At 40.4% G+C, this 107,707-nt stretch overlaps 1 protein-coding gene across 1 annotated transcript; it reads left to right on the plus strand.

Moving 5' to 3' along the window:
• Positions 1 to 24,789: 24,789 nt before the first annotated feature.
• Positions 24,790 to 89,471, plus strand: NFATC3 (nuclear factor of activated T cells 3). The gene is made up of 11 exons (XM_066557523.1): positions 24,790 to 24,889; positions 40,374 to 41,493; positions 49,527 to 49,689; positions 61,782 to 61,981; positions 62,649 to 62,821; positions 63,579 to 63,719; positions 64,961 to 65,016; positions 65,650 to 65,776; positions 67,563 to 68,609; positions 77,152 to 77,253; positions 86,002 to 89,471. The coding sequence occupies exons 1-11, from the start codon at positions 24,790 to 24,792 to the stop codon at positions 86,124 to 86,126; spliced, it is 3,354 nt and encodes a 1,117-aa protein (XP_066413620.1). The 3' UTR covers positions 86,127 to 89,471.
• Positions 89,472 to 107,707: the final 18,236 nt, after the last annotated feature.

The raw sequence follows: 107,707 nt of genomic DNA on the forward strand, positions 1-107,707 counted from the left end.
GGCAAGTGAGCCACATGTCAGCTCAGCTGCTCTCCAGTTCAAAGAATAAGCATGCCTCGGGTTGCTGGGGAAGGAGGGGGAGGTGGGACGGGTTTTGTTTTGGTTTGGTTTTCCCTTACCCGTTATGACACGCAGAAGAAGAACGTGCTTTTCAAACACGTCAGCTGGCAAGATTGTGAGAGGTCCCACACAGGTGTTAGCTGGAAAAAGTCTTCATTCACAAAGGCATTTTACTGCTATTCTTTAATCAAACCTAGGAGCTCAACATAATGAGAGCTATTGCCTTTTTAAACAGGAACCTGCTTATATTTGGACTTTGAGTCAAGGAGTGATGAGATGGCCTGTAAGGCTTAAGTTCCATCTGTGCCACTGTGCAGGAGGGCAACGCTTGAGGCTTTGAGTCAGAGGTGCTGATGACAAAGCTGATGAAAAACATTAAAAGCTAAACATGGAAAGCAAGCCTTTGGTGAGGAGGGAGTGCATCGTGCATTGTTAAAAAACACTTCTCTAGGTCAGTTAAGGAGAAGAGCTGCTGAGCTCCAGGGGGAGTCTGGTTCTGTCACCCATATTCCAAGGACCTCCAGCCTCAGTGGGGTTTGTGAGAGGAGACTTAAAATGCCTCACTTGTGTTCACTTCGCTCCCAAATGAAACTGTGTTGCAGGAGCTAATGTGAATCAGCTGTTGAACATCTATCAGTAAAACAAATAAATACTTTTCCCTTGCCCTGGTGTGGTGGGAGAGTCTCTGTTTTCTGTTTTTAGAAAATTGTCTGCAAGAGCACTGTCGTACAAATCTGATACTTTACTCATTTTAACTTAATTTTCCTTGATAAACTCCATATGTTTGTTAATGCTTCAATATGTCATTGTGTTCCTGTTCAGCTGCCTTGAAAAATTATTGCTTGGTGATTGCAACCAATGGATATAATCTATGTACAGTTGTGAACATGCATTTTTTGATGAGTATTCTGTTGCATGGAGCTGGCAGAACTGGATTTGAATACAGATCTTCAACCTGCTTTTTAGCTGGTTTAAAACAGTATAAACACATTCCCTTTACTAGTACTTTTCTTGTTGATTTGCAAACTTCTCTAAGCAGTGTTAGGCTGCTGTGTATGCCTGTGCACTTACCACTGCCTGTGCACAGGTGTTAGCATGGGTTGTCAGCAGCTGGTCATGGGCCTTCATGTTAAACTTCTTAAACAGAAACTGATAAAGTGGTTTCCCTCATTGTGGTCAAAGAAAAGTGAGCGTTATAAAGATATTTATCTAAAATTAATCTTTTCTAATCTTAAGCATTGTCAAAGATTGTCTTTGTGAGTAAAAAAAAAATGAGGCTGTAATTGAACTTCATTGGGAAGCTTCTCACTGACTTACCTGGTTTCGTTCAGTGTATGCTTATTTACTTAAGAAATGGACCTCTGCTGCTCTCTATAAGTTTTTCAGGCAGTAAAAGGGGGTTTTTGTTTTTTGGGGTGGTTTTTTTGGTTATTTATGGGGTAGTTTACTGTTTCATTAGCTTTCTGAATTGCTATAAAATTGAAAGCAAAGTTTCTGGCCATCTGTGTATCCATTCTAGTTACATATCCATACTAAATCCCAGGCAACAAAAAGTTTAAAAGCTGAAGCCATTGTTTTATTTACTGCTGAAATAGAGCCAAATCCTGGAGACCAGACAGAACACAAGTAAACATGTGTGAGTTGAGGCACCTACACGAGCCACAAAACCCATGAGATCTGAAGGGTGTTAAATACAATATGAGACAGTTTCACTGGAGCAGAAGTGTGCATTTATTTCCCCTGTATGGCATACAAAAGGGGTGTTTGTAAGGGTTTGGGTTTTTTTTAGCAGTTAATTTAACATTGTGTATTCAGATCTGTAGGTGGAAGGGAATGGAAGGTGGAGTGTTCACAAGGGCATCAGAATGCTATGATTTCAGAGAGGTGCAATATTAGGACTGCAGGATTCAGGCAGTAAATCACTGTACAGTTAGACCATGATGCCTACCTGTCACATCAGTGGCATGGTAATTATGTCATGCTGCCCTGTGACATTCTCTTATTACAGCTAATAGCAGCTTTCACGTTTTGCAGTGCCTGAACATGGAAAAGAGTTGTAGTTCTTAGAAAGTTTATAGCCTGTAGGCTCTAGAAATACTGCATTATGAATGCTGAATTAATAGGGATTTAATAAATTACCTTCTCTCCCATTAACTTTTCTCAGCATGCCAAGTGTTGCAATGTAGGCTGTGAAATCAGTGTTAGTTTGCTCACTGGTGTGGGTAACATGCATGACTGTGCAGCATGACCTGAGAGTGCATATCCCATAATGGCAGTGATGCTGGCTGAAGGGACAGAGAGAGAAAAGAAATAAGATTAGTCACTGCTGTCTTTCTGTGCAGTAATACTGGTACAGCATTTACCCATAGATTAAACATTTACCTGTTTTTATTGTGTTTATTTTTAGTATTTAAACTCACTTTTGTAGTAAGATTCTCAATTCTTTGTTAGAGGTAAAGTGTGTAATACAGTGTTTATTCAAAGTGATGCCTTATGCTACAGAAGCAAACACAGCTTCTGTGTTCTCCACAGGATGGAGGGAAAAGTTTCCATTTAACTTCATAGAGAAACTGAAGACAAACAGATTTGATCCACCCACACTTTATTTTCCTCATGCCTCTTCATAAAAAAAAAAAAAATCAATTTAGATGAAGAGGAGGTTTTACAGAAAAAGTTGATATATTTTCATGAAAGGAAGAGCTAACCTCATCCTGTTAGAAAACATCTTGCATCTTCACCTATCACTGCCTGGCTGCTATTGTGTACTGTTTTCCTCTCAGCCCAGCCTGTGAATTCACGGGATCACCTGGTCAGAGAGAACATTTCACCCACACAGCTCACTCCTCTCACTTCCCCTGTGCTTTAGAACCCTCCATGTCACTGTACTGACAGTGCAGACTCACAGGGAGCAGTTAATTCTATTCCTTCTTGCATTAGGAATTTTTATTGGCTGTTCTAGGACTGTAACTGAAATTGATTTTCACTAAAATACAACTCAGCCTTTAAAGAAGCCATCTGCAACTTTTTAACAGATTTTGGGATATTGACAAAAACTGATCTTAGCATATTGATGGTACTCTTCACTCAGGTCTGTGTGGGTTGGGAAGAGGGTTTTCAAATGGTAATTCAGGATAGCTTCTGCTCAGTTGTTTTCTTAGCCTTACTAGGCTAAAGTTAGCTTTTGTAAACACCTTTCTTTTCTTCTACTTCAGTATTTAGAGTAGGCATGTCAAGCTGACCAGTCTTTTTAGCTGAACATAAATAGTCACCTTGTTAATCCTGGAATTTGCATTGCAAGCCTTTCTTCACCCATCTCCAGGAGAACTAAAATGAATTTGGGATGCAGCTGTTACACCTGAACAGTATTGTGCAGGTATTGACTTCCATTCAAGAAGATTTTTAGCTGGGGTGACAAAAAAGTACATCAGTTGTTTTCCAGTCTTTGGTCTGCAAAGATTGTTTCTGTAGTAGAGATCATTACAGAGCTTCTTCCTTGAGGTTTGTAGGGCACACTTGGCAGCACCCAACTGCTGCCAGTGTTGGTTTTCCTTACATTGCTCACTCTCACTGCAGCTGGGATCCTCAAGAACATGTGTGTACGAAACATCCTGTTGACAAGCTCAGCACAAACATCAGTGGCAGGAAAAGGAAAGGGCACAATTAAAATACTTCTCAGTCTTTTCCAGTATGTCCAGATCAGGACTCGGGTCAGTGCTAAGGGTGTCTGTGGAGTTTATACAGTTACTGTCTGTAATGTAGCTCATCTCCTGAAAGAATGTAATAATTTTCATTCTTTGGCACTGCTATGCAAATTAGCAGAGAAATTAGTGCCATCAGAACATACAGACCAACAGATGCATTTTTCTGTTATGCTTCCTTGTGATTGAAGAGATGGAACTGGAAAATGTCTGGAAATTCTATCCACTGTACTTCACATTTATTGCCTGCTCAATATTGTGCAGACGAGTTTGTGGGCTTTGCATAGGTATTAAATATATTCTATTCATTTCTATGGATTAATCAATTGATGAACAATGTACAGTATTGAGTTCTGTCAACAACTTGTATCCATAGAACAGAAATACACCCTCAGTGCATGGTGAACTGTTGCAGTTAACACAAAACTTGCATCAAGAGGATCTTCCTTGATAAGTGAGGAAGTGGCATGATCTGTCATTAGCTTCCTTCTAACGAGAAACAGGTATCTGCAACCACATCTTTAGACTCCCACGCCACTGTGGATATCAAGATGTTAAACTTGGTTTATTTTAAAGGTCATCGTGTGAGATCTCATGCACAATTTCTAAGCCATAAACAAAACATAGCTCCATAAAAGGAAAGTACAGATTATCAGAAGTGAGTGAAACTTAACACAGTGTCTAAAAATAGACTCCTACATTACTTTTCTGACTCAAAAACATTGGCAATTTTGCACAGGGTTTGGGGTTTTTTGGTTCATATGAGAAAAAGTTGAGGTTTGTATGGAATATACTGTTATCCTCTGTATGATAGCAAAATCCAAAATAGGCCAAGTGTTAAGTGTATATGGAGTGTCTGCTGTGAAGAATTTACCATCTAGGAGAAGAAATCTGAACAATAGAGCAGACAGGATATAACTACAAAGGGTGAAAGGTAGGGAGGAGCACAAAGCTGACTGACCCATTTTTCACAAGAGTAGAGGAGAAGCTGGAGTACATATTTTTGCATTTTTGTGCTCTGTGGCAAGAATGGATGTGGTGGACTCATGGTATCATCAAGACAAAGGAGAAAGAAAACCATTATACAAAGCAGCTAAAAGATTGTGTTGTGGATGAACTGGTGAGCAGAAAGTTAAAATAGTCAGGGATCTGGAACTGGGGTCATATGAAGCAATATTTATGTCAGGGGAAAATTATTTGCCATCTCCATGAGTGCTTTTATTGGTAATTTAGGTATGACTTCAAAATCCTGGATGATGTCCTGAATTCAGATCTACCTACTATATACATGAGAAGTATTGATGTACTTTCTTATATATGAATGTTGACAGGAGATTCTTTAACATGGAAATCAGCATTTTTTCAAGTTTCACTAGTTCACTAGTATAAAGCTTTAGACTGGATTACTTATAAAGGATGAAATGCTGGTTGAATTAGATGGATTACAGTAACATACTTTGGTCCAAGTTCTCACAAACTTAAAAGCTATTTAGCTAAGGAATTTTGCTCCAAGCTCTTTTCTGTTTGAAATTTTTTAATTGTGTGCTTAAGAGGAAGGAACTGATATGCAGTAATTCATGGAGACTGCATGAGATTTTTCATGAAATTTATTGTATTTAACTGAGATGGGAGGTGAACTGAAGAATGCCAAAAAGTTAAGGAAGTTGGTACCTGCCCCTGAGTCTTGTAAATGTATTGGAAGGACCCTGTTTGAACTATGTTGCCAGTATATTCTTGGACTAATTATTCTTGAAACAGCACACATTTCTCAGAGACACTCAAAGCTACTAAAAAACCTCTTGTAGTGTTGAATTCAAACCTCTTAAATTCCTTCTTTGTTGAGAGGAAAGAGTGGAGCTATAACTAAGGCAAGGGACTATGAAGGCTGACTTGACATCTATTCTGAACCCTTTAACTGACCTTTTCCCACTCAGCAGTACTTTCATGCCTTTACAGTTCCAGATCCTCTGTTAGAATAGATGCACTATGTCAGCAAGGCTCACGTAATAGGCTGTGGTTTCAACCAAGGTATCAAGTCCTTGCCTTCTGCTTCTTACTGCAGCCTCTTTTGCTTCTTACCTCCTCCCTTTTGCCAACACCGACACTTGCTTGTGGTTGCTTTTATTTTTGAGCTGAATCAGTTCCCTGATTTGATTCACTCTGGGACCAAACAAGTCTCTGTGGTGGCAGAACAGCAAGGATGGCACCTCAGTGAGAAACAGTACCTGGGAATGGAGAGTGCCTGAAGAGGGAAAATGGGGACTGTTGGCCTGTATTAGTCACCAGGAAAGGTCACTACAGCCACAGCCTCATTAGCTTCAGCCCCAGAGAAATACCTCCCAGCAGTTTATGGGCAGCATTCATATAAGTCAAATGAGACTTGTAACTTTTTAACATCAAATTATCCCTACAGATGATGAGAGTCATGGCAAAAGAGCCCTTATGAAGAAGGAATTTGGGAGACACTTTGCTTTGTAAGTTCTGTGATTTCTGGGAGCAGTTAAGACAAATGTTATTTCCATGTAATTGAAGTTGTATTGTTAAAATACCAGTTAAAATAACTGGCTACTGGCAGAAGAGCTAGACTGAAACAGATCTCTGAGCTGGCTAATAATACTTCTCAAGTATTTGTTCAGTTTTGTAGAACATCATGCACCCCTGCAATGAAATCTGTGCTGCAAGAGTTCTGCTAACAACAGCTGCTCTACAGCCAGGCTGGCTGTGCTTTCATGAGCTGTAGCTCTAAAAATGCCTACAGTGTCCAGACACTGAGTGTCCATACACTGTCAGACACACTGGGGAGTTGTTGGGCAGTACCTCCATTATTGAATGGCTAAAGTAGTTGTAGTCCAGGTGGACTAGCCATTGATTTTGATGCATATGACAGCAATGCAAGTTTGTGATGGAAATCTGCTTTTCTGAGCCTAGATGGTGATTTTAGGGAAGACTGTATCTTTTAAGCCCTAGATATTTTATTACTTCTGCTAGCTCTCAAGAGGGATCGTGGCAGCTGATAAACAGTTCACTCAAGTGTAGGATCTAAAATATCTTGTTTTACCTCCTTTATCCTCCCACTATTGTTTCCTGAAAACAAACATTTTGAAATCATTATTGAATCCACAGCCTATTTGTAGATGTTTGCTTGAGGAATTAGTGCTGTGGAGGAGGTTTGGGTTAGTGTCTATGTAGGCTGAAGTCCTCTGTCTATGATTTGGATGCACTGTGGTCAAGTCAGTTTTACAAGTGTGACTTGTGAAATTCTAGAAGGGTAGAGTGGAAATCTCCTCCTGCCCCTGCATTACACTCTCAGTTCTGCAAGTGCAGCTGTGTGTACAGCTATCTGGCCAGCTTGACTGGGGAACTGATGCAGGGTTAAAAACAAGCCTGCAAAAGAAAGTGGGTTTGTTAGGTAGAATTTTTGATAACAAAGGACCAGAAGAACCACTCAGGAATCTCCTTTATTCCCCTCTTTGAACCAGGTTATGTAGTTCTTGGGCTACCCAGGGCCCCACAGTTCACATTACCAGATGCTTTGGACAATATCTCAGTCCTAAATGAAAGATGAAAACAGATACCTTTTCAACACAGAAGTGGCAGCTGGAAGTACTTAAAGGGTAGATATTGGCAACTACAAATGAGCTGAAATGGAAGCTAAGTGGATTCTTGTATGTCTAACAGACAAATAGCATTCTTGTACAAAGTGAGTTGTCTTTCCTGGCAGTGAAGCAGTCAGACTTGTTTCTTGACTTGGGTAACAGATGCTGGGCCTCTTCTCTATGCTATGTAAGATAGCAGCATTCAATGTTTGGAGGGAAGTTAGTCTGCAGCAAAAAAAAAAGTTGTGCCAATTCAAAGTGTGGACAAGAGAACAAATATATTTCATCTTGCAGCAGTTTTGGAGTTAACTGGTTTTAATTGTAAGATTATCTTTAAATAGTTTAGCCAGAGGCTAAACTTTGCAATCATTAAATATAAATACTTTTTTTCCAAATAGCCATCAGTTCCTCTCTTTAAAGAAATTACTATACAGTTGCCTACTCCTATGATATTCTTGGTGAGATTTCACTTTTCTTCTAAATCATGGTATTCATTCACTTTCTATCAAGGTATTTATAGCCATGGTAACCAACTGTCCGTGAGAACCTTGTCCAGTCCCAGGAGTAACAGGAGCCAACAAAAAGGAACATTTTTCTTTCATTCCTTTCCTATGGTTCTCTGATTGTTTGCCACAAAAAGCAGATTATTTTGACAGAACCAGTTTCGGGAGTGTCTCCATGTGTAGTCAGACTGCAGATCTGAGAGGACTGGCAGCTTTAATGGTGTGAAGGAGTTCATCCCTTGATACAGACCAGCTGCACAACTCCCACCATGTCCCCAAATTCAGTAATGCTCCATCTCAGATCAAGGCAGGGGAGATGGAAACTCTGTTCTCAAAGTCCCTTGTGATGCAGAGGCCAAATAAATGTTCAGCTTATGGTCTGTATGATTTCTGAATCTGAAGTTCTGATTGCTCTAGACATGCAGATGAGTCTGATCCTTTGCTTTACTTGACTGTGAATGAAGCCAAGGTTTGCAGAGCAATCCTCTGTATTGAACAGGTCCCAAAGAGCATAAGGGATAGAAAAAGCAAGGGGAAGGAAAATATCCAGGGGAGAGAACTGAAAAAAATAGTCCCAGGATCCACAGTAACCTTTTTTCACTACTCTTTGATGCTACTCCTGAGAATTTATTATTTTCTAAATTAATGAGGTGATGACATCTTGAACAATATGTCTTCCTGAGGAGTCCAGGTACTTCTCACAGCTGCTGGGATAGGTGACAGACAAACTACACAGTTATCTGTGAGCTATGTAACATATATCTAGGAAAGCATATAAACTTTTGGGACATTATTCACACTTGAAGGCACATTGGCAAAAATAATACAGTTGGCTCCAGTCTCCACGTTCCTACCACATGTATATAAGCCTAGATAAGATAGAAGCTCTTTTAAAAGGATTTATGCATTTGAGTTTTCTTCTGACTTCTGGCTCCAGATTTTTGTCTATAGATTAAAAAAACACAAGCATGAAGGATTACCAAGAGTTGTTTCTGAAGAAAAAGATTTGGGAGGGGAGGAGCAAAACAAAAATGTGCCTCTGTTCCCTAAAACAAACGCATATTCTTTGGAATCTCTTTATAGAGTTCTAAATAGGGAGCATATACCCTGGTTGGTATGTGAAAGGTACTTAGTCTAGTCCCACTGCCCTTCAGAAAATATACAGGCCCTGGAAGAAGCACTGGGGAAGCAGATATGACCTGTAAACAGAATAAGTGTTAGGGATTACCTCCTGCCTCATGGAAAAACAAGTACTCTATTATATGGAGTAATAACTCAGCCCTCTATTCATAAAAGTGGGGAATGAGCAGCTGCCTGACAGCTCTTTTTTGTGTGTTATACAGCCTTTAAAATTTGGTCTATGAATTTTTACATACAAATACCTGTATTGTGTATCTGGTTTGGGGACAGCAAACATACTGAATCTTGGAAGTTTGTACATTTATGTGGGGTTATAAAATAGTCTGCATATTTTAATTTTTAATTTTCCAATAAACTGCAAGAGTCAGTAACAACAAGCTGGTTCATACAAAAGCAGTGTGAAATCGCAACCTTACCCAGGCTGGGAGAGAGAAGGAGAGGCCATGCAGGGCTGTGTGTGACCCTTTTTAAGTAGGAATCTCCTCAGTCCTAATAGTGCAAGTCTGATTTATAGTGGATCAGGGAGCTTTTGCAAGTTAAAACCTGTATTCTCCACATCACTGCCACCCGCCTCCAAACAGTTCATTGAGGGCAACAAGGCAGAAAGAAAAGGAAGGAACAAGGAGCCTGGAGATAAGGATGGTTTAAGACAGAACTGCTGGCAAAAGCAGCATTTATCAGACTGTGTCCTGTAGATACCTTTGTTGATGTGGATGTCTGTGACATTAGAAATATTAAAGGCTTCCCAGCAGAGTTAGTCCAAGGAAATACAAACCAAACCCATTTGCTTCAGGATAAAAAACCTCCTGATCTATCAAAAGGGAGAATAGCCATTATGGAAGAGATGTGATTTCTTCAGCTGCCCCTGGTGAGGCAGAGCACACAGAATTTACATGTACACCATGGCCTTTCCCTGCACATATGTGCATTTGTCATATAAAACTGTTGGTAGGAAAATTTCAACAAGTTGAAGTAATTTAAAATTTCAAGTTTCATTTTCATGACTAATATTAGAGGCTACATCCAGCTGACTTAAAATGAAAAAAAATTAAATATCTAAGGCATTTTGGAAATGAAATGTAGTTTCTGGAGGTAATTTATTGACGGTAGACTACTTATTCCATTTGTTGCTAAGACCCAGTCGTACTGCTGTGTATGGTCAAGCTTCATCTCTAGGCACTGTCATAAGAACCTGGTGGGTGTCAGAGTTACAATTCAAGTCAGCTGAGAGGCATCTTTGATTTTGTGCCATGAAACTAAAAATCAGAACAAAAGTTATATTTCCAGTTGAATAGATGGGGACTTTTTGAACTTGTAAAATGAAAACAATTCTCTGTTCTTTAACTGCATGCAACTCTTCAGTGTTAAGCAAAATTTTACATTGCTATCCTATTGTCTCTGCCTCTCACAAGAGGCTGAGTTTATGTAGGATGAAAGTCTCACCATAATCTTCTATTTTTAGAACTGAACTTTTTCCCCACAACTCCTGAAGACAAAACACCATGTGTGAGGTTGACTACTCTCATCATATTCCAGCTGAGAACAGAAATAAAAGAGCCAACATCACAAATAAGCCTTTTTTCTCACAAGACTTACAGCACATTTTTTCCTGATAGAAAGCATTCAGATGAATTTCCAAACTCCGAGATGTTTATCTAAACTATACCCACATTTTTTAACCTTTTGTAGCTTTCCTTATATCTGAGACTAAAAAATACATTCATCAGGGCCATGGCTTAGAGCAACAATCATCCCTAGTGGCTAAATTGTTTGTTTTCAGAGTTACTGCTATGAATTGTGAGGAGGGGAAAAGCTGATGAATTTTTGTCTAAGTGTTTTAAAGATTCTCTCCTATTTGAACTAAGCTTTAGCCTGTTTTTCCTGATTTACTATTTCATATACATCTTTCTGACAATGATCCTTTAAAGTGATTATCCTTTTCTTTACTGCATGCAAAATGTCTTTAAAACAAAGGATAAAATGAGGAAATTCTTTAGCAAACAATTCAATAGCCCTGTATTTATCACTTCCAATAAGCCTCATTATTTACTCTTCAGATTCATTTTCTCCAAGTTTCACTACTGATCAACCTCATCACAGCTTTTCTCCTAAAGTCACTGTACAGCAAAGTATTCCCAGCCTTTATCCTGGAGATGCCATCTGTTCATCCTCCCTATGCTCGTTCAGGGAGTGTTTCCTGCTGTGGGGCTCGTGGCTGACTCAGTGCTGGAGCATTTCTCTGGGGCTGCCGTGGGCATGGCCAGTGACCAGGCTGCTCCTGTGGTTTTGTCTCATGACAGCAGCACTAACTTTAGCCATCCTTGCTCTGTGTTCCTGCTGCAGCCACTGGCCCATCCCCGCGTGGCCCTGCTGACACAGCTCTTTGTGGGGATGTGAGCAGGGGAACTCAGCCAGCCCTGACAATCCTCCCCTCTCCCCAAATAAAGCCCAGAGCTGGGTCAGTTCCCTTGCTCTGGCTCACGGGGTGGTCTCACAAATGGTTCTGCTGAGGCAGCTGAGCAGATGGGATGCTTGCAGGGCACAGAGGGAAGGAGCAAACCATTACACTGGCATTGCCTAACACCATATTCTTGTAAGCCTTAGAATACAAACAGATGAAAATATTAAATTTATTTCCTAATACTTGTAGTTAAACTGCAATCTATTATAATGGCCAGGTTGCTGATTTTAAGGGAGGAGGATTTGAGACTTAGGTGTTATAACTTATCATGTAGCCTAAATTAATTTATTTATTCAAATTTATTAAAACATCGTTAGCGAAAAATCCATAGTTAATACACCCCAGCTGGCATTAATGGCAGTCTAAGTAACTGGTATGGATCAAAGCATTGCTTCTTTTGCTGATTATTCTTTAATTGCTAGGCTAATACCATCTTTGGTTTGTTATCTGGCACAGTAAAGATACATGTTTAAAACAGCAACAAAGGTCCTGCAAATGGGGTCAGGTCTGGCTCTGTTCCCTGGATTAGAGTGTGCTCTGGCATTCAGTCAAATTGAACCAATTCCAGTGATTTCTGTACTGTACCTGACTTGGGCTGGCTTTTCCTACAAGTCTTGTAGGTCAGAAACCTGTGATTATGCCTTTGCTGCCCTGCATTCATTTTCCATATTTTGTTCTTTGATCAAACCTTCAGATATCTCATGGTTTAAAAGCTTTTTTTCTTCCTCACTCCACTCTCTGCAGTTTGGCACAAGGCAAGCAATTGACAATTTCTGTTGAAGCAACAGGTCCATCCTTATTAGTACCTGATTTTTGAAACTGGATGTGTTCAGTTGATACAAATTGCTCTTTTTGTTTTAGTTTTATGGAGAAGGTGTGGAGACACAACAATAGAGGAACAGGAAAAGGTTACATGCAAAGCCCTGTCTTTTACATGTTTGTTGTGGCCTCATTGCAAAATTGGTGCATAATGAGAGAGCTCTGGTACACACCCATCAAATACCTCAGAGAATTGGCTCTGAGGCATAGGCAGGTGGGCTGTTGGTGAAAACTGAGGTGATAAAGATAAACCTGTGACTGAGATACAGGGTCCATCCTGATTTGCACAGGGAAAGATCTTCAGTTTAAGCTGTGTGGGTAATGTGGCTTATTTAAATAGTGACTGCAAGGGAGTGTCACTGAGTGAGCTGTGGGTGCCTGGCAGAGGTCACCCCTTCCCCAAGCCATGACACCAGGACATGCATTCCCCAGCCCAGGAGAGAACAGGATGGGCTGAGCTGAGTTGAGCTGAAAAACCTGCTTCCAAAGAAAATGACTCCATTCCCACCTTGTTCTGCCCCAGGCAGAAAATTACCACAGCAAAAGTGAGTGAGACATTTCCATCTGGTTGAGTGAGTTTAGGCAGTTTTCATACAGGGGGGTCATAGGGAGGGAAGTGTGTGGAAACTCCCTTTCCACTCAGGGAAATGTCCAACTAGAGCAGCCATCCCACTGCACCTCTACTGTGCTGCTTCCAGCAAACCACTTCTAACAAGTCATGCTGGGCTATTTGTGACTTTTCTGCTGAAAGATGTTACTGTTCCCGTGTTGGAAGTCTCAGGTTTGGTGAAGTTTCATCTGTTTAATTTACTACCTGTCCAAAGGTAATTACAGTTCATGTCACTCTGGGGCTCCCAGCAGGGTGGTTAACCTCAGAACACTGAGGGTCCCAAGGCTTCTCTGGGACCTCCTCTCAAGCCAGCCTGAAGCTGAGCTGGCTGAGCTCCCTCCCTGCTGCCACTCATGCTACTGGATAACGAGCCAGTTCAGGGAACTGAGACAAAAAGTTGCTTTCTTTGGAGCAGGAGCCTTTAGCTGGCTGAGCTCCCTGAGCTGCCTCAGAGCGCAGCGCTCACATCAGCACAAATCACCAGCAGCACAGGGAGGGTGGAGGCCAGGCTGTGGCAACTGTAAATTAGGTTGGCTCAAGGTGTTAGAGAAAAACACCCTGAATGGAAGCAGAAAAAATAGAAAAACTTCCCTTCCAGAATACTGTTTTTTCTTGAGCAATTGAGCCACTACTGAGAAATGCAAGGATATAATGTACAAAGGAATTTAAATCCTGCATAATTCTAATTAAATTTTTAATTTTGTGTCATACTTGGGCCGGTTAAATTATAAATATTGAAGTAGATTTCCCAAAAAAGGGATTATTTCCACCCTTTCCCTTTTGTTTAAATACCTGTCATTCTGGTGATATTATGGGTTAATTAGTTTATTTTCTGAAATGTATTTCTGGAATATTTCCCCTTTAACTACTTCAACCCATAACCTCATGTTCTGAGAGTTACTTAACCTTTGGTCTTGTACAGTTTACTGGAAACCATTCCTTTCCTTTTAGGATTTCTTATTTGTGATTCCCTTAGCAATATAAACCACATATAGCTACTATTTCCTAACATGAAGCCTCACACAGGCAATTGATGTTACAGTTAATTAACTGAAGAGTTTTAGATATTTCACAGAGTTATTGACACCAGAAATGCTGTACATTAATAGCCAATGCTTGACATCATTTACTGTAAGAAGAGATTGTAATCTCAGATTAAAAGCATATTAAAAAGTAGATCAAATTTATTTTCCAACTAAAGGACTACTATAGGAAAGAGTTAACATTGCTTGGCTATCCTATGTGTAATTCTATGCCTTAAAAAGTTTGGATTTCTTTCAAGTTCTGCTCTAACATTTATTGGCTTACAAATGTTTTCTACACTAATTTTAAAGCTTAATTTTAAACTCTTACAATCAATTTTATTACAGCCTCAATATTATTTGTCGGGAATCCCCAATGAGAAAAACTCCAAGAAATCCAGTAAGACTATTTTTAATACTCTGAAGATGTATAAATACCAATGTGGAAACTATTTTTTGTCTGATCTTTTGTCTGATTCACTGGTCTGTACCAATTGTTTTGAACCAAGCACAGTGAGAGCCTGGTAGCCAGTTGGACTGGGTTTACAACTTTGGAAGCTGCTTAGACAAATAAGTTTCAAGTACTGTCTTGACAGGAAAATATTAATTTTCAGTTTATGGTCATACTGTAGCAGACATACCCCTCCCTTTGTGAAAATAAATACAAAACTGCATTCTGTGATATAGATCTTCACTACATTGGCTGGTTTTGGAAGGTGCTACTGTAAAAAAATTTAAAGCATAAAATGCAGTTTTTCTTAACACAGATAAAACTTGGAGCAAGCAATGTCCCATTTGGTGCCTTTGGTGCTTTAGAAGGCTTCTCCTTTTAATGTTTCTTGAACAACTGTATAAACCCAGAGGATTAGAGTCTGCTGCAGGAGAGCACCAAGAAGGGCAGCTGTTGTTCTCTTCAGCATTTTTTTGCTGAGCCATCAGGGCAGCTTAATGCTACTACATGCTAAAAAAGTCATGCATCATAGTGATTGTGGGGACATCCAGTCCTGCTGAGTCCCTGCCCAGCTGAAACCACTCCAGGGCTGATTGATTGTTTCTTCTTTTTTAATTGTGCAAAACTGGAGAAGATGTGTATGTTTGAGTTATAATGGAAAGCTAAGTGGCAGAGTCCAGAGACCTTTTCTTATCTGAATATATTTAGTTCAGCGAAAGGGTTTATTGAGGTAAAGCAAAAATTGCCATAAAACTACTTGCTAGCACCTCCCTGTCTGTATTTTACCCATCATCATGGAGGTGACCAGTTTCCATTATCTTATGTTCTTTGCCTCTCAAATGTTACTGCCTGGATGTAACTACTGTTATGATATTTTAGCCTAACAATCACAGAAACCAGAAGTAAATGACAAAATCAGAGAGTAGCCTGAACACTGAGCAATTTTCTAAAGGTACATTTTGCTATTGTTGTCTGCTTTCTGATTAATCAACAGATTGTGAACCTTGGTGTCAAAAAATGCTTTATAAGAAAAGTCAGACTGAATAAAAATAAAACTGAATAGTTAATTGTTTTTCCCAGGAGCCAGTGCAACCTTGAATGCTTTAAATGTTAACTAGCCAACATTGTAAATGATAAAGGCCCATGACATTTTGCAATAATCATATTTTCAGTCTGTCAAAATCAAGCCATTATAATGCTCAACAAAACATTATGCAACCTCTTACTGGTTTTCTCAATGGGAAAATATTTGTAGCTTATTGGTGTTATTTCTTCTTAATGTACAGGAACACCAGACCCTGGTCTCCTAAGGAGTAAGCAGTAGGTCAAACATTTTATTTTGTACTTGTAGAAAGATGATTTGTGCATATTCACAGGCATCTGTGGCCTTTTTGATAATGAAAGCAAAAGGGCTGGTCATATGATTTGGTTTTGCTCGATGATTAAGTGACCTGAACCCTTTCAATAAGATTTCTAGTTTGAATACATGTTAAAAATCCATTTTATGTGAGCATTCATTTAAACTCTGTTGTTTTGTTCAATATAAATTACCAGCCAAACCATTCTTTGTATACATATCTGATGAATACATATATAGTATCTGCAAATACAGCAAAACTAAATTAATTTTAATGGGTGAACCTTTACTGAGTAATATTCTTCCAGAGCTGATTTGGATCACTTTATTAATTGAATAGCTCATTCTCCAGCTAGGAAAAATACTGAGATAGTATTTAATCAGTTATTCCTTTCTGTGTTTTGTCTTTTCTACTTTCCATAAATGTTTAATATACAGCAGTACCTTTATCCCAATCCACTCTGCCAATATATAAGGAGCTAGAGGATGCAGCTAAGCCTATTCTTGGGAAGGGGTTAGGGTAGAAAGATAAGGATCAGGACCAGCAGCATATCAGATGACTGGCTGTAATGAGGATTGATTCTGTGACCAAATCAAATAGTTAAAGCTCCCAGCCCTTGCTCTGTCAAAGAAGAACCAACCCTCTTACCCGCTGCAATCTGGACATCAAGCCAGGCGGAAACTCAATCAACTAAAAAATGGGAGGCAAGGGCAGCTAATGAAAACCCCCACCTCTACTCCAATGCAAAGGCAAAAATAAAGGTAAACCACCTGGCTGGCCTGTTTGACTTTAGACTGGGGTGGATTACAGCAAAAAAGACACATAAGCACCTGCAACAGCTGGGGTATGGCAGCCGTGTTCCGCGTTACCTCTCAGCTGAAACCTGTTGTGCCCAAATTAAGATGTTGAGTCAGAAAGCTCATTAGGTACAGACTGAGCAAGGGGTGAGCAGATGGGCTCTAAGGACTGCACAATGGATCCACAGAGGAAAGGTGGAAGTCTGAGATCCAACCTGCCAGGGAGCCTTTCAAGTTTTCCGCCCCACTGGAACCTATTGTTTCATGTTGGCTTAGCCTGATCCGAGTCAAGGACACAAGAGAGGTTTGCACAAGGCTGACAGTCCTGCTCACTCAGGAGTGAGCCCATTAGGCTTCCTATGGAAACCTGGGAACAGACACATCAAGAAAAGTTTAGTAATACATTTATTCTAGTTCTTATTCTGAATTATGGTGAAAAGCTTTAATGAGGGAAAATACTCTTTTTCTGCTTCTGAAGATAATTAAAATACTGATGAAGAAACATTGATTTATGGATAAGCAAAGTCTATGTATCATTTATGAAATTACAGTAAATAAGGAGGGATGACTTAAGCACATGAGATTGTGGTTATACCTAAGCTAATCAAAGGATGTCAAATGTGTATATGAAATATAGAAAAAAACATTGCACCTTCAACTGTGTGTGCATTACACTTGAACAAAACAGAACCATTCCACAGAAGGACCATAGTATTTATAGATCCTAGGACAAAATTGCTAAAGGGTCTGGGACTCAGGTTCCATTTTGCTACAACAGTTGGGTGATGCTTCTCCTTGTCCAGCACAAAGAGAAATACCAGCCCATATCATCTGGCCAGGCTGCTTAAATGTTCAAATGGAGTGTATAAGAAGTATTCCAGACTTGAGAGTCCTTACTCAGATGCATTTACAATCTAAGTAAAAAGACCTCACCTTAGAGAGAAACTAAGACAATGTTTTATGTCTATGTAAATAGCAAGTTACTTGTGCCCTTCTGAAGTCTGAAAATTAGACTGCACAAAAGGGGAAGCTTGGAACAGAGCCTGTATTTTCTATATCCCAGTACTGTACAAGAGGACTGTCTGCTGGCTAGTGAACAGTCAAAAATGAAAGTTAAAATATGGAAAAGTAAGTAAAATGCCATCTTAGTCTTTTTTCAAGCCTAAGAGCTTTTAAGAAACCTCATTTGAGTTTCCACAAATATTTATCTTATGCAAACATCACTGTGCATTAAAGGAGTTTGTTCTTGTTCTGGTAGCAATCTCGGTTGTCATCTGATTTCACTCACAAACCACTTTAGGCTTTGTAATAAGACTCTAAGGTATCTGTAAAAGCAATCATTTCAGAAGCAAGTACTTGTGCCTGGAGTGTCCTTATATACTGGTATCAGTAATAATGCAGCTGGTAATTTTACTTTGCTTTCACTCTATGATCTGAGAGCAAAGTACTATAAATTTAAAGTCTGTGAGGAGAGCCATGCAGTTCAGTGCCAGATTTCTAGACCTCTTAGTCTTTACAACATGTGTGATGGTGACCTCCAAATGGGAGGACTGCAACCTGCTCTGTAAAACTCTAGAAATATAAAACAGCAGCAAACTTTATGAAGTAATGTCTGCTTTACATGGCATGTTAAACAAACAATAAAGCAAAGCAATGATTGTTTAATGTAAAAGTATATTGAGGAGAAATATATTAAAGTGTATTTAATATGACTGCAGTAGGTTTAGGAGAGCGATGAAATTTCTTGGGGAAAACTGTAAAATGGTTAAATGAGACTGTGACCTCATTAAGTTTTTATGTGGGTATGTTTTTGTCAACACACACCTTGTCGGCAATCTTTTTTTTTAACTTTGTGATCTTGCTATTACAAATGCCCCATTGATCAAACAGCAAGATCAAGATCTAGATATGAGTGCTGTAGCCGAGTCATGATATAGGAAAACTTAAAAGGATGACAGTAGATTTTCACTGAAAATCTACCAAAGTTCAGTCAAATTACTGTCTTGAACTCTATTTTTTGCTACTGTGTATTCTAATGCCTGAATTAGCACAACTCCTAATTTTGCTAGAAAACTTTCCAATGCTATGCAATCTACTTTTGTTTTTGTTTTGCTTTTAATTCCCCAATGGCAGAAGTTTCATATTTCACCCAGGCACTGGTAATTAGCCAAGGAAATTATTTAAAATGCCAGATGTCACATATTAAATATAAATAACCTATGACCTTGTGTGCAGAATGCAAGCCTCTTTCCTATATGACTGCTGAATTTAATCTTCTTCAGCATAAGCTCTATACTGAAATGCTATCTTACTCCTGCAGAACACCATTCTGCTTGCTTAAACAATGGATGTGCCTTGTTAGCTGGAAGAGACATGAAGGCTATGATAATTTTGTTTGTATGCCATTTGCAAATGAATTTAAGGGTAGTAAGCGTACACACTGAGCAAAAAATGTCCCTTGTTGTACTCATGCTTTCTTCAATAGCAGCTGTAAAAGGCATAACCATTGCTGCAGCCAAGGAACACTATCTGCTCAATCCAGGAGTCTCTCTCTGTGCTTTCTCATCTGCCCTTTCTATGCCACGCTGGTGTGTGGGGCTTTTAAACAGGTCCAGATTCAACCACAAATGGGAATGAGATCAAGCACAAGAAATGCAATCTTCTGTGTTATATTCCTAATTCGAGGCTGTTTGGTTGGTTGAATCATGCAGAACGAATGCCTGACCATGCGTCTTGCAAAGCCTATTCTGGCTACAATTGCACAGCTGGCTTTGATTTGCTGCCCATAGGAAGGGGGGAGGAATCCCTGTTACTCCAACACAAATACAGATCTCGGATGTGGCTGCAGATCCAGAATTCCTAGCTATCCAGCATCGGATGATGTGTGGAAAATAAAACACAGCACAATGTAGCCCTCAGGTTTTTGGAGCCGAAAGTCACAACACGCCTAAAAAATAGCCACAGTCTGGAAAGGATTCAAATACCACAGGAAGCACGTTCCTTCCTTCTCCAGTCACATGCAATAACTCCAACTCCTCACCAGATCAAGGTGTATCCCCATCTGGATGCAATAACACAGCCTAGAAGCAACAAGGACAGAAACCACCTATGCATATTAAATAAATGAGTAAATAAAGGAAACTTCTCCTCACAAAACCACAACTGAAATAAAGTTGCCCTTGTTACTGCCACCATTTCGTTTCTCAGTAGCCAGCTAATGCCAAATCAGCCATCCATGCCCTGGACCTCAAGCACAGAGGTTGACATAATTCCCTGGAAATTGATGTGAGCTCACTCACGTCAGTTGTTTTATCAACTCCCTCCCAGTCGCACCCCAATTGCTCTTTAGCTGTGTAGAAGAGGTTTGAAGGTGTATTTCTCTTTACAGTTTCAGATGCAGAAAGGATGTGCTTTCTGGTGCAGTACAACAGAGTCAGCAAAATGAAAGCTATGGTGAAGACAAGATAAAAAGAAAGGATGATGTTGGCAATTGAAGAACAGAACTCAAAGACATACATCTGCTTTTGAAGTAAAAAGCTTTATAAAGTTTACTGTAAATAACTTACAATACCACTTTACCTTTTACATGTTCTCTAAATTCTTACCTTGTTAGCAAGGTGGTCATGTCATAACCAATTATTCTGTTTATTTTAGGACATACAGTCCATTTTCTTTTTCAATTGAGAGCAGTAGGTAGGACTAAAAGCAATACCTAATGTCCTGCTTACCATAGCTTTCAGAATAAATAGTGGAGACTAGAAAAAGGGGAGACAAGATTTATTTTACAGTTAAGGGAAATTAACAAGTCATAAATATTAAAATCTTTAATTCTAATATTCATTAGAAATATAGTTGAGCATCTCATCAAAGAACATGGATCAAATACTTGTGTTCAAATCCACCCTTATGAAGAGAATAAGTTTGATTGTATTTTTCACCGGGGACGTGCGTAATGAACAATCTACTGGTATAACAGAACAGGAAACTGCTATGGTTACTCCATTTGCTGTAATCTGACACAACAATTATTTAACAATAAGACAAAGTCTAATTCAGCTGTTTTGAAAAGAAAAAGATTACCCCAAAGTTTTTAGACAAAAATTAGCTATTAAAAGTCATTTTATGTATAGTGTATTTTACTGACTGGTTCATCGTAGATCTGTTTTCATTCAAGAATGTATGAGGGTTTTTCTTAACCTCAGTTAATCCAATTACACATACTTTTCCAGCTTGTCTTGCTACGTGACCTTGGATTTAGAGATAAAAAGAGGCTACAGGCCAACTGCCTGTGAGCTCCTTATAAAGGTTCAGGCTTCCTTCAGAAAAGGGAATTGTCTACCCTAAGGAGAGCATGAATCTTTGGTTTAAGTGCTGTAAGAATGGTAGCTGTAGCTGCTCATGTATTTTCAGTAAAGAAATAGCTGGTGGTGTGTGGGAAGTGATAATGGCAAGGACAGTGCTTTACAAGATAAGTAAAAAACATATGGCTGCTTTTGCACTAGAAGCAACTTCCCATTTTGGGCAAACTTGGGCAAACTCCTGCTGTCTGAAGTTCTGCAAAGTATTTTTTTAATATTATGTGTTCTGTTTCCTCTGAATTGCAATGTCACAAAGTAGCTTTTCATTTGGGCTTGCTTTCTTCAGCACAGATTACTGACCTTCCTCAAAAGTGCACAGAGAGAGAGAATTCACAGAGAATTCACTGCACTCTGTTAAGAGCCTCTGGACTGAGGATTATTCAGTGTAGCTAATTCCTCTTCATGTGAGCCTTCTTGTCTCACTTTCATTCACAGGCTCTAATGAGAACATCCAGGTACAAATGCATGCCTGGGATTATGACATGCCTGTTGGGATCTGTCTGAACTGGAACAAATATGGAAAGACCCTGTGCATAGAAACAATTTGAATTATTTTAGAACCAGACATTATTAACCTGGAGATGGCCATAGAGTCACAGCTAACTAGTTCAGATGATTTTTTCAACTGAGTAATGAAGCCTTAGAGATAGCGATGATATTTCTGGTTAATGTGAGTTTCACATCCCATAACAAATTAAACTGTGAATATTACATAACTGGCTATAAGCAAACTTGACTATTTGTGAGTAGTAGTTTAAATCCCATCAATGCCAAAGTTTCAGCTCAAACCTAAAATCTTCCCATATCATATGTATAAAGGATTAATATTTTACTAATTCCACAGCGCACAGTGACTGTTTCATTAAGTCCAGTCATTCCTTGAACACTTCCAGCAATGGTGACTCCACCATCTCCCTGGGCAGCCCCTTCCCATGCCTGATAACCCTTTCCATGGAGAAATTCTTCCTGATGTCCAACCTGAACCTCTCCTGGCATAGCTGGAGACCATGTCCTCTCATCCTGCTGCTGATTGCCTGCGAGAAGAGGCCGACCCCCACCTGGCTACATCCTCCTTCCTGGGAGTTACAGAAAAGGGATGAAGTCACCCCTGAGCCTCCTCCTCTCCAGGCTAAACCCCAGCTCCCTCAGCCTCTCCTCACAGGACCTGTGTTCCAGACCCTTCACCGGTTCTCTGCCATTCTCTGGACATGCTCCAGCACCCCAATGTCTTTCTTGAAGTGAGGGGCCCAGAACTGGACACAGGACTCAAGCATTAAGCTCCCTCTATGATTTCCTAGAGTGCAAATTCCAGACACATCAGGACAGTTACAGTTTGTGTACTGCCATCTCCTGCAGGGAACAGATGCTTATGCTGCAAGAACAAATTCTGTTTTATTTTGCCCTTCTTTTTGACTTTTCATCTTAGTGCAAGGCAAAACTATAGATTCTGGTATGTTATCGTGCAGGCAGAGCATCCTGAAGCTTCTGTGATCTCCCTGCTGACTGCTGGGCTCCCTTAATTGATGACACACATTGCTAAGGAATCTTTTAATTCGTTTCCATATAGTTAAAAACTTTTAGATGCAGATCTTGCAAAATGCAAGACTGAGAAGACACTATTCCATGCTTTAAAATTCTTTTTGGAATTGGTTTCAGAGGAGAATTCTGCACAGTTCTACAGCCTTGGTGCAGCAGCTGTGGTGACCAGAAAGTGAAGTACACGAGAAGTGCCACAGTGCAAGCCAGAGTGGCCGGGCACTGGAACGGGCTGGGCACTGGACGGGCTGGGCACTGAATGGGCTGGGCACTGAATGGGCTGGGCACGGGAACGGGCTGGGCACGGAACGGGCTGGGCACGGAACGGGCTGGGCACTGAATGGGCTGGGCACGGGAACGGGCTGGGCACGGAACGGGCTGGGCACTGAATGGGCTGGGCACTGAATGGGCTGGGCACTGAATGGGCTGGGCACGGGAACGGGCTGGGCACGGAACGGGCTGGGCACTGGAACGGGCTGGGCACGGAACGGGCTGGGCACTGAATGGGCTGGGCACGGGAACGGGCTGGGCACTGGAACGGGCTGGGCACTGAACGGGCTGGGCACTGAATGGGCTGGGCACGGGAACGGGCTGGGCACGGAACGGGCTGGGCACTGAACGGGCTGGGCACGGAACGGGCTGGGCACTGAATGGGCTGGGCACGGGAACGGGCTGGGCACGGAATGGGCTGGGCACTGAATGGGCTGGGCACGGAACGGGCTGGGCACTGGAACGGGCTGGGCACGGAACGGGCTGGGCACGGAAGGGGCTGGGCACGGAAGGGGCTGGGCACGGGAACGGGCTGGGCACTGAACGGGCTGGGCACTGGAACGGGCTGGGCACGGAACGGGCTGGGCACGGAACGGGCTGGGCACTGAACGGGCTGGGCACTGGAACGGGCTGGGCACTGGAACGGGCTGGGCACGGAAGGGGCTGGGCACGGAAGGGGCTGGGCACGGAACGGGCTGGGCACGGGAACGGGCTGGGCACTGAACGGGCTGGGCACTGAATGGGCTGGGCACGGGAACGGGCTGGGCACGGAACGGGCTGGGCACGGAACGGGCTGGGCACGGGAACGGGCTGGGCACGGAACGGGCTGGGCACGGAACGGGCTGGGCACTGAATGGGCTGGGCACGGGAACGGGCTGGGCACTGAACGGGCTGGGCACGGGAACGGGCTGGGCACGGGAACGGGCTGGGCACGGAACGGGCTGGGCACGGAACGGGCTGGGCACTGAATGGGCTGGGCACGGGAACGGGCTGGGCACGGAACGGGCTGGGCACTGAACGGGCTGGGCACTGGAACGGGCTGGGCACGGAACGGGCTGGGCACGGGAACGGGCTGGGCACGGAACGGGCTGGGCACTGGAACGGGCTCCCGTAGGAAGCGGTCACAGCCCCAAACGTCCCAGAGTTCAGGGAGTGTTCGGACACGGTGCTCAGACACACGGTGGGGTTCTTGGGGTGTCCTGTGCTGGCCCTGGAGTTGGGGTATCCTTGTGGCTCCCTTCCAGCTCAATATTCTGTGGTTCTATGTTTGCCTGACTGCCACTGTTCCCACTGAGCCGGAAGGCAAGCAGCTAATAGCTTTGAGTGCTGGAGGCAGCATTTGTTACCCAAGCGACATTCCTCAGCTTACGCCATCCTACCTAATTATTCCAGTCATTAGCTGGTGCCAAGAGCACCGCCTATTTACATGCGGTGTTTTAGAAAGTAACGCTCCGCACGCCGCAAGTGAATTCGGCTCCTTTACTCGGACTGCGCTGTGAGGAAGGGTCACGGAGCGGGTCCGGGCCCGGAGCAGGACTGGGAGCGGAGCGGGCTCGGAGCAGGGCAGGCGCTGCCGGTGGCGGCGGGACCGACACGTGGCACCGCGCCCCGCGCGCGGCCCCGCCCTCCGCGCGCCGCTGGCCGCGCCCGATTGGGCGCCGAGCGCCGACTACAACTCCCGGCAGGCCCCGCGGCGCCGGGAGGGCGAGGCCGTCTCTCCCTCTCTCTCAGTCCCTCGGTGGCACGGGCGGCGGTCACGGGGTGCTGTCGGCGCCGTGACGTCACCGCGGGAGGGACGGACGGAGGACGCACGGACAGAAGGGGGAGGGCCCGGCGGGGCGGGCCGGGGCGGGGGGCGCTGCCCGGGGCGCGGCGCGGGGGCGGGTCCAGCCGCAGCCCGGAGTAGGCGCCCGCCCCCCCCGAGTGACAGAAGCGTCCGGGCACCGGAGCTCGCGCTGGGGCCGCAGCCGCCGCTCGCGCCGCCGCCCCGCCTCCGGCCCCTCCGCCGCCCGGTGTTATGCGGCGCTCTTGAGGGGCGAGCGCAGCCCGGCAGGACCCGGCGCGGCCCTGAGGGGCGACGGGGTCTCGCTGCGCCTCGCCGGCCAAACCCATGACTACGGCAAACTGCGGCGCCACCGACGAGTTCGACTTCAGGCTGATCTTCGGCGAGGACGGGCAGCCCGGCCCCGGGCCGCCGCTGGGGCCCGCAGGTGCGCCCCGGGGCCGGGGGGGTCGGTCGGGTTCTTGTTTTCCTCCGAACGAGGCGGGGAGGGCAGCGGGGACTGCGCCGGCCCCGCCGCTGCGGGAGGCGGCAGCCCGGGGGGAGCGGCGCCGTCCGTCCGTCCCTCAGGCCGCGGCCGCTTCCCGGCGCCGCTCCCGTTCCTCCCGCGGGATGCGGGGGCTCAGGAGCGACCGGCCGGGCCTCTCCCCGCCGTAACAACTTTCTTTGGGAAAAGAAACCCAAGAGCTCGCATCGTGCGGGAGGAGCCGCCCCGGGCGCGGTGGCGCCGGCGGGGAAAAGGCCCCGGGTTGGATCTGGTGGCCCCACGCCCCCCGAGCCCGGGGAGGGACCGGGCAGGGAGCAGCAAAGTGTTAACGGGGCCGGAGCAGGGCAGTGCTCGGGCACTTGCGATGAAAAGTTTCAGCCGAAGTGTTCCCCGTATATAGAACATCCCAGTGCGTTCTGCAGACTTTGTGTACGTGTGCACGGGCGAGCACCGCGTGTTGAGATGTGATGGCTCTTTGGGTCCGTGTGTGCAAATGCACGCATACATATCGGAGTGCTTCCATTTTACTTTGTTTGTAGTACTGGAGGCTGAAAATCCCGTTTTAAAATGCTCGTATTTCTTGAAACTGCAGAAAACAAAGTATTCCCTGTGAATTGTGGCGTGAAGAATCAATAAGGACCAGCTGTGCCTTGTTTAGCTGTACCAGAGTTTGATGGCTGCGTGCTTTATTTTCTAACGTACTTGAAATAAGTTTTGATTGGTAATGGGCTGTCTTATGTCCAAGTGTTAGATGATAAGATAGCTTGAAACACGGCTGTATCCAGGCTAAATGATGCAGCCATGTTGTTTGACTCGGTCGTCTGCCTAAGTTAATTAGAAAAAAATTTGTTTGATACAGTCTGTGTGAAAGCACTCAGGATTAACTCCTTAGAAAATCCCTAACTTTCTTGATGCTCAGATTTAATTTGCAAATTCGTTCAGATCAGGGAAGGCTTTGTCTATTTTCCATCTCAGTACAATAGCAGATGGTGTGTGTTGTGAAGGGGGCCTGAATTCTGCATAGATAAGTGCACTACAGTACCGTATGAGAACAATGGAAAACATGTGAATAAATGATAACAAAAACAATTTTGACACCCCCATTTCTATTATTTTGACATAAAACCGGTTGTCTAAACTATGTTCCTTTGTTGATGATAGATGAGAATGAGAGAACAAGTTTCTCAGAAAGCTGGAAATACTAGTGTGGTATCAACTCACTGTTATATTTGTATTTGGGTAGCAGTCCTTAATAAGCTGTTCAGATGTTACTCTGAATACAGAGAATTTTCCATGCTTGATAAGTCAAAACTATTCTTATGTCAAATTTAAAAATGTGATATTTGAACCATGAACTAGTTTGTTTGCTGTAGCACTCAGTAAGAAATCCTGCATCTGAACCATCTGAACCAGTAATTTTACTGTTTTGTAGAATTCTGGAGATGATCTTGCCTGCTGTGCACAGATGTGGCCTTCGGGGGAAAGGGTTAGAGTAGGACTCTGCCTTCATGTCCTCTGTTAAAAGTATTGCCAGAGCTCATCTGTTTATTCTGCCCATGGATTTTACACATAGAATTCATATGAGAGGTCCCATATTGGAAATCTATTTTTTTCCCTTACCCCTCCTCCAAATACATTAGATGAACAAAAAAAAAAAAAGTTCTTAGAGCTCCCTAAAGCATCTATTTCATAATCCCATATCACTTCCTTCAATGGTGGTGTCTGATGTGCTGCAAAGTAAGCATAAGGGTGTATGCTAATAATAAAACATGTAGGTCACAGGGAAAGTTGCTTAATTTGAAAGAAATAATACTAAAATTACTCAGTTTTCCATGATCATGGAGAACACCTAAAAACACATTCTGATCCTTCGTGCTTTGTCTCTAAAAGTTTGAAACTGGCATTCTGATGAAGGAAGTGTCTGGTACAAAGTTCTTGTGCAAATAACATGGAAATCTATGTTAATGGTGTCTTTTATACTGAGACTACTCTAGTGTTGTGAGGATTTTATATATGTATCTTTTATATATGTACACATGTAAGTATATACAGTTTCATATTTATATTTAACTGTATTTGTAATCAAAAGCAAGGAAAAGTGAGCTATTCTTTCATTTCCTTGAAATACTTTTGATATCTGAACTACTAAGGAAGTGCTAATGCCAGGCAGGAGATTACCCCTTTTATGATATTAAAAGAAGAGTAAGAGAAATTAAATCAGCTGGGATCTTTAGTTATTCCACAGAACATTTTCAGTGGGTTTCAGGATAGCAGGACTGACATTTGTAGGTTTGTGCAAAGTGGCAGGACTTGAGACCTCTGTTCTGCATTAGTGCTTCTTTGCTTGATCTGAAAGTTGTAGTTCCTGCTGCAGAGGAGAATGCATGAAAGAAGATGTGTGAAGATGCTTGCAATCCCTAGTGTAATACTGCAGTCTTTGCAGAATACTTGGATTGAAATTAAAAGGGGTAGCCCATTCCCAGTAGGTTTTGAGTTGAGGTAGAAATTTGCTAAATTAAAGATTCTCAAGAGCTCTTCAGCTGCCTTCAAGTGGATGTTAGGTACTGAGCAAGAGTTCCTGCAAACTTGCTTTCTGTTTCTCTGTTTGTTCGGTGTTCTTATCCCAAAGAACAAAGAAATTGTCTCTTTGATTTTGTATTGTTAAGCACTAAAAGCGTTTGGTACAGTTCTAGCTACAGTTCTTTCTTCATCTTTTTATGACCAAGAAATTCAAGCCTCCAGTTCCTAAAGTTAATGCTACAGATCACTCTGAAGTGAACCAAATATCTTTGCTTTGCTCTTTGTTGCAAAAGTTTGGGTAGCTGCAGTAGCATCCGATTGCATCGTGCCACCTTGTACCAGCTGCGTTTGAAATGTCTGAGTCAGCCCGTGCTTTACAGATCGTTCAGGTCCTCCACAGTCTGCTAACAGACATGTCACTGGCTTGCGACTGGCAGTGACAGTGTTTGATGTGCCACCTGGTTCGGCCTTTTTGATGAAGGGACCTTTGGGATGTAATATGTGACACTTGAGTAATTGAATTAGCTGGAATGCTTTTGTAATGATGCCCCGATTCCCTTCACCACCAGCAGTTTTGCAATTCTATTCAGTGTAATTTTGGGGAATTTGTCTAGAATTTATTAGGCAGTTAAACTGCATTGAGTTTTTCACACTGCTGAGAACACATTATACTTTTTAAATGCCAAACTTCTCAAAATGAAAGCAAATATGAGTTGCTGTAATATTTTCTGAAGTTTTATTTTAGGGGTTCATTTTCTCTTTAAAAGAATGAGCTTTTCAAGGTAAAAGCTGTACTTGGAGTATATACTACTAAGCTGAGAATTTGGGATCTTATAGCATTCTGTGTCATGCAAAACTATTTCTTCCTGGTATGTGAAATCAGAACTAACTTAAAATTAGAGGCTGCAAACTGTTCAGTATGCAGAAGATGAAGAGTTACAGATGAGTTACTGATGCTGCTGTTCAGCCTCCTGCCTAAAATGCTCCTGTTATTTCTGATTAAGTATTATAAGAGCTAAAGAGGGGCCAATGTTTTGTTACCCCTGAAACAGTAATATGAGTTTCACCTTAACTTCTACCTTTTGTTCTTGGATTATGAAGTAGAGAAGAAGTTAATATTTCCATGTAAATAATCTTCCCTGGTTGATTTTGTTTATTTGCTTTCCCACAATATGAATGCTTTAAAAGAACTGATCAAACTACCCTCCTTGGACTTCAGGTTCATAGTATTTATTTTATTTTATTGGAAACCATGAAACAAGATGAAACCGGGTTCTTCATATTTCATGTGACCTAACATTTGGTTAGGTAATACTATTTGGTAATCTTGTTACAAATGAATCTTATGATATCTCTTACTTTTCTTCTGAAGAGTATAAAAACATCCCAGGTCTGTGATGAATTTAGCAACTGTTCAAAACATCTCTGTGAGCTGCAGCCTCATTCTGCATAAGGATGCTGAGTTTGGATTTGTCTCTTTCATTGATTTACAAACTTCTACGCCTGTTCTCCTCTGAGATTTTTTTCCTTTCACTTAGAGCTGATGGGTTGTTGGTTTGTTAGTGGATAACACGACTGAAAAGCACATTTTGCTGAAGTGACTGTCAAAGTAATACCTGATCTTTTCTGAAGGTTTTTGTGTCAGACCTTTCTCTGTGACCATCCATGAGCTGCTTGGGCTGCTCAGCAGTTGTCTCCTGCCCACATACCAAGTGCTCTGAAGTGATGATGGGTGCTGGATTTTCCCTCAGCTAGGCAGAGCTCTCTTGTAGTGAAAACTGGCACTATGTATGTGTTATTTCATTTATGTGTGCCATAGAAGTCTTCAAACCATTGATTTATACTGAAACACCACCACAATACTAGTCTTTATAGCTTTGCCTTCATCATTAATATATAAAGTATCCTTTTTCCCTTCCTAAATGTGCATTCATGACTGGTATTGCTGTCAGGGATTGTTGGTAGAGAGTAGAAAACAGTCAAAGCTGTTGATGAGAGTTTGCAGCGTGGTTGAACTTTTTGTTCTTTTCCGTGAGGTTGTGATTAAAGTAAATAATCTTAAGAAAATCAAGTTGTGTTAGAAAAGAGAGAGTAGTCTTATAATTAGATTGAGTGGGAAATGAAGGGCTGGATGCTGGCAATAGCTGTGAACTTACAGTGTGAGTTGACTGAGGATTGCTCTTGGTGAAATTTGATTTTGTGCTCAAAAGAGCTGGTCCAGAACTGTTGCAAAGTTGGCTTTCCCTAGCTGAGTAAGAGGAGCTTGTGAGACATCTTTTGAAGTCTGTTTACCAGGCTACCTTGCACACCTGTTTGTTTCACTTAAAGTTTTATTATTTTTTAAATTATTTTGATTCTATTTAGATTTGGATGTCTATATAAATTGGTAGGAGAGAAAGTCTTTGCACAAGATGGTAACTGTAGTTAATATATATAATTTGAGCCATCCATCTAAATACAGCTGTCTATGCTGGTCTGTTAACATTTGCTATACAAATGTTAAAAGAGTGCTCTGTGGTTAAGAATAGGATCAGCTGGTGCTACTCCAACAAAGGAATGAATGGATAAGTTACTTGAATCCATTTATTTTTTTCTCTCTTAGATATAAATGACACTTTCTAACAGAAATATTTATTTGATAACTGAGTATTAAATATATAGTGATAAACCACCACTTGCAGGAAATTGAGCTACTATCATTTTGTTTTACAAGCTGGGGGATGCTGGTATCCGCATTTAAAAGATTGACACACAGGGACACAATGAAAATCAGTCATATAGGCTGTGGTTATATAATCTGCTGATAGGGGGGAGGAGGGAAAACCAAACAGCTGCATCTGACCAAAACCAGAGGGTCTTGTGACTTCAAGATAGCTTAGAGAAACACTGAGGAAGGACCAAAGGAGAATCTGTACTAAAGTGCTATCAGTGGAGTCAAGAATTGCCTGGCAATTAAGAGTAAGAGATTAAGATGGTAATCCTGGCAAGCCGACATGTTTGAGTATGTTGTGATTTTTCACAGTATTCTGGATAAATTAAATCTTGCCTATTTGAATGAAGCTTGACCAGGATGAGACTATTCAGGGAAAACACCAAATTCTTTTGTGAGGTGTTGCAAAGCTGTTGTAGTTGCAGCTAATCTAATTTAATAACTTTTCTGATTTGGGAGTATGGTTCTTTGATCACTACATAGTGCATTACTATGTCAGACTAGAGTCACTAGCTAGTGAGTCACTATGTATTGCAGGGATGTTATAAAGGTCCCCAGTTTGACAAAATGTCACTTATTTTGTTTGTGAATTCATAGTTGCACATCACTCTCTGTCCCCTTTCTTCCCAACTGAATTTTGGGTAGAGTGTAAATGAAAACAAATCCTGAGATTTGGGATGTGGGAGATGGTCAGGTCCAGGTCAGCATTTGGTCTAATGCTTTTGTCTTACATATTTCTGAAAATTAAAAATTTCTTGCTGTTTCTCAAAGTAAAAAGTAGTCCTCTGCTTAAAACACGATGATCCCATTACTTTGGTCTGTATTGTCCAACTGGAAGCAGTTTGTCAGATGCCACCTGAAGTGTAGCCAGCTCTGTAATGTTGCTGTGAGTGAGAGAGAATAAATTGGAGTAGATGGGCCTGGGTCAATAGTAAGCAGCAGTTTGGCTGTTCACAGCAATAACGTAAATACGGGAGCTGTTGCCTCAAGCTGCCCTAGTGGGCCAGGGAAGTACGTGGAGCAGACTTGGCACAGAGCCCAGCCAGTAAAACAACATCCAAGTCCTTGCATTTGTCCAGGCATGCCATGGGGGTTCAAATGACAGTGGAATTCAAGATGAGTGAAATGATCAGTAAGGCTGAGTAAAACTGAGCAAGCTTATTAAGGAGGCAGCATTCTCTTCTACCTTTAGTACACCTATCTGTGAGTGTTGTTGTGAAATACTGGCAAAAGAGAACATTAAAAAAATCATAGAACTGTTCAAAGTCATTCAGGGAAGATGAATTTGAATCTGAAGCACTGCAGGTCTGGTGGAAGGAGAGAAGAATGAACTTTCTGGGGATCTGACTACAAACCCATGACCTTTCAGCAGTAAAGTCATGAAAATAGAATTCTGTGTGTGGTTTGAGTTGGTATTGTGTGATGATTTTGGTGGGTTTTTGTAAAGCAGAAACAAAAACTTCATTTGAGGTTGCATGAAAGATGTTTGTAGGTAAAAACATGAGCTAGTACTTAGCTAATTTATTAGTACCAAAAATGTGGTATCATATTATTTATATTAATATTTAGATTAATAGGAATTGCATCCTTAAAAATGGTCTCCCAGGCTGCACTTTGAAGATTAGTCATCACTTCTAAAAGTGAGAAATATTTTTAATATAGAAAAAATTCTTGAATGGAGTTGAATATTTTTGGTGTTTTCTGGTTTTTTTTTTAGCAGGTTGATGGAGAGGGTTAATGAAAGTCTTCATGTTTCAGTGGCTGCTAACATTGCTTTTTTTTGGGAACAAATGCTATGAGAAATGGTTTTTTAATCCCATATTTTAATGTTTTTAATGGTTTTGGAAAAAATGGAAGGATGACTTAGACATTCTTTCAGAGGGGCAGTATTTGCTCTGTGCTAGAGAGGGAATGAAATTGTGACTGTAGTTGGGCCAGGGCAGAAGCTGTCACCTTTTAACTAAAGTTGTTGTACAGAGTAGCCCTCTGTATCTTCATAGCCAAAATGAAAGTGTGACAGAATGACAAACTGTTAATCCAATCATGTTGCATTTATTAACTGTTAGTGACAATGATTCATTGCTTTGATGGCTGCATAATGGCCTGTAATAATATCTGCAGTGATGTATTGCTGCTCATGTGTATCTTTAGATGCTTTCTAGAAGTTGTTCCCTAAGTCAAGGACACAAAGGAGATGAGGAGATTCAGTAACTGATTATAAAAAGCTTTAATAGTGTAATTTGGGATAACTGTATTCAAACAGCAAGGCCATAAGGAAATACATTATTTAATCCAAAGAACTACTAAGAAAATCTGTCAACATTTTTTATTTTGCACAGCTTCTTTAAATGACCTAAGTCTCTGTATTTCATCAGTGTAATTTGTCGTGTTTAGTCTTTTGAGAGCAAATGCTGCTGTCCTTCAAATTGCCAAGCTTTTTCTTCTGGAGGCAGGAGTTAGGCTGATGTACAGTATGTGGTGATACCTCCAGTCCTGCTGGAATAAACACAAACCATTTAGGACTCTGGGAAGAGATGCAGTTACATGTGGCACAGTCATGAGGCATGCTAATATCACCACCTCTTTATTTTGGGGTGTCATTCTGAACCTTGCTGAGAAGAATAGTATTTGTGCTCAGCTTCAGCCTCCTCTTTTTCATTTGGCTGAATTGTGTTTCTGCCTTTTACTGCATCAATCTAGCAAAGTGAATTCAAGGTGCTTCTGATTCTACATTCGTGTGAGCAGATGGGAAAACAAGGCAGTTTCAGATTGTCATTCTGGCTCACTACAGTTCTTTGATGTACACAGCCTTTGAGTTTAATGCACCTGAAGTCCGCTGCATTATAAAATATTGGTGAAAAGTTGTAAAAATTGATGGTTTGAAATACGGAGTTAACTACATGGTAGGAGTGCCTGCTGTGGAATGGTTTGCCCTCTGTCATGCAGGCAGCTGCAGCAGTACAGTGTAATTTGGCCGAGGTGTGAAGAGTTCCCAAACGAGTTTGTTTGGGTATTATTGATACCAGTTCTCAATCTCGGTGTCATGCTCTATTTGATAGTCAGAAAGGGGATGCCCCCATTTCAGTCTCCCCTCCACTGTGTGACTGCTCCCCATTCAGACATCTTGCCTTGGCTTAGTGCTCTCCTTTTCTACCACTTTGCACAAAGACCCTGCTCTGTGTCACCGTACTCTCCTGTAAACTAAAATACAAATTTTCTTGCACGATCCTGTCTGGTTTCTTCGATACAGCCCTACTTAACACCTTCTGATTTTGCAAGCTTGGCTTCTGCTCAGTGCTTGCTTCAGGACTGGAGCAGTGAACTGGCAGTGTCTCTGTATAGAGCAGCAGGTTGCTGTGAGCAAGGTCGTGTTAGAAGTCAGTTGGTGGTAAAGGCATCCATGTAGGAGTTAGGTGAATTAGGTGAGGATTTCAGTTCATTCTGTTTGAATGACTGGAGATCCTTTTCATGGAGCCTGTTGGTTTTGCCTCCACAAAGGAAGAGTTGTGCATGGTAAATTGGCCCACAGTAGCAAGAATCTAGGCAAACCTGGCCTGCTGGCAATTACTACCCACGATTAATTCCCTTGTTCCTTTCACTCAGTATTTGCCTAATCTTCTCTCTTACCTTTATGCTCAGTCTACTTCCAGTGGGTCAGGCACAGCACACCAGTTTGGGAGTGATCAGGCTTCTCTCAGGTCTCACATCTACACATCTGAAATGCTCTGGGGTTGCAGGGCTGCAGTCCTTTTGCAGACTCTAACAGCTGATCATATAGAATAAGAGAGTTCATCTTCAGAACAGCAGTGTCAGATGGCTGCTCATACTGTGTGATTGTACCTGCTGTGCCCATGCACTGTGCTGTTTCCAAAAGGCTGTACACTAATATCTCTGAACTACTGGGTCATGCTGATTACCTTTGATCTGACAGTGAATGACAAATGAGACTTCATCAAACTGGAGGACAGCAGCTTCTGTTTTGTCTACAAGGTTATTATGCAGTGAAATACCATGTGTTCTTGAATGATATAGCCACAGATTAAAAATAGGAACCAAAGAGGAGCCCACAGAACTTGGAGGCTTCTGAAGCAAGAAGCAGATTTTTTTTTAACCTGAGTATTAATGAATAATCCTTAAATACTGAACCAAAGGCTTTTTAAAGTTATCATTTAAAGACATGCTTCATATCAAGCAGAGATAGCAGGAGAGCTGGAGAAGGCACAGGTATAAACACTGCTTAGCGCATCCGGTTGTTATTTTCTGTTTTGTAACTGAACTTAGAGTGACTAATTCTTGTTGAATCTTACAGTTACAAGTTTAATTCTTTACCTGCCTTGTACATAACCTTTTAGCAATATATCTCAAAGCTATTCTTTCCCTATTTGAAATTTAATTTCATTACTTCAGTGTGAAGCTGGATGTACACTAAGACAGCAGTTCTAGTTTAAATGCGTACCAGGCTGTGGCCTAAGGGTTTATTTAGTTGCATGTTATGTTTTTATTTGATAGTGAACACCTGCAGTTCCTGTCCTGGTTGCTTCTTTCCTCCCATGTCCTAAAGCTTGCCATTCTGTCAGTTGTATATATACAGGTGTTAGTGCACTGTAAATATGATTGCCAAAATCATCTGTGTTAAAAGAACATCTCTTCTCAGTTCCCCTCCCCCTTTGTGTGTGAAGGTGTGTGGGAGGGTGGTTGTTGCTCAAAAAACCTTAGTGTAGTTACACCCCAAGAGCCAGTATGTTCTTATTTTAGTCAGTGTCTGTTGTAAACATTTGATATGCTGGATTCTTCTCTTGTTTAAACTGCTGAAACTACTGCAGCTTCTTTATTCTTCTGTATTTCTACAAAGGATAATGAATTCTTATCCAGACTAGGATTGGAAAAGACTCCTGGATGAGCTCCCACTGTTGAGAAGGTTCTTTTTCTTCTATATTTCCAGTATACTTTGCTTAACAAAAGAAAATGAGTGAAATTGTGACTGGCACAACAGGACAGCTTCTGGCATACATGACTGACAAAAGTAAAATTCATTTTTATCCTTTTTTGAGTAATCTGACATGGCCATGAAACAGAGCACAAAACCATCAAAGACAGTAAACTGCTTCATAAAATGAGTGTTGTAAATCATCCCTTTCTGAAAACTTAAACCTGCAGTACTGCTTCATGTATTGCTAACTTTGGTCTAGAAGGATGTTTCCCCCTACTCCACCCTGCTACCTTAATTTTTTTTCACAATTTATTCTTTTTCAGTACCATATTTGGCTTGCTAGTCAGTTGTACTCCTTATAAACTAATACATTGCTATGTTTCAGTTTGAGGTTGTGGGATTTTTTAAGCTGATGTTTAAGCTTGTAGGAAGTGTTTCTGGAGAACTGATAGCTTGTAATGAAAAACTGGAGTTAAATATCCAATTATAGAGCTTTAGTGCAATAGTGTACCAAGAAGAACTCTCATCAATTGCGTTTTTACGTACACAAAAGAAAAACTATTGATTATTGACTAATTTGTGTTCCCTTAAGGAACACAAAAAAGTCAATAATCAATAGTTTTTCTTTTGTGTACTTAGTCTTAGTCTTAAGGATTAAGACTCCTCTTTCATCTCAAGAAATATATAAATTTGTGCAAACTTGCAGAGCAATGAAATAAAAAACCAGCCACATAGGCTTTTTGTCCCTTTTTACAAATATTTTTGTAACCATTGTGTTCAGAAAGAGATAATGGTAACTGGCATGACAGAAGTGGAAAACAGAAGAGTTGGTCATTCTTTTTAAAGCTTGTGAGTGAGACAGACTTGCCTGAGAACACACATGATCTCTGTGTCCATGTTCAGGTCTTTCCTCATGGTATTTAAAGGACTCGATTGCTGATCCTGTTTTCACAGTAGTAGTTTTATAAGACCTAGGTCAAGTTGCACTTTCTTCGTACCTTATAGCAGCTTCTATTGTCTGAAAATGTTTGTTTATGGGCTTGTAAACTTAGAATAATAAAACAGTTTGGGTAATTCTGGCACAGGGCTTGTGTTCAGACATTTGATAGTAATTGACCTTCCTTCTCTGGAGAAATCTGGCTGAGTGCACAGCTGCACATGTGCATGTGCCAGTACAACACTGGGGAGTGAGCAACTGGTGGGCAAGCATTGCTACTCCTGAATGTGCACTCTGATACAGCAAGTAGCAAGCAAAATGTACTTTAGAAGCAGTTGTTCTGGACATTATTTAATTATATTCCCCAGTTAGACAGCTTATGTTGAAGTGTAGTTAGCAGCTTAGTAAGGGATGAGCCAGCATTGTTTTAATGCTGAACAGGAGCTTCTGTACACGAGGCTGTTTCCAGACAGTAGCAAATGTACATTCAAAATGAGCAACCTTCTGGTTCTCATTGACAGTGGATGACACACACGCCTGATGCAAGATTGCAGTGAAAGTCTGCAGCTTTATTTAGCTTATACACTGTGAATATAGAGCATCTGCTCATTTTTGTGATCCCTCAGTAGTGAACCTGATCTCAGCAGGGTGGGGAGGAAGACTCCACTAGATTTCTAAAGACTCGTGGCTTCTCTGTGCTTCTCAGTGGCAAAAGTCTTACTAAGTGAAGACAAAGCTGAGTTTCTTTCTATGCCATTTGTCCAGAAGATCTCCTTTGATTGTAAAAGAAAATGTGTTTGACGTGGTTTGTTCTTAGGAAACAGTGACTTGTTTTGTTTCTTTGTCTCCTTTAAAATGCTTACTGGAACAAATAAACTATTAATACTACTTCTAAAACTGAAGTTGAACTTATTGGCCCATAATCCTTCATTATTTTTTAACCTTTTATTGAGTCCAGTTTTCTTTACTCTGTGTTGCTGTTATCTTTATTAGCAGTTTATTATGTTGTCCTTACTAAAGCAAAAGCATTTAGCACATCTGCCTTTTCAGTGGCACGAAGGGATTTGAGGTGAATGGCACTACTTCTCTTGGTCTGTGTATTTTGCTGTGTCTGTTTTGTCATCTTGACCCCATGTGCTTGTGGCACTCAGTTTTTGTGCTCTACCTTCATAGACTGCCCTAGTTTCTGTGTCTTGAGTGCTTTCTTATATTTTATGGTCAGTGAAGGCCTCATGACTTGGCCAACTTCTTTATTGTCTTTCCTCCCCCAACAGGATTGTTTGGATGTAATAGCTCTCCTATGAAGTAACCAGATTTCCAGAACTCTATTTTTTTCCCTCGGGCTTCTCCATAACTCTTTTTTCCTTACACTTGCCTATTGTGAGACTTCCCTTTGTTTGTTTACCCTCTGCTTCTTGAAGCCCTGTGGTGGATTTGTTTTGTGCTATTCTCACTGCTTTCTCTTTTAAGGGTTATCAGTGAAGGTTTTTTCATTTTTTCTTTCCCCCCTCCCCCCCCAGCTGTCTATTTGTGTTTGTATGTTACTAGTTCCTTAAGATAGGTTAGAGGGCTCTTTCAGATTGGATTCTCTGCAATCTTTATTAGGACAAAAATAATTTCTGGTAAATAATTTAGTAGAATTAATGACATGATTTGTTAAGGTCTTAGTGTTGTCCTTTTTGTGAGCAGCTAACAGGTTATTTAAACACATTAACTGTAAGGGGGAGGATTTGTGTGCACAGACGGAAATAAATCTACATGTTTATCAATTGAGTCTGAAAATTATGTGGGTGATTTAGGCTTCAAACTGTGTTGTGTTCACAGTGTTAAGTGTGCTTTTGGGATTGGGTATTCATTAGGTTTCTTGCTTCCTGTTTTGTGTGTGTGCAGCTGGGGAGGGGTAACGGCCAGCACGGCCAAACTCAGGAGAGGGACCACAGACGCCTGAGTCACAAAGGTTCTGTCTCCTGTCTGCTCCATCTCTTCCCCTCTTCTTCCCAGCTGGTGTTGGTAATTCTGTGCTGGTCTGATCTCTCCACCTCAGCATTGTGAAAATTAAATTCTGAATCTACATCTGCTTTTTGTAAATCCCTGTGACACTGAAAGTAGAGAAATTGTCTTAAATATTTTAAGATTTCTTGATTATTGGTGTAAAAGGAAGAAGGCTCTTTGCAATGGTGAGAGGTTTAGTGCAAACAATGTGCTGCTCCTGTTCCTAAAACAATTAATGACAGTAAATGGTTACACACTGGGCTTGAAGACTTCCAACTGCTGTTTTTCTAAAAGGTTATTATTATTATTATTATTATTATTATTATTATTATTATTATTATTATTATTATTATTATTATTATTATTATTATTACTCTGTGGCTGTAACTGTTTTATTTCTAAGTTTTGATAAGGTAGATAATAGCCTTTATAGGATTGCCTTCTTCTTCCCTAGATCTATGCTTTTATTAATACTGAGTTAGGAAACAGATATCTGTGATCTTGCACATCAATACATCAATAGATATGGAAAACCTAGAACCAATTACTGTCTGCATTTCATGTTTTGTGATGGAAAACAGCAGAAAGAAAGAGCCTCAATTAAAGTTTTAAAAAATGTTTGTTACCCTAGTGAAAGAAAATGGATATGGAGTTTTGGTAGTGAGCTTGTGTTAATTGTGTGTGATATGTGCAATAGTCCTTCCTGAGAACTCTGATTCTTTCAGTGTGTGCATATTTAGAAATCAACCTATGCTGATTTTCTTTGCTCTTAACACATACAGTAGTAGTTAATGATTTATAATATGGATAATTGTCATACATAACCATAATACATATAAAATCATGCAGTGTTTATAATATTACTAAGTACTCCTTAAATGCAATGTATGCCACCTTTAATAGATTTCTTATAGAGTTGTTCCCTGCTCATGAAACTTCAGCCTTTTCTTTTTTGTTTTTTTTTTTTGTGAAGTCTGAGGAATGTAGTCCATTCCTTGGTAACAATGTGCTTTCTCTTCATTTGAAAATGCTTCCCTGTCTCTGAGGAGCTGATGTTTTGTTTGTTTTAGTTAATTTTAAGCTGATTGCTATTAGTGAAATAGACTGACTTCATTAACAAACTAATTTTTTTTTCATGCAAAGGTTTAAAATACATAGCTTCCAGTCTGGATATTTTAACTGATTGTGAGGGAGAATACATTTAGTTTAAAACAAATATTATTAGTCTGCTGGTATTCAGGATAAAAATAATTTTTAAAAAAGAGCTAATACCTAGAGATGCAATTTATGTCATCTAGCCTGGATTTGTGGAAAATTAAAGAGTGAAGACCCTATTTACAAGTGAAAAGAAACAAGAGTGGAATCACAGTACCTACAAAATATGAAAAAAAAAAAGTGTTTTCTACATTTGTTTCAGACAAATGTCTCCTATTGGCAGTTAATTTAATATTGAGAAATGGGGCAAGAAAAACTGCTTCAGTTCTGTGAGACAAAGTTGCTGATTTTGATAACGGGACTTGTACTCCTTCTCAATTGCTTGTTTTTCTTTGGAATATTTCCTGTGTTTTGGATAAGTTAGTGAGGTCTGAGAATATTTTGTTTTGCCTTATTTTGCTGAACAACTTGTGCTCAAACTTCATGCAACTGCACTGAAAAATGCTATTTAGCATAGGCACTTGAGAGTTTTCTAACCTGCAAAAAATATATCTTAGGAATACAATTCTTTATAGTTTCTTGAATAATACTTCTTGTTAGACCTTCTTTGGTTGAATGTTTTTAGCAGTTCATAATCTTCATTATTCAAGCTTGAGTCACTGTAAGATGCTTTTTATTGTTAAAGTAGATCTGTATTATGGATGTGATGTTCTGGTGCTTGTAAGTACTGACAGGACTTGCAGAAAGTACCTTCATCCTATTTGTGTCAAAAAGATAAACTTTTAATCATTTTTGATTAAAAATGTTTAATTATAAGTGGAATACAGTTATGAAAGATGAAGTTTGAATTGAGTGTTCAAGCTTAGAGCCTTTCAGGATTTTAACCCATTTTTCTGTTTGCATTATAATTTCTCTATGAAGATGTGTATAAACTGTGAAATCAGATTGAAAACAGGATTTATGATAGAAAATCATGCTGTAGTCATATTTAGTTGTAAAATAGACTGGGGAAAACTTAAAACTAAGAATTAGCTTTATTTTGTGTAACTAGTGTAATGGGAAATGTCTAGGATGTTGATAACAATCCATATCTGGGAAGCGAAGGATTTTGTTTATGGCATTTATCCAAGTATTGCATTCTGTCTCTTACTACTTTTTTTATCTTTTTTAATTTCGTTTTCAGATCTTGAGTCAGATGACTGTGCATCCATATACATCTTTAATGTAGAGCAGCCATCATCCTCTGTCAACCAGCCAATTTGTATTCCTCGCCATGGACTGCAGTCTCACTCCTCTCCTACGAGATTTCAGAGTCACAAGAACTATGAAGGCACTTGCGAGGTACCAGAATCCAAGTACAGTCCACTAGGTGGACCCAAACCCTTTGAGTGCCCCAGCATTCAAATCACATCGATTTCACCCAACTGTCACCAGGGGATTGAGGCCAATGAAGATGAATTACACACAAATGGCACAGAAAATGAGTATATGGAAAGGCCTTCCCGGGACCATCTCTATCTTCCTCTGGAGCCATCATATAGGGAATCATCCCTTAGTCCCAGCCCTGCCAGCAGCATTTCATCCAGGAGTTGGTTTTCAGATGCTTCCTCCTGTGAATCCATTTCCCATGTTTATGATGACGTAGACTCAGAGCTAAATGAAGCAGCTGCTCGATTTACCCTTGGCTCTCCTTTGGCATCACCTGGAGGTTCTCCGAGAGGTCCCAGTGATGAATCGTGGCAGCAGCCGTATGGGTTTGGGCATGCCTTGTCACCCAGACAGTCTCCCTGTCACTCTCCCAGAACTAGTATTACAGATGAAAATTGGCTGAGCCCTAGACCAACATCAAGGCCCTCATCCAGACCTACGTCCCCCTGTGGGAAGCGCCGCCACTCCAGTGCTGAGATTTGCTATGCTGGTTCTCTCTCTCCTCACCACTCTCCAACTCCATCACCCGGCCATTCTCCCAGAGGAAGCATAACAGAAGACACGTGGCTGAACACTTCCATTCATAATGTACAAGGCCTTAACTCTGGGCTTTCACCATTTCAGTGTTGTACAGAGACTGATATTCCTCTAAAAACCAGAAAGACCTCAGAGGATCAGACTGCCACTTTATCTGGAAAAATAGATATCTGTCCTGAAGAGCAAGGTACCTTGTCATCATCCCTTGAAACTGCAGTGGATGATTGCTCTGGCTCTCAGCACACCTTGAAAAAAGACTTGCCCGGAGACCAATTTCTTTCTGTTCCTTCGCACTTTACTTGGAACAAGCCGAAGCCTGGTCACACTCCTATATTCCGGTGAGTGGTTACAAAGTGACTCCTTCCTGGCTTTCCCCTCCTGTGCATCTTAAATAGACATATAAGTGCCCTTGTATTGCAGTGATGCATTAAGATTTCTTAAGAAAACTTGAAGGCAGATGGATGCTATAATTCGGAAAAAATAAGTTGAGATAGCACTTACCCTTCCTCTTTAAAAACACAGTTGATCATTGTAAATAGGATTAGTTTTATTTAAGTAAAGTTTGTGTATATGCACAGAGCCCAGCTGAATTAAATGTCAGTGGATTTTGTACATGCTTTGCCTTTCCATCTAATCTGAGCACTTGACATTTTCATATAGCTAGGGAAACCTGACTTACATGATTTTATGTAACTGGGAGATCACAAAAGAGGTAGGGGGTTTATTTGCTTTTGTGTCGATTTACTTCTTTGGGCTCATATAATTCTAGAAATAGAATAAAGGAAAATTTTGTATGCCATGCTGAAAGTCATCCAGAAAGAATGGATGTCTGGGCTCTAGTTCCAGGGTATTTCCACCATCCATGATAGAATTAAATAGGTCTTTTCCTTTTGCAGTCCTGTCATGTGCTAGCAGGATGATTTGTGGAGACTCAGAAGAGGGAACTGGTTTAATTAAGTGAAAAAGTCCCCCCCCCCTCCTTCCACGTTTTAGATGGATCAGTTCTATGATCTTTCAAGTTATAGAGCTTGTATAAATTCTTGAGAAGCTGTCATCTAGCTTGGCTTGTTAATAGCTAAATCCATTTAAATAATACTTATTCAGCCATCTGGTTTTTTTTTGCCAAATTTTATAACCACAGGTTTTAATTTCTCTCCACAGAATTGTACTGATTTTAGTAAATAGAAGTGATTTTTTTTTCTTCTCCTTTAATGTTCTTCCACATAACTGTTCATGGATTTTGTTTACTGTAACATTTAACAGTAAAGATGCAAAGCTGCTGGCTGGATCTGTTCTACCAGGTCTGAAACTACTGTGTTAACAGATAAGTTAACTGTCCTCAAGTCTGGGGATTTTTAAAATTTCATTGCCATCTGTTAGTAATAGGTGTTCAATCTGTTTCTAGAATCTTTTCATTAGAACTAAAACAATGATGACTGTTTTAACTTATTTGTGTATTTTGGAATTGTATTATATTTGTGTAGGATTATAAGCAGTCCTAACTTGCCATTTTTGTTAGCTTGCATGCTAACATTGTTCTTAAAAGGTGAGCAATACAGTAGGGTTAGATGTCATGAACAAACAGGCATGGGCTGTGGATCTATGGTTCTGTGGGATGAACAAAGTGGTTTGAAACATGGACAGCTCATACCTGTTTCCTCTTGTACTGCAGGAAACTGAGTACAACTGAATAAAAAGAAATTTTAGTGTTTTCATTAAAAAGTAAAAATATTTCTTCAAATGTCAAACTTTATTTAGAAGCAGGAACTGAAGAATTTCTGTAAATATATAAGATGGGCAAACAGACAGAAGACAATGAAGACTACACCTATACACAAGGAAGCTACATAAGCCCATTAAGCTGGGTGCATTTGCTGCCAAAAATGTCGGCTGATTATTGAATTGGTGGAAATGGCTGCACTGGCAGCTGTATCCTCCTTGAAATGTTGAATTACTTAGCAGTTGTAGCCTGTTCCACAGGGGGTTTGGCAGTGTGCATCTTTAGTGGGTAAAACCTTCCGTTCTGTCATACAGTATTTTGTAATTTTGATTCTTAGAAACCTAAGTTGATCCTTACATTTTATAAATAAAAATCAAATGCAAGAGCCTCTGTTTCTAAATAGCTGATGATGATGACCAAAAGTGAGCATATTAATTATCATAAAGAATTATGTAATCTCTATTTATGTATTTATTCCATAATGTATGTACAGTTGTATTAATTGTAGTATAAATGACAAGATATAGTGAAAATAGTGTACTTTTTAGTGTCTTGATTGTGTTGTCAAGCACAAAGTAGTGCATGAAGTAAACAGGAGTATTGATTCCAAGCAGATAAAAGAAATACATGCCCAGCTGCAGTAACTGACCCCTGGAAGAAGGGGAGGGATTTGCCTTACATGTTCTGTGGTGTGAAATGTGTAGGTAGCACCTTCTGCTCTGAGTGCTCTCTAAAGTTTTGCAAATCTGTTATCTACTTTATCTATCAGGCCTTACCATGTTTTCCTTCATTTTCTGTTTTCACTAAGTGTGCAATGCTTAAGAAACTCTAAAAATGTATAAGATGCTTTTGAGCATTAGTCATATTTCACATGCCATCCAAACTGGTTTGTTTGATGACAGCTTGTTATTTGGTCACAGAAACTCATAATCTGCCAGTCAGTGGCATATGAACAATGTCTGTGTATTACATGGCCCAAGCCCCATTTCTGCTCCTTGTCCAAGAGAAGTGTGGGCAAGGGCTTGGGCAGGACCACTGCAGCAATTCCTTTCTCCGAGTGAAGGAGCTGGGCAGCAGCTTCTGTACAGGGAATAGTGGAGGTGGCTGCTGAGGGTGTCACTCACCAGGTATGATGGCAGACTCAGTTGGTCATTTTACAGAATATTCAGTAATGAACTTGGTAATTTTATTTATTACATGGTTATTCTTGTTGCTGTTTAAGATACCTCTTTCTTTCACCCCCAGCCTCCTCACAGGGTGATGGGTAAGACATGGTTTTATGTGTCTCATGTTTTCCTTCCCCTCCACTGAAAAAAACACTTTCTTCTTGGGATCTTAATGTAGTGATAGTAGATCCAGCCTTCCCACTACCATTTTACTCCAGCATTCTGCAAATGTGCTGATTTTATCACTTTTTTTCATACTTGCTGTTAGAGTTGGAGTGTAAGAGTTCCAGAAAGTGCAAAAAAAAAAAAAAAATCTGTTTTACAGTGCTTTTTTTACTTGAAAAAGGGGAATAAAAAGAGTCTAGAGTTCACCTAGAAATCTCTACTGAGCAGGTGATATAATACAATACCTTTGGTGAGGACTTCACTCTACAAGTACAGTTCATAAGAGATCAGGAGCATTGCTAGTGCTGACCTTGGTTATGGTATTGTGGAGTTGAGGACCATCACAGACATGGCCAGCCCTGGTGCAGGTAACATGGGGCTGTTAGAAAAGTGCTCTCTGATAATGCAATTGGAAATCATGGCAGTTCTGTTATTTTTGCTTTTAAAAAGTCTTGATTATCTTTTGCTTTAAACTTCCTATTTTAACATGAATGACTAGTGGAACTGTAGACTTTAGGTTTGGTCAAGTGGATCTTGAGAATCTAATTTGTGTTTCAAGCAAACAGGCATTTGCAGGGTAGTAAACTTAAAGAAAGAAAAAATGAATGACTCATTGTTTAGCCCCACAGTATTGGATGGCAACAAATGTTGCTTTTGTGTCTGGAAGATAACCAGGCAATATTCATTAATGGTCAAAAATCTTGAAATAAAACCTAGTTTCCTTTACTTCCCTCATGGTATTCATAGAGACTTACATATTGATTTAAAAACTACTACATAAATTGGTGTTTGTTTCCAGACTGTTTTGTCATTAATTTAATCTATGACACTGAGAAGTGATGGGACATCAAATAGTTTTTTTGTCCCAGTGGAGATGAACAAACAGGCTTTGACAGACGTATTTACAGCTCAGAAACATTTTAATGGTGGACATGTAATGGCAGCTTGAGAGTATTTTACTGCTGAAAACTAGGATGGCTGACAATGTAATTAACTCATTCAGGAAAAAAAATAGTTTACATGAAGTGGTAGATCATGGAATACTTGAGAAAACTGTTTCTTTTGTTTGAATCTTTCTCTTGGAAGTCTAAAGAATAGACAGGAACAGAATTCTGTCCTATTTTTACCATAGGTATTTTGGGCCTTCAGTCTTAATTTTAAGAACTGCACTCACATTGGAAGATTTCTATAGACAAAGTTAGTCTGCCAAGTATTTATCACCTTTTTCTGATAAATAGAAATAACACCAGCTATTCTACTAGCAGAACTTTAAAATGAAAATGTTTGCAAATTACTGACTTTGAAGATAAGAACCCACTTAAGTGAGACAAGCAAAGGAACTTTGACCCTCTTAGGTTTTTAATAAGCAATGCTATCACTGTAATGTTTACACACCATTACTGAATCCAGGGAAATTCAGGTAGTGTTTAGTGCAGGGCCTTAGTGCTGTACCTGCTATTCCTCTCTCTGCTTTGCTCTGGGATGATGGAACAGAGATTTCCCCATGGCAGTTCACTGTACCAGTACTCTGACAGCAGTGTGAACTGTTCTGCTAGGAGCAGAATGGTCTTTTGAATGTAAGCAGATTAATAAAGTCTATTGATAGGCCACTGTGGCAGCTGGAATGGCCCCAAACTTCTTAACTTGAGAATTTCTCCATCAGGGAGAATATGGCTTTGTTCTAGGCAGTGAAGAGCAGCCCCAGCAGTATCTTGGCTCTGCAAGAGATCTTGAAAACCATAGCATTGGATCATAGTTATGATTTGATATTCTCAGGGGGTTGCTCTCTTGCAACATTGGCTTGTCACAGAATACACTGTGGGTTCATCTCTGCAAAAACTTGTGATGAGGAAAAAATGTGGAATACCCATTGTATGGTCAGTGAGCTTTTTCTCTTTTGAAATATTGGGAGGAATTTTAAGTGGAAAATTATTTTTGCTGCAACTAAAAATTAATAAAAGTATCTCTTTAGAAGATCTGGGAATCTCAACCAGTGAACTCTCACAACTATCTGGAGGTACTCTGGGGTATCTTTAAAGGGGTTGCTACTAGAATTAGTGGCTACAGGGAGGTAGGAACATTTTCATACAGAGTGGCTGAAATGAGTTTTTGTATCAGTTGCGCCTGTGTTCAAAAACAGTGCTACAAGTGGAAGGAAATTGTTTTTAGCTGAATTATGTTAATGAGTGCCATAGGCTTTGTTTTTCCTTCTGTCCCACACATGCTGCTCTGGGGCCACAGTCAAAGCAAGTCCTGTTTCTGCCCCAGGCTTCTTCCTATGGCAGAGGGGCAGAGTCAGCCCATGAGCTGTGCCCTCCCTGCCTTTTACAGCTCTGAATGCTCAAATCCTTATGGACATGTTTGACTGTTCTTATACTGAACATCAGTTGTTCCCTCATCAGTCAGTTCTGTTTTGGAGATAATGGTTCCAGAGAAGAAAGTATCTGTTAGATTAATATTGATAAAATCAATGAAGTGATACCTTCAAATGCTGTTGTTTCTGCTGAGAATGCTGCCAACAGGTTCTTTCTGTAGCTCTGAGTTCCCTTTAATAGCTGCTGTTCTCTAAAGTCTTTAGTCTTGATGTGATATATATGAGTATGGGCTTTCTGAGGCTTGCATTAATCAGATTATAGAACTCCCTTGGTATTTCCAGAAGAACATTTTGTAGGTTTACAGATTGGTGCTGTTTCAACAATGTACAAAGATCTGATTTCATGAAAGCTTTAGAATGACTGTCACTCATTACTTCCCTATCCTGATGTGATTTGGTTGTTTACTAGTAGGTTACTGCATTGCTAATAAAGTTTTTAATTTAAAAAAAGAGAGAGAAAAACTTCCGTGAAAGGCTTGGTCCCAAGCTGTTCTAACAGTAAATTGGCACCAAACTGGGTAGAACTTACTAATGAAACATGGAAATATCTATAAACATGTTCCTTCTCCATCAAGACTGAAAAGTGAAGGGCTTTAAAACATGAGTTGTTATTTTTCCTAATCTTTTGTTCTAAAATGACTTGAAAAGCCCCTCATGGCCAGCAGCTGATCTGGGTTCTGAATACAAAGTTAGGTGTCTTTATCAATAACACAAAGCTGTCATGCTGTGGAAGCTTGGGAGGGACAGAAAAAGTCCTTGTTCATTTCTGAAGCAGCTGAGCTGCTTATTCTTTAACATGTTCCAGATATTTTAAGGGTAATACACCACTATAAATTGAAGTTCAGCACTATCAGAGATTGTGCAGAAGTTCAGTGAAGCTCAGCGCACAGTTGACAGCTGATAACTGTGGTGAGTTAAATCTAGCAGTTTTACTGCTGATCCTTACCTATCACTGTAGACTGAATAGTATTTTCTTGAGAACAGATCCTTACATGCAGTAAAGCTGGCAGCTTCAGACCTATTTTCCCATATTCAGCATCTGGTACAAAATAGCATTGCTTCATATGACAAAGTATTCAAAACATATGCAAATTTGTTACTTCTTGCACCCCAAAGGCTGACATGATTTTTCTCATTTGGTATTGAATTGTACATAGAATAAAAAAACCAAAATACCAAGAGTTTGTAGACTGTATTCTGTTGGGTTTTTTTAATTTATCTGCTAATGCAGTCTTGTGGGTTCATGTGACTCTAAGAAGGTGGCAGAGCTGGCTAGGAAGTTCCCACTCTGCTTCCCACCCCTTTTCTGCTTGAAGGTGTGCAGGCAACTAGGACTCTGTTAAATTAATGGGATTAAAGAATTTACATTTCAAAATGATCCCAAGTCAGATCACTGATTTGGTTCAATGTGTACCTCTATAGTATTTGTCTGAAAAATGTGTACGGATGATGTGGAAGCAAAAATACATAAAACTGATACCCCTGCAAGGCAGGAAGGTGCATGACAGAGACAGAGAAGGTGCAAGGCAGGAAGGTGCATGACAGTTTTAAAACCTGTAAAGAATCCACTGCTGCTGAGAAGTTCAGGGGTAGACATGGCAAGGAAAGGATTCAGAGAGAAACAACAGTTTGGGTATCCGACATCAAAAGGGAAGCAGCTGTAACTGTCAGAGCAGCTACTTCTAGAACACATCTGTTTGATGCAGTACAGCCTCAAAAGCTGTGTCATTTACTGGGGAATCTCTTGCAATTTTTTTAGCATTTTAGGCATCTGCACGTGCACAATCCTCTTCCTTGCTCTCTTATGCTGTTATTTTCTTTTTATTTTCTTTTTGTTTTCAAAGAATGACAAAATTTTGAGAGTTGGTTATTTTCTTGTCTCCATGTTTGTCCTAGTATGCCAAATATTATTTTAAAAGATAATGCGAGTCTGATACAACTTGTGCCACATTATTGTTAGTTAATTGCAGGAGGAGTAAATCTCTCTGAGACACTGTATGAAGAGTGGTCATGATCAACAAATACTTTTTTCTTGACTGAATTTACCATTCAACTTCCAGTAATGCTTCCCAATAATTGGTGATTAGCCTGTGGTGCATTAACAGAGTTCTCTCAGGTACCATATTTGTTCCTTGTATACCAGCTATTTTGACAGAGAAATTTGGGTACATAAGAGATAAAAAGATTTTCACTTTTAAATGTTCACAATTTAACTTACTCTGCTAGGTAATTACTGGCTTGAATCTGACTATTCATCTTATTAGAATATTAAGTCTATAAATCTGTGCAGGTAAAAGGGTAGGTAAACATTGGTTTGAGGTTCTTCCATGTTATTTCTATTACTGTGTTTTGTTCTTCTTCCCTGGAATGACTTTGCTACTGTATGTAAGGGTGTGTCTGTGGACAAGCTGAACACAACTTTAGGTGTCTCTGTTGCCTGCTGCAGTAAGTCTTTATGCTTAGATAGAACAAGTAGCTTTTTAAAACTTAGGGTGATCACATAGTGTTCATTTTAATGATAGTTAACAAAATGCAGTGCTTGCCAAAGGAAAGCAAAACCAGCAAGCTGGAAGACCGTGCAGAGTTAAAAGTTAATGACTGGCAGTTTGAGTTTACACTGTTCCCTCTAAACCACATTTGAATTTGCTTGCTGATATACTTAAGGTTAAAAAGTGAATATAAAGGCATTATAGAGTAGCACTGGTAATGTGGGGCTGGGGGTCATAGAGTACCTTTCTTTTGCTCAAGAAATTCCATTCTAGTTCAAGATTCTAATGTACCAGCAAAACTGTGGGTTTTCACATAACAATTTTAAGCTGATAGTTATTCTTATTTGGTTATCATTTGTTAGGGAACTGACATCATTGTCTGTGTTTTCCAGTGAAGGCTTTCTGCTGTGCCAGATGGCACCATTATTGTAACCACATGTCCTTATCTTGATTGCAGCACATCTTCATTGCCACCTCTTGACTGGCCTTTACCAAGCCATTATGGGCAGTGTGAACTGAAAATAGAAGTCCAGCCTAAAACTCATCACAGAGCTCACTATGAAACAGAAGGAAGCAGAGGAGCAGTAAAAGCATCTACTGGAGGACACCCTGTAGTAAAGGTAGGAAGTCTGGATTTCTTGAATAGAAGGTAATTTTTTAACTACAGTTACTGGTATTTACAATGCTGTGAATTGTTACCTCTTGTGAAGCTTATAGCCTTTCCTGGGCAAGATTTTCTCCCTTAAATATAATGTTAACTATTTTGAAAACACTGACCAAAAAAAACAGTTATTGTTGAGCTCAGAATAGGATGTAAGGTCCTGGTAAATTAGACTTGGCTTTGGCATCATACTCTCTTTGAAGAGAAAGATATGTGGGTTTGGTCTTGTGGGAATAACTGTGTGCACAAGATGTGATGTGCTGCTCTCTCACTTGGAGTGCTCAGGTGTGTACACAAATATCTTGCTCTGTGCTAGGGAGACTTCTGGATTTCTTAGGGATAGTCACTGATGTCTCCTTTAACATCCATGTGTCAGCTGGCTCACACAGCTTGGAAGGGAACCCACCCTCATTCACTGAATGTGGGGCAAATGGTGCTGAGAAACTCTGGGGCTCCTTAAGATGCCTTGGTTCATGTTTGCCACATCCTTAGGTGAAAGCAGTGTCTCTTCACTTACCTCAGTATTGCTTAATGGTCTTCATATTAATTCTAAGCCAGGTTAAGACAAAATTTAATGGCTTGTTTATAAGTCAAATCAGACAATAGTTAGAAAATTTTTATAAAACAAAGAGGGGAGAAAAATCTGATTACATGAAGATTGCAGCAGGTTTTGTCTTTTCCTCCAAATCCAGGATATTTCACGTTCTTTTCCAATAAAGTCAGTGTTTCAGTCTTCAATATTTTGCTACAGTCTATACATTAAAAATGTATTTTATATATTTATCCTCTTCCAGTAGTGGAAAGTAACTCATTACTATTGGAGACCAGATGCAAAATGCTGATAGGATTGGCATAATCTGTCCCCATTCTTTCTCCTACTCTTACTGTAGTATAAACATGTTATCCCTTTTCCTCCTTACAGTTTATTCCTCCTCTTTGGCAAGTGAATTGTGTCACACGCTGTATTTACATCATTACATTTCATCTATATAGATGAAGATATACTAGCAGAGTCTAAGTGTCTTGGATGATCTGCTGTTATTAATTTGTTTAAGCAACCTCTGCTTCCAGGCTCATCTGATGAATTTCTTCAGCCTGACTCCTAATCATATTCTTTGGGCTGTTTATCCCTGTTTCTTCTCTGTTAGCTTACCTTGAACTTTTTCATTTTACACCTTTTTTTGTCTTCAAGTCTTTGCATCATTCCTTTCTCTCCTTCTAAAAAGGGTTGGGTATCTGCATCCCATCTTCTTTCTTGAATGTCTTTCCTTGTTTTTCCATTGCAATTCTTAAGCTGAGCTCTTCATCCAGCTTTCATGTTCCCTGCAAAGTTGCTCAGTGTTTTTCTTCTCACAGTGCTGTGGCCTGACCAGCTGCAACTCTCTCCTTTTGTCAGACCTACCGGGTTTCTTAGCACAGTAGAGTCAAGGTCAGGTGCTTCTTAGGGAAGTGTGTGCTGCAAAGTAGAGAAATTTGAGGATGCCTGGCCTAGGCTGGGGTTGGCAAGCTGGCAAGACACGTTCCTTCATGTGCAGGAGTGTGTTGCTTTAGTCACTGGAGGACAAGTAGACACAACTTCCACATGCCAAGGTGCTCTCGGTGGAATTTAACACATCATTAATGAGGACAGAAACCTGAGAGATTTTAGCTGACAAAATAAATCTTTCCTGAACTGCTGTGAACTGCATTCAATATTGTTGAATTTTTTTTCTCTGGGTGTTTGTCTTGCTCTTATATTTGCATTAAGGGAATTTATGCTGATATTTGCAAGATTTGACAAATATGTAGGCTTTCTTTTGCTTACAGAACTAGATGCTTCTAAGCTGCATTACTGGATGCTTCTAACTGCAGTAATGCAAATTAGAAGAAACATCTGTAGTGACTGACTTACACCAATGATTTTAAAAGCTATTTATTTGCATTGAAATTGTGAAATACCTTGCTATATGAGAATGCTCTCTTAAAAATGAGGATGGCATTTATGTGTCTGACAGTCTTATGCTTCAACACATGCATTGTACTATGCCTCTCTACATTAAAATGAATGCAAATGCAAATTAATATTCAACTTTGCAATTTGGTCTCTTCCAGCTGGACTGCAAATTAATTGTTGTGTTTGATAGGAGATAGGAAGCTGTTATGAAACAAAGCATTGATTTGTATTTACTTTTTACTTACTGCTTGGAAAAACAGCATGGGAAAGGCCAAATTTGGAAAAGGTAATACTAATATCTGTAAGCAGGCAAATATTACTTTCATACAAACTGAAATGTTTTCCAGTACTTCTGGAAGCTTATTCCAGAAATCCTCATCATAGCATGCATTACTACTTCTTTCTGACTTTTCTTTTTGGTGCTCTTAGCTTTAGAGCAGTCACTTCATGTGTGTGATCATTGCAGTAAAGCGCTCCACATTTTCCTGTGTAAAATAACTGTGTGTTTACCAGTGTCAGAGATGAGAAAGGAGCTGGGTAAAGAGAACAGAATCCTTTAATTGGAGCAGACCTGCAGTGGTTGTCAAGTCCAACTGCCACATCTTTGGGTGCTTGAAGGCCTCTGTGCTTTTCCTTCTTACACAACTTGTTTTGCTTTTGAACATTATTTTATAGAAAGCTGGAGTATTTAATCTCCAAACTGTGAAGCCTCTGCAGTTCTGCATATGCACTTGATGTATTATTTAAAATAATGATTTTTAAGATAGTCCATGGCTTCAAGCCTTTAATGTATTAGTGCATGTCATTAATCTATTACTAATACTGTACCACACCTGTTGCTAGGACACTAAGCTTCTGACAAATTTGGCATCATCTGTTGTGAGTACATTTAATCAGCTTATTTCCAAATGGGAGGAAATTAAATAAGTGGAGCATCATGCTTTGCTTTGTATATCTCTTAACTTTAAGAAAGCTAATTCTATAATGATGTTCCCTTGTTTTTAGCTTTTTTTAATGCTAAATGTTCTAAGTAGCAGATACCTTTCATTTTAAGCTCTGCTTTCTTGGGAGTATGTTCCAGCTAATCCTTGTCATCTGGAACAGTTTCTTTTACCTTGGTAGAGAATCTGCATGATAATGCTGACAGTTTTCACAGGGAAGGAATAAATAATATAGCAGAATGGTTTGCAAGGAGAAAGGTGGCATGTTGAGCTTTTGTCATCCAAATGATGTGGAAATTTTGCAGTGCATTGCCAGGAGACAGCCTCTGAGCACTCCCTAATTTTACCATTCTAATTCATAGGTTAGAGTCTGCAATTCACCTATCTAGGAGCCTTTTAAACAAGTAGCTGTCACATTTTATCCAACTCTAAATGAACAGTCATCATTGCTTGAATTTCCACCCTTCCCACGGATACAAATAAAATAATGTTTGCACTTAGAATTTGCTAGAATGAGCTTTTACTTCTGTCTGAACTGGTCGGGTTCTTCATGAGACCTCATTTGGATAATGCTTATGATCAAAAACAGAAAAGCCTTTTAGAGCAGGTGGGCACCTGATAAGAATCTATTTGGGATAGTTTGGGGGTTTTTACTTTTGTACCTTAGTTTTCTGATCTAAAATGAACTTTTCTTTTTTAAATAAACAATAAACTTGTGTTATATATTGTTTTCCTGTTACTCATGTAATTTTCTGCAATTTTCTGAGCTCAAGGATTTTAAATTAAAGACATCTTTTGGTAGTAAATCATCAAGGCTGTGTTGTGCACAAGAAGTAGTATTTCCTTTTCTCTTTTTGTCCTGTTGCTAGGGAAGAAGGTGATGCCCATGCTGGTCATCTTGTAACCACACAGAGTGATGTACTCAGGGACTGTGGGCTCCCAGCTGCTCCTTAGCACCTTTCTGTGTGCAAGGAGTGTCTGTCCTGGGGCCACTGTGAGAGTCAGGTGTAGGTATGAACATTGGTTCTGTATTGGTATTCTGTATTGGTTCTACAACTGCTGGTGTATCTGCAGCAGACACTGTCTAGAATGCACTCCCACCCTGGGTATGCAGGGTAGATTGGGAGTGGTGGAAGCTGTTAACAGTTTGCCTGGACTGGAAGTGGCTTCTTCTCATACTGCAAAGTGCTTAAGGACAGAATTGTTCTGTTCCTCTGCCAGAAGCAGAATTATTCCTGTAGCAGATTCACAGTAACAGAGGAGGGGATGCATTGTGGAATCCATATGAACAACTCAGCAGTTCTGCGCTAAAAAAAAAGATGTAAGATCAAAAATCCAAGCAATATTAAATAAGTCAGTTTATTTAGATGGCTACACACTGCTACTCACTGACAAGCAGAATTTTCCGTGTGAGGTTTGGAGATCTGTAAAAGAGGGACTCTGTGTCAGCTCTGTTTAAAGTGATTGCAGAGCTTGAAGTCATGATAAGCGCTGCTGTGGATGAAAAAAGTAAACTAATTGAGCAAAAGTAAACTTACTTTGAACTGCTTGAAAGTTCTGAGGAAGGAATGTGTTCTCAAAAAGCCTGTCAAACTCTGCCTGAGTCCTGATGGAAGAAACTGCAACCAACAAGAGAGGATCTATCCAGGCAATGTCAGATGATCTGATAAAAGTAAATTAACAAAGTGTTGTCTAAACGAGTGTATGTTTCCTGGCCTGCAATTCTGTTGCTGTCACCTTTTCCCAGCTGTTCCCTGTGGCTAATGCATGTAACTACTTGAATATTAGGTATAATATTGAAATTCTCCCTTTTCTCTATGTCAAATAAACAGCGCTCTTTTTCTGTGTTTTGTAACCCTTCCCATTCTTCCTGCCTTCCACTCTCTAACTTTGATTTTTGTCTTGAATTTTTTCCTGATTTGTCCCTCACCAGAAGGCAGGCTGTATCCCTGCTCTAGTGGCCTACTGTTGATTGGTGATAGCAACCTGCCAATAAATCTAAAAGGCAGAAGGTAAATCTCAGCCTGTGGGAACTGTGTAATGGGCTGTACTGGCAAAAAACATTGACCTTTGGATGAGATTCTAAAACTATGTATCTTTGAAGAACAGTTTGATTTAGGCATCTTCTGCTTCAGAATCCCAAAAACAGATAGCAAAAGTGATGCCTGTATTCACTCTAGAAAATGCAGTAATTGGTGTGAAAACCAATAAAAACAGTCAACTGCTTTTTGTATCATTGGTTTACTAAATTTTTCTTTTTTTGACAGGTTATGTGGGAATAACCTCTTCCTATCCCAGCAATGCTTGTCCAAAAACTCTCCATAGCCTAATTAGTATTTGGAGTTAGTATTGCAGCAATAGCACCATTGTTTTTTCAAGAGTGTGGTAGAACCAAGTGCAGATGGATGGTTTGATGGCAGATTACATGGGACTGGCAATTCTGCATTCTGTTAACCTAATACTATTTCAGCTATTAGATTATATCCTTTTTTGTGTAATGTAAAATGGGACAGGACTAAAACACCTCAAAAAATGCCTGAAGTCAGTATTTAAAACACTTCCAATCCTGTCTGCAAGCAGTGAGTGTGTAAAAGTGTGAGATTTCAGAAATAGAAACCCAAGTTTTTAAACCTTGCAGAATGTTTTGTACGTGTGTAAACACTTGGTACCATGACCAACAATGAACTGATATTTGCGATTACTCTTTTTGCTTTAGTCCTTTGCAGGATCTGTTTGTTTTTGTGACAACCTTTAAAATGTTTTTAATTGGACTTGTGCCCCTACCTAATAGTTTATTCAAGTTTGTTCCTTTTATCTGTCACTATTTTTTTCACAATTGCAAAGGTCTGTACTATTTTGAAGTCTTGAAGTCAGTCTGCTCAATAAGTTTATTTAACAAAACACAAAGGATGACTTTTCTGATGTGTTTGCTTTTCCTTTTCTGTTGATGGAAAGGTGCACCAAATAATCAAGCAACAGAAAATAGTACTGCACGTCAGGAAGGGATTGAAATAGATGTTTTGGTTTAATGTATTGAACTTTAAAATCAGACATTTAACTTCTTGTAACATTATAACCTCTGCAGCATCAGAATGAAATTATAAAATGAATCCAATGTGCTGTTAAGACTTTGTGAGCCAGCAGTTGGGATGTTGCATGATAGATCTGAATGGAGTTTCCTTCCATCACTTTCTGCAGTCTCTTTTAAGCAGTCCATTGGAGATTATAGGTCAGCACTCACTGCACCTCTGCAAGGCTGCAAGGGATGACTGAGGTAATTTTGACTTTCAGTAGCTTCCCTGAACTCTGCTTTCTTCATTTCACATCCATGGTTTGCTTCAAGTTTTTCCAAATGCAGCTGTTGATAAATTCAGAATAAATTGTATCGCTGCCATTAGTCATGGTGCCTTTTGTTTTAAATTATGTTCATCTTCATGCCCTTGGATCTTTGTCATCCCTTACTTGTCATCCCAAGTCATGGCTGATAGATGTGCTGCTCAGCTTGGCAGATAGCCCTTCAGCTTTTAAACCCAGCAATCCTCACAGTTCTTTAGGACAGCTGCTGCACACCACTCAAAAGGGAAAGTCTTGTGGAGAAATGTCTGCAGAAAAAAAGTTCCATTGATCAAAGCCATGCACTGGTGCCTCTCTGATACCACTGTCCAAAAGATTCCAGGCTTGTGGAATCCTTTTCTCAGAGGATCAAACATTTAGATGGTTCAGTTTTTTCTTTAATTTCTTTTTTAAAGAAATTGCATTTTACTTTTGAAGTGGACTGAAATTTAAGCAGTAAAGATTCTTTTCCTTCAGGATTGTTTAGGTTTCATAGTGAACTGTACCATATTTTGCTCAGTCTTCCAAAGTAAAAGGAAGAAGTAACTGATTCATGAGAACTGCTCTTTGTTTTCACCCTCTACAGTGGGGCCTGCATTCTTCTCTTGTCCTCCTTACCTTGTCACTCTGGGGGTGTTCTAAGGAATACAGAAGTCACTGAAATGCATCCAGCTGCTGAGAGTCTGTCAAGGGGGAAATAACTACAAGCTGCTGTTCGTATCAAGGTGTTGAAGAGCCTTGGAAATCTCCATCTGAAGTAAATGCTTAGTAACTGCTTGTGGCTATTTACACAGATGAGTTTCCTTCCTGTTCTTCACATTTGAGCTGAGGATTTCTGTATAGATACTGGTGCATTTAGTGAAGAGGGATTGTGAACTTTAGGGACTTGATTATGTCAAACTTGCATTGTATTTCAAGACTGTGCCCTATTTTTAGGGAGGCCTATTTGTATGTAAAAGCTTTCTTTCTAATCAGCCTACTTCACCAATCCAGTAATGCCCTAAGCAGTGAATTAATTGTGCAAAGGCAAAGGAGCACTGAAATCTTCATCTGCAATTTGCAAGCAAAAAAAGCACATAAAACATGAGTATTAAACCCCAATGAAAGTTTGATTAAGCATGGCAATTTCCTAATAAATGTTGGAAAGTTTTGCAGGAAAAATGCTTTAAAAATACAATCAAATAGGTTTTGACACCACCAGAATGTTGTTGGTATCATAGTATACTTGATAGCTGAGCATAAAACCTAACTGATGAAATTACCTTTCCCCTACCACCACCACCCCATACACACACATCCAGTTCCATGTTTTCTCTTAAGTTCTAAGACTGAAAGTGTAGGTGTATGGAATGCTGACATTATTCATTGACACAAGTAGGAACTTGGGGTTTGGATACTTTGGTTCCAAAACCCAGACTATTTCCAAGTATACTAGTGATGTCTGTAAGTACCTGGTTACTGTGAGGTGTCTATTTCCTCTTGGATATTTTTCCCAAGCTTTGTTTTATGTCTTAAGAAATGACACTTTTACACTTGAATGGAGATTGGTAAGACTTGGCCTGCAACAATAAATAGAAAATATGGACAGAATCATCTTCATTTAAAAAAAAGGTGGAATGAGGAGGTAAAAATTTTAAGTATTAGAGACTAAAAAGAGTCTTCTCACTAGCTTTCCAAGTTGCTGTTTTCTTTAGATCAGAGCATGGAACCAATGATATGTGAGCCTGCTATGGTCCAAATATAGTCCACATGAAATCTGGAAAAATGCTAATTTATTTTTTCCAGGTTGATGCCTCTAAAATAAGGTGACCTCTTTGTTTTTCTTAGCAAGGAAAGGTTCTCACCACTGCCACAAAATTCCAGGTTTAAATAGTGCTGTCTTCAGTGATCAAATGAATCCATACAGTCTCTAGCGTGACACATTTTTAAAGGATTTTCCATGTGTACATTGAGTACATAGGAGTGTTTTTGTTGCATAAAATACAAAGCTTCTTGATGATCCAAAACTCTCTCCTGAAGTGCCTGCCTTTGTAGTTGCTTGGTAAAAGCTCTGGAGTCGCAGTGCCATGCAGGGGTTTCCTGTGTGCAGTGTAGTAATACTCTGGAACTGCTTTGGCGAGAAGCCCTTGTGGCTTATCCTGTGGTGACCTTCAGTCTTTAGCCTTCCAGCTTTAGTTTAACTTACGCAGGCACTGACCTTTGCTATGGAAACGATATAGAAACACAAAAACAACTTGGCTGAGTTTCCTCGGCAGAGCAGTGGGTGGTGGATCAGGATTCTGTTACAGGGGAGGGTTTCTAGAGGTCACTAGTGACACAGTGCAGTAACTTACTGCTTGTCTGCAGCACACTGTTTGCTGCTCCTGGGAAAGTGCTATATCTTTTTTTAAAGTAAAATTGGCAATTTTTTGTTTGTAGTGAGCAGCTCTAATACTGCACATTAATGGAATACGTGCTGGAAAGTGTACCTGAAAGCCTTCCTAGGGCTCAACCAGTAGTTCAGGTTACTGTTGCTCTGTAAGTGACCCATGACTGAATCTTGAGCACACTGATACTGTAGTGCCTTACCATAATGCTTCTTCATGGTGCTGATTCTGCAGCACTTGCCAGTAGGTTGTAAAATGCTGTTTATTTAAATACCTATGGTCTGTAAAAACACACTGTGTTCTTATTTGTGTATATTCTTTACTAAGGTGAACTGAAGGTTCATGGCTTCATTATGTATTTGAACAAAATATAGTATTTTTTCTCCCAAGTTAATTAAGGACTTATTTTCATTGAAAAACAATTAGCAGGTTGGGGATTTTTACTGATTTAAATGTTTGGGCTGTTCAACATACAGAATTGTGCATGAAGAAGACAAGGTGGTAAGAAGGCATCACCCTGCTGTCAATGAAATTAAGAACAATTAATATTTTTTTGAATGAGAGCAAAACTGTATTTAAAAGGAATGCATTTTAAATACCTAAATAAATAATTTTTCCCGATTTGAAGTTGATTTGGGGTAGTAATTCTCCTTCATTATTCACAAGGTAGGTTTTGCATTAATAATGGCAAGTCAGCCTGGAGCACCCAGCTTGCTTTTACACAATATTTAAGGGGGAAATGTTCATTCTAAAGCATAGATTTGTATAATAAAAGTTGGGGTTTTTCTATCCACGATCCCTCCAGCTGCCTGAGTTTCACTAGCACATCAGGCTGTCTCGTCAGCATGCACAGCCTGCTGAGCTTACTGGCTTTTGGCTGTGGCTCTTGGGAGCACAGGGACACTGCAGCTTGTCCACTGCCTGCTTGAGGCTGGGATGTTTCCTTTAATGACGCTCCATTGGTGCAGTCAGGCCCTGAATTACACTCTGTGCTGGAGTACATGGGGGTTATTCTTTCTTTCCCACTTCCTGGCTTACTTTATTGCCACAGGTATTGCGCACATTGGTGATATTTATTCCTTTACTTCGTGGGGGGACGGCGTGTTTATCTTTTTACTTGACCTTGAATAAAAGCAATAAATTGTCTGCAATACCAAGTATATATTTTTAAGTCTCTGCTACCTTGCCAGAGTATATGGCCATAGAGTCTCCTGGGCAATACCAGTGTGACTGCTGGCATGGGGGATGTTTTACTTCCCTAAACTGAGCTCCTGCTCTGTGTCCTCTGTAGAAGATGGTCTTCATGCACTGTAGAGAGACCAGCTTAGTTTTACAAGTATCCCCCACCCTTCCTTATCTCTGGTATCACCAGTATCTCTAGAACTGCTGTGTACATGTCCATTGTTCAGCATGGGGAAGATTAGCCTTAATTGGAAATTAGCTTTGTCACAGTGACCGCATTTGGAAGTCAGTCAAATTTTTGAATAGATCTGGCTTGTAATTTTTATAATTCCCAGTATTAGAGTGAACACATTTAACTAACGTCACATTTAGGCTGTATTCCATTGTGTTAAGATTTAATTTTAACTCTGAGGAAAATGGATGGTGGAGTCACAGTGTTGAGAACTTGTGACAAGATGGCTGCTGTAATGTTCAACTAATATGCATCCTAATTTTCTTTAAACTCCTAAAATAATTCAGACCAATTTAGAAAAATAAATTATTCTTTTGGTATTTAACAAAAAAGACACTTTTGGAAAGACACTGGAGTCCTGCATCAAGCATAAAAAGGAACTTATGCATGTGTATATATTTAATTGGTGTAACAGTCCCTATGCTCCACTGTGATGGCAAGAGGAAAGTTCCTTGTGGTCCTGATGTTCCTGTAGTTTATAGGTGACTTCTGACAGTGAAGGGGGAGAAACCTGTCAGTACACTGACTGTCACAGGAAGTTCTTTATTGTAACCATTTACTTACATGGGAAGCAATTCTGACAATCTAGACTGTCTCCATTCAGTGGCTGAAGGGATAGTTTGGTTTGGTGTTTTTTAACTGGATTTAGCTCTTTTCCCTGAGAACTCCAGGGATAATATATTTGACAAAACAAAGTCTTTCCAGACTTCTGTGTAAACCTAAATTTCTATTCTTGACTGAGAAAGCTCTAATAAAAGTGACAGACCTGGTAGGTGCTGCCACTTGAATATAGTGGCAGCACCTACCAGGTCTGTCACTACACCAAGTTGTACCTTGAATATAGAAACCAGGCTTTCATTTGGTCCATAAAACTCCCTGCCAGGAGTTTTATGGACCTGCTGGTGCTGCACCAGCAGTGGGGCTTCTGACTGCTGGGTGTGGGTGTGCTTTGGGCTTGTGTGCTGCTGACTACTGGCTTAAATTACTCTTCTAAGTAGGTTAAATTGACATGTTTTGTTTGGTTTTTAAGTGTTACTTGTGTAAAGAGCTTGGATAATATTGTTGTGTGACCAAATAACTCTCCCTAGAGACAAAAATATTGACATGGCAAAACCACGTTTAAAGAATGACTGTCTGTCCCTCCCTCCCATTTGAACATAAGTTGATGTCAAAGTCAATGAAATGTAAATCTGCTCCAGTGCAGTTTAGCAATTATATAACTTACAGCAGGCATCAATCTGCCAGTTGCAGCAAGGTGAAGGAAAAGATTTGTAAGAAATATTTTGTAGGCTTCAGATTTATAATAACAGGGGTTAAAGGAAACTGGTGTTACTGTTGTTTACATTTGTTTCCTTAACAAATTACCCACGTACTATCATAAAATGGGCTTTTTCTTCTAGTTTCAGTTCATAATTTTTTCTGCTGTTTGAGTGTTGCACCAGAATTGCTGCAGTTAGCTCAAGCAACAGGTGGTTTTATGATAACTGACTGCATTGGTGGTTAGATGTGTATTTGAGAAATGGGAAGATGTGTAAATTAACGTTTGCAGAATTTGTGGGTTTGAAGTATTTTCTTTGCCAAAAATAAACCACACTTGATTGTCTAGATATTAATTGAATCTTCTTGTCCTAATTTGATACATTTTCATTCACAAAACTTCTTAAGTTTAATAAAAGTTGCTGTTCCATTTCATAGTAGAAAAGCTAAAAGTTTTTAGTATTTCTAGAATCTAGGTGCATCTTAGTAAAATTGGTAATTGGTAATTAAAAACATTACCAGAAACAGACCCATAGCATAGCATAGCTTTGATGTAGAAATTCTGTAGATAGAAAAATTGTCTTTGAGAGAGTCAAAAATAATAATGGTATTTTGACATTCATTCATTCATTCCAGTAATTGTTGCCAGTCCTTGTCTTTGGTGACAGATACCTGTACTCAGTTTTCTGAAGTTAGTCATGAAATACTACTAACTCTTAACTCTTGGGACTGGTAGTGTGTTTGCAGTGTGCACCCACAGTGCAGTGGGAGTCACCTAACCTGTTCTATTCCATGTGCCTCCCTCAGCTGCTGGGCTACAGCGAGAAGCCGGTGAACCTGCAGATGTTCATTGGCACGGCCGACGATCGCTACCTGCGGCCCCACGCCTTCTACCAGGTGCACCGCATCACCGGCAAGACCGTGGCCACTGCCAGCCAGGAGATCATCATTGCCAGCACCAAAGTGTTGGAAATTCCACTTCTTCCTGAAAATAATATGTCAGCCAGGTACTTCACAGCATGAGTCAGCCATTTGGTTGCTAGGTGTAGTTTTTATTTTCTTCATTTGTGCAAAGGTGAAAGAAAAGTCCTGTAAAATCGGTGTATTTTCCACAAATCTGGGTCATGATGAAGACAAATCTCTTAAAGCAAGCCAGTGTGAGAACAATTAGAAGTAAAGGAGTAGAGAGACAGGGAAGCTGTTGTACAAATATGTTATATGACTGAGGTTGTGTGTCTCATATGAATAATTGATCACTGTGTGGAACAGCAGCTGGGATTTGATGGGTACACTTTGTCATTCTCTAGTCCTTTCTAAACTAGAACTAAATAGTGGTCTCTTGCTCCTTGTAAATGACATTTACTATGTTAAATAACTCACTCTGGAGGTTAAACAATGTGCAATAACAAATAATCTTTTAAAGGTTCAAAAAAGCAGCAGCTGGACATTTACAAGACAAAACGTTTCACCAGTACTTGCTGCTGTTTTCACACTTAAGCGTTCTTTCAATCACAGACATTTAAAATAACCCTTAAAATACCATCATGTGGGAGAAAATAGAACAGTTTCATTCTTTAACAAAAGAAAGGCTTACAGGGTGAACTTTGGCAGTAGTTTGATTTATTTTCTTCCATTTCTCTTGTGATCCATGTGTCCATCCTCTCCCATCTCCAGTATCGATTGCGCTGGTATTTTGAAGCTGCGCAATTCAGACATAGAGCTGCGGAAAGGAGAGACAGATATTGGAAGGAAGAACACCCGAGTGCGCCTCGTGTTCCGTGTTCACATCCCACAGCCCAGTGGAAAAGTCTTATCTCTGCAGACTGCTTCCATACCTGTTGAATGCTGTAAGATTGCTCTAACTGTACATCTTTTATACTCATGGTTTCTGCATGTGTCAGGAGTAGTGTCACTCTGACAATATTTATTGCCAGAATTATGTATAGCAATTGTGTAAAAAGTATTGTGTGTAAAGCACTCAGTTACCAAATGTTAATGTATCTTTACTTAAAGATGGTACTTGCCAAGTGACAGCTTGGAGGTTTAGGGGAAAAACAAGGGTTTGGGCTTTAGCCTCAGTGCAGTCATACAGCAGCTTCAGTAGTGCCTGTGTATGAGCAGAGGCAGCTGATACATCTCAGTGAAAATATTCATTCTAGAGCTGATATTATTTCATTGACAAGTCTGTAGCATGCCTTTCCCTATACAGTAATATCTAGTGAACAGCTGAACTTCTCGAGAGTTGATTTGTTAAATACTCACACTAAGGAATCAAGGCATGACCTTAATCTGAATTTCCCCTAGAATTTATTTTGTGTAGAAACTACTAAAGTAATTTTTAATCCAGGACTCCTAAACTGCAAACTAAATTTGCTGTAACAGTAGAGACTGTTGGCATTCGTGTATTCTTGGTGTTTCTTTTCTGTAATGATGTAATTTCAAAATAATTTTAAAATCAAAGATAAATCATAAACAAATACATTTTGTGTATGTAAACAGGTGGTCATTTTAGTTTCATCCCTGATTCTTCAAGTTAGACTCATAAAATAAATGTCATTATGATTAAAATTGTGAATAATAATTATTCCCTTAATATTTCTAAAGCTCAGCGATCTGCACAAGAACTTCCTCAGATTGAGAAGTACAGCATCAACAGCTGCTCAGTAAATGGAGGCCATGAAATGGTGGTGACAGGATCCAATTTTCTTCCAGAATCCAAAATTATATTTTTTGAAAAAGGACAAGGTAAATACTGTCTTGCTTGGATTTTTTTCAAACCAAGCTCAATATCCGAGCTTGATTTTAAGAAATAAGGATGTTTTTAGAGTAGTAATTGCAAAGTTCATTTGGCCACTGATCTGTGTGCTGGTTGACAGTTATTAATGGAGGAGTCCTTCTGATTCAGGAAGACAGAGGGTAACAAAACTTGGAATGTGTGTATTTGAAAGATGCTGTTAACAGATCATGCCATGTATTTGCTCCTTCTTATAAAAAAATGAAAAAGTGAAAATGGGATCTAATTGAAATGTAGTATTTGGCATTGGTGCCATGTTACATCTGATTTAATCAATGCATAGGAACTGACTCCTTAGCTAATGAAGTAAATGCTAGCTAGAAAACAATAAAACATAAAATCTGAACAGTTTAAATCACCATTTTGGTGACTTAAGTGTCTGATTTGAACTTTCAGAAAAACAGTAGCAAAAGAAATTATTAAAAACAAAAATTTACGAACCGAGTCCAATTCTTCTACATCTTATTATTTCTGTATATGAATAAATTAGAATGGTGGTGTTTTTATTAGCAAATACAAAATGTAATGTAATCATGTGTTCTGCCACACAAGCTGAACACCTTTGGAAGAGGCAGAGCTGCTGCTGTAACAGCACCCAGTGGCAGAGGGATCCGGGTGCAGGTGCAGGGTGTGGGTGATGCCAGGTCAGGGCACAGGGAGCCTGCCCAGGTGATTGCCCCTCTGGCACGGGCACCGTGCCAGCCGCGGGGTCTGTGGGTTCAGGGCGGGGAGCCCCCGGGCACCGTGACCCCGGGCAGGGCAGGGAGCGCTGGCCTGGGTTATCTCAGCTGCTGACTCAGCCTCCAAGACATCAGCAGTTTGTTGGAGTAAGCACAAGTGGCAGCAGCAGCAGTTTAAGCACCCTTCAGGAAGGCTTCAGAACACGAGGGGAGAGCCCTTCTGTACCCTGCCAGTGCTCAGAGCTGAGCTGCAGCTGAGCTGCCCGTGCAGCACCTGCACACTGGGCTGCAGTGCACAGTCCTGCACAGCAGCAACTGCCCTGGCTGTACTGCTGGAACTCCTAAAGCATCTCTCTACTCTGTTTACAATGTGTGTCTGTCAGTTTAACAGTCTCTTTGTGACTGAAAAGAAATCCTGTTTTATATTAAGTATTTAAATACTTTTAAGATGAATTATTAAAGTGTTAAGAAAATGCTTTTTGTTTGAATTATTTGTAATTTTTTCTCAACAGATGGACGACCTCAGTGGGAGGTAGAAGGAAAAATAATTAGGGAAAAATGTCAAGGGGTGAGAAACAATTTTTCTTACTTTAGAAAGCTTATTTTTTTTAAATGTGTAAATTGATATTTTCATTGTTTTTCTGAAATTTAGACTTCATTTATTAAAATAAGTAGATCGCTGACTAATTCAGACAGACAAGTGGAGACTTCTAAATTGTCTTAAGACTATAAAGTAGCCATTAAGAGGATGCTTTGAAGGAACTGGAAATAGCATGCTTGTTGTGAAAGCAATGAAAAAAGAACTTGAAAATTAAAAAGCGGAAACTTAAGATAATTTTGCTAACGTGACAAATTACTTCCAGTGCATTAAAATTTTTTTAAAAGCCTAATGATCCAAAATGCAGCTTTTTAACTGCTAGAAGGATTTCTTGTGCTCTGGCAGATAAGCAAAGCATCCTTTATATGATATGTCTTATTTAATTAAAGCATTATCTTCAGAGCACTTGTGTTTAAAAGAAAATAAAATTCTCCAAATAAAAGTTTGCCTATACTACTGTTTTACTATGTAATGTGCATGAAGTTTGCCAATTTAAAAAACTTAGGGTGCTTTAGTTTTACCATAAGTGTTTCAGTTTTTCTGTAATTAACAGTTTCATTTGCTTTTAATGTGTAAAACTTATTTATTTCAACTTTCCTATAGGCAAACATCATACTTGAAGTTCCTCCATACCATAACAAAGCCATCACAGCTGCAGTTCAGGTGCAGTTTTATCTCTGCAATGGCAAGAGGAAAAAAAGCCAATCTCAACGTTTTACTTACACACCAGGTATCAAATGAAAAATACAAAAGTGGCATTTTATTTTGTTTTTTAAAGTGGATAAACATACTCCAGACTGTCTCATTCCTTTGATAGGAACATAGGATTAGCTTTGAACTGTTTGTAAAACAGTTACTGAAGCTTGTCTAATTAAAAGGCTGAAATACAGAGTAATAAGCTCCAGCACTCTGACTACAGCTAGTTATTTCTTCATTGCACTTTCTACACAATAATTTTTGCATTCTACTTTTCTTTGAGAATGATGATGAAGGTGCTCTTGAAATAACCATCGTGATGACACAATGGATAGTGAGATCATAGAAGAACAAATTTGTGCATTTTTTTCTACTCTCAAATGTCAAAAAAAACCCCATAGATTTAGATACAAGGAAGGTCAAATTAGTGTTTCCCCCACTCTGGATACCTTGCAGTTTACTGAGACAGATCAGCTTGTAACTTAGCCAGAAGTAAAACCAGGACATATTAACTGCAGATACAGTAAACAGCCTATTCCTTCCCACTTGGTGTGAGGAAGAGCTTGCAGCAGATATGCAGTGCCTGCTCCTGCCCTGCCCCTTGCTTTATTTCAGCTCTGTGCCCATTTGGAGCAGTCAGAATTCCCAAGGTGCCAGTGATGGTGGGGACCCTTGGGTGCTGCTTGGAGCACTTGAAGTCAGATATCTGAATGAGTCTTTAAAGATACAGATATTAATATAAACTTCTTAAAACTTCTCTAAATGCTGACAAAGCCAACTTCCATTAGTTAACACAATTTAAAATAAGCTGTGCTCACTTGTTGTGCTCTAAAATTACCTACTTTTTAAATTTAGGCAGTGTTACCGAGGTGTCTGGTATGCCAAGTACACATTAACTGTGTTATCAGATTTCTGTGGTATTTGTCAACTGTTTTTCAAGAATATCAGCTCCTAAGATAGTTACACATCTATATTTTTGTTTGAAATATCTCTATTTAAATTATTTAAATGGTAGAACGAAATAATGACAGTTACTACTTATGAAGCAAGCTGAATTGTAACTGCAGCTGTTATCACACAAGCACTTATAACACTCTATATGTATTACAGTTCATTTGACTGTAATATTTAGTTAACTGTATTTTATAAAGTAGTAAATGAGCATTTAAGTGTTACTATTTTTCTACTAGTACTTAAGATCAGTATCTTGTTGTGAGCCTACCAGTAGTTTAAAAAAAATAAACCTGTAACTGAAAGTGTGTCAGTTTGTAGCTCTTGTAAGAACAGTTGCTGCCATCACTGAAATTGGGGAATGAGCTTAAAGAGCTACTGTAAATAAAACATAGTGCACTACTCAAGCTAGGGTGTGTGTTGCCAAAGCTCAGCTGCCCTTGTGATCAGAGGCTAAGGAAGGCCTGAAGCCTGCTAAAAATTGCCTTCACCATTTCCTAGTGCATGATACTGAGCTCACATCTGCCCATTTTCGGTGGAGCCCAGCAGCAGCTCCCCCCCTCTGGTGACAAGAACGTCCTTTAGATGAACTGGACTTTCTCTGGCTGGGTTGCAAATGTCTTTATAATCATCCATTGCATAGGAAGATAGGGTGGAAGGGGAGATGCTTGCCCTTGAATACCTGCTGGGAGAGTTGTTCTGGCTTTGCAGGGTTGATGTAGCAGGTATAGAAACAAAGAAGGTGAAAGCAGAGCAGAAGGGAAGCAATGACACTAACAGTGTTATTGTGGTTGTTAAACAGCAGTCAGTGTGTATTTGTCACAGGGTACAGATGGGCTGGAATTGTAAAACTGTTTTACTTTTTCCAGTTATAATGAAGCAAGAGCACAGAGACGAGGTGGATTTGTCTGCTGTTCCATCCTTGGCCCTGCCGCACGCGGGCGGCGTCCAGGGCCTGCACTCCATGCGAGCCCAGCTGCCTTCCCCAGAGCAAGGGCACCCCCATGACAATCTGCTGTCCACGTCACCCAGGAGCCTCGTGTGTCCCATGCAGCCACCCTACACGGCCATGGTGACCTCGGCAGTGCCACACCTGCCACATATGCAGGGCAGAAACCTCAGTCCAAGTGAAGAGTGTCACGTTTTGCCTCCTGCCGTGGTTCAGTCTTTTCAGGTAACGTCAGCACCTCCTGTGAGGCCTTCTTACCAGCCTATGCAGCCTAGTGATGTGTACAATGGACAGCCTGGGCTTCCCATGAACTCTGCCTCCGGCCCAGGATTTGATGCGATTTCGTTTCCGCAGGACACGGCTGTACCTCATTTGATAAATCTCAGCTGCCAAGCTCTACCACCGGTGCAGTTCCATTCTTCAAACCCAGGTTCTGTGTCAGCATCAAATCCAGCAGGGCACCCCCTGGCAAACGCAGCTCATTCGGGACAGTCACCTGCTCAGCTGCCGTCCATGGGATTCCACTGCCCGGGCGCGGGGCAGGGCTCCATCCCCTCCGCCATGAGCCGCTCCCTCGGCCAGGCCTCTCCGCAGCTGCAGCAGGTCCCGTTCCACTCTCCGAACCCAGCGGCCGCTTCTTCCCCGTCCCCGACAGCTTCCCACCCGCTGGGCCACTCGCCGCTGTCCGGCCCCTCTTCCCCCCAGCTCCAGCCTCTGCCTTACCAATCTCCGAGCTCAGGACCCGCCCCGTCGCCGCCGCCCGGGAGCCGCTCGGGGCAGCACTCGCCGCAGGCCGCCAGCCCCGCGCTGGGAGCCCTGGGCACGGTGTCACCCCTGGGGCCCCACCCCGGCTGTGACTCAGCTCCCTTTGCACCCGAGGGGGCAGCTGTGCACATCAAACCAGAGCCTGAAGACCGGGAATTGAATTTTCAAACCATAGGACTACAAGACATCACACTAGATGATGGTAAGTGGATATAATATTGCAATACTGGGGTTATAATGGGCATTAAACTACCAAGTGGGTGTGGGAGGGTTTTTTTGTTTAGAACACACTGCTCTTCACAGAAGGAAAGTTATATCATCAGTCATGGAGTCATATTTTTGTGTCCAAAGCAACAACTCATCTAAAACTAATTCTGTTGGCTGTTAATTTGTAGTTTATACAATTTGAGCATTTTAGTCTGATTTGCTCACAGATTTTGGTTTTGCCATAAAACAAGGCTTGAGGATCAACTCTTACACATTGACACCTTGTAGTCAAGAAAGTCATTTGAAGTCTTTTCTGATTGTGTCACTGATATGTTTCAGTAAGACTCATAATACGATATCTAAGTTGCATAGATGGAGTTTGGAGTCTTGTTTCTTGGAGCTGTCCCAGTTTTGAAGGGCAGGCTGGTGTTTTGATAATCTATCACATGCATTTTGGCACCGTCTTGGTCTCCTCACAGACATTCTGTAGATACTGTCATCATTCAGCACCTCTGCTCACAGTGGCTGTTTGCTTTCTCCACTCTGACTACCTTTTTGAGAAGTTCACTTGTTTAACATAAACAGAACAAGGACATTATAATGCTAAAGGCCAGACTATAAAGGACTGTATTGTAAATATTTGGACAATTTTAAAAATTTAGTTATTAATTGAATAGTTATTTTCCAACAAAGTGAAAAAAGAAAAATATCAGATCCTAAACATCAGACTATTCGAGGTGTAGATGCAAAGCAACTTAAAGAATATGTCATGCTAATAAAGTCTGGAAGAACAGAAGGCCTGGCCTTAAAAGTTGTGTAAAATGTGTTTAGTTTTGATGAAGGGAATCATGCCAGTGTCTCTTCTCTAAAGTAGTCATAAATGTTGTGGTTTAGGGTTTTTTTAATCATCCCTGGTAATTACTTAATTGCATCAGCAGTAGAATAAAGACTTAAGTGTAGGCCATCTGTTAAGTATCTGTGTCAGTCCCAACTCCCTGCATAAATTGAGCTTTGCTATTGTTACCTCCAGACAGTAGTAATAAAATTTAGTAAGAAATGCCTTTAAAGACATGGCATAGTAGGAAGAAAACGAGAGAAGCCAGTCTAGTTGAGCTTTCAGTTCAATAGCCACCTTAATTAAACAAAGCTCTCTTTTTAGAAACACTGTTTATCAATCAACTTAAGTTTATTTAGAAAGGAAGGAAGAGACTGATTCTGTCAAGGACTTGCTGAGGGGAGAAAAGCAAGGCTTTATGAAACAGCATGCAGCAAAAAAATAGCATTTTGTACTTCTGTATAGAGGAACAAGAGGGAAATCTAATGTGTCAAGAAGTATCAGGTTAGAACCTACCTTTTTCTCATCCTTCTTCTCTCCACACCCACAAAAAAAGTAGAAACAAATCAAATATAACTGAATACTGTAGTTAGACTGTTCACAAAGTAAGCAGAAGCGTTTACCACTTATGAACATCTTGGCAGTTTGTTTATTATTGTTCAGAAATTAAAATGGATGCACAGTAAAAAAGTTTTTTTCTCTATGTCATAAGTATTTGTTGCTTTTTGATACTATTTCCTTTGCTTAGCACTGAAAGTACTGCCTTGTTCTGTGCTGACAAAGCCATGGGATGACAGGAGAAGATGTTGGAGCCCCACTGGAAGCGTGGCCACTTGCTGATGGTTCAGAGTACAATGAACATGGGAGTCAAATGGCCACAGCTTAATTAACTTCTTTTTTTAAATGATTGTTGTAGAAAATTAAAGTTCTGATAACTGCTGATTAAACAGACTTCATGTATGGAAAAGTGAGCATGGATTTAAGTGCTGAACTTGCCCTTGGCAGCAGCCCTGGTTTGTGAGCAGTTCCTTTCCCTTCCACGGTGCTGCCGTGCGAGGATTTCCTGGGGTTGGGTTTGGGGCTTGTTTGCATTTCCAGTCTGCAAATACAAATCAGATGTTGAGCATGAAACCTGCTGTTCCCAGAGTCTGGAAGGGCACAGGGACAAGAAGCAAAGCTGCTCAGTTCTCTCAATGTGAGTGAATACTTCCTCTGCTTAATCAGCTTTAAGGGAAAAAAAACCCCATGTTTAGACAAGAACACTTTTTTCAATAATTTATCTGACATATTACTCTGGTTTAAAAAACAATTCTAAAATTTCTTTTTCTTGTATAATTGAATTTTAGTTTCTGTACAAATAGTGCCAAGCACAAATAGCAAATAGGCTATTCTACAATAATGTTATAACAATTAAAGAAAAAAATCCAAACATAATTACATACATAAAATGAGTGTTGATACAATATGTTCTCCCAACTAATACATCAAACCTGAAAGCTCTACTTAGTTGGAAAATAGGTTTTTGAAGGTTACCAATTAAGGCAAATAAACCTCTCAAAACACTAAGGCAAAGGCAGTTGAAAATTCTTTAAATCATGTCTGGCTTACCGGCCTTAAATCTTTAAATCAGTATTCTTAAAATAAACAAAAAACTCTGAGAGCATAAATGATCTTCTTTCTTTTAAGTAATGTATACTGTTTCAAAATTAAAATAGTATCTATTTCTTTGCCAAGAAAATAAAATATTTCAAGAAATATTTTACAAAATTTCAGTGTAGTATGGAAGTGCTACCCCATGATAAAATAAATCACAGAATTACTGTGTATCTTGACAGAATTGGATTTAAAATTCTTAAAATCCCAATTAAAAAACCCACAAAACTGAGAAATCCCCACCCCACCTCCAGATGTGACTGTGTGCATATTAGTTACATAAATTCATTTAAGTAAGACCCCTAGAAATTACTTTTACTGCCTCTTCAACGCACATTCAGGTGTTTTCTTAAAAACACCCAAACCCCTTCCCAGTCACTGCCTGATACAGAACTACAAAGCTGCTTCATCCATCAGTGCTCAAGTCAAGAGCATCTGGATTAGTCTTGATCCAGCATCTCCTGGAAAGTGTAACACATTTGCAGCTTCCCTGCAAAGTCCAAGGTGTTTGCCAGTGACCAGATGGAGAACCCTTTGAAATGTGGCTGTATTCCTTTGCCCTTTCCCTGCTCTGTTCACTCTGTGGTTGAACACAGGTTACACAATGGAAGGACAGATCCTGCCCATGTTTCTGACAAAGGATTTTCCTTTCCTTCCTTTCCTTCCTGCTTCTTTCCTTTCTCCCCCCCCCATACTGAACTTTGTGTGACTCTTCATTGTCTTGTTTTTCAGGAGGACCTTGTTGATATCCTTAGACTTTTCTAATCTCCACCTTGAATTTGCTTTTATGTTTTGTTTCCCCTCTTCCTATCCTTGCATCCTACAGGGAACACCTAATTCACTTGAAACAAGGGATCAAAATGCATGAAGTCACATAGATACAAAATTCAAATTACATTATAAAAAATATTTGAAACATAATACAATTTCAGAGTAGTATTGTATGCTACTACTTCAAAGGTATTCTGAAAAGTTCTCTTTTCTGCTTAGGTTTTGCAGTTGTCAGGCTGCACAAGCTCAGAAACTTTTGGGCTGGAACTAAGTAAAGCAGCTTCATGCACTTTTATTTGTCCCCTCTACCTTTTCTGTCTCTCAGTGTGTTGGACCTTTTTTCCCTTAGCATCTCTCAGCAAGTCAGCCCTCTGACCAAACCTCAGGTTAAAGTTTCCCTGGACAGACAGTGGAGTTTTAGGGCTGCAAACAGATACAAACAAGGCAGCTGAAGTGACAGGAAACAGGCAGCTGGTCATTTCTGCCCTTTCCCATATCCATCATCCACACTGCTGCACACCCATCTAATAAAGTTTCTTCCCCACTTGAAAGAAAAGCTACTCAAAGTTAGACTTAGTCTGGTTATATGATGAGGTTTAATTAATCTACCCCCTCTGTTTTTAAAAAGTGCTCCTAATGTAGTGGTTTACCTATTCCCACTGTCAGGTTTTAGGTTTAAAACTGTTCCAATACTGTCGATCTCAAATTTCATCTTTTGTGGTTTGCAGTTTAGGAGGGAGTTTACCTTGGATTTCATAGCTTTCTACAGTGATGAGATTTCTAACATGTACACCTGTATTTAACCATTTTTAAGGTATTGTTTGGCTAGATTCAGCAAATCAGGATGACCTTCTACTAATCCTCTTATATTTTGTTACTCATTGCATCTCCATTACATAAAGCTGGAGATTAGAAAATCCAGTATGTGCATTTACTATAAATCATAACCAGAAATCCCCTAAGCACTTTGTGTATATAAAGCAATAAGGCTGCTTTGTCAGACACATTCCATGTAGAACTCTAAGCTGTTAGCATTCATTCATTTTAATAGTTCTGTGATAACTCTCTAGCTTATAAATTCTCTTGCTGAGAAGCTCAGATTATTCTGATCTTGGCTAGGAGACTTGTACATCTTTGCAGGCAGCTTTTTAACTGTAGCTTCAGCTTAATTTCTGGAGAATCAAAGTGGTGAGTAATAAGAAAGTATTGGAGAAGGACTATACTTTGTATTTCTGTCTATATTTAAAACTTACTCATTAACAGATCAGTGTTAATTAAGGCAACATCCTGCCACTGGAGGTCTGCAGAAGCACAGAAAGTACTGAATGCTGGAGTCTGGTGTAGTGTGGAGGAGAGCAGCTCAAACTTCAGATGTACATCTCAAATCCAAGGTGTTTTTATTGTCTCCTGAGTACAGAGTGAAATGTTGCACCTTGCAGTGGGCCCAGCAAGGCCAAGGACTCTGACCTACCCTGTGCCTGGAACTGTCAGAGCAATCCTGCACTAAAAGGCATTCTGAAAACTCTCCCAGTATAGACTGTTCAGTAAAGTTGTGTTCAAACTCCTCCTTTATTAGCATTCTGATTATTAAATCTGTATTGTCGAGCAGCATGAGGCAGCAGTAAAAAGCAATCCTGCAGTGAGATGTTGAGGTGACAAGGCAGAACCTGAAATGTATTGAAAGAGAATGGAAATCTACTTTGAGAAGTGTGTGTTATGAACAGAATGAAGATCCAGACCGAGCAGTAGTCTAAAAGCTGAAGGGTGGAGCAGTGAGCAAAGGTGAAATGTTTTGCATCAGGGGTTGTCAGCAGTTAAAGGGTGCTTTGACCATATCTTCTAAGGGATTCACTCACTGTGTCCATAAAATCTGTCAGTGGGGCATCCCAAGCAGACCAGTTACAGATTTCTAATGTGTAAAAGTGTCAGCTAAATCCTCAGGTGTCTGTGGCCAGCTCTCCCTGGGAGAGCCACAGAACATCTTGTAACTAATGCAAAGTAAACTCAACTGACTCCCCACTTCAAAAAGATTCCCATTGAAGATTTAGAGGAGGTTAGAGACTTCTTCCATCAGTGCAGGTGGCACTTTTGCACCAAGGTGTGGCTGCTGGCAATCACAGCAGCACTGGAAGGAGCTCAGTGCACCTTGTGACCCTGGAAAAAATCCACACAGACCCTTCAGCACCACTTTCCACTGCACAGCCCATGTGTGCTCTAGAGCCAAGGCTTGTGCTGGATTCTGTGTCAGACTCAGCTCTCTTCTTGTGTGAGAGAAGAGGTAAACATGACTGCAGTGAGTTGGTTTCACCAGGATATAGAAATGCAGAGTGTGACAGCATAGCCAAGCCATGAGCAGGGTATTGGTTACTGTAGCAGATGATTGCAGAACTGGTGCTGTGATTCTGCAGGCACATTTCATTTTTCTGTACATAATGTGCACGGGAAAATTATACTCCAACCTTCCATACAGTTAATTGGGAAAAAAAATAGTACCTGAAATTACTGAAAGCAAGCCTGGCTTCTGGCTTGGAATGGTGACCTGCAAGGCAACCCCCCTGTCTGTGGTAGTTTGCCACAGCAGCCCTGGCCTGACAGGTTTGGTCTCAGAGCAGCACAATCAGCTGGCTGCTCCAGCACAGACAACTGAGGGTTAATTAGAGCCTGGCAGCTTCTTCTTTTTTGTTAGGGAAAGTTGACACTCGCTGGTCATGTGGAGTCAAAACCAGGCTAAATATATGCACTAAGCAATGTGACATAGTTGAAGAGGTTGTTCACATAAATTCAGCTGGTAGAGTTCTGTCTGAGGCTGACAGAAGAAGGTGTGTGTCCCAGAAAATGTGTGCTGCACTCTGTCCATAGTTTTCCTTGTGGTTTGCTGATCCTTGTTACCTCGGTCACGAGAGCAGCTCACTCACCTGTCCTCTAAAACACACAGTTTGTACAAACTTCTTCTTGCAAAGCACATTAAAAAACTCCACTCTGCTACTCACTGAAGCAGCACTGTAGACAGTCATGCATTCTAGAGTATTTTGGGAGATTTACTCTTCTAAAACCAGTACATCTTCTAGGTTATGTCCCACAGCCCTACATCCTGCTCCAGTTCAGCAGTAGTAAAGGACACACAGGCCAAACTTTTAATCAGATAGTGCTACAAAAACAGGAAGTCAATTGACTCCTGTAGGAGGAGATCCTGAAAACCAAATGGAATTACTCCAGGAGCTCTTTGGTCTGCCTGTACCTGTAACAGAACTCGAATTTAAAGTTGACTTCCTGCTTTGACCCAAACCGAGTGCTCATAATTGAGGGTTTAAAGCTTTTCTTAAACTTTCTTTACTTAAAGACTGAGTCAGGACAATGAGTTCATTCAGAAAAGTATGAATTTTTGATCAGTTAAACAGATCTACCGGGTGTCATTTTTCTTGATTTTTGCTTCAACTTCTTAGGTTTTATTTTGGCTTTATATTCTTTGGGTACAGAAAGCTTTCTCAAATGTTTAGGTTATTACAAAGTATAAAGGTATTTTTAATGTATATTTTTCTGGTACCTCAAGTTCTGCCTAACGTGTGTGTTAGAACAAAATCTTTATGCTGTATCACAGAGCTGAAAAGGCTGTTGTTTTATGTCCCACGTTTCCCAAACAAGAAGCAGTGTGTGCCCGAGGGCAGTGCATGCTCTGTTCCAGAAGGTGCTGGCTGGACATGATGTGTGTTGTGCATGGCACAATTTGTCAGGGATTGATAAAAGCAAACACTCACCGCTGTCAGCAGCTTTGGTAGTGCACGCAGGAACCTCAGGATCTTGCTAAGTATGAAACTAATTAGAAAAATTGCTCAGAAACATATTTTCCTGCCAGAGTGACATATAATCCTTACTGTATAAGCTGTGCTGTCCTAATGGTGCAGAGGCTGTTGCTTTATAAGCTAATGAACTCCACTGTTCTCTCTGGAGGCTTTTTGGCAGTGTTTGTTGTCTGCTCTTTTGAAAGCTTCACCTTTCTAAAGAGGGTTGTTGGTACAGTTAATTTGTTTCCTCACGAGGCAGTTTCCTGCCCATCTCCCTGGATTCATTAGATCTTTATTTAAATATCACTTTCTTTCTGTTTCTACCGTAATTGATGGGGGAAAATGATCTTTTCTTATCTCCTATTATTGGACAAGAATTTATCCTTAATTTACTCCTTTCCTTCCCAATAGCAGCGGACATTTTCATTGAAACCCAGATAATGCTTTCCACTTCCCATTTAAACATGTGTAACTTTACACTTTGAACAATTAAGCATAAGAAGTCACCCAAAGAGGTAATTTGAGCTGCTTGAATTTCAGAAGGAAGTAAGAGTAGATTCCTTTGTTCTCCCAGGAGTCATCCCTAAGCAGGGCTTAGATACCATGCTGGCAAAACAAGTGTGTGCCTCTATCCAGAAGGCACGAATTAGCCAGGGTCCAGAGTCATTTTCTTAATTGTGTTAAAGCCTAGTTGACTAAATTTGCAACCCTGTCTTGGGCAGGGAAAAAAACAAATCCAACCCTGTTGTAAGCTCTGCCTAGCCACTGATCACAACTGAATAAACACAGACTTGTTGGTTAAAATAATGAACACCCTATTTGACATTGATTTTTCCTCTAGGAAAAGCAGTTCCATGAAATGCAGCTCTGTACTACCTGCAGGGTTTCTCACGTGGCCCAAGTCTGAGGGAGCCACCTGTGCCAAGACAACACTTGGTGTTCTGCCACTGGAGCTGTGGTGGCCCTGCTGCAGAGCCGTGCCTTGGGCAGGGTGTGCAGTGGGACAGCTCCCTGTGCTTGGGGGAGAGGCAAAATGGCACAACAGGTTTTGTTCACTAGGACTCCTTTGCCTACCCTGGAGTTGCTGTCCAGTGCCACAAGTGCTTCTAATTTGACCACAGTAAGTAAAGCAAATTGAAAAACCTGAAGGAGGAATGTTCTAAACACAAATACTAAAATCAGATTTAAGTAGTATAAATTCATGATGAGGCGACTATGCAGACATCCAAAAAAATAATCATTACCTTTATGGCTCTGGCTGCTAAATGAAAGTAAATATACGAGTAAATATACAGGAAAAGTGATGCTGTTTTTAATAGGCACTCTGATAATTATAAATAGTTGCTTATGTCACGTACGCAGTGTTTGTGAATGAAATGGGGTATTTCAATTTAGAGCTATTAAAAGAAAAATGAAAATCACTTCCTGGTTGAGTGAACTGTAACTTCTTGGTTTAGTCCAGTCAGTAGTTATGTCTGTCTTCTTCTCTGACACAGACAGTTTTATCTCTGACCTGGAATACCAGCCATCAGGTTCAACAGAGAAATGGACTCAACATTCAGCACTCATGTCCAACTCCTTTGTGGAAAATCTAGAGGGTGAGTCTGCTTACTGAAATGCTTCAATGTTTGAAATTGGAGCACAAAGGAAAGGGGAAAGTGTTGTAAGAGTTTTAAGAGCTGCAAGTGAAAAGCACTGTGTAAAACTGAAGTATTGCTATAACCAGACACCTGTGTATTCTGAAATAGTTGAAAATTTAGCATTTGTGAGCCAGGTGTACATTCATTCATTAAAAACCTCCACTTAAAGTATACAGAGCTGCCACAGAACTTCCTGTGTGCTGTAGGATCTAGTAAAATAGCAGAAGAGGATATGAAAATCTTAAGCCAAATATGGGCAAGGTAGAAGAGTGGCCAGATCAGTTAACTGAGAAATTTGGAATGTTTCTCTTTTTCAAAAAGGTGAAGCAATGTCAATTTAAATAGCTGGAATACAGTAGCATGCACCTCCAGTCAGAGTATTAGGAATCCAGGTTCATAACTAGATTTAGAGTTGAATGTGCACTATAATTGGGTAAGAATATCTGGATTTATTATTTCAGCTTCTTTATTTCACATATAAGCAAGATAATTAGGCCCTATGAACTCTTCTAAATACTAATGATATTAGAAATTGTTGCATGGTCTGTTGGTCTTGTTTGTGTTTAGACTTTAGTGGTTTTCACTTTATTACAAAGATGCCTAAAATGCCAAAGAACTATACTGTCCTTTTTCTCTCAATACATGCACATATACATTATAAAGACTTATAACATTTTATACTTTCTCCATAGATTTGTAAAGGTTAATAACTGTAAATGTACAGTGGGTTTGGTAACAGTGAAATAACCAAGCTCTTCATAAAACTTTCACACAATTACTGTGTAGACTGATCCTAAGTTTGCTTATGAAACTGAAATAAATCACACTAGTCTTTTACCAGCTTTCAAGAAACTTAATTCTTTGCTTTCCTTACCTATCAAAATGTTATTAGTAAGGTAAGTAGCTCCTGTTTGGAATGGCAAAGCCAGGGAAAGGACTGTACACCAAACTGACATACCTGTGTCTTGAAACAGCAAATCAATTAGTAAAATATGAGTTATAAGTTAGATTATTTCAGTGTTCTGCACTATATCCTGTGCAATTCAGAATCTGGTAGGTTCAGAATAATTGTTGAAGAGCAGGAGTTCTTGAAAAATAGAAATTTAGGCTAATAATAGAATAACCCTCAAATACCAGTATCCCTGAGTGAAAAATAGCACATAGGGTGGTAAACCCCAAATTTAGGCCTATGAAATGTAGACTGACAGGTCCCTTTTATAAAGGGCACACAAACAGAAACCCAGACAGAAACACATTTACACACAAGTGTTAGCATTTGACAAATGCAATTGAGAAACATGGCATTTTTTAAAATGAAAATAATGGGTATTTTGTGTATTTGGCACAATGTAGTGTGGTATTAATACAGGATAGGATACAGAGGAAAGTAGGATGGTTTTGTACCTTGAAGAATGAATGCTCAGTGTCAAATCAGACAAGTTAAGTATCCACTGCCAGTACAGAATTCTTACAGAGCCAATTTTCAGGCTTAAATTAGGAAGAACACAGCTTCTAAATTATACTGCTGAAGAGGAGAGCAACTGTGGCTGTAGTGTGCTGCAGGAGATCAGAGCATCTACAAAGGCAGGAAATAACCAATGGAATACTTGAGTCATCCTTTATAGAAGGGGTAAGTGAGGTGGCTGCTGCAGGGACTACCAAAACATGAGGAGAACCCACATGAGGAAATGTCTCTTTATTTGGTTGAAAGGAGTGTACAAAAACTTCTTGAAAAAATTAAATTTTGTTTTGTAGCAGTTTCAGCATCACAGGCTGTGGCAAACTTGAAAAGACAACCTGTAGAAAACAATCAAGTTTATGAAAATATAATAGGTGGTCAGAAGGGTCACATAGTTGCAAGCAGCCTGCAGATTATTTATGAAGGTTCTTAAGTGTGCAATTACTCTGCTGTGAGAGAGACTACAAGCTGCTTCCACATGCAGAAATCAGAACAGAACATAAAAATTATGAAGTTAAATGGGAAATGTGACCAACAGATGACTAATCAGTTATTCAGTTAAAATTAGGTAAGTGATGTTAGAAAGTTTTGTGTATTGATGTTGACAATTGAGGAACTAGAGATTCTCATACCCAGAATCCTTTGCAAAAGAGACATGTTGCAGGACCTGCCTCAGTGTAAGGTGTCAGTAAAAAGGTTTCAGAGCAGTGACAGTGACAATTGTCCTCAAGTAGATGACATGCCAGACAGCAGCTCTGGAAGAGCAAGCAACAGTTGAGTGTAAAGTAGAACCTGCTGTGGAGCCTGGGTAAATGTGACACTGCTGCTGCTCTGCTTTTAGGAAGGGTGAAAACCAAAGACAGTCTAGAAACCTCTACAGCAAGATGTTGTGATTAAAGGAAACCAGGCAGTTAAAGTGGAAATTGGAGTAAGGGAAGGAATCAAATCTGCACTCATCAATACAGTGCTAACTATTCTCATTTAAATCTGTCTTGAATTTAAAATAAGAACCATGAGAACTATGAGAACTTGCTCAGTAGTGTTAAAAGTAGTCTTGACAGGGTGAATAAATGCTAGGAATGTCCAGGGAACAGCAGAGAATAAGAAAATACTACTCCTTAGATCTATTTTGTGGCCACATTTTGTCCCTGATGCCACAAAGGAAATAGATGAATGCCTGTTGTTGGATCTCCTAGAACTCTGCAGCCAGAAAAGGGAATGAGGAGAAAATGCCAAATATAATAAAATGAGTGGGCAGCACAGAAAAGGTAATGGAAGATAATTCCTGGGAAGGAAACCAGGAAGTGACAATCAAGTAATCCTGGGGCAGGTTCAGCACATCTGAAAAACATTGCCATTGCTATTGCTATGGGGAGTTAAGCTTGGCAATCTGCTGTCACAGAATGCTGCAGTTGACAGAATTTTGCACTGACCTTAAAGATCCCAGAGAGAAAAATCCAAATGGGAACGTTTGGCACAAAAGATACTGTCTCTAACTCAGGAGTTCCTTGGGAAAAACACATTTTGGAGGCTGGTGGAACAGCCTGGGGAAACATTGTTGTATCTTGCACACATCTGTGCTCTTGCCCATTGCAGTGGTCTGTAATCTGAACTGATTTGCCTGAAGTTCTCCAAAGAGGTTTTCAGGAAGTATTTTTGACTTAGAAAAACCTAAAATGCTTGGTAACTGCCAATAAAGATACTTGCTTGTCCTGTAGAAAGTAGATTAGTGGCTTCCTGCAAGGAAAAAGAGGTTACTTGCTTATTCTCTGAAAGGCCTGTAGGTTCATGAATTTCCTTTTCTTATATTCTTATAAAAAATACATATACTTAGATATACTTCTGTTTTCCTTTGTGCTCCAGTACAAAATATTTGTCTTTTAGCACAATGAGAGGGGAAATAAGATTCAGAGCAATTCAGAAGCATGTTAGTTTTTGCTTGGCATTTGATTAAGGAAGATAATGCCTTTACTTTTGATATTAGAACTTCAAACACCTTAAAAACACCTTCAGAGAACTTGCTACTCTAAATTCATAGTTGTGGGGGGGCTTCATTTATCCAAAACATTCAGGAATTTATTATTAGAAGCACCAGCTTCTAATGCTGATGTCTTGCTTCATAGCACAAGAGCTCTGTTCTCTGCAAATCCTGAACATGGATCACTTTCTGTGGGTGGGAATTTCTCCAGAGGGGTTGCTCAGTGCTGGAACAGCTGATGGGATCAGCACCCATAGCTCTGGGTGTCACTCACTGCCCAAAAGGCTGAGCTGTTCAACCTAACTTTAGGTCTTAAAACTGTGGATAGCAAATTGCAAAGTTGGAAGAGCTCATCCTGAGCAGCCTGGCTGTCAGGCTGTGGCTTTGTCAGCTGCCCAGTGCAAGCCTTCAGTGACCAGAGGCAAAATCCTCAGCCTCAGGGGCAGGGGTGGCCTCGGTGCTCCAGCTGCTGCCACTTGTGCAGTGAGCAGGGACTGGAAACAGGCACACAGAGCACAATGGGAAATGAAAACCATGGGAAGAGCCCAGTAAAACAGAGTAAGTGCTTGCTCTTATTTTACAAAAGATCCAAAAGTCAGAGCTACTTCTACTCTGTTCTGCCCATATTGATGTTGGGACACTGCTTCATATTTTGCAGTTTTTCATTTTGTAGGCTGGAGCCTCTATCTGACATTTGATGCTTTCTCAATATTTGCAGTGTGTTGCTCCTTTCTCGATGCAGCACAGACAGGGAAAAGCTTTGCAATGCAACATTGCAGTATCACCAGTACTGACCAGGCCAATCTAATCTGTTTGTAGCAGATTTTCTCCCCACCAATTTAACTTCTATTCTGCACCCTCTATTTTTAACTGTTAGTATAAATTTGCCAGCCAGCTTATGTTCTAGATAAATAGTAAGAGAGGAAAAGGTGAAACTATTGCAAATAAAGTAGCAGCTGAAATTCCGAAATCTGGGAAAACTGCCAAAGAGGTCAATTACATAGACAGAGAAAAGTTGTTAAAATAATTTTCATTTCACAACCCAATATTAAAAAAGGAGAAAAAAGTGTTTTAAACACCCGCTGTATCACGTTTTGATCTGTGCCATATCTGACAAGTTTTCAAAGTGCAGTTATCACTGTTGTATGGAGGAATGTGCCATGAGTGTACACAGTGTAGTGTGTGCACCCCTCTCTCTCTTCATCTGCTCCAGTTGTCATTTCAGGATTATTGACCTGGACTGTTAGCACAGGAAACACTTTGTGGCATTTTTTATATCATCCACTCAGTTGACACTGATCATTCAGAATGATTTTAGGTATCAGTAGGTACCAAATGATTACTGAATATTAGCAAGGCCTCTGTAATGATTCAGTGTGTAAGGCTTTTCTGGTTCCTCTGACTTGAGGAGTGAGTCGAGGGTCCAGGCTGTGGGATCAGCAGTCAACACCTGCACCACAGGCACCAAACAGGCAGGGATTAAATGGAGGGGCAGTGGGCTGAAAAGTCAAGGTCCTACTTGCACAACTGTTATCTAAAGTCTAATGGAACTGGCTCTCTCCAAAGAGGCAGCAAAAGTATGAACTACAAAATACATAAACCTGGCAGACTGAGCACAAAGAACATGAAACCCATCCTGGAGATCTGTATTGCAGAATCCCAAACAAGCTCTGCATCCTTCCCCTGCAAACTTGTGCTGAAGAAAGGAAATGGTGTCAACACAAGGAGGTTTAACAAAGCCGTGCATGCTGCTTTCCCAGTGTCTAGTTGCTAATGGGATGGCTCCTAAGGTTAAGCAAAAGGGAGTATGAAATCTTTGTAGATATATTTTTAGGACAGAGTAGCCCCTGCAGCCGATAGTCAAAAGTAGGAGAGGTGGGAAAAGTGTTTTTTTAAAAGTAAAGAAATTTTCTTTTGTTTGTAAAGCATTAGCAGTACAGCCTGAGCTTGTCGTTTTTTGGAATTGTTGAAATTTGTTCCTCTCCCAGTTTGTCACCTGAAGAACTTGAGTTTTGCTAGACAACATTGTAGAAAACCTGTATCTATGCACATTAATTAAGTTTTCAGTTTTAATCACAGACTGCTACATGTTGTGTGCTTGCCCCTCATTGGAAGAAGATGACACATCATGCATTCAAATACTGACCTGGATTTCTCTTCTAGTCTTTAATACAAAAAGGAAAATGTTGGATGATTTTGCCCTCAGCCTTGTACATTTTTATGCAAGATTTTATCTCTTACTGACTACATAATTTGAAACTGCTTTAATTTACACCATTCCCCATCAGAAAGACAAGTTCTGATAATGCTGGTATTATATGAATATTATATGTGCCATGAAAGATTAGAGTCTGATCTGAGCTGCTGCCTTCTGCAAGTTCTCCTTTCTTTGAAGCCTTTATTTTTATCCTCAGCTGTACCTTAATCTAAACAATGGAGAGTTCTGGAGTCTGCAGGCTCCCCCCAGTCCATTTGTTGGGTGCAGAGTTCCAGACAATTGAAATGGACATTCCTGGAAAGTCCAGAATAGGAAGATGTGGTAGTTGGGAGTCCAAGGTCTGTGAACAAATGCCTTAGTCAGACACAGCAGGAAAAGCATTTTCGGCCTTTTCTTGAGGCCTGCAAGGTGCTCTGGCAGAACACTGATTTACATCTTACTTTGAAAAAAGCACACTTGAATACTGGTTGGTTTTATAACTTAGCAATTCTTGCAAAGTCACTGGGACAAGTAAGGTTCCTCCACTAGAGTTCTTTGTTGTAATGAAGACATTTGCCTGCATTTGCCCAAGAAATGGTAGATGTTTCTAATGGAAATCCATGTAAACCAGATAAATCTGTATTCACCACATGCTAAAAGTATTGCAAAAAAAAAACCAAACCACTGAGCTACAAACAGATTCTTAAAAACAAATCAGTGATTATTTAGAACAAAGCAACACCAACTAACCTGTAGCTTTAATATTCTACATAATGACTTCTGCAGAAGTTTGGCAAATAAAACCCCATATGACCAGCTATTGTCTTCAGTGTAACGTGTTCTAAGGAGAATGCAGTGCCAATGGCTACGTGCTGTTCAGGTAAACACCTCTGCCTGTGGGAACTACAAAACATTGCAGGACAGACCAGTTTGTGCTGATGGTGCTAGTACAGATACAGATCAGCCATCAAAACTTAAGGGAAGTAACTAATAATTTCAAAATACTGAACTTCAGAATGTTATTGATAATGTTTTATTGTAGCACTCATGAAAGTTTTAGCAGTACTGAGCAGCTGGCACACTGGATTTGCACAAAGCTACTGTTCAGTAGATAAGAGCTGTTGGAGCCCCTGAGAGCAAGCTAATGAATGCCCTGACAGAAGCTGATGGGGCACAGTTCTTATGAATAAGCATCTATCATTTGTTTAAAAAATAAAAAGTTGTGGGGTTTTTTAGCAATTGTTTACTTGTGTATTGTGTTGGCCTAGGAAAAATACTTGGGAAAGTGCCCTACCTGCAGTCACACAGTTTCCAGTGTCCTCATGCAGTTAGTTCATTGAATGACAGGTTTTTCTAAGCCAGATGAATTGCACATCTTGTAATGCTTGAGGGAATTGGCTTTTCCATGGTGTGTGTGACCTTTTAGAGCCCTTGGATTCAATACCAGGGGTGTAACAAGCTGTCCTTGCACTCCTGAAGAGAAAACCATTGCAGGGATGGATAACAGACTCCTCCTCCATTACACACAGGGCTGTGCAGGAGGTGGTTTTAATGCTTTCCTGGATGACATAACCTCTTTTCAGAGCTGAATTTTCTCAGTTACATGGACTTCAGCATATTCACAATATTAATACATTTCTACATACATATTCACAATATTAATACATTTCTACATCAGAACCACTTATGAATCCTACTACCACGAAGGGCAATGCTCAGGCTGTTCAGTGCCAGAAACACAATTTACACCAGCTGTAGATTGGTTTTGTTATGCTCCTACCAGACAGAAATAGTTGGTAGGAAAGTAAATCCTGCTATGGAAAATTAAGGAAGCATTAAGAAAGATGGTGAAGTGCATCAACACTATTCTGTAAAATTGCCCAGTGGAGAACAAAGTAGCAAAAGCCTGGGTTCCAGATCTGTTAAGGTGTTCAATAGAAGCAGCTTATTAGCAGAACAAAATGTTCTAAACATAAAAATGGTCCTTGGTCAACAAAAGGATCCATTAAATACCTGTTTATAGAAGGTCCAAGCAAACTCATGCAATGATTAAGGAAAAGCCTGTATAATTCAGCCTATTCAAAGTCTTGCTGAGAAAGAGATGATATAACCTACTGCCCACTCAGTAATGGGAATCAACAGGACTCATTGCTTCTAACAATGAAATAATAATTTAGGTGGTGGTTATGGTCCAATATTTTTCTAAAATTTGTCATTATTATTTAATATGATATTTTTCATGTCCATGTAGAATGTTATTCAGTTTTCTTTGATAACATTACCAAGGTCCATTTTTGTAAAATAGACATTTCTGTCACTGCTTTTACACTTAGCCTTTAAAATTATAATTTTTATCATCTTTCAACCTCAATTGTCCTGCATTTAATTAAATAGGATTTAGAGTAGGACTTCAAGATTGTAATTTCTTAATAACCTTGGTTAACTTTGTCACATTCGTGGAGGTGTCCCTCACTTTTAAATAGTACAAGTTGATTAAACTTGACTGAAGTTGACACACAAACTGGCCTGTATATTAGTCCATCCTGAATCTTCACTGTAGGGAAATTGACTGATATAATTCAGTTACTGTGGTTTCAGAAATGCAAGTATACAGAAAACTGGCCCAATTAATAGGTATGTAGTGTTTAAAAAGAATATTCTCTTAACCTGAATCTAGGTTCTTAGGAAGTTCTGTAAGTAGCCTGAAAGAGTCAGGAATTGCTAGAGTTATTTGTTGTGCTTGTCACACTCTTGAACAGGAGGAGTTCTGTGGGGAAATCTCCATAAACCTGACCTGTGCTGTGCCTTTCAGTTACCTGTGTGTCATGAATGCTCGTGTGCCTATTTTCTACAAGGAGCTTAGGGATTCTCCTGCATGGATTATGGCAGGACGTTTTTTCCCCCTTGCTTAACTGTTGCTGAAGCCAGGCTCCTCATTCATCTCCTGTTACATAACAGCATCAAGGTTTAGCTCTGAAAGTATTTATTTTTAAAAGGGTTATGCTGATGAGTTCTGCCTTTTGGAAAGCATAAAACCTGTCAATTTTTAATATTTCTTCTTTTTTTTTATAGTGAATGAGATCATAGGAAGAGATATGTCACAGATCTCAGTGTCACATGGAGCACCAGTGGCCAGCCAGCCTGCACATCCGTGTCCTGGATCTCTGGAGACGAGAATATCTGATGGAATCCAGTAATGGATAAGCTAACGACTCAACATCCATGAAAACGTCACAGTTTCTCTGAATATTTCTTCATCCTCTTCCTCTTTAGACTTACTGTGCTTCCAACTCTGTGGCCTTGATGAACTGGAACAGTGGATCCTTGCAAAGCCCTTTTAGTGGGTTACATTTTTGATGTAGAGACAGAGCATTTTAATTATAGTTCCTCAGATGCTGTAAAGAGACTTCTTAAAATGGACACACAGAATCTACACCAGATATTTTAACTGTTTTAAAGTTACAAACAAGCTTTGCTTTTTGCATTTAAATAGAATACTTTTATATTTTAAGTGCTTCAGATGTGTGGAGGTGTTAGTTTGCTCTTATAATATTCACAGTCCTGAACGTGGAAGATTTAATGCACATCTTCAGTGTGCTGCTTGCCCTTAGAGGTAGTATAGTTTGTAACTGATGATTTGTAACACCTTTTGGTCATTTTGGAAAGCCTTTAAAGCTTCTGTTTCTTTTTTTTTTTCTTTATAAGATCTTCCAGTGGCAAGTTGTACCTGTCATCTGAAGCCAATGCCATGGAAGCCATTGTGTATATGAATACTGTAGTGTTTTCTTTCTTAGATTCATAGGAAGCGAAGCCAAATGTAGATCTGCACTTGTTTATAAACTGAAGATGTTACTTGATAGGCTGCAAAAAGACCATTCCATCATGAAAGTGTTGGGATAGAAATTACATTCCAAAATTTAACTTTTATAACTTTGTGGATAATCTTCCTGATCTTTATTAGCACAGGCTCCTTCTTGAGATAGCTTTTTTCTTAGCAAGTTACATTTGTAATCAAATTTGAGCAGTAGGATTTTAGATTAAAGAACAGCAACATCAAAGCCATGTTAGATACAGGAGAAAATTTAATGTTTGCTGAGGATCTAAATATTCCCATTATCCCTGCAGAATATGGGTTTGAAATCACCAATTCAGTGGCATTCAAGTTTTCAATGCAATAGATCATTTGATCACATCTGTATCTTTTATAGGCTTATGCCCAACCATGCCACTTGGAACTCCTAAGGAGATGACAGTTACAGTTCCTTAAATTCTGGCTGTTTGTAAATGTCAGTTTGCTAAAAGTAATTTACTGTGAATTAGTGGTTAGGCAGTACCATGTGTCCATGTTTAATTTCAAAGGTGTGAAGCAGGAGCTACCAAAGAAATACACAAGATTCAGCAGCAGCAGTAAACTCCGTGCTGTGCTCTGAGGATGCATCTCCTTTATCCCCATAATCTGATGAATTTGAAACAATCTGTTTACATCATTACCTAAAAGTCTCTGGCCTTTCCAGTCAGACACTGTGGAGAGGATCCAGCACTGCCTGTGGAGGCCACAGCCTTTTCCCTCCCCCAGGAATCACTCATTACAGAGCTTCCCTCCATGGAACACACAGGGTATACCAGTCATGGCAAAGGTCAGCAGTACAGGGAACCTCAGAACATCCAAGGAGTTCCTTTTAGTTGCTCATTTGGGTGAGCCATGACAATCTAACAAAAATTAAGAGTGAATTAATACAAAGAATTAGAAAATTGGAAAATATATTTGCATTGGTTCCAGTTCAGACAAGTGTAGCCATTTTAGCAGTTAACACGTGGGGAGCACATGCCCTTTGTCAACTTCAAATGAATGAAAGGGTCTGACAGTGGAGAGCAGTACTGAGTTGTAACACCTGGGAAAGCAAACACAGCTTCTACTGATGTTGCATTTTGGCAAACAGTGGTGGGGAAAACTTTCCATTGAGCCTTTTGCAGGCAGAACCTTACACCTGGAGTGAAGTCAGTGCCCAAGCAATACCATAGCTGTAATCCCATCTCTGAAACAGCTGAATCATGAACTTTTAAAGACCATATTAAGTGGGTAAAATTGTAATTTTATCATGTACTTCCTTTTAAGAGTGCAGCCTGAGGCTACTAACTTGATGTATCATAATTATTTCAGACAACTTGATGCAAGACCACCATGTACCTGCTGGGAATCTTAAGCATCTTTTTTGTGAATGTACTGTTGAGTGGTGCAAATCTTGACATTTGCAGGAAATAATTGGCAGGGCTGGAATCTGGAAAGTGTGATATTGCAATTGTCCCTCAGCAATGGTGCTTTACTCTGTCCTCTACTCGTGTATGTTAAAGGTCCTAGAAAGAACTCACATGCTCAGAAATACATCTACTTCTGTTTTTAACACCTTCAAAACAAACCAAACCACACAATGCTGTAAACCATGTCATTGTCTCACAGTGTGTGCTGGTGGCAAGGCACGTTCCAGTTTTCATTCATGTATTGGGTCTTTTGCATTAACCATTGTTTGTAGGAGAATTCTGACTGAAAAGCTTTTCATACTGTGTGGGATTTATGCTCCTTTATCCTGCTGGTACAGACTCTCCTTGCAAGTTCTCCAAGTAGCTGGAATTCACACTGTACCTAAAATATAGGAGCCCAAACAATCCGGAGTTGCTATGCACTAAATTTTCTGATGCCTTTAAATACCTTGATGCCTGTAGACGTAGAAATGCTTTCCTATTTAAAAATGAAATTTTAAAAAATATAGCTTTGGATACTAAAGCAGTTTTGTATTTGCCTTGTAAAAGCTTCAATACAAGGGTCTTAATTTTATTTTAGCTTGTGTGATAACGTAGATAAAGACTGTTAATCTTGTATAATTTTAGTGGTATAAAAAGCACATGATCTCTATTGGACTATGCAAATTTAATTAAACAACAGAACCCGGCAATTGTTAATATTTTGTTGGCATCCACTTCCTTGTCCTTAAGTCCTGTCTTCTCCCTGAGTACTTTCCCAAAAATTTTTATTAACTTAGATTATCCTGAAGGAAAGCCTTAATGATGAGGTAGCTTTTCTATAAGGAGGGTAAAAGATCAATATTTGGGGGAAAAACAAAAGGGGGTAGTATATTAATCCAGGGGGACAGGGGTGAGTTCTGAAATTACCATAAACTAGGAATCTGAATTTCTGTAGTAAAACTTACCTGTTATCAGGGGAACTGCCACCCTTTTTAAACCAAAGAATGAAAAAATGGTTTTGTTCTGATACAAAGCTTTGAAACTCTATTTTTGATACTCATAATGGATGTCATTCCTTGAGGTTCGGAAATCGTTCAAATTGAAGTTTTATATTTAAAAATGTGGGACAATAAAGATTAAGTTCTAGATGTTTACAGAGCCTTGTATTGTAATTTCATGTACATTTTGTATTTTAAACATTTTTGTAAGTTATGATTGCAGTGCTACTTGCAGAAATAAAGGGAAAAACTTGCATTTAGGCTCTTAAATCATAGTGTTCAAATAAATAAAAATAATGCAAATACATTGTCATTTATTTGAAATGCAGACCAGATGTAGTGGGAAGAAACTCCATGTGTGATGCAGCGGTAACCAGCTGTGCCAGGCTGGGACAGGGGCACTGACAGACATTGGATATTGGAAATTATTATTCAAGGGAGTTCGTCAGAAAAAGCAATTCCCATTCCTGAAAGGATATCATCTCAGGCAAGATATAGTTAAACAGTTTCTGAAATAAATGTGAAATTCCAACAAAGTTTATATTACTTGCCAAATCCTGGCTGATCAGGCAGCACCGAGGGAAGTCCCTGTGGGTACAGTCGGGCCTTACAATGCAATGTGTATCTCATCTCAGTGATCTTGGTGCTACTGAAAAGGTTTTTATTTCCCTTGCAGTTTCCTGCCGGGCCCTTTCCTTACCCACTGAGGTGTGGGGTGCTCGGAACCCAGCACGGAGGCAGAAGCCGCGGCCTTGGGCTGCCATGCTCACCTGCGGCAGAGAGCAGGAGCCGGGATCGCGGCCGGGCCGGGATTTGCGTCCCTCGGAGCGCCTGTCCCGGCCCATTACCTTCAGCTGCATTTGGCTATAAATACACCAGAAAGGGGATGCTCGAGTGGCACCAGCCGAAGCACGGTAAATATAGCCGAGCTTTAGTAAAAATAGCCCCGGCAGTTTGAAAGCTGTTCACATGTTCTGTAGGGTGATTACCCAGGGTATAATTAGCACACACCGACACCAGCAATAAGCCATTGACTGCGTCTCCTTTGCCGTCAATTCAAGTCGCCTTTCAGATGCAAATGGGCTGGAGGCTGCTCCGCTCGGGTGCTGGGTGGCACAGGAGAGGATCTGCGCTCAGCCAGGGCGGGTGGAGCTCAGCCAGCGCTGACACACGCGCGGCTCTCCGTGCACAGACCAGGCTTTATGCCAGGCAGGCTGAAAACGTCGCTTCCACCTTGCAAAGCACTGGTTTGGTGTTTCACGTAATCAGAGAACAGCAATGTCCTGGTAAAGCCAGTTCCCTCAGAAGAGTAACCAGACGTTTTCACTTGGGACCCAAACCCAAAGGAAATGCTGGCAGAAATCAAGGCCTTTTACTTCTCATATTGTAGCCACTATTCTCTTACAATATTCCACAGCACAGACTTGTGCTTTCTTCTTCCTGCTGCTTGTTTTTGGACCCCTCTCTCTCCCTGCCTAACTCAAAATACCAGTGTATGTTCTGAATCTACCATGTGCTCCACTGGACTGAATGAGGTGAGGATTGAGCTGTTTTGTCCCTACCTTTATTCTTTGCCCCATGGCTTCAATTAATTTGCAATAACAATATTCAGGAACTAGCCACTGCTGTGGTGAGGGAAGTATTAAGATATGTAGAAGGCCATGGAAAAGAAAAAAAGATTTTCAATATATTTAAATTCATGCATAGCTTTGCATACAGACTTCTCTGGTAAAGAAAGTTAACTCAGAACTTTATTCTGCCTGGTAAAAGGATAATTTTTATCAGTCATTCTTAACAAAAAGCAGTCATTTGCAGAGATCCTCTAAAAATTATTTTACACTAACCTACTGTTACTTTTGTTAACACCTGCTACATGCAAAAGAAAACAGAAGGAATAAAAAAACCAGACTAAGATACATAAGCAATAGAAAAGGAATATTTACTTTGCAAAGACTTGGATGTTCAATATATCTTGTTTTTGAAGAGGTTGATCCACTAGAAAAGCCAGGCTATATAAGTTCTCGAGCTGCAAATGTAAAGTTTTCATTTCATTTGTGGTTTTTATTACTAGAAACTGAATAAGAAATACCTCTTCCTTCCTGTCATTGCTGTGACACCTGCTGGTGAGAGCTGGAAGAATGTTTGTAGTCTGTGGTTGTTCTTTCCTGTAATTTTTAATCAAAGTGATGCATCTAAAGAGGACTTGATATGAAAATATGGCTTGGCAGTGCAGTGCTGGATAATCAGTGATATCGTATGAAGTAAGCTGGAGGGAAAAAAGAACAACTACTCTTCCAAATTCTTCTGACAGTGGAATGATAAATGACTGATGGCTTAGAAAGGTCCTTCTTGTAATAAAAAGCAGGAAAGACAGGGAAGCAGTGTGTTGAAAATCCTGACGGTAGGGAAGGCAAATATTTTCTAGAAAACAGGCAATTATAAAAAACAATAACCACCCTACAATATTAACAACTGCAGCATCTCTCAATAAACACCTCCACACATTAATGACTGCAGATTCTGGAATCAAAGACAAAAGTTCCTAAATCCAGCTTCTCCACATACCCAAGGTTCTGGCTGTAACACCAACATCAAGGATTTAGGCTGGCATAGAGCATTTTTTAGGACAAGGCATGAAAGGTCAGGGTTGCCTTCCTAAATTTACTACAGCTTGGTACAGAAGGCGTGATGGATTCTTCTCTGCCAAGGAGGTACAACTACTGCAAAAAATACACAGCACAGAATAGCTGAGTGTTGTCCTCCATGCATCATAATTTTTTTCTCACAGCAATAAAAGGATCTGTTTGTAAATATTCCAAGAACCCCCTGGTGTATCTACCAGCCAAGTGTTTCTTGCAATGTGTTGGAAAAGGACAAGACAAGCTTCTAGCAGTCAGTTTGTCACTGTTTTCAAGTAGGAAATTCTCTAAGTATGAAGCAAGAACAGATTTTTCCAGTCTTCTGTCATTTGAAGAAGTGCCTCCAGAGCTGCTGCATAGCCTGTCCAGAGCACTGGTTTTCTATGATTTAATGAATTAAGGTTTACTTTCAAGGTTTGCCATTTTAAGAATTGCATCATAATAAAGGTGCAACAACCATTTAGAGGTCAGAAACAGCTGCAGTTGACAGATGTGCAGATTTCCAGTTGAACTGCCATTGGTTCAACTTTACCCTGTGTGTTTTCTAGGCTGGGTCTCCATGTGGAAAGGTTGCTCAGGACATTAATCCTCACACCTGCCTGTCACAGCAGCTCCTGCTCAGGTCTGTGCTGTGTGATCAGTTCCTGCTGCAATTGTTTCTGTCTCCAGCTGCACTGATCAGCACACACAGTTTTGTCAGTACATGCATTTCTGCATTTCCATGTTCCCACCATTTCTTCCCTTACCAGGAAGAAAAATTGACTAATAAAATCTTCAACAGAAAGCAACTATGAGAGGTCAAGGATAACTTTATTCAAGTAACAGCAAATACCAGCCTGTGACATTTGCCTGGCTGTAGTCACAGTAGCTGGAGGAGGAGTATAAGCCATCAAGCCAGTAGGACAAATAAGGCAATACTCAAACTGAATTAAGTGCTACTATGGGATTATTTTTTTCTTAGGATATGAAAAAAGAAGCTATGCCAAGAATGTCATCATTGCCATCTGAGCTCACCACTGACAGAAGTTCTAATGGAAAAGCTGCACAAACAATGGAGGATAACAGGCAATCCAGCACTGGCCAGATCCAGGCTGAATGACATCGTGGCTTGGACAGGCACAGCCATACATTTTGTGGCTGTCAGCAGAGTTTGCTGAGAGACTCAAATGCTGCTTGCCCAAGCCTAAACCCCTTGGAACTAATCCAGCTGCTAAAATGACACTGGAGACCAATAAGGTTTCCTTAGCTAGAAAGAGGAATACAAAAACATACAAAAGACAGAAAAGGGGGAAAAGGAAAAAGAGAAAATATTTTGGTTACCGTGCAGGTCTGTCTCCAATTACAGGCTTCCACTTCTGTGAAAGGCTGACCTCAACTACTTCATAGCAGAAAGCAGGAAAATCTCTCACAATGTTCCTCTTAGATTTACTTTTTAGATAGCAGTAAAGCTGCAAAAATAATTTTTTAGATAAGCAACAGTTAAACATATAGCTGGGCATGTTCTAATATAAATTGTTCCATTTTTCTGTGCCATTTGTGCCCTCCTGCCCAGACCACCCCCACAGAGACTCTGCCTTCATGACTTTGTAGCATTTTCACATACAGTACACTAAGCTCAATATTTTTTCCAACAGCACATGAACTCTTAGCAGGTCAAACACTATCTGGACCAGATGAATAAAATGGAATTCCATCACTTACAACAAAAAAAAATTTCCTGTTTGGTTGGAAGGACATGACCTAAAACCAGAACAATTCCGAGTGACATTAAATATTATATTTAAACAGCAACTCTGTTTAATAATCTGTCTTTAATAATCAAAGTAGAAAAAATTTAGAAAGCAATTAAATGTTGTCTTTACTTTCAGCTTGTAAGATAACTTTCAGGCTACCTGGTGTTTCTTTCATTCAAAATGCACTCGGCTGGCTTCACTGAAGGCCATTCTGCAGGCAGCAGAGATGTGCTGCAGACAGGCCCAGCAAGCAGAATCTGCACTGGCTCCATGCAACATAAAATATCCTCAGGGGTGGAGTTAACAGAAAAGAAATCACATTGCTGAGATTCAAGGAGCTCAGTTGTTCAGTTCTGAAAATGTCCCCCAAGCTCTCGAATTTGTTTAAACAAGTGTCAAACCTTCATTTAGTGTTACTGGCACTCTCTCAGTCACATAGATACCATCAGGATCCTGCTCTCAACAGCAAAAAGATTTTTAGGATTACTTTTTTTTTTTAAGAAGGCAAATTGCAGCATGGGCATGGGGCCAGGGGTGTTATAAAATTTAATTCACACAGAGATCCTATGCAGTTCTAATTGCCCCCAAGAAAAGTTGGGGTAAGAAAAGCTGACACAGCACAGTTCTCTTGGGTCTCTTTTTCTGGCAAAATGTGAGGGTGCTCTGGAAACACACACCTGAATCCAGGTTAGCCTTTGTGAGCTCCCCAAAGGCACAGACATTTCGGCTTAAAGCCAGAAGTTAATGGCAACCAGTTTTAGCTTTCTATTTGCAACTGAAAAGGAGGTTTAAAATCACATGCAGTTTGAATTATTTCTCTCCATTTGTGTATTTTGAGTCACTTTACTCTCAGTAGGACTCCCACAAAACAAACAGAAGCAAGCAGGAATAGGAGATGAAATCTCACATGCAGAAAGGTCACTGAGGGAAGCAGCCTTGGTCTGCCTGCACTGAACCAGCCAGGGTTCATCAGGAGGGTCACAGCCTCGGCAGTGTCCCCTGTCCTGAACTCAGACAGGTCCCTGCCTCCAGCTCATGACGGGACCATCTCACAGCCAGAAGAGGCCAGTGCCTGCCATCTGACCAGGATACAAGGAATCCAACTGAAAAGCAAAACCTGAATTCCTGGGAGCGCTGCTGATTCTTCATCTCAGGGCTGGCCATGGATCAGTTCAGGAGAGATTTGCTTCTAGAACAAGAAAATGCTGGGAAGCCCACGAAGGAGAAAAGGTTGGAAATCCACTCCCTCTGAGTGGTGCTCGGTAGTGCCAGGTCTCTCTCAAGAGCCAGCAGTGAGGTGACAGAGCCACAGCGCCGCTGTCAGCACACTCACACTGACACAGGGCCGCGGTGGAACAGCAACGGGCAGCTCCTATGGAAGGGAGAGAATTCCACACCTCATTGAGGCAAAACGCCTCAGCAATTTAGTAAGAGAACTGATGCTTAATGGCTGGAAACGTTGACATGGATATGGAAAGGAAACAGCCTTTATTATAAATAAAAGGGTGGCCCAACTCTCCTACTCAAAAAAAGAGGAAGATCTGGAAGAAAGGGGGTATCAGCTGAGATTAAACCAGGATAAATCTTCTAGAAGACTTGAAAGGGAATAAAGGCTGTAAAAACTAAAGGTACCCCATCAAAAATGTGCAAGACACAAAAGCTAAACCCTTTAGTAAGGTTATCAGAAGGGGAAAGAGCAAAGCTGATTACTGCACAAAGAGAAAGCTTTCTCACACAGGATATATATATATATATATATATATTCTCTCACATACATGCACAGTATGCAACTAGACTAAACACAGCACTTGTTGCTTATCTATTTCTATGCCTATATGGTTTTTAAAAAACAAAACAACCTGATTGCTCTGAGCATTATGATTAAACTCAGATTCACAATCTAAATCACACTTAACTCATGCTAGTTAAAGTAATCTGGGTGACTGCAAGGCATTCCTTATCCTCACACATGGTGAATGTAAAATCTGAGACCTCAGGACATTTCAGCAAGTGACCCAGCCACCCAGGACTTCTCCCACCCAATTGAAACACCAACAGAGCAGGTTCCCCCTTCAAAAGGCACAGCTGCAGGGAGAGTTGCAGCACATATGGCACAGAAGAACACACCATTCCTGGTAGCTGTTGGCCATACTGGAGGCTCCCTGCTGGGCATTCAGGTTTTGAAAATACACTGGAACTGCAAGGCTCACACAGGGCAGAACATCACAGCACTGAATAACCTTTGGGTGTCTTAGGATACTAATAATTCAGTATCACTGTATCATAGATGATTTGTGCTACATTTTTGTTTTAACCCATTTTCTGTCATGAGGTACTTCAAATAAATGCCAGAAAAAATCATGTTAGTCACCAAGAAGACAACCTCCACTCAGCTGGAATGCAGCAAGTGTTTAATATTTATAATAAAAGGTCAAGATTTAAGAAATTTCATGGCCAGCTGAAATAAAGGTGAGTTTCAAGTAGGTATTATGTAATCACCTGGGTTTGTGCAGGCTACTAAGGTAAATGTTTTCTTAAGCAATTGTCATTTGAAGTCTGAGTTATTTTCCACTATGTCCCACTGAGATAACAGAAAATCTCTGTTAAGTACTGTGATCTCCAGTTCCCAGAACTCAATATATGTTTTGGTTGACATTTCAGGTCACATATAGAAAGCATTTTAGAGTCTTATTGGTTACAAAGTGCACCTTTTAGTCCTGGTCTTTGCAAACATATTGATCATGAGCTGTTCCATCACAATCTTTCCCGTAACTCAAACTTTCCACAATTCCCAGCTTTTTCAGCAATTTCCCTCCCTACTTCCAGAAAAATTCACATCTAAAGTCAGCCTGAAACCAAAGGAAATTTAGGCTGCATTGGTTCTTTCCCCCTCCATGCTACTTAATGAGTCCATATCAGATTCCACTGGGAGAAGAGAAGGACCAGTTCCCAGTTAAGATCAGGAGGGTTTGGGTGGTGCACTCACACCCAGCCCTCCCTGTACTCCCAGAGGAAGAAAACATGGGGAGAGAGCAGGACAGAGCTGTTCAGGGGCTTTTCTTATCTGCAACTCACATCTGCAGTGGCAGCAATGCCTGGAGCCAGCTCTTGGTTAGAGAGCCTTATCTCACTCCATTCTGTTCCTATTATTTCATATTTAGAGTCCTCCTACCCAGCTCCAAAATTCTGCTGCTATGAAAAGCTACTTGGGTTCATCTAATGCCTTATTTATGCCCCAGCCTCACATTCACTTAACTAACAGATGGTGGTTGATGAACCCTAGAAATTTTTAACACAGGCTTCTAGTTTTATTAATTTAAAAGTAATGAATAATTTATATATAAACAATTAATATGATGTCCCTCTCTTGTTCTGACAGCAGTAGAGAAGCATCCAAACCACATGAAACAATTGCTTCCATCACCAGCCGTGCACAACTGCCCAAGAAGTCTCCATCTGCCCCTGCCACTAAAGGTACTACCTGAAAGCCAGTATTGCACCACTGGTGGTTTCCACAACACAGATGCAAAACTAAAGAAGCTAAAGAAACTAAAGAAACTAAAGAAAAGGACACATGAAGGTGTATTTAAGAAAGGCAGCATTCTGGTACCCCACACTGGAAGTCTCAAAAAATGAAGTGAGGAGAATCAAATCAAATCAAATCAACCCCCTGTAGACTTATTTTCTAAAAAGTAGTGCAGAAAAATCACTTTTGTAAGCAATAAGAAACCTGGCAAAAGAGGCTGGATTCAGAGGCATGGCCATGTAGGACTGATGATTCATGGTAGGCTTTCTGGCAGAGGAGCCATTTTGGAAATAAAAAATGTGTCCTTCAGAGAAAAGGTGCTTTTGCTACAGTAGGGTTAAGAAGAGATCTTTGTTGTTTGCTCAGTGTTGGGAACATTTAAATAATTTTCTCTTTTTTTGTCTGCATAATTAAGGCTGGCCTTGGTTGGCCTTCCAGCAACAACTGCAGTCACTGCAGTGGCTTCCCACAGCTGGAGCAATGTTTACAAGGGCTGCAGAGCCGAGCTGTTCTCAGAACAGGCTGGGTGGGCTGGGAGCAGGAGGCACAGAGTGTGCTCGCCCTGCACAGCAGCGCCGGCCGCTCACCGGCAGCCACCGCGCTCCGCTCGCAGCCAAACACGCGCCTCACCTTGTCAGGCACTTCCTAGAAATACCCCCCAGAAATGGCCATTAAATCACTTTTACAGCAGTGCAGAAAGGATTATTTATAAAGTTCCACATTAGCAATCTTTTAGGGAACGCTGCAGTAAGATAAATGTAAAGGCAATTTTGAAAGAGAAGAATGCTTTCCCATCATGAAGCATTATCAAGAGAACATTATCTTTAATACTTTAATAGACTTGAGACAAAAGGCTGGATATGTGGTTTGATTATTGGTGCATTTACTGTGTTCACAAAAAATGACTTGAAAAAACCAACTTTCTTTGTGTCTCAGAGTGAAAAATTTATGTGGGGGGAGGGGGTGAGTTAAAAAAAAATCACAAGTTGCTGATCTTCCACAATGTAGAGATAGTATGTGGAAAATAAAGATAATTTTAGACTAAATATTAACATCATGCTTCAAATGTACTCAAATGTGGCCAAAACCAGATGAGCTCATTCCACAAACAAAACCTATACTTGGGGCATATCAGAGCAAACCTGGGCTGTTGCTCAGGGCAGATTGCTGAGGCAGCCTGTGTGTGCAGGCCAGGCAGGGAGAGGCTCAAGAGAACCCCCCAGCAGATACCCCCCTGTGCAGAGCTTATCCAGAGCCCACCCCACTGAACATGAGCAGGGCACATTCTGGAGAGGGAATGAATACACAAAAACCAGTGTGAGACCCTTGAATGTGGAGCACAGCCTAGGCCATGCCACAAAGGTGTTCTGGAAGCACAACCTGAGCAGCTGCTCATGAGCTCACAAGGCAGGACAAAAGCTTTCCTTTTACACTTCTGTAATGATGTCATTCTTACCATAAATTGCCACTTTCATTTTCATATCTAAAAACCCCAAAACAAGCCTGCCATGCTTTACTGCTTTTGGCACTACAGAGCCACCACAGTGACAGGTACTAGTTTGAGTTACTTTCCATATTAGTGATGGTTATCTATTTCCAAACCTCACCACTGGTGGAGAAGTGAGGTTGAGATCTTAGGTTTTGTTTGCCATTCCTGAAAAACATCTGTCAGGTTTGGAGTTATTGCAGGGCAGCAAGCCTGAAATGTCTTTATGTAATTCCTAAAGCACAACAGCAGAACCCATTTAGGAGAGAAGACAGGGTCACAGGTATTCTCTCAACATCTCCCAGTGAGGGGGATTGTCACAGCAGCTACCATTCTGCACAGCTGCTGTCTCACAACACCATCCAAACGGGCACCTGCAAAGGTACTCACAAAGAAAGGTACTGAAAAACTCATCTCTTGAGTTTCAGTGTTCCACTGCTGATTTGGGAACACATGATGGAGTGTTTCTAACATGAAAATTAAAAAAAAAACACCCTATGGTTTATGTGGGTAAAAAATAAAAATGAATTTTAACCACAGGATCTTATTTTTCCTGGGTACACTGAACAATAGAAAAAAACATTCAAGTGGGGGTGGGGATGGCAGTGGTTTTGAGCATTCAGGAAAAAATGCAAGTCCTCTTACACAAAGAGTTTCTGGAGTTCAATTTTCAGTGGCATAGTCTGCTAAAGAGTAACCATTTTTTCCCTGTATACTCCACAATTTTTTATCTGAAGCAAACATGAAACAGAATATTTCTGAAATCAACAATACATAGGAATTAGAAGAATTTCTGAAGAGAGATGATGTGCTTGCTAAATAGAATTCAAAAGTTACTCTAATTCTGTAATAGCTCTTCTGAAGGATTTCTGACTCAAATTCCAGAGTTACAAATTCAAGGGCTCCAAGAGCCAGGCGTGTCTGCTTCATTACTAGCTCCATAATTATTCCTCAAAGTTACTTTTTACAGTGACATCCACACAAATTCTGCATGTTCCCCCTTACTAAGCCTTGTTTAAAGCAATAAAAACTGAGGTGCTGGCATAAGAAAAACTGTTCCTTGGCTCTTCCTCCTGACTTCAAATCCAATTTCCTATTCTGTATCTAGAGGCTAAACATCATTTATGCTTAATGACAGGCATACAATGAACAATCTGCAATTGTATCCAGTAACCCCTTCTTTCCCCCACTTTGGTTTATCTAATTGTCTCAAAAAATTCTCCAGTCTATAAGTTCTAATCAGTTGTGAGCGCAGTTGCTGAGAGCAGCAACGTGAGCAGAGCTGTGCTGGGAGCTGCATTCCTGCTTGCCCGATGGAGCTGTGCTCATGGGCTGAGCCTGGGCTGCCGGTGGCTCTGGACCTGCCCACCCAGAGCTGCTTTAGCTCCATCTCCAGCGCACTTGGGCTGATTTCTGTGTTTGTGCCTTCCCAGAGCTGCCCCATGAGCAGTCTGCCAGCAGGGCTGTCCTTTCCCACCGGCAGCGTGGGCCGATGCTGCCTCCTCAGCACGTTTGCAACCTGCTTTTCCTGTTCAAAACAGCTCAGAAAACCATCCCACCTCCTAAACCATTATAAGAGTCATTATCCTGGTCATTGCAAACCCTCTGGAAGCTCCAACATCCAAGGCTGAACTTGCTGTGTTCTCCAAGATCTCCAGGCTGCAGTGAGTTCCCACAGTGCAGCTGCACGGTGCTGTTTAGCCAGAGTAGCTGGGTCTGAAAGGGAACCACTGGTGGAACCTGGTGTCAGTGAACAGAATAAAAAAAAAGAAACAAACAACCCACAAACCCAAAATATTGCCTTCACTGCATTCACAATCTCCCCTCTTGTTAGCACACTCTCTGGGATGTCTAGGACCACAGCCTTACCATTTTCTTTCTTCCCCAAGTTATCTCCAAACCAGTTCCCTAAATCTGAAAATTTGGAATCCTTTCTTTTCTGGGGGCTTACTTTTTAGAATGTAAGACCAGGTGACTTTAAATAAAACCACAGACACACTGTTATCAGTTACCAATATCTTTTAGCTGAACAAAAAGATTTTGCAGACAAGTAGAAGCCATATTTCATTGCAAATATGGAGCTGCCATCCTTATAGGCCTTCTCCTCCTCACAAGCAAGAGAAAAGGTCTATTACTGTTGTGAGGATTACCAGGTGTAACTCCAGCTCCAGGACTTATCTCCTCATGGCCTGCAGATCATCATCCATCCATCATCTGTGCTCCAGATCCCATCAGGAATATGATGTACCTGACTTTTGATTAAACATTTTAGAGCAATTTAACACACACAGACACAAAATACAAAACATTGTAAGCAATCAGACAGTTTATAATCTCAGATTTAGATTTAGAATCTCAGACATAGATTTCTTATCAGTAAAAACTAAGCAAAAATTATTGGTTTTCTGTTTTTGCATTGCTTTTCAAAAAAAACCCCAAAAACCAAAATAACCAATCAATCCAATTCATCCCAAAACAAAACAAAACAAAACAAAAAAAACCCCAAAAGTTCTGACCTTTTCAAGAACATTTTAATTTAATGCTATTGCTACAATTAATATTCAGTGTAGCTTGTGTGGATTTTCACAGTGAAGTTCCCAATTGCACAAGGACTGCATTGCATCAAACAAAAGAAAGGCACACCTAATCCAATGGGAATGAGTCCCACATTTTCAGGGCGTGTTTCACCAAGATTTCCTTGGACTAAGTCGTAGTGACAAACGTTACACTCCAGATAAGGCTCACACTGTCCTTTCCTCACTTGTACCTCTCATGGCCCAACCAAGGAGGAGGAAGGATCAGCTCCTTGCCAGCCTTTGCACCGGGCAGCTCCACCACACCTCTGCATTTCTCCCACAGCACAACTTTACTTTGTGTGCCTCCCATCCCTACTGAGAGCAGCCCCAGAGAGATCCCCAACACTGAATTAGTTCAGAAAACAGCAGGAAAAGATCTTACTCTTCCTGACAAACCCAAAAGCTTTTATTCAATGCAGCAGAGACAGCTAAATTTTAATGCTGTTCCATTGCACACAACAGATTTTTCCAACAGCCATCAGCTTTTTGGAGCTTCTCACAGAAAAATCCAGTGAGACTCCCCCTCCTCAAAATACATAATTTTTCCTCTACTCAGTTATTCTGTTGTTTCCTTCCACCTCTCACTTATTCTTGTGGATAGTAGTAAGAAAAAATAGAACAATATTTCCTTCATTTTGTTCTTGCATACTTCTAAGTATTATTATTTTAAATGTAGCTGGAGTGAAAATTTTGAATATTTTTGCACAGGAATACAAATTTTAAAAGTTACATTTACATGCAATTCAAACATCTCAAGTTATTTTAGAAGGGAATATACACACACAAGTGATCCATGCCAGTACCACATTAACTTTTCCCCTACCTCCAGCAAGAAGATAAAGTGCTGATAACGAGGAATGATTAAAACCAAATAGCAACAACAAAAAAACCTTTCAAAAGTTGCAGTGTTGTAACAGCCAAGCTGGAAGGTAGGGACCAGTACAGGACATTGGTATAAAGCAGAGCAATTGCACCTTCATCAGGTCTATTGTAAAAGCTGCTTTCCCAAATGAAACACAATATGTTCTTCTTATTTTCACTTATTGCTCAACAAGAGAAGAATGTCCTAGGAGGTCTAGGAGCAGTAGAAGGCCCTGTTTAATGTCCCCAGACTTCAAAGCAACAAAAATTTACAAAGACAATTCCCGTGTTTGAGGGTTAAGGGCTGTGGGTGGGAGGGTGTGTTCCTTTTTCTAACTAGTGGAACTACTGATATGCAACCCCCCACACTCCCCCCTTTCCAATTTCTCTTGAAAACATTAGGCAGTCCCAAAATGTGGTAAGTGCTGGAGCAACTCAAGATCTAATACCAAACATTAAAAACCTCTCCCCGTTTTTACCCTTCTTCCTGTATGATCTGCACTCTACAGTGTAAGTGTGGTATTTCTGGGGTCCCCCATGGGTGGGAGGAAATGATGAATCTGACTCCGTCTTCTTAGAAGGCTAATTTATTATTTTATGATATTATATTATATAAAAGAATGCTATACTAAAACTATACTAAAGAATAGAGAAAGGATCATACAGAAGGCTTAACAAGATACTAATGAAAGGCCCATGACTCTCTCCAGTTTCCTGTGACAGCTGGACCATGATTGGTCACTAAGTAAGAACAATTCATATGAAACCAATCAAGCAATCACCTGTTGGATAAACCATCTCAAACCACATTCCAAAGCAGCAAAACACAGGAGAAGCAAACGAGATTATATTGTTTTCCTTTTTCTCTGAGGCTTCTCAGCTTCCCACTAGAAGGATCCAGGGCAAAGAGGATTTTTCACAAAATATGATGGTGACAAGTGAGTATCTGACTGGATCCTCCACAAGGAGAATTCCCAAAGACTCTCAGTTTATGGGGCTGAACACAACCAAGGGAAATGCCCTAAGAGAGCAGAGTTAAAAGCGACAAGAACAACAACTCGCTCTCTGCCAGCAGTAGCTTACAGCAGCGAGGGAACAGCCTGAGAAGGTGCCCAGCTCTGAGAGAGGGGCCCTGCCAGCCCCGGGGCCGTCTCACCGCAGGCACCGGGAGCAGCCAGAGCGGCTGAAGCCACCGGGGCAGCAGAGCCAGGGCTGGGCTCTGCCAGCCGGGCCCCACCGCCTCCAAGGGCTCCCACCCTGTTTGTTACTGCAAACGGCATCTGCTGCAAAGCCTTGGCATTATAATGCTGATCCACGGTTTTCTTTCTTGAAGCCAGAAGACTAAAGAGTCATTTTTCTTTCATTTTTGGTCTAGCACAGTATGTTTTCATTGGGGTGACACTTAAAGCACGCCTTTTGTCCAGACATTGCCACTGGATTTCTAGGAAACATTTTATGCATTTCATTTTTAGAGCAGTTTTTTAAGTTAATTTTTCTTCCCGACTAAATGTGGTCAGATACAAGTGTGATTTTCACAACTTCAAATTGGTTTGTCCATTTCAAAGCAACTGTATTGAATATCAATGAACTCGGAGAAAACATTTAGAATAAAAAACAAGAACAAATTTGAAAAAACAAGAAAAAAAAAAAACAAATGAAAAACCAACACAACCAACTTAAGTCAACAATTTTATGAGCAGCAAAATGACCTCGGACTTCAAGGCTCACAGACACGAGAGAATTCCCGGACACTGGAGCTCCTGCTGCAGCTGCTGACAGGGAGCTCCCGGCTCCGAAGCAGCTGTTCCGAGCTCCTTCTTGCGAACCCCGATGGAAAGGGGACATCTGCTGGCAGCAAAAGATATTCTCCCAAAGACACAGCTACCATTAAATAGGCAAAATTACAGCAGTACCTTAGTAATGTTTACAGAAGGGAAGGCATTTTATTTATACTCAACTTTATATTATCAGCAAGCACACAGAGAGCCACAAACAATAGCTATTTTAAAAAATCATATATTTAAAGTAAAACGATTATAATAACATAGCAATAAAAAAAATTGCAATTAGCAAGTCTAAATTAACTTTAGGTCATCTTTATCTGAATAATTGCATTTAAACTGCATATTCAGCTAAATAACACAGTAGCCCTCACCTATTCTTTTTCAAAAGCTTTATAACAAGTAGATATAAAAAGGCAAAATTTTAAATTGACTACAGGCAAGCGTTGGCACATCAAGAATTTTCTGTTTCAGAATATTTCAAGATGCAATCTTGATTTTCCTAGATGCAATCAGCTTTCAGGAGACACTTCTAGCAATAGATTCAAAATATATTATAATGGATTTTGTCAAATACAGTTCTATGTAAGACAGGACCCAGGAGGTTGAACTGCCAGCCTTCATCAGCAGTTCATTTTACCTGACTGAAATAGAACAAATATTATTTCAGAAATGAAGGTGCTGAAAAGCCTTTATTCTTTAAAAAAATTTAGGAATTGAATTTCACTAATAAAATATTTGTTGAAAATATCTCAGTTCAAATAAACAAACAAAACATTTAAGCCTGTCTTGGGCAAGCGTGCTCTGCAAATGAAGAAATCCCAAGGAGAAACACCTGCTCTGGATTCACGGCTGCAACTATTGGAACAGAGAACAGCCATTTCAAACTCTTCAGTCTCACCTCCAACAAGTATAATAAGAATAATCTATCTTCTCTCTAAGCTGGGCAGGAACATCCCATGGGATTGGCCAACACAGAAATCATCTCCAGGTAAAATTATCAGTCTCAAGAGAGTGGGAGCAGAAATTACTAAATGAATCACCTCCAAACCAGCACTATCAGTGTTGTGAAATCAGGAGAAGAAATACAACCAATGGTAATTCTGTTCTGCAGTTACACAGCATGGCAACACACATGCAGGTGAAGGAGTTTGTGATTGCAAGCACAGAGAAGCTTCTTTTTGAGAATCCAGTTTTGTGGCTGAGTGTGAGGACCCTTTCTTTAATAACAGTAAAAGTCAAATCAGAGTTCTTTACCGAACTTCACTTCTTCTTTGGTAAAACAGTTAAAGCTTAACACTTTTTTTTAATTTTTCTATTAAGCTACATGCATTTAAAGACAGTAATTCCTCTGATAAGGCTTTGCAACACAGCATAGTCTAAAACTTCAATCACAAAGAGCAAATGCATTCATCAAAGAACACAAAACACTTCGGGCTTACCCCAAGCTCACAGAGTTCTCCAGTGATGGAAGCCATCGTCCAAACACACGTGATGCAAGCATTTATCTTCCCTTTCTGCAGGTGAGCTCTTGGAGTTGAAGCCAGCCCATCAGCTATAAAGCGTCTGCAGCAAAATTCCAGGTGAGCAGCGCCCAAGGGACGCTGCTGGTGGCTGCAGCAGAGGCGAAGCTGAGGGCTCAGCACAGCTCCACTGCCACGAGCTCTGCCTCACCTGAGGGCCCGGCGCAGCCCCGGAGCAGGGGCACAAACCCTGCGGGGCCCGAAAGCTTCAAACGCCGAGTGCGAGCCCGGCCCAGCGCGGCCCCTCTGGCCCTGCGGCCGAACCCGGGAGAACCGGCCCGCTCGGGCTCGGCTGTCCCGGTTTTACCGAGGCAGAGGGCAGCACAAGGGGCGGCTGGCGGAGTTCGGTACCGCGGGGGCGCGGCCGGGCCCGGCCTGGCCGCTCACGGGATCGGTCCCGAACAGAGCGCGGTGCCCACAGCGCTGAGGGCGCAGGTTCGATCCCCGGGTGCGCCGTTCACTCACAGCTGGATTGGGTGGTCTCTGTGGGTCCTTCCCTGCTGGGAATATCTTGTGAATCTGATGGATTCCTGCCCCAGCCACTGCCCTGTGTCAGTAGCACCTCGTTTTTTAACGTTCCCCCCTTATTTTTTGTCTTTTATTCTTTTTTTTTAGACAAGACCACAGTTTTCAATATAAGCAAGAAAGTCAAAGTTCAGAGGAAGAGCATCCTCCGGCCTGGTCTCTTGTCAGCCCCACCCAGAGTGCTCTGGTCAATCCAAAATGCTGCCACTGCCTTGCAGTCATTTTACACCAGTAACTGCTAAAAATTATACTCTGGTCCCATGTTCCACATGTTTGGTTTCACACATGAAACCGCTCAGCCTGAAACATTCCCAAGTTCACTTTCTAGAGCTGCTTTCCACCATCTCATGCTAAACAGGGAATAAAACAGCAGTGGGTGATAGGTACAGATTTCACACATGGCAGAGCCTGTTTGCAGTTTGTGATGGGCATGGGACTGCAGAACCATGATCATGCCGACTAAGCCACAAAGGTGTTAAACGAGTAGGGAGAGTGTTTGCATCTAACTCACGATTGATGTGGCTGAGGTTCTCCATTCCAGCCCTGCCTCACCTTTCCAAGGAATCAGAAAGCCACAAGTTCCATACGGGTTTTATAAGAGGAAAAAAGAGAATGTTTCAACAGCCTGCAAAGCTGTGACCGGCTGGACTGTGGCAGACTGTGTGTAGTAAATGGACTACATAGCTACCAAATTTTCCTCCAAGGCACAATGAGAATGTTAATTACCATTGTGCAATCTGATTTTTGGTAGACTTCACCAAGATGAACATTGGAAACAGGTTAGTGTAAACACTTCCATTAAAAAAAAAAAAATCCTTCCCTCCAGTTCCACCTGATTGTGCTGAAACTTAATTTGGGAGATTTTGATGATGAAATGGTATCTGACATGAGATAGGTCTGACTAGAGAGAAACACACCTTCTTATCTTGATGTGATATCCTTCCCCTTTTTAATTTTCAGTACAAAAAGTCACACTGGCTCTATCTTGACTTAAATGTAGCATTTTGGGTTGCACAGATAAGTGAGTGACCCGTTAGGTCAATTAAATGCAAACACAAATGCAATTTCAAGTTCAATACTTTGTTTCCTCTGGCAACAGAAAGAGAACACTAAGCATGTAAACAGTTACATCATGTTGCCTAAAATGTGTTGCACTAGGAGAGAAGCAGGCATCATACAGATTTCTTGCTTACTAGAACATGCAAAACGATGAAAACAAAACAAAAAACCCCACAAAACCACAAAAAAACCACCATAACCCCCCAAAAAACAGAGATGTCACAAAGTACAAATGCTCATCTAAATCTAGGAGAAAAGTGTGTAAAGATATTTCTCAAAGCCTGATGCTCTGTGAAAATACAATAAAGAAAAGCATAAGTAACTTTCAAAAGGCAATGCACATTGTAAGCATCTCTTTTATTGTAATATAAAGAAGCATACATCATTCAGTTCTTTAAAGTACAAGTCAAATTGTACACTAACAAAAAAAGATCAATTCAGACATCCATGAACATGTCAACAACAGAATTCATTACATTTTGCTCTGCTGGTATTGCACTTGGAATGATTTAGAAGTAAGGCACAGTAAAAACAAAGTCATTTAGTGCTTCTACAGCAGATGTCCTTTTTTAAACACATGCTACATGACGTAAAAGTACTTCTAGCTTATGTATATACACACAAGGGAAAAAAGAAAAAAGCATGCACTAGAGAATTCAGATTTCAACATATCTTGCTGTTTCATAATATACAAATAAAGTAGTTTAAAGATGTAAACAAATTGCATGCACATAAACTAGAGCAAAATCTTTAATACAGTATCTGAAAGCTATTATGCTTAAATAAAAAAATATAACTTATTAGTACTCAGGTTTATGTGCCATTTTTGT

Source organism: Molothrus aeneus, chromosome 11, assembly GCF_037042795.1.
Source record: "Molothrus aeneus isolate 106 chromosome 11, BPBGC_Maene_1.0, whole genome shotgun sequence".
Classification (NCBI taxonomy): domain Eukaryota; kingdom Metazoa; phylum Chordata; class Aves; order Passeriformes; family Icteridae; genus Molothrus; species Molothrus aeneus.

Coding starts and splice junctions, on each gene's coding strand:
- NFATC3 (XM_066557523.1), top strand. CDS start 24,790: ATGACTACGGCAAACTGCGGCGCCACCGACGAGTTCGACTTCAGGCTG. Junction 24,890..40,373: donor GCCGCCGCTGGGGCCCGCAG/GTGCGCCCCGGG, acceptor TTTCGTTTTCAG/ATCTTGAGTCAGATGACTGT. Junction 62,822..63,578: donor TTCCATACCTGTTGAATGCT/GTAAGATTGCTC, acceptor ATATTTCTAAAG/CTCAGCGATCTGCACAAGAA.